Source organism: Lacerta agilis, chromosome 3 (assembly GCF_009819535.1).
Source record: "Lacerta agilis isolate rLacAgi1 chromosome 3, rLacAgi1.pri, whole genome shotgun sequence".
In the NCBI taxonomy this organism is placed as follows: domain Eukaryota; kingdom Metazoa; phylum Chordata; class Lepidosauria; order Squamata; family Lacertidae; genus Lacerta; species Lacerta agilis.
The window spans coordinates 4,038,587-4,182,765 of NC_046314.1; the positions used below are offsets into that span (position 1 = coordinate 4,038,587).

Below are 144,179 nucleotides of genomic sequence, written 5' to 3' on the forward strand. Positions count from 1 at the left end.
TACCAACATGAGTCTGACCAAACTGCGGGAGGCAGTGGAAGACAGGAGTGCCTGGCGTGCTCTGGTCCATGGGGTCACGTAGAGTCGGACGCAACTAAACAACAAATAACAACAACAACAACAACAACAACATATAAAAATAGACTTTAAAATAAGAGGGAAAATATGTTGAGAGATGAATTGAAAGACCTATGGGCGCAAATGGTTAGGAATCCAACTGCTATGTTGTATAATGAAATACAAAAAAGAAATATGAATTAAACAATAGATTATCTCAGCAAATAGAATTTATGCTCATCTGTGTAAGTAAGACAGAGATATTGGGAGAATGGTGAACAGCCAGGTATAATTTTGGCTAATTGGTTAAAACAAAAGAAAGATAAGGCAATGATCCCGGGGTGGGGGGGGGGTGAGATGAAGTCTACAAAAGCTTAAAAGATATTAATGATCTTTTTTATATAAAAATGGAATTATATAGCATACCCAAAAATAGTGAATTATGATATAGAAGCTTTTTTTAATTAAATTAATCTACCACATCCGGATGATACACAAATACAAATGTTAGTTGCACCAATATCAGAAGCAGAGATTAAGCAAATAGTTTTTAAAATGGCAAGTTGTTTTGAAATAAATAAAAGAATGTCATCAGCAAATAAAATCAATTTATATTCAACTGAATTGTGAATTACTCTGTAGATCTTGCTATGTTGTCTAATAGAACAAGCCAGGGGTTCTAAGCAAATCTTAAAATAAATAAAAAACCAAGGGTGACAAAGGAAGTTTTCTAAAGCAAGCGAAATTGCCAGAGCATTACACATTTCACACTGTTTCCAGAAAAAGTTTGCTTAAAATACCAGGACCAAGCGCGTAAGTTCCAAGGTCCCTGAAAATGCGGAAGCCTATCCATTTGCAATCAAATCTACAGAGGGCTAAGCATATAGATCCGTATAGTTAAAGCTATGGTTTTCCCAGTAGTAATGTATGGAAGTGAGAGCTGGACCATAAAGAAGACTGATCACCGAAGAATTGATGCTTTTGAATTATGGTGCTGGAGGAGACTCTTGAGAGTCCCATGAACTGCAAAAAGATCAAACTTATCCATCCTTAAAGAAATCAGTCCTGAGTGCTCACTGGAAGGGCAGATCCTGAAATAGGCTCCAGTACTTTGGCCACCTCATGAGAAGGGAAGACTCCCTGGAAAAGACCCTGATGTTGGGAAAGATGGAGGGCACAAGGAGAAGGGGACGACAGAGGATGAGATGGTTGGACAGTGTTCTCGAAGAGACTGGCATGAGTTTGGCCAAACTGTGGGAGGCAGTGGAGGATAGACGTGCCTGGCGTGCTCTGGTCCATGGGGTCACGAAGAGTCGGACACGACTGAACGACTGAACAACAACAAAAGCATATGTACCAGTGGAAAGAAGAAACATGAAGACTTTGATGAACCTCCCCACAGCAACCTCCCTCCTCTTCGCTGTTTCATTTTGTTCCTGTTTTTCTGTTAGCTTGCCTCTGCCACTAAAGCACACTAGCTATCTGGGCATTTTGGGAAGGATGCCAGAAAAACATTCCTTTGCTCCCTTCTTGAAGACTCAATCTGATAAGCTTCTTGATTTACTGCCAGCTAGAGAACTTTTTGCTGTTAAACGCTCAGAAGAAGTGCCCTGAAAACTTTTAGTGTAGAGAGGACCTTTCTTTGTGTGACGCTGACACATTCAGGAAGTCATATTTTCACTTTTATTTCCTATTCTTATTTTTCCTTTTTTGTGGTATTTTGCTTACTATTTTTATTAATTGTTGCACTTTCCTATTTTTTCTAATTTTAGGGTTTTTCTATTTTTCTTTATTTTTCTGTTTGTTTGCTTTTTATTCTTTTAAGGTTCTTTTTATATTTCTACTTTCCTTTAGTATTTTTTATATCATATAATCATGCCCCCCCCTTTTGTTGTTGTGGAAATAAATTATATATGTAATAGTATTGAATTTACACAATAGGCTAAACGTCAATAGAAGACTTACCGGTATAACTATGAATAGTGTTTTTTTCTGGGGGGGACGCAGGAGCACGCACACCCCTAAACATTTTGTGAATCTAAGTTTGGCCTCATTGAGGGGCAGTATTTCAATACGAGTAGGAAAATGAGAGTAACCCTAAACAACTTCTTTTTTTATAGAAAAAACACTGTCTATAAGTGATATCATTAAATCTCTCCTTTTTTGCCAAATCATTTTTATTAGTTTTACAAAATTAGCCACGAATTAGAACAAATTTAATACAATTTCTCCAAAAAATGGTTTCCTGCACTCCATTCTTGATGTGTCCAAACTTTCCTTTTGATGATGCTTAATTTTCTTAATTGTTTCTAATTGACATTGCATTCCTTACAGTTAACCTTATATTACAATAGTTTTTTGTTGCTTTAGATTTTATTTATCCTTAACCATCAGTCGTCTTTATGCTCAACTCCTGCCACCAAAGTAGCAGGTTGCATAAAGATGCTGGGTCTTGAACTCTCCATCACAGAGACAACAGCCAGCAATAATCCACTCTGTCCCACTGGTATGTCACAGATCTTCCCCAGCTGAAAAGAAAATGGCAAAGAGTGGGCTGTTTTCAAGTGAAGCACACAGATGATTAAATACTCCTTTTCAGCTCGCAAAAGCTCTGTGTTGCCTTTTTTCCACACCCCAGAATTTCCTTTGATCTTTACATCTAAGATTTATTCCATTTAAATCACATTCCAAGTCCTCTCAGTCTTCTTCCTTTTCCCTCTTGTTTTATATAAAATGGAGAGTAGGGCATTGGCTCCATATTTCCAACGTAGTCCATTCAAAAATCAGAGTTTTCCCCCTACCCCTACCCATCCCTACTTCATTTCAAATCACACACAGTCTCCATTGTTCCAGTTACAGGTAGGTAGCCGTGTTGGTCTGCCGTAGTCAAAACAAAATAAAAAAATAAAAAAATTCCTTCCAGTAGCACCTTAGAGACCAACTAAGTTTGTTATTGGTATGAACTTTAGTGTGCATGCCCACTTGGTATCTGAAGAAGTGTGCATGCACACGAAAGCTCACACCAAGAACAAACTTAGTTGGCCTCTAAGGTGCTACTGGAAGGAATTTTTAATTTTTTAATTTTTTAATTTTGTTTAGTCTCCATTGTTGTTATTTGTAATCTCATGTTACTCCCACTTCTTCCATCCTCACTCATCTCTCTCTCTCTCTCTCTCCCTCTCTCTCTCTCTCTAACTTGCAGTCTGGAGAGAGTTGCCAAATCATAAATGTAGAGAAGAAACTTAGAATAAACAAACCATGAGCTTTCCTTTCCCCAACCGACTTTCCCACAGAATGAAATCTTATCTCAGTTCAAACCTTACATGCAGCTGAATGTCCCGCAGTTTGTAATCGCATCTCCTCCAGCACGTGCCTTTACTTTAATTGCCAAATAAAATCCAATTAGTAGGATAACCTCTGCTTCCAGAAACAGAATCGGGGGGGGGGGGCAGTGCCCATGCCTGCTCTCACATTCCACAGGGAAGCAAGTGCCAGAGCACATGCAGGTGAAACCCCATTCCTACCATGCCCTGAGAAGAATGCAGAGAATGGTTTAGCCCTCTTTATCTGTGTCTCCCTGCAATGTCGAGGAAGTCGTCCATTCCTGGCACAGACCAGAAATGGAAGCCCAAAGATAGTTAGTCATAATGTGAAATGGCTGTATATTTAAAGTCATATTTAATTGAAATGGCTGTATATTTAAAGTCATTCAGAGCAAATATTGATTTTCTCCAGGAGATTCAGCTAATGGATTTAGATAAAACAAGTATCAGAATGAGATAAGTATATGTGACAAATAACTCAATAAATACTTAAAAAATAACACCTGTTTTTCAGGGGGGGTGCTAGTGGAGTGACTTTCTTGGTGCATAAAGGATTTTCAATGGATGTACAACAGACCTAGTTACAGGTAGGTAGTCATGTTGGTCTGCTGTACTTGAAACAAAATAAAAAAAATAAAAAAAATTCCTTCCAGTAGCACCTTAGAGACCATTTGTTTGTTTGTTTGTTTGTTTGTTTGTTTGTTTTGATTTAATTTTTATTAATTCATTTTGTTTAACAAACGAAGAAAAAAAGGTAACAAAGTATTACAACTGCTATTATATAATATTACTAAATAAAATTTAACATCCCACATAGTCATATCTGTGTCTTATTGTTTATATCTTAAGAGAAAACTAAAAGGGGGAAAAATTAGAAAAAGGAAAAAAAATTCAGCCAGGCATATAATTAGATAGTCCATACATCCACTTACTTATTCATACCTATATATACCTAGACTCTCTTACCTACGTATACATAACAAACTTAACTTGACAAAACTTTAATTTCACAAATCAGACTTCCTGTCAAATCCCCATGCGTCTACCTCTCTTATATTTTCCAGTACATTCCGCCATATTATATATCCATCTTTCCCCAACTCTTTGCCCTTCCTTTAGCACTCAAAAGCTGGCATGGAAGTAAAGTTGTTATTATACTTTTGGGCATATTTCTTGTATATATCCCATTTTTCAGCACCTTAGAGACCAATTAAGTTTGTTATTGGTATGAGCTTTTGTGTGCATGCACACTTCTTCAGACAATCACTGATGATAACGGGTGCTATTCAATTTTATGTGCTAAAATAGCAGGAAATGTAAAGGCTATGGTCAATATTTATGGACCTAATATGGGTTCTCCTGATATGTTCGATGAATGTTTTAGAAATTTGAATGAGTGCCTCCTTCCCTTCAAATAAAAAAAAAATGTTACAGCAACCCTGAAAATCACACTTTTGAGTCTCATATCAGCTGTTGCTGGACCTGTATTAGTTTTGAGTTTTCCACACACACCACAAACTTTAGGGGCAAGGCAGAGAAATTGTTAGTCCTCATTTTAAAGTAGGAAAGTGTAAGTAATTTTCTGTTTTCTTTTGTTTTTTTATCTTGGGCATATTATACTGTCTACAATTACAAATATCTAATTCCTCCTTTTTATACTCTGTCCTTTACCACAGTGCTAATGAGGACATAATGGGATGTGGGTTGTGCTGTGGTCTAAACCACTGAGCCTAGGGCTTGCCGATCGGAAGGTTGGCGGTTCGAATCCCCACGACGGGGTGAGCTCCCGTTGCTCAGTCCCAGCTCCTGCCAACCTAGCAGTTCCAAAGCACGTCAAAGTGCAAGCAGATAAATAGGCACCACACTGGCAGGAAGGTAAAAGACATTTCCATGCTCTGCTCTGGTTTCACCAGAAGCGGCTTAGTCATGCTGGCCACATGACCCGGAAAATCTGTCTGTGGACAAATGTCGGCTCCTTTGGCCAGTAAAGCGAGATGAGCGCTGCAACCCCAGAGTCGTTTGTGATTGGACTTAACTGTCAGGGGGTCCCTTTACCTTTACATTTTTAATGAGGACATATTACTTTCTGACCTCCTTTTTGGGAGTTCTCCAGTGCTCCCTACTGTGGGATGTAAACAGAGAGCAGTCAAACCCAACACTGCTAGAGTGGACATGAAGGTAACTCAGTCCTCCAGGCTTAACTTCCTGTTTACCTGGACTGAGTTACAGGAACCAGAAGTAGGTGTGGTCTTGCCTGGGAACAAGATCCCAGGTTCATTCACCATTTTGTCTCCATCTGTTCAAGAAGCAACAAGGATGTTCTCCTTGGCTCCCAGCCAGGAGAACAAAGGAAGCTACTTTTCCCGATGGAAGTAGCAACCACATGTAAATACTTTTTACTAAGCAAGCCTGCCATTCTGAGAAACGCTGTGTAACTCAGGAAGTAATATGAGTAAACTCTTTTTATTCATCTAAGATATATTGTGTCGTGTGCAGTCTTTTAAGAGGGATAAAGGGGAAATATATACCAGGAACATAGTGTATCTGAAGAAGTGTGCATGCACACGAAAGCTCATACCAGGAACAAACTCAGTTGGTCTCTAAGGTGCTACTAGAAAGAATTTTCGATTGTAGGAACATATATATTATAGAGGCTTTAGCAAGCCTGTGCAAGCGCGTCTGCTGTGTGTGTTTTAAAAGGGAATGAAACTCTGCTAAGTTTGGAGCTTGTTAATTCAAGCTGGGATGAGATATATAAAGTAATATATCATTATCCACACTCCTAAGCATTCCCACACCTACTGGTAACTTTGTACCACTTTACAGTATTGACTACTTAATAATAATAATAATAATTTATTATTTATACCCCGCCCATCTGGCCGGGTCTCCCCAGCCACTCTGGGCGGCCTCCAACAAATATCAAAATACAATACAGAGTCACAAATTAAAAACTTCCCTAAACAGGGCTGCCTTTAGGTGTTTTCTGAATGTCAGGTAGTTGTTTATTCCCTTGACTTCTGACGGGAGGGCGTTCCACAGGGCGGGCGCCACTACCGAGAAGGCCCTCTGCCTGGTTCCCTGTAGCTTTGCTTCTCGCAGTGAGGGAACCGCCAGAAGGCCCTCGGCGCTGGATCTCAGTGTCCGGGCTGAATGATGGGGGTGGAGACGCTCCTTCAGGTATACAGGACCGAGGCCGTTTAGGGCTTTAAAGGTCAACACCAACACTTTGAATTGTGCTCGGAAACGTACTGGGAGCCAATGCAGATCTCTCAGGACCGGTGTTATGTGGTCCCGGCGGCCACTCCCAGTCACCAGTCTAGCTGCCGCATTCTGGATTAATTGCAGTTTCCGGGTCACCTTCAAAGGTAGCCCCACGTAGAGCGCATTGCAGTAGTCCAAGCGGGAGATAACCAGAGCATGCACCACTCTGACAAGACAGTCTGCGGGCACGTAGGGTCTCAGCCTGCGTACCAGATGGAGCTGGTAGACAGCCGCCCTGGACACAGAATTAACCTGCGCTTCCATGGACAGCTGTGAGTCCAAAATGACTCCCAGGCTGCGCACCTGGTCCTTCAGGGGCACAGTTACCCCATTCAGGACCAGGGAGTCCCCCACACCCGCCCGCCTCCTGTCCCCCAAAAACAGTACTTCTGTCTTGTCAGGATTCAACCTCAATCTGTTAGCCGCCATCCATCCTCCAACAGCCTCCAGGCACTCACACAGGACCTTCACCGCCTTCACTGGTTCTGATTTAAAAGAGAGGTAGAGCTGGGTGTCATCTGCTTTATTTTATCATTTACTTTTTAATTAAATTCACAAACTACTACTACTACTTCTTTGGTGACCACTCATAGCTGAGTAAGTTTGTCTTCCATGAACATGGTCTTAACAGTGAGTCCGTAAGTGACTGTGGAGGCCTATTCTGGATCCACACATCCTTTGACAGTGGGGACATAGGTTTCCAGGTGGGAGTTGATCACAGTGAGGGTTTGCCAAACATACCTTCCTCTTAAGCTCAACTATACCGTGGTCCACAAACTAGAGGTGTGTGGGTGCTATATCTGAGGCTGCTTTCTATTAATATCATCCATGCTCAATTTTTATTCATCACAGAAACCTGGCAGCGGCTATCTGTTCATATCTGAGAAGCAACTGCTGTAGTGAACTCCCTGGAAATAGCACTTGGATTCTGTAGACTATGAAAGAGAACCTGCTCCATTCTTTCAGTGCATCTTCAACTGCTGGCTTCCAAATTCCATTCAAGGGACTTCTTAGCATCTCTAAAGCCAAGTGCCTCTTGAGCTAGCAATTCTGACATGGGTTGACCCTACTGGTAGAAGTTCCAAGTTTTGAAAGCAACCTGGTGTGCAGTGGAAGTTTATGCATGTCTACTCAAAGGTAAGCTATACTAAGTTCAATAGGACTTGCATAGAATTTTAGCCAAACAGCACTATCCAAAACAAGTTTGAGCCCTGCTAGCCATCTCTCCCTCGGCTGCAAAGAGAAGCCATGTATCTGCCTTGTAACAGTTAAGGGAGGGAAGAGCCCAGTGGAGCTGGTTTTTACAAAATCAATTTTTTTAAATTTAAAAATTCTTTTTAAAACATTCAGCTAAAAGCACTATCCTATGAATGTCTACCTGGAATGGGGCTTATCGTAGCCCCTGGTAAGCGTGTATAGGATTTCAGCCTAAGTTCTACACATTAATTTCTAAGCACATCATTTGAACTTATCAGACAGGTTCTTTTTCAGAAAGTAGAAGTCTGAAAAAAACAGAAAGGACAGCTTGTAAAAAAAAATTATCATCGGTCATAATCATTTTTCTGCATAGGTTACTTCAAGATTATATGGACTGATTGATTTATTCCACTTTCTCATCAGTGAGGCCACTTGCTGCTATTGGTAGGTACAGATCTGTTGAATTCTGAGTAAATGAGCTCCTAAGAGAGAGGGACGTATGTATAATAGAATTATTTCATTTCACCTCTTGGAGTTTCTGCTGGCGTTGTGTAAAATGTTTTGCTGTTAAGAATGGGTTTCTGTTGATTTCAGATGAGGTTAGTTAACTGAAATGACATAAGTAATGGTCAAAGGCCTGGAAACAATGCCTTATGAGGAATGGCTTAGGGAGCTGGGTATGTTTAGGCTGGAGAAGCGAAGGTTAAGGGGTGATATGATAGCCATGTTCAAATATATAAAAGGATGTCATATAGAGGAGGGTGAAAGGTTGTTTTCTGCTGCTCCAGAGAAGCGGACACGGAGCAATGGATTCAAACTACAAGAAAGAAGATTCCACCTAAACATTAGGAAGAACTTCCTGACAGTGAGAGCTGTTCGGCACTGGAATTTGCTACCAAGGAGTGTGGTGGAGTCTCCTTCTTTGGAGGTCTTTAAGCGGAGGCTTGACAGCCATCTGTCAGGAATGCTTTGATGGTGTTTCCTGCTTGGCAGGGGGTTGGACTGGATGGCCCTTGGGGTCTCTTCCAACTCTATGATTCTATGATTCTAAGTCATAAGAAAATTTGACAGCTTGAACCTGAAAATCAGAACTGCAGCTAAACTTGGTTTTTCATGTGGAAAATGTTAAATATTATTCAAGAATGGAAGTTATAAAGTACACCTTGGACAAAATGCAACAAGGTTGTATTTTAAACTATCAAACAAATAGATCACAAAACTATGTGAGTGAGGCCAATTGCCTGATCCTATGCATACTTAAACTAAGTCCTACTGAATTCAATATTCTGAATGAAAAGTCCCAGGACTAGATTGTAAACATACTTGCTTGAACACAAGGCTCAATGGAAGCCCGGCCCAGAATACTTTTCCTTAGCACCAGAATATAGCAAATGGCACCTATGTGTGAATAATTAAATGAGTGCTTTTGAACACGCATTCATTTATTTTTAATTAGCAGGATTTACATACCAGTTAATAACCAAAGATCTGTAAGTAGTTAACATAAAAAGATACAGGATAGTCAATAAAAATGCCAGGTAAAATCAAGTGTTAACAGCAAGTTAGTTGACCTAAAATTCATCAAAATATAAATAAAATCACTTTGAAACAAATTTTCATAACACATAATAAAATAAAATTATATGTTGATATCCCATGTCTGGGTGGGCTTGCCTAAAGAAACAAGGTTGTCAGTTCGAATCCATGTGAGGGGGTGAGCTCCCCTTGCTCTGTCCCAGCTCCTGCCAACCTAGCAGTTCAAAAGCATACCAGTGCAAGTAGATAAACAGGTACCGCTGCAGCGGGAAGGTAAATGGTGTTTCCATGCGCTCTGACACTTGTCACAGTCCTCTGCGTGCCAGAAGCGGTTTATTCATGCTGGTTACATGACCCCGAAAGCTGTCTGCAGACAAACTCTGCCTCCCTCAGCCTGAAGGCAGTGCTGAGCCCCACACCCCATAATTGAATTTGACTGGATTTAACCATCTGGGGTTCTTTACATTTACCTTGAACTATTAATGGGCCTGTTGTCTTTGTCCATTGAGATTTTACTTTCTTGGGCTCCATGATCACTGCAGATGGTGACAGCAGTCACGAAATTAAAAGACGCCTGCTTCTTGGGAGGAAAGCAATGACAAACCTAGACAGCATCTTAAAAAGCAGAGACATCACCTTGCCGACAAAGGTCCGTATAGTTAAAGCTATGGTTTTCCCAGTAATAATGTATGGAAGTGAGAGCTGGACCATAAAGAAGACATATCGCCAAAGAATTGATGCTTTTGAATTATGGTGCTGGAGGAGACTCTTGAGAGTCCCATGGACTTCAAAAAGATCAAACTTATCCATCCTTAAAGAAATCAGCCCTGAGTGCTCCCTGGAAGGACAGATCCTGAAGTTGAGGCTCCAGTACTTTGGCCACCTCATGAGAAGAGAAGACTCCCTGGAAAAGACCCTGATGTTGGGAAAGATGGAGGGCACAAGGAGAAGGGGACGACAGAGGATGAGATGGTTGGACAGTGTCCTCGAAGCGACTGGCATGTGTTTGGCCAAACTGCGGGAGGCAGTGGAGGATAGGGGTGCCTGGCGTGCTCAGGTCCATGGGGTCACGAAGAGTGGGACGCGACTGAACGACTGAACAACAACAACAACAACAACATTAATGGGCAGGGAGTTCCAGAGAGCTGGTGCTGCTGCCCCAATGAAGTATCGATTCCTTACAAGTGCAGAAGGAAGATTCTTAAATGTCCCAGTTTTGCAGACTGAAACAGTGACGTGGGCATCTATGGGGTTAGGCGATCCTTCAAGCATACTGGCCTCAAATAGTTGGGGCCTTATAATAACATCTTTAATAATAACATCTTTAACTGCACTCCACTAACAAATTAGCAGCCAGTGCAGACATGTAACATGCTGACAGGACATCTCTCCTGTCAGCAGTCATTCTGTAGCATTCTGCACTAACTGCAGTTTGTAGATCAAGCAAAAGGGAAGCCCCACATACTGCATTGCAGTAATCCAGTCTTAACATTACCAGTGCCTAGACTACTCTAGTCAAACTCTCCAAGAGCAGCTGCTGCTATTGTGCCCGCTGAAGCTAATGAAAGATGCTTCTAGTCACTGAGGCCACCTGGGCCTCCAAGGACAAATCTGGATTCAGAAGCACCCCCAGACTCCTTCCAGAGGAGGCAATTGTCCAGGGCAGGCAATTGTCTGATTTCTCAGACATGGAAATGACTCATCTGAAGTGTTTCTGACTTGCCACGATTCCCTCATCCAGCCCAGCACTGCATCTAGCCTCTTCTGATTCAGATGTTATGGAGAAATGGAGCTGAGTGACCTCAACATACTAATGACTCCTTGCCCCAGATCTCCGAATGGCCATTCCCAATGCCTTCCTATAGATATGAAATAGCATTGGGGATAGACAGTGCCCTGTGGCAGCACATATTCCACATTTCTGGGATTACATAGAAGTGAGGGCTTTCAGAGTAGAAGCTTATTTTTTTATTTTTTTAAAAAAAGATGGGTTTGATCCCCAACATCTCTCATTTTAGAAGATATGGCTTCCTTGGATGTAAGATGCATTGAAACCAGTGAGACACCGTTCTAAGGTAGGAGGTTTAACCATTTCAACCAGTATTGTCTATTTCTCTAAGGCAGAGGTTTTCAACCTTTTTGAGTCCATGGGTCCCTTATCCAACTACATTCTTCCTGCGGCACTCTTTTGGGGCTCAGGAGCCCAGTTATGGCACCCCTTCCCTGCAGAGCTGGCAACCTGCCCACCCTTTTTTTTAACACCCTCCCTGGTGGAGTATACCTTCAGCATCCTCTCCTCTCCCCTCTCCATGGGAGTCCTTTGGGCAGCTGCTGCTGCCATCCCTGGTCTCTGAGCTGCCCCCCACTCCCCAAAGAGAGGTGCCTCCCAGAGGCACCATTCACAATAAACAGCTGTGCAAGCCTTTGGGAGGCATCAGAGGAGGGAGGGAGGGAGGGAGGGAGGGAGGGAGGGAGGGAGGGAGGGAAAGACAGACAATGCCAGTTTTGCCCTGACCATCATTCAAGGCATCCCAGGGTATCAAGGAACACTGGCTGAAACCACTGCTCTAAGGTTTAGATTGTGTACCAGCGGGTGGTGCTGTTGGTTAAACCACAGAGCCTAGGGCTTGCTGATCAGAAGGTTGGCGGTTTGAGTCCCCGCAATGGGTTGAGCTCCCGTTGCTCAGTCCCAGCTCCTGCCCACCTAGCAGTTCAAAAGCACGTCAAAGTGCAAGTAGATAAATAGGTACTGCTCCAGCAGGAAGGTAAACGGCATTTCCGTGCGCTGCTCTGCTTCGCCAGAAGCAGCTTTGTCATGCTGGCCACATGACCCGGAAGCTGTATGCCAGCTCCCTCGGCCAGTAACGCGAGATGAGCGCCGCAACCCCAGAGTCGGACACGACTGGACCAAATGGTCAGGGGTCCCTTTACCTTTACCTTTAAGGGTTAGATTGTGGCTGCAAAATATATACAATCTGTGAGATTATAATAATGATGGTGATGGTGATGTATTTATAAGAATCACTGAAAACATCTGGGAAATGTTACTAAATAGGATTCAGTTGTAAAGGACTTGTCAAGTGTCGGTTCTGAATGTAATAAAATGAAAAGAAGAGAGAAATTCAAGGAGTACACAAAATTACAGCAGGGAGGCACCAAGTCAGGCATCCCCAACCTGCAGCCCTCCAGGTGTTTTGGCCTACAACTCCCATGATCCCTAGCAAACAGGACCAGTGGTCAGGGATGATGGGAATTGTAGTCCAAAACATCTGGAGGGCCGAAACATCTGGGGATGCCTGCACTAAGTTTTAAAATTATGGTGCTAACGTTTTGTGTGACTACCAGCAGAGGGCGCCGGAATAAATCGTTGAAAAAAGCCAAGAAGACAGCCTAATAATTCCAACACCTGCCATCCCTAGTTATATAGATACACTTTGGTTTTAGCAGCGCACGCATGCACACACAAAGTGTGTGTGAGAGAGACCGAGACTGAGTGATTCAACGCAACTGAATGGGTATGCAACATCTCAACGAGACCTTGCAAGAACAAAGTGTTCTACTGGAAACAATATATTATTTATTTTATTTTATTTTATTTGTTTATTTTTATTTTTATTTTTATTTTTATTTTTATTTTTATTTTTATTTTTATTTTTTTAAGCTGATGGAGCAGACGACAGTGAGGACGATGTCTGTAGTTCCACCGGCCCCATGAGTAGTACGGCTGTGTGTGGACCTGCCATCAGCTTTGAGTAAAGCCTTCTTTCGTAACATCAGGCTAGTAACACTTAATCAACATATAAATGAAAAACAAGCCTAAATCTCTGTATAATATTTGCAAAAGAAACATGTACGACTCCATAGTTGTTCACTTTATTTTCACTTTGGAATTTCTTTGAAGCGATACGTGGGACAACTCTTTATAGCTTACTGCTTATTCATCGCAAAGGTCCTCATTCTTTTTTTAATAAATTGAAAGACTAATTTTAATTATACTTGTATCATCACTAAAGGGAAGAGCAGTTTCGCCGCGGCGACCGCAAAATATCAGTGTCCTACAGAGGGCGCTGTTACTCTGCTGAACGATCGTTTTGAGCCTCTTGCAAGACTCCCATTAATAAGGGCTTTAGGTCTCTATAAGCCGTCGGAAGGCAGCTTCCCTCGACTGCAGTTCTTCCAAAATGCTGAGTGTTCCTGCTTGGGCAAGTCAGTTAAAAGTTACGTGCACGCGATCCTAAAGCAAAGCTCTCTTGTGCTCCAGCCCTAAACACCATTCCTTAGGCAGAAGTCTGCAATGCGGCTGGACTCGCTTGCCAAGGCACGGGCTTGACGCGGGAAACTAGTCTTAGGCCTCAAATTACTTGCTCAAATATTTTTTCCGTGATATCAGATCTGCGCAATTTGAGAATCCGTCTTGCATATAAAAGCGCGGCTCTTTCAAAAGGAAAGGAAGCCTGCTCGTTTGCAAAATGTTCAGATCCCTCCACTCGCCAATTAAAGCCTCAATTTCCAAAGTCTCTATAGCTGTAAAGAGAAAAAATGATGGTGATGTTTTACCAGCAATTGCTTTTCTTCTTGCTCTTCTTTACCAATAATAATAATAATAATAATAATAATAATAATAATAATAATAATAGTAAGACTTTACAGCTTTTAGCTTATTCAGTTCAGCGCTACAAGAACATCGCCAAGTTCGCTTGGTGAGTTGTGCATGAAGAGGAAGACTGTTCGTCGGGTTTGATGCGTAACGCTTGTGGTGAGGCTTTATTTTGACATAGCTAAGCGCGCCAGAAGCTGATAATGTTTAGGTTCTTTCCTGCCGCTCAAGAGAACGTGGAAAGCCCTTAAGCTGTAGGCAGAGAAGTGAGTGAGTTTGTGCCGTGGATAGGCTTCCTTATATATGGCGAAGCCAACTCCACCCCACATTTCCACCCCACATCAGAGCCTAAAGTGGCTGAGCGCAAGAGCGCAGCCGAGAGAGGGCGAGGAATGGGGCGTCCAGTGGAGTGGAAGCCAGCGGCCAAGCTCCTCCGAGTCCCATCCCAAGCCCGCGGAACTCGCTTCCAAGTCAGAAAGGCCGGCATGCAATCTTCGGCCCACTTGACTCGGGAGGAGGAGACTCCACTGGGCACACAGTGGAAGGGACCTCCGTCGGATTGAGTTGAGGCTCCGTTTGTGTGAAAAGTGTCTCCCTTGTCAGATTAAGGCGGAAAGGGTGGGTGGGTGGGTGGGTGGGTGGAGTGCGCGCGCACCCACACCAATGAATATGCACAGCACAGCTCCCAAGAATGCATCCCGTTCTGTTTTGATTTCCCTTCCCTCATGCTCATTCTGCATTCGCTGCTCTGCCTATGTAGGAAGGCTCCTTCCTAATGCTCCAAGATGCGGTTGCCCTTTCTTCCTCCTCCTTCTCCTCCTCCTCCTCCTCCTCCTCGTATGCCTCTCCCCCTTGTCCTCCTCCACACACACCCCGCCACCATCACCGCTCAGCAACGCATATAAGACAACCTTTGCTGCGAATTCCTCTTACCAGCCATTGTAACTTGCAAGCAAACGCCAACTTGCCAGACTCCTCTCCTAAGACCAGCCTGCTTTCTGCGCCTTCCCAGGAGGAAGACCCCCGTCTCTCCAGCTCCTGCTGGAAACGGGGGTTAGCGAGGAATGGGGAAGAGGAAAAGTTGGTTGTTCCCCTTTATTTGGTGGCCAAGGAAGCCCAGGGGCAGTTCTCACCTCCCGCCCTGCCTCAGGTCCAAACGATCGATTTATTTTTCGATATTGCAAAGAAACCCTAGGAATATATATACATACATATTCTCCTACAAGGTCACAAGGAGATGTAGGCAAACGTGCGTTGGAGGGACGGGGGTGCGCTTTTAAAGAGAGCCTGAGATTCTAAGGCAAAGGCCTCCACAGCAGAGGCTTTTTCTAATATCTTTCCAAAGGGGAGAAAAATCGGTCTTGCCTGTTTGATCAAACTTGCTTTGAAATCCTGATTGCAAAATAATATTGAGCAGGGGAGAGCGAAGTCGTAGCTCAAACGGACAGACCGGCGCAAAAAAAAAAGAGAACCAAAATTATTCACAGCCAGGGTATTTTAAAGTGTTTGTTGTCTGTTAAATACATCCAACTCGAGATGTTCCTAAATCTTTGGATTCCTTCGGTTTTAGATCCGTGGGGGGAGGGGGGCTCGTCTAAAATTGCCGAAATTAAAGTCGTATGTTCCAAATGTACATGATCAGGTTTAATATTCTCTAACGTCCTGGTCGCCCTACCTCTGCGTTTATCAATGAATCGGTAGAGGATCTGTAAATCTCTACACGTCCCTCTTCGGGGGTGGGGTCCCTTCATCTCTTATTACAAATAATTAATACTCCTAAAAGGGTAGGTTGGTTGGTGAATTTCCCCCACTTTGATTGAGCCTAGTCTTAAGGAACCTTTTAATGCACAAATCTGCGTATATCTGCATATAGCAGCATATATTTCTACTAGTGTGTCTATTTTAATAATAGTAGACATGTAAACAAATCAATACCTATAGCTATCTATCTATTTTGCCATGCATGCTCGTCATGATCAAAAAGTCCACATTAACATCGACTCACTTTCTTATATGCATATGCGGATGTGTGGCTGTATATTTATATATTTATACGTATCATGGGTGCGTGCGACTGTGTGTGCCAATATAGAGTTGTGTGTGTGTCGGGGGTGTGTAATTATATGCATAATATATGTGTGTTCAATATGTCTATGTGTTCTATATAAACTGTGTAGATGGGGATGGTTTTCCTATCCGGCTGAGGTTTACTTCTCCAGCCTATTGTTTCAGACAACAGATATAAGTTGCGATGGGAGAGGAACGTCGGGTTTGGTGTCTGTCCCCCATTTCCAATTATAGATGGATCATTACAGACAGAGAAGTACTGAGAATCCAGACATCTGCTCTTCACATGAATGCACTCACCTCCTAGAGAACAGCCCGCCATCATGCTCTGGAAACTGGTCGAAAATGTCAAGTATGAAGATATCTACGAGGTAAGTATAGGGATAAGAAGCATGTTTTTGGTGAAAAGAAGGAAGCTTAGATTTAGAGAAGTGGGGAAGTGCCCGCTTATTTATTTCTGAGAGAGATTCTGATGCAGGCGGGCACCCAGACACAGACACGCGAGCCGCGTTCAGAGGCGAAAGGACTTGGAGAGGCTTGTTTTACGCGGTGTTTGTTGTCAAAGGGGGGTGCCTTTTTTTCCAAAAGAAGAAGCCGAAAAAGAAGCCGAAGAAGAAACAGACGAGATTTAGACATCAAAGCACGGAATGATCTGGGGGATGACAGAAAGCAACTTAAACGCTGCCGTTTGTTTAGATCTGGAAGTCGGTGTAATTCGATTAGATGCAGCCTAATGCCGAATGTGGGGGTTCATTACATAATATAATAGGATAGGCTTTCATTTTTTTCCCCTTTAGTTTTCATCCCATCTTTTCAGTTCCTCAGTGGGGAGACCACCTAAACTGGCCCCTTCTGTAGGACTCTGCACAAGCCCAGATGCAGAAAGGCTCTGGAGAAGAGCAGCGGTGGTGCTGGCGGAAGGTTTTCGCTCTGCTTTGGTTTTGTTTTGTTTTTTCCTCGAGAGAATGGTACACGGAAAAAAAATCTTTCTTTCTTTCTTTCTCTCTCTCTCTCTCTCTCTCTCCCTCTCCCTCCCTCTTGCGTCTAGAAACATCGGGGGTCCCCTCAGCTTCTCTTAAAATTGATGCTTGGTTCTCTTTTCTAGTCATTGCTTTCCATGGGAGGTGGACTGCCCTCTTTCCGAAATATCCGCGGTCCCTCCTAGCTGACTTCCAGAGCAGGTTAAGGGAGAATTTAGTGGCGCGCTGGTCTCTCTCTCTTTTTTTCCCCTGCCAGTAGAAGGAGACGCGGGAGAGAACACCGTCTTTCCCTTTCCTCCTTGGAAGTTTTGGCTGCAAGCGGGGGTTGTGGTGCAGCTTGTCCCCCCTTTCCCGACCCGGGCAGGGTTACTGGAGTGTGGGCCAGGAGGGCAGGCGAGCAGAGCCGCCGGCCGGTCTGCGGAGTTTCCAACTCGATTAAGGAACCCAAGAGCCGCGTTTTGCCGGCGATGAGTTAATATTTAAAAGTGCAGCCGTCTGCGGAGGAGAAGGGTGGAGGGGAGACGCCAGGGCAGGCGAGGCAGGGGGCTCCTGCCGGATAGGGCGCCGGGGGGATCCCGGTGGGTAGCCTTCGTCCTACGACGAGCAAAATCTCTGGGGCTCTGTAAAGCTCCGGGTAATTATCAACTGAGCGCCGGCAAAATCCAGCCCGGTGTGGGGATTTGCAGCGCCCTCCTCCTCGGTTCCCATTTCTCCCTTCCAGCTCACAGAGCTCGGTCCTCTCCTGCGCGCCCTACTCTCCCCTTCTCCCCAAACGCATTTCCAGTGATTCCCTTCAGGGCGAGCTCAGGGCGCGCTGTGGGGACCGAGACCTGCCTCGGAATCTGGTCCCTCTCGAATGAGAAGGTGGCAGGGTCTCCTCTGTGAAATGGTAACGCAGAGCCTGAGCTGTGGCCCGCAAAGAGGGTCCTCAGCTTCTTACTGCGCTTTGACCGCTGGACTCCGGGCAGAAATTCACGCCTTGGGAAAATCATGGCTAGGAATCGAAATCCCAGAATTTCTCTCCGAATCCTGCGGGAAATATGCGATAGACCCGCTCCCAAGGCAGCTATATAGATCTGCGTGGATTTATACATACATTTGAAAATATATATAAAATTTTCTCTCTTAAAATAAAAATAAAAAGCCTAAAAGGTGAAGGAACACACGCTCACCCAGTAGATCGGATCGCTTTTGATATATATGTAAACATATATATTTAAAAAGCGACTTTTCCCCCTCAAAGAGACGCCGCTGCGGAGGAGACAGGGAGCTCGGCGCAGCGCGGCCAAGTGAGAGTGGATTTAGGCAGGAACGTTAAGTTGAACTTTAACTGAAATGGCAGTCAGGCCAGTCGAACGGGTTCTGGGAACATCAAAAAGGTTCTTAATCGCCTCTGGCTTCGCCTAAGAACTATAAATCTGGTATCCTTGCAAATTCATTGCGTAGATTTTACATCTAGGTGGAAATAGGGCGCTTTTTTGGCACAGCCAGAGGAAAGCTGTCTATACGTTTGAGGTGTGTGTGTGTGTGTGTGTGTGTGTGTCACACACACGAATAATCACAGGCTAAATAGAAGCCAAGTGCTCTGCACCCTCTCTGTATAGCTTTTCAAAACGAGGGCAGTCTGTAATAACTGGTAGTTTTTTAAGTGCTTTAATTACTTCTGTAAACAAACAAATCTCACTGGCTGACTTGGGGAAAAAAAACACGGCAGGATTAGAGAAGCCCTTTTATTATTTGCTTTAAAAATTACAACAAAAGCACCGAGGGCAATCGATTTTCTTTCGTATTTGGAATGTATAATTAAATGTAAAAGAAGGAAATATGATTTCCCCCCTCCCCTCTTTAGCCCCTGGCGTGGCTCCAGTTCACTTCCTAGCTCCAAATCAGCAGTGCCTCGTTTACACGTCTTCCTCTGCTCGAGTTAATTGAAGTTCTGCCTCTTCCTCGCTCAACTTTTTTTTTTTTTTTGTCCCTTCCCTCTCCCCCAACTCTGCCTCCGCCAGCCCCCTCGTCTGATTACATCTAGTAATTCTCCACTGAATGAACGTCATTTACAATACTAGGGGAGCTCTCGAGCTGCCTGCGAAGCCTTCACGCTCCATTTGGTCCTGCATTCTCCCTTTAAAGTAGTCGTGTAATATTAATAGTCATGAATATCAATTATTATGAGGCGTTGTAGGGAAGGAAAAGGAGAAAGGGGCGCCGGAGCAGTCTGAACCTCGCCTTGGGTTGAAGAGGATTGCATTTGGAAGCTCAAAGGGCCGGGAGGGGGGGGACAAGAGAGCGGAGCCTTTTAAATACACACGCACACGCACACACACACACACACACACACACACACACACACAGAGCTTTTGGGGCACTGACTTTTTTTTCCTTCTTCGAATTTTTGTTTTGATGGATAGACTCGGAAATACCTCCAGCGGCTCTCCTGGGTGCTCCGCGTTCCCTTGCAGATCTCCTTGATACTTCCCCTCCCGTTGATACTGTTATTCTATCGCTATTTTATTTTTAGCTGTTTCCAGACTTTTTTTCCCCCTCCAGATGTTAGTCCACACCTATTCCGCCATGGTGAGTTGGCTGCGTTGTGATTTAAAATTGCCCTGTTCTCTCTCTCCCTCTCCCTCTCTCTCTCTCTCAGTCCCTCTCTCCCTCTCTCTTTCTTTCTTCCTTTCTTCCTTTCTCTCTTTGAACGCCTTTGGCTTGGTAATTTAGCACAATAATTGGAGGAAGCTCGCAGCTGCTTCTTCAGTTTTGCATTGTGTTCTCGGTCTGAGCTAGGGGGTTGAGGAGGGGGGCAGAGTGTGGGGAAACTTTTTATTAAAAAAAGATTGCTGTCGGGGATTTGAACGACTTTTTCTGGAATAGATTTTGTGCGTGCGTGTGTGTGCAAAATCACAGCTTCACTTCGAATATAGAATCCACGGTTCAGAAGAATATTGATTTCCATTGTGACTCTTTTTTAAAAAAAACCACGTAAAGAGTGTTTTTATTTTTGTTTTATTACAAAAACTTTTATTCATTATAACGCCAAAAAACATTTTTGTTAATTTTCTTTTTACAGGCGTGAATCAAATAATAGAAAAATATTAATGAATTATATTCTGAAGGCCCCGCTTCACTGGCTTAATCCTAACTTTTTCCCCTCCGATTTTGAGATCGATTTTAATAGAAGAAATGTTGTTTCATATTATTTTCCATACAATCTTCCAGAACGAACCTAGAATCGCATCTTTCCAGTTCTGCCACTGGCAAACGAGCGGGTGGATTATTTATTTGTTTTAATCAAAAGCTCTTCCTAAAGCGATACAGTGTTGAATAAATGTATATTTGTTCGTGCTCTTGCGAGATTATTCGTGGGGAAGAACCATGGAATAGGTGGAGAAATTCACCCCAGTCCTTCGTGGTAGAGTTAAAGGGTTTTTAATTTCTCCACTCTCTTTTAAAACCAGGCTTTTTATTTCATTTATTTTTGCCATTGTCGCTTGCAGTCGAGAAGTTCATGGGAAGTTTTGGAACTTAAGGAAAGGAGACAGGAGTTATTCTTCCGTTTTCCTAATTTGTTGATTTTTCATTCTGCTTTTAATTATACACAAACCAAGCTTTAAGAAACGCCGGGCAGTCTCTTCGCCGCTGAAAACGAGCGGTGCCGAGGGGTGATTAATCTGAATAGGAGCCGTTTTGATAGGAACCTTTTAAACTGTATTTTTTTGAGAATAATAAATTGGGTGTTAAAATCCCTTTCCCAATCTCTCTCTCTCCTCTCTCTCTTTTCTCTTTCCTCTCCCCTCCCTCCGGCTGCCCACCTTCCAGGACCGCCATGATGGCGTGCCCAGTCACAGCTCTCGGCTGTCCCAGCTGGGCTCGGTCTCGCAGGGACCCTACTCAAGCGCCCCTCCGCTGTCTCACACCCCGTCCTCGGACTTCCAGCCGCCCTACTTCCCGCCGCCCTACCAGCCACTACCCTATCACCAGAGCCAGGACCCTTACTCCCATGTCAATGACCCCTACTCCCTGAACCCTCTGCACCAGCCCCAGCAGCACCCTTGGGGGCAGAGGCAGAGGCAAGAGGTGGGCTCGGAGACCGGCTCGCTGCTGCCCCAGCCGCGGGCTTCGCTGCCTCAGCTCTCGGGACTGGACCCCAGGCGGGACTACCACTCGGTCAGGCGGCCAGACGTCCTGCTCCACTCGGCTCACCACGGCCTGGACTCCGGCATGGGCGACGCGCTTTCTCTCCACGGCATCGGGCACTCGGGGATGGAGGACGTCCAGGTAATGCACTCGGGAAGGAGCACCCAGCTCCCACGCACACATGCGGGGGTCGCGGGAAGGCGGGGGGGGGGGAGAGAGGCGCGCGTGGATGCCTTCCAGCTCTGGAGGTTTTGCTGTGCTATATAGAACCTTTCCCAGGATCATTGCGAATGTGCTCGACCTCTACTCAAGGTCTGTTTTGGAATAGTGCGCCACCACCCCCAACCCCAGGTGGTTTGCATGTTTAACAATCTCTGGGGCTTTTGTTTTCTGGAAGACGGAACACACCCAGAGTTTATTCCACTCCTTTCTCTCTCTGGTAATGCGTTCCCTGCTCCTTCAAAGGACTTGAAACAAACTCTCTCTTGCAACTCCCCTCAGTGTTGCTTGGAAGTCAATGAGTTGTGACCAGGCAGACTTCTCTGGGATGGAAGTCCCACCGAAATCAATGGACTTTATTTCCCTATAGATAGCAAGTTGGGCAGCTGGGGGAGCCCCCAGAACTTCGATGGGAGTCATGTGAGTTCACAAGATCCGCACCCCGCCCTCCTCTTTGCTAGAGTTGAAGAAAATTTCAGAGACATGTGCTAGGCAGAAAGTTGGAAATAAATCCGCCCACACATTGCGCTGCTCTAGATTTTATTTTATTTTATTAAAGTAAACCCAGTGACTTCGCTTACTAAACGTGTATTTCAGAGAACTGGATGACGCGCTAAATTTCTTTTCTCCTACAGTTCGACAGTCAAACGACCACGGGCTATTTTTTTGTTAAGACAAAAGCCTCGCACAGTGTATTGAAAAGAGGTGACAGTGGCCTATAGGATTAGTTATGGGGGGGGGGCTACATTCTCTTCCGGCGGGTGGGCGTTCTTTTCTGCAGATGTCATCGTTTCTACTAGTGCATTTATTTTATTTTGCACTGGAGACAGACCCTCTGAACGCAGTTATCTCTGTCGTGAACCTACGTGATTTCTGAATTTATTCTAATCAACGATTTTCCATTATAGTAACTAACGACAGTACAGAAATTGCTCCAGAACGAAGTAATTGTTGGTATATAGATTGAACGAAATCCGTTGGGTGTTTCGTTAGGAACTCCCCAATTGCACGGAAGCATGATGGAGCAGAGAGGGTTAAAACGCATCTGATCATTTTGGGCGGTTTGCGTTTATTGCCAGCCTTTATGAACTAAGGCAGAGGGGGCGTCAGATTCCGCGCGTATCAAGCGTTTATGTGCGTGACGCAAACGATCCGGAGGAGGAGAGGGACTTGGCAGGCCCGATCCTGCGTTTTTCACTTAAGCGACTCTCCCTCCAAATACGGTCACTGAGGGGGCAGAATGTATGAGTTTGTGTCCGGTGACCAATGGAGAACGAATTATTAGAGGATCTGGGCTGAATGGAGAAATTTCATGGCGTGATCCGTATTCAGATTTGAAAATGGGGTGATGATGGGGGCCAAACATTTATTTGAAAATGGCTCCTCTGAATTCGAATGCAAAGGAATGGGAGCTCGGGGCAAATTGCTCAGCTATGTGAAAACAAAGGAAAAATGCAGAGCATCAGTCACAGGAAAGGTTATGGCCCAGGTTTTATCTGAAGAAAATGTGTTAGGTGTGAGGGTTGTTTTCCCCCAAAACAAATCTAGGCTAGGCTAGGAGCCAGCTCCCTTGAAACCGCCTAAGATGCAACAGCTATTCTGAGTTATGGATCTTGTGAGTAATGTGCAGTTTTTGGGAGACAGAAGAAGGCAAGTGGCGGCAGAAGCAAGCGACCCTGATGGGGAGGAACTTTGTGTTTTTTGAAATGCATTTGCTTCTAAGGGAGAGAGAAGGAGGAATTGTCCTGTCTCCTTCCATTATAACTTACTCTTACTTGGGATGGCGTATACACCATCGAATTCATTCTAAACTTTGTAAGAATGATCCAGTTTACCTTGTACACAAATCCAGAAGTTTACAAAACAAAAAATTACACGCATCGCTTTTATTCAGTTTCTCGAATAACAAGAAAAGGGTTATGCAGGGGGAAACGGTGTCTGCCTCCCCGCCTCCCAATTTCTTAAGCTGTCTGGACAGAAATGTGGTTGATTGTAACAGGGGGGGGGGGAATAAGGCAAGTAGAGACAGAAAGAAATCAGGGAGAATATATATAATTATAGAAATACAAACCGAAGCCACGTGTAAATCCATTGTTCATGGACAGAATGAAGCGTTTCTTGTAACTGGAGAGTTTTCTGTTGCAGTGCTGTAAACACGTTGCTGTCCTTGGGAGCGATAATTTCTGCACTTGGTCACGTGCGGCCCGATTCTGTGGGTGTTTGCTGTGAAGCAAGTAAATGGCCCTCAAGAGAGGAGCCACGCAAAGGGTAGAAGAGCATGTGGGCGGGCAATTGATGCAGTCCGCAACTTTTACATGAACACCTCTCTAGTAAAGGGAGGGAGCGTGCCACCTCCGTCATAACGAATGACTAACTATATGGGAAGATTTCCAGACTGTCCTTAAAAGTTCAGCCTGCTCATATATTCTGGGAAGTTCTGCTGAAATCAGTAGGGCTTGACTTCCAAGGGGAAGTGTTTAGGATCTAGGGACCAGTGAATGAAGGCAGGGTTGCCAGGTTAGCTGGTAACCTTTGTCCACTGCAAATATTTATTTAGGAAGATGGGGAATCTATCAAATTGCGTGGGCGTTCTTCCAAATCCTGGCACGGTTAGGCAGTTTTAAGTCCCTTTGACTTTCAGTGAGAAGGGTGAGCGTACATCTTTGCATCAATCCCACTGGGATCAGCAGAAGTTCTGCTTAATTGTAGCTGGATCGTAGGTGTATATATTGTTAAAGGGCGTGCAAGAGTGCTCAATAAATCCATTTCCTCTTAAGCAATCCTATTAGATGTGAATGTTATGGAATAAGTGAAGAATGTTCTGCAACCGTATATTCTTAATGGCATGTTTGGAAAGGTTGCACATCTTAGCATGCGAGTCTACATGAAATTGATATCCGGTTTACTTGAATTAATGGAATCTACTAGAGCTAGATAGATATGTCTACGAAATTTTGATTCTTCGTTTCCTTGGTGATGCATTTCCTTGATAAATAGCACCACTGAGAAACTATTTCCTCAGGAACACTTTATGAATAATTAGCAGTCATTATCTATTATTAGAGGCAGGATACTTTCATTTGGTACGTTCTTTGTACATGTGCAATTAATGTGTACCGCAATGTAAGTAAGGTATCAGGTGGATGATAAGAAATTTGTTTCTTCTTAATGTCCTTAATAAATTAAGATTAGACAGAGAGATCGATGAAGAGATAGTTATGATATATTCACGGCCGTATGCCATTAATATGTCTGCAGTTGCTCCCTATCTTTAATTGAAACTCGAGTATTCGTGATACCAAGTATGATATATTGCAACGCTTTATTTTTCATCCCCAGTAATATATTACGGGTTAATATTTGATGCAATGTTTTCTTGAAATACCTTATTTGTTCTCTCATTAAGCACATCAGTTCAGGTGTTCGCAGGCGAGCAAACTCACAGTCCAGGGAATCCAAAGTATTCGGATTTATGCAGTTTAAACGCTGCTATCGTAAATCAAGCTGAAATCAACCAGAATTGCTTACAAAGTCGCGTTAATCAGAACTGGGGGGTCTTCGCTTGATGGCTCTCTGAAGCCTTTTCAATAAGTTTGCTTCGGCTTAACTGGTTTCTATATCAGATTTGCTTCAGGGCTTAAGATTCAAAAATACTCTTCCTCGCAGCAATCCTGAAGGCAATCCTGTATCCCTCTAGCGCATCTGTGCGCAGAAACCAGCCCCTTGAGTTTTAGTAGGACTATTCCAGTTAAGTAAGTGCAGGCACGTAGAGTTACATGGAAACCGGTCCCATTGTTAATGGACGGGACTGACTTCCGAGGCACGTATTTAAAGGCAGATCACGGTCTCGCTGAAATCAATGGGCATTCGTTCCCAACAAATCCCTTTCGAACTGAAGTGAGACCTGCTAGGCTTTTCTTCCTTCCCACCCCCTCCATTTATTGCTCTCTCGGTATGTCAGGGGGCGATTGGAAAGTGTTAGCTTTTTTATTAAAAAATAAATTTAGAAATGTGTGCAGTTTATAGCGGAGAATGTCCAACTGAATTCCACCCCCCACCGTCTCTTCTGAGAGGCGCTGGGGATCCAAAGTTAACTTTGCACCCATGCAAAGTAACCCCTGGTATCACTTTTAACTAAAGAAGTCTAGTAATTAAAAGTCTGAGTTGTGTGTGAGTGTGCGTGTGCGTGTTTCCGCATGCAGTCCTAATTAAATCTTTACGATCCTCTCTGTGACTATTAACTGCCAGCATGCTGCGCGAATATCCTGTACAAAAACCCAGCAGGCGGCCGTAATTAGATCGAAAATCAGACAAGACTCTTCTCATTAACTACAACAGCTCAGGCGCGCTGCTGATGAGGAGGCGAGCAGCGGAGGGTGCGAGGAACAGGTTTCCAGGAGGAGCCCCGCCACCACCACCGCCACCACCCACCGCGCCTCCCAGGAACTGCGCCCCTAGAGCACAGGCACGCCCTTCGGGGGCACTCAATCCGGATCAACGCCAAGCCCGCCCCTTTACCTGAGCGGAAGAGGATTAGAATCCCCATCCCTTGCAAGAGCTGCAGATGAGCACCAGGGGGTGGGCGCGGCCTCCAATGTTCTGCTCTCCAGCTTCCCAGCGAGGCTCAAGCATGGCCACTTTTTTGGGGGGGGGGGGGTTATTCTTAGACGTCCAACCGGGGTTGTTCAGGTGGGGAAGAACCGTTCCGAGCTAATTAGTTTTTGTTTAGGGATCAGGGGCTTGTGACACCCTTTCCCTTGCCCCCAATAAGGACGGAGAACATGCCCCGGCAGGTATTTTATTCACTCTGGTTGCGTCTGTAAAGTGAGAGACGCGGTCCAGCCGCTCGCTCTTTTACAGACGTGTTTTACTTTGAAGTAAAGGCATTGAACACAAAGCGAGATTTATGCCCGGGTAAGCGTGCGTAGGCTTGCCGTTTGGAAAGGGGGCGAAAGGAAGAAGCTGGAGGAAGACCCTCCTCCCTTCTCCTTTTGTTTGGTGCTTTGCCCTGCGGCTACTTTTGAAGCTGAGGGCTAGCGGACGCTTCTCTTGCAAGCTCTCAGTGCCATGACCATCCGCGAGGACCCTAATAATTCCAAGTAAACGCGCTCGGCACTAGAGTCACAGAGTGGCTGGCAAGAGACCGCTTGACCCAGTTACGCAGAAGCCCTTGAATGAAATCCTTCGCTGAGGCCATCCTCAGCAGAAGAAGAGTCGGAAATGGTTGTTTATGTTAGGTCGGTCACTGTTGCTTAGGGATAGAGTGCCCTGGGTTCCGTTCGCTCTAGACACCCTAGCCTAGACTCAACAAAGTCCTCATTGGGAGAGAAAGTGAAATCATCGAGTTAGGCAGCATCAGCCCCGTTGAATTCAATAGGTCATACATCCGAGTAGATTGGTAAAACGTAGGGGAAAACACCGGGCATTTAAACCCAGGCTCTGTGAAGTGAGAGCGAGAGAATGCAGGGAGGCAACCTCAGCCCAGTTTTGCTACACATTTTATACGAAATGATGGGAATTTATTTTCTTTCGTCTTGGAAACCTAATGGTTTTTGTTCTTCTGCGTAACGGTGAAGGAAGGGAGGAATCTCACATAAGGAGTTTGAAACGCAGCATAGGACTCCATTTACTCCATGGACTGAATTGTGGGTGCGCGTTGTGGTAGCTGTGATGAGGAGAAACTCTGCTTCTTTGAATATTATGACAATGTTTCCACTTACTAAGGCTTACTAGGGTTGGGCAACAGGTGAAATTATCTTCAATGGGGTGGAGAAATAAAGGCTGCACCCGCCATGCATGCTAACTGGGAAGGAAATCCCATTAAACGGAGGCCCATCTTTCATAATTCAGACGACAAAGTCGGAGGCCTGGTCTTGTCTTGGACCGTACCACTTCAGGCTGCGGGTGTGTGTGTCTGTGTGTTCCTATCCTGAAGAGCAATTCCCGCAGATAAATCTGTGCAGTGGAGAAGGATTCCAAGGTAGTCGTTTCCCTGTTGTGCTAGTTTTCTACGTCCAGGGACTTTTTCTAATGAAGGGACTTTAACCATACGGCACACCGCTACCACCTGTTGCTCTCCTACTTGGACTACTGTAATGCGCTCTATGTGGGGCTAACTTTGAAGGTGACCCGGAAACTGCAATTAATCCAGAACGCGGCAGCTAGACTGGTGACTGGGAGTGGCCGCCGGTAACACCGGTCCTGAGAGATCTACATTGGCTCCCAGTACGTTTCCGAGCACAATTCAAAGTGTTGGTGCTGACCTTTAAAGCCCTAAACGGCCTCAGTCCTGTATACCTGAAGGAGCGTCTCCACCCCCATCGTTCAGCCCGGACACTGAGATCCAGCACCGAGGGCCTTCTGTCGGTTCCCTCACTGCGAGAAGCAAAACTACAGGGAACCAGGCAGAGGGCCTTCTCGGTAGTGGCGCCTGCCCTGTGGAAAGCCCTCCCATCAGAGGTCAAGGGAATAATTCAGAAAATACCTGAAGGCAGCCCTGTTTAGGGAAGTTTTTAATCTGTGATATTTTAAATGTATTTTAATATTTGATGGAAGCCGGCCAGAGTGGCTGGGGAGACCCAGCCAAATAGGCGGGGTACAAATAAATTATTATTATTATTATTATTATTATTATTATTATTATTATTATTATTATTGCCTTAAAGATGTGTGGCCCAAACACGGATTTGCCACTCCGATTCCAGAGAACCAGGCCAGGGTAGGATTTGCTTCCGAGCAATTTCAGGGTGTACAGGGACCCAAAAGCAGTAAGCAAAACCCAGCCTTTTCTCCTCTTTGAGGCCTAATCGGATCATCCAGCCACACAATACAAGAGCCTTCTGCAGTACCTCCTCCGTGTCCAGCCAGGCTCGCTCCTGGGCCAGAATATTGTTTTAGTTGAAGAAAGACGTGCCATGATTACAGGTGCGGTGGCTCCTAGATCATAGCGGGAAGGAGAAGGCTAGAGGGCCATAAAAAGAACTGGCTTCGGTAGACAATCTATTTTTATTGCCTATCAGAGTATCGCTAAGTTGCTGTTCCCCGCCCCACCTTCGTTTCCTTCTCTCTCTCTCCCCCCCTCCCCAATATATGGAAATAAATGCGAGTTGCCCTTCTCCCCCTGCACAGGTAAGGAAGTTGTCCCAACAGAAGAACGACTGAAAGCGAAGATCTTGACAGCGTGGGCTTTAAATTAAACTTACTATGTGCTTCACTGCTGGCGGCCCAGCCTTTACTTAAACTGGCAACTTAAGGCACGCTTACTCAGAAGTAAGCCCGATTGGGTTCAATAAGACATCTAAGATCGGGTTGTTTTTTAGAGACCGTCGACTTGTCTAAGATAGACCCACTGAGAGTGTGTATTCCTAAATTCCAAGCAAACTTGCCCAGAATAATTATATTGTGAATGTGCCCTATTTCATATGTTCTTATTGTCTAGCTAGGGCGAAATAAAGGAATTTTTAAAAGCTTGAAGGAATAAAGTCGGTGTATTATTTAGCTCTTTTTCTTCAAGCAATAAAGAAGAAAAAGAAGCCCAGGTGTGTTCTGCACCTCTTTCTATTAGATCCTCTAATCTGGGAGCGCTTCATTGCCCTGTCGATTTAATAAGGAACGCCTCTCATTCCCCAGTGAATTAATATAAATGGTAATAACAGGAATTCCAGATCCTGGGCTGACGTGCTGTCGTGCGCGCGCGCGAGTGTGTATGTTTATACCTACGTGTACGTTGTACTCTGCCGGCCAGTCAATTTGAATAGTGATACCCCCTCCCCTTCTTTTTTTTGTATTCATAGTCAGTAGAAGATGCCAATAACAGCGGCATGAACTTGTTGGACCAGTCTGTCATCAAAAAAGGTATGGAAAACATTTCAATACTGTGTGTAGTACGCGCGCGCGGGTTTGTGTGTGGCATTTGTTTTACAGTTTGGGGACAATCTATAGTCCTTCCAGGTAATGAATATCCCTTTTCTGCCTCCTTGGAAGTACTTATTCCACTGGGGCTTACTCCCGAGTAAACGTGGATAGGATTGAATTGCACGTTTCACGTGGAAGAGACAAGAATACGTCAGGAGAAACAAAGAGAGAGATTAATAAAGGCAGAGTTTTATAAGGAGGGAGGGTAAGGGAAGCAAAAATTCCCTACTGATCATGTGGACCACACTTGTAATCAATGAAATTTGCTTCCTGGGAACCACAGCTGTGATCCCAAGAACACGTCATGAGCCTAGGAATGTGCCTGGGAAGCAACCAGTTTAATTGTGCAATGGGGCTTATTCTCCAGTATGTCCACGAAGAATCCTAGCCTGGAGCTCTGTGCACATTAAGCTGGGAGTGAGCCCCATTGTAGCCATCGAGACTTCCGTCCCGGTAAGCATTCATAAGACCTGGCTGTTGATTGGCTGTATCTCTTGAAATTTCATGGAACCATTTTGTAGGCAAACGTTTTGAGGATTGTGATGTAAAAGCGGAATGAACGGATCTTGCATCTAAGTGAGGTTACTTCCCTTGGTGTGGGAACGAAAGGTTTCCTAATTCTGGAATGTATCTTCCCTCCCCCCCTCAGAAAGGGGGAAAGTCCAGTTGTGAACCGGCCACAAATCATTTCATAGCTTCCACCTCCCCACGTCAATTCTCGTTTTGCGTAGAACAATGGCTCTGGCTAAATAACAAAATTCCCATGATCCTTGGCGGTTGCGATTCGGGACCCTTGTTTATATTGCCTCCATGCTGCTTGCCCAATAGCAGCCTTGATTTTAAGGCTGAGCCTTATGCACAATTCACTTGAGAGTAAGCCTCATTGAACCCAGCGGACAACTCCTGAGTAAACGTGCATGAGATCGGGTGTGGCAATAGCTTGGTTGTCAGGGGTTTTCCCAGCCTGTGGACACACACACACACAAACACACACGCACGCCTGTCCTTCGGGAAAACATGCGATGGGGAGGGTTACGAATCGCACATGCTCCATTAAAAAACAAATCTACACATGCATACATGATTTAGTGTAAGTGTAGCTTCGCCCCATACTGTTAGAGGGAATGTGATATTAACAAATGTTTGCAATCTCTTGTACAGCTGTAAGCAAAATAATTAACTAATTAAACTAATTAAATGTAATTACAATAACTCATTTTGGGCGTATTGCAGCTGCTTCACCCTTTCCCCAGCTTCCCCCGCCCCCCCTTTTGAATTTCCCTGACAGACTCTTGAAAACGTGGGACGATTACCGCGATAAGGCAATAGACATTGAGCAGACCCTACTCGACGAAGAGAGGGGTGCTGCTAGATTTAATGATCTCCGGGATTACTATTGCTAGATCCAGTTCTGAACTGCGCGGGATGGGCGTGGTAGCACCGGCTCTTCGACGTCCTAAACCGCAGCCACAATTACCGGGGCTCGCCTTATTAAGAACCACTCTGGCGAGCGAGCTAACAAAGCTCCCCCAGCCCTGAACAGAAAGGGAAACAGAAAGCTGTCTTAGACCCCGATTTTTGAGAGTTCCTCTGAAACTCAAGGCTTCTGTCCCAAAATCCGCTTCTATAATCAAAGGGAAAGGCGGCTTAAGGAACTAAGTTTAGGAGGAAGTATTTACATGTGCTGAACGTGGTATCCCACTGAAGAAGGCTGAATGGAAAAGATGTGATTTGTTTCCTTAAAATCAAATCTATGTGGCTCCAAGGTAGAGATGGATTAGCGGCGGAGAGAAGAGCTTCGGGCCCTGTAATTTCTGCTGCTTTCATCACGATGCAAGGCTGCGTGTGGGCGCAGTCTCCCCAGCATAGGAGCCAACTCTTAGGGGCTTCGGCCTCCGCAATAAAATATTTGAGGGGGCCGGGCCCCCACAAAGTTGATGGGCATTCCTGTTCCAATGGGGGGTGCACTACATTATATGGTCGATTATGTGGGGCGGGGCTTACCTGGGCCCCCACAATATTTTATTCAAGTTGGCACCCCTGCTCCCCAGTAAGTCAAAATCCCGATGGGACTGGATCCTACTGGTTCTCTAGTAGTGCAGGTGACTTCCACACAGTTACGTAGAACTCAGCCCCACAGATGCGGGCGGGACTTGCTCCCGAGTAAACGGCCATAGAATTACTGCTGCCTTTATGGGGAATCCTAAACTGGAATGAAACGAAAAGGAAGGGCACGGTTCTGATGATGATTTCAGGTGGCACTTGTGAGCCCTCTTCAGCTGACTGGCTTGGTCAGGAAAGGTAGATTGCAGGTAGATTGGTCTGCCACCATAGAGCTCATAAGCGCGCTGCTTTTTCTCGGGTCCTCTTCGTTAACAGATAGCCCAGCTTCGAAAACGCGGCCTCAGCCTTGGCGCACTTTGCTTGCGGGAGCAGGGTACTTGCTTCCTTTAGCCCGTGCGCTCTTCCATTGCTTTGAATGGAGCCACTCCTCTGGCAGTAGCATCTCTCCTGGGTTGCACCGTTACAGCCCAATCTTATAGCATAAGTCTCTTCCGAAGTCAGAGTACTTATGAATAACTTGCTTGGGAGGGAAGTAACTGCATGTTTTATAGAACGGCGTCGTATAAATTTCGATAATGAGCAAGCCAATCAATTTAAGGCCGCGGCGCTAAACAAACCGAAGCCAATGAAACAACTAAGTAGATGTGACTGAGGATGAGACTATATATCTTCCAAATGTTGTTGGACTCCCTCTCGCATTGGCCTCAGCCAGCATGGCCAATGTCTAGAGATGACGTTGATCATCATTTATGACTTGTACCGCAGCGAATTGGAGTCCGACGGCACCCGCGGACACCACGTTGACAACCCCGGCTACTGTCGCCTTTTGCTAGCGAAGTCAGTCCAGTCGAACTTAGTCCTAAGGAGTCCTCCCCTCCTCCCCTGTGTGTGTGTGTGTGTGTGTGTGTGTTGCATAATATTGTCTAACAATTCAATCTACATAGGAGCCAACTCCTAGAGGTCAAGGAGTATTCGCCCCCTGTCCCCCAAGTTGATTGGCATTGCTTTTCAAATGGTGTGCGTGCACCGCGTCATGCGATCGATTATGCAGGGCGGGGCTTACCTGTCCCCCTCTCCCCATATATTTCATTCAAGTTGATTACTCATAGCACGATCTTAAGCATTTTCGTTTATATTGCCTTCCTTGTCACACCTCTATTGAGAAGGGAGCTTCTTGAGTTCAATGGGGCTTACTCTCAGGTAAGTTATATAGGATTGCAAGCATAGATGCCAATTTATAGTATGCAGACCCTGGGAACATTAATAGAACCAAATCCCATTAAACTGAGTGGGCTTACTTTTCAAATCAATATAAAGGAGTGGGCTATCTGTTCCATTGGAAGCCATAGTAACTGCGTTAGAATCACTGCCCAGAATTCCATTCACTACTCTTAGAAGAGCGTCCTGTTTTTTAAATCAAATGTGTGGACGACTCCCCACACTTTCTGCACACACAATACAAAATTCTGGGGAATTCAATGTTTTCCTTCCAGTGAGCCTAGTCTGAAATCCCTTCCGAGGGACAAGTTTCTAGTAGCAAAACAACGAAAGGCCTAGTGGCATTTGTGGCTGGCTGTCCTTGAGCAGATCATGCGAAGAGGGAAGCTGCAGGGGCGCGAGGTGTTTGCGCAGATAGTTGTGGTATCTGTGGCAGAGAGAAGGCCGCTCTCTTTCTTCTGGCTGGAAGCAGCTGCAACCCTCTCTGCTACGTGTGAACGGATAGAAAAATGGAGTGACGCTTCCTATTTCACACAGAGCGGTGCCCATTTTTCTAGGCAAAAATATCCCAGTGACAAAGGAGATGCGATATGGAGATAAATTATTAACACATTCAGCTCATCCCTTAGCGCCCATGTCTTGCGATCTTTGAGGCCTATGAAAGTAATGGCGATATCTGTCATCTTTTATTGCCACGCTGGTCCCAGTGTGTGACACTCCCCCCCTTTTTTTCCTTAGCGTGAGAGGGAAGGGAGGAAAGACGACACGATAACCCTCTTCATTCCTTCTAGTCGTCTGTTTAAAACCTTGGTACCAACCAGAATAAAATTCAGTTCACATCTCCACCTTGCACACATCCGGCTGGTGGTAACCTCCGTTGGAATTGGGTGGCTGAGAGAGGAGGTTCGCATGTGCGTGCTGGATTCTGAACTGCTGGGAGGCCTGGCTGAAGAAGGCCTGCAGACAAATGGCGCCTCTCCCCCGCAAACACGCAGTTCCGTTTCAATACAGACAGTTCACACGTGCAGCTGCAATAATAATAACAATAATAACAATAACAACAATAATTTATTATTTCTATGCCGCCCATCTGACTGTGTTGCCTCAGTCACTCTGGGCAGCTCCCAACAACAAATAGTAAAAGCTCAATACAACACACACTAAAAACTTCCCTGAATAGGGCTGCAAGGCAGAAAGCGAGGCGTGAATAATCAAGCAATGTTTTTGAACGAATGAATCAGTCCTCAGTACCCAATAAACCTGCTTTCGGATCTGGGTGCGAAACTCTCTGCCTGCCTGCCTAGTTTCTTTGAAGCAGTAGCAGAGGGAGCAACAAAAACCAAACCTGACCCGCGTGTGCTGTCGAGCCTCTGCTGTGCCACGTACTAAGTTCAGAGTCCGATGGCCTGGTTCTGCTGAAGGTCCCGTGAATTTAATTTAATTTGCAATCCTAACCCCGTTTGCCCGGCTGAATTCAGTAGGAAGTAGTAGACATCCTCGCTTCCATAGGGACTTCAGCCTTAAGCAAACTTACTAGAGCGCGAATCCCACTGAGTTTAGCAGGAGCTTACTTTGTAGTAAAAGTGCATTGGGTCGAATTGTTAATTTAATCTAAGACTACTTTTCATAGTCAGGTTCTGTCTTCCTCGCGTGCAGTCTTTTAATTGTTTGTTTTTCTTTCGTCCTTCCTTCCTTCTCCATCTACTAATTTCGAACTCAAGTAAACAGATGGGTTGTCTATATTCCTCTCTCTCTCTCTCTCTCTCTCTCTCTCTCTCTCTCTCTCTCTCTCTCCCCGACCTCGCTGTTTCCCGGCTGAGGCGCTTGACTCCGTCGCAGAAACACAATATGTTGTGAGCTGCACACTGTCTCCCTCCCTCTCTCCCTCCCTCTTCTCTCGTTATGTTTGCGATCTGGGCTTCCTTGACATTTCTGAGGTAATTTAGTTAAGAGGAAATGAGTTGTTCCCAGTAGAGAGAGCAAACGAGTGGAGTGGAGGTAGCCAGCGTGATAAATGGCTCTTTCATTTGGAGATCTCCAGAGCTCGTTTAAGGCTAATTTTCTGTATTAGCCCCCTTTGAGCTATTAATGCAATAGGCAGGGACCGTGGCCCCTCGCCTCTGAGCTGCCCCATTAGAGCCAACATTAAGCTGCCAGCCAAGCCGGATCTCAGTTGCTGGGGTGCTGGTGAGGATATAATGAAAGGTGCTTTTTGGAGAGGGGGCGGGGGAGGAAAAGAAAAGAAAAGAAAAGAAAGACAAAAATGAAGAAAGCGGGGGGGGGAGGGAGAAGCAGTTCCTAATCTAAAGTGGCAGAGGGTGGTTAATACGATTTGAAGGGGGCTGGTCAATGAGCAATCAATAAAGTAATAATGAGAGGGATGCGCTACATTAACAGGCTAAAAATCCAACGAGACATTAAAAAATCATTCGTAACTCTTATTTCCATTAAGGCAGGCGGAGGGAGGTGGCGGCGGCAGCAGCAGCAGCCAGTCCCAGCTTTAGAGCGCAAAGGGTGACAACGCAGAATCCCCTCCACGGAAGTGGAGTCTGGGATTCCGTCGCGCCCTGCGATGTTCTGCAGCCAAATCCCTCAGCAGAAAACCCTGTTGCTAACGAAGGGAGGCCTTCCCAAGTCACACACTTCGGGACTGCAGCTTTTGCGACCGGAGGAGCGTTTGCACATTGAGCGAATTCACGGCAGCCCCTCCCGCCCCCACCCTCAGAGGTGAAATGCGGATCAGAGGCCATTCAAGTCCAACTCTAGAACAAGCAACCCTGGAACACCCCTGAGCAAACTTCACCACGTCTTTTAACTTGTTTTACTTTATAGCGAACCTACCGTGTTTCTCCTAAAATAAGACACCGTCTTATATATTTTTTCCCTCAACAAAACACAGTATGGCTTATTTTCAGGGGATGTCTTATTTTAACCGGGTCGCATCGGTACGCTGCATAGCCACGCCTCTCCAGGCTGTTTTAATGGGAGGTACCACGTCACTATGGCTTATTTTCGGGGTATGGCTTATTTTTGGGGAACGGCTTATATTTTGCAAATGCATAGAAATCCTGCTATGGCTTATTTTATGGCTATGTCTTATTTTAGGAGAAACAGGGTAATTGTTTCTCAGTAGAGCTTACTTCTGATTTGGAGACTACTCCCATAAGGTCAAGAGTAACTAAGCATTGTAGGGGGTTGGACTACATGACCCTTGGGAGTCCCTTCCAAACTCTTATGATTCGATAATCCGGGTTACCCGAGTTGCCAGATCGCACGCTTTCATTTGCTGGATGCGGGGGGGGGGGAGGCGAGATGTATGAACCCTTCGCATTGGCAGATATTAAATATTAGCAACGGCCAACTCGGAGCAGGATCTCCCAGCGGCTCGAATGGCTTTTCAAACACCGGCATTGAGGGTGGGGCACGTTGGCTAAAAGGCTGGATGAAACGATGTTTTGATTATGCACGGAGCGGTAAAGCGGGGGCGAGGAGACTCACTGTCCCCGCCGCCTCTGGGTGGAGTCTGTCGGAAGTGCGGAGCCGCGTTGAGGGATACTGGCTGCAAGGCTTTCCTAAAGGAACGCGTCGCGTGATACGGATTCTCTCCCATCTCTGCAGAATTCATGGCTGGTGGCTGGTCCACCCTCATGACTCTTCTACTGAACCCGAGGGCTTGGTAGTTTATTAGGCTGTTTTGGATGTGGCTAGTAGGAAGCCCTCTCCTACTTGAAATTGTCACTGGCAGTTACTTCGGGATCAATATGTAGATAATTGGACCTCAAAGCGGCAAACGCATCCCAGCTGCAAATGCCTGGGATCTTATCCTGACTCTCCACGATGGGCAAACCCCTGGGAATCCAACCGGGAACTGTCCGCCACCGCTCTCGCATTTTCTTCCTCTGCGTGGCGAGCGCAATTGTAGTTTTAAAACACACAGACACATATAATCAACCTACATTCAATGCACACACAAGAATCCTGGCAACCTTAGACTTGCAATTCCCGGTACCGATAGCAAACTACAGTTCCCAGGATTCTTTGAGGAAAGTCGTGCCCTTTAAATGTGCGTTGGCTGTGCTTGATTTATGGTTCCAGTTACAGGTGGATAGCCGTGTTGGTCTGCCATAGTCGAAACAAAATAGAAAATTCTTTCCAGTAGCACCTTAGAGACCAACTGAGTTTGTTCTTGGTATGAGCTTTCGTGTGCATGCACATTTCTTCTTGATTTATGGTGTAAGCGCAGGAAGTGGCCAAGAAGAGGGACAGTTGCTGGATTCGGTTGTTGTTGTTTTTTGTTACCCTTGGAAGCCATTCTAAGAAGTAGTGTGCAGGGATGGATCCTGTGGATGGTTCAGCAGCGGTCAAGACTATCAGGAAAGAAGTCCACACATATATGTATAGATAAGATTAGATACCATTTTGCATGGAACGGTTGAAGGGAAAAGACCGCTCTGGGCCACCGGCTAGTATTAATTCTCCTTCGAGAAAAATCGCTTTTGAATGCAGCGGGGCAGGTACGGCGGGTCAAAGCTTAACTCTTTTTGCCCGGGAGACATTCTAAGGCTGCCTTTTGGGATCCAGTTGAATGCAGCACTTTATGTTGACGCCCTTGTCCAACCCGTGTGAAAAGGGCAAGGGGCGTCTTGAACTTGCCCATTGTAGCGATTTATGACTTGATAGCCCCCCCACACACGAGCGGGGAGGCGGGTTTGTAGGCCTGCCTGAAACCTGTTTGCAGGAGTAGTACCACGCCTGCCCAAAGCGAAGGGAACTTGCAGCCAGCTAAAGAGAACAGGAACAGACAAATCTGGAGTACAGGAGAGAGAGAGAGAGAGAGCGAGAGCGAGAGCTGACCGCATCGGGCAAATATTTGCTAAAATCGCTTGAGCTGTTGCCAGTCATTTCAACGAAACTCAGAAAATGCAAAAACTGAGCTGAGTGGAGGAGGAACTTCCTCCTTTTTCTTCCAGCTGTTGAGTTTAAGGCTGTGTGAGACCCTCGGCACAGGGTTCTAAATCCCATAGCGATATTCTAGGCAAGTCTTTTAGGATGGCACTATACACTGCTTAAATCGAAATAACTGGACAGATTAATTCGAGAGCGTGTAGGATTCCATTCAGTGAAAATGGGTTTAACATTAAAGTTTTCCGGAGCTGAAGCTTTGTAGCCAACCACGACTGGACACATCCTTTTTTTGGTCCTAGAAGAGACAGAATAATATAAAATAGGGAAATAAACCTCTCTGTGTCGTTTGCCGCTGATGTGAGGAAACCTACCAGCAGATTTACAAAGCTATGCAGGGTCGTCGGGTATGGTATCAAATAGGATGGGGAACCGTGTGTGGATATTCCTGCACTGCAGGGGTTGGGCCAGATGACCTCTGGAGTCCCTTCCAACGCTGTGATTCTATATTTATGTGTTTTTGCAGCTTGGCTTGGAAGTAAATGTTTATTTACACCGATGAAATGCTTTCAATCAGGGCTGTTTAGCACGTGCCTTCCAGAGGCTGATGGACTTCAACTCCCAGCACCCTCAGCAGTGGTGGCCCGTGGTTGGGTGTGCTGGGAGTTGTAGGCCCACAGCCTTTGGAGGGCACAGCCTTGGTTTCCTTGGGCCTTGCTGCTATGTTTTCTTCCGAGAAATGTGTGCGCCACGTGGGATTGAAGGCCAAGCCGTTGCCGCACCTTTGAACACTTAACTGGCCGTTGAAACCCGCGGGACTCACTTCTCATCAAGTATCCAAAGGACCGATCTCCAAGCACACTTGTCTATTCAAAAGAGGGAAACTTTCGAATTATTGTGCGCTCATTACTCGACACAAGCAGAATTTAAAGAGACTTCCAGATAAATTAGCACAATCCGATTTATTTTAATAGGATTCCTCGGGAGCAAATGGGTCGTGGCTTGAGGTGTTGCTCCAGAAAACACCCACATTACATAAGAACAATTCCACGATTCCAAACCCTAATTAAGTGCGATTTATTTTTTTTACGTATGATTAATATATAAAACGAAAATAAACAGAAACTCAGAAGCGCCATAAATCTAGGCTTGTGATCCTATCACAAGCTATTTGGGAGCCCCATTGCTTTGGAATCGCTCCCTGTTTGTTTGCTGTCTTGTGTGGGAGCAACCGAATGCAGATCCGATTTTCTTTTCTCCCTGCCCGCCCAGCCTTAATATATGCGCGGAAAATGGAAACGTGTAAAGAAGCGAAAGTTTCACGCTGGGTTGCTGCACGCTCCATTTCCTTGCCGTTTCCTGCTGTCGTTTCAAAGCGATCTCGCTCGACTAAGAGCTCCCGTTTTCGGGAACAGGATTGTCGTTCATAATTACTAGCAAACCAAGCGGCTACTGCGGCTCCCTCGCTCCTATTGATAAGCTCAAGAGAAAGAGAGGAGGGGAGGGAGGAAGGAAGAGGGGGAGCGAAGCAGGGAGGGCGGTCCCTTCCTTCTGTTAGAAATTAAAACAAAAGCGCCCACCTCGGTTATAATATTACACCGGAGTGGCAGCGGGTGCGGGAGGAAGCGCTCTCAAGGAGACGAGAGGCTCTTGGGTTTGAAAGAAGAGCTGAGGAGGGTGTCCCTTGCCCGGTACAGCAGCCGAAGCAAAGGATGTAGTGGCGGAGGGGGGGGGGGCTCGCTGTAAATCGCCTTGAGACCTTATCAGGGAAAAAGGCGGGGTATAAATAAATACGTTATACGTAATGATAATACGTGGAAGAAAAGCTGCAATTACTTAACTCCCCTCCCTCACCCGCTCCCCAATCCTAGTGACTTTTACTTGGGAGTAAATTCCATAAAGAAAGTGGATGACTAGCCAGGAACATGGATTTGCTCCAACGGAAAGACCCCCGCTGAGTTCTGCGGGGGCTGTTGCAAAGTGTGTCTGAGTTGATGGCCTTACGGATTGGGGTGGCGGATGCAAATGGGGAATTGCAGGTTAGGGTCACTTTTCTGGTGGCCGGCACAGTTCCCTGCCGCTAATAACGTTGGTGCTGAACAAAGAGGCTGTGCTAGTTTACCCAATGCAGAGCGATGGGGTTACTTTGGGGAGCATTAAGAAACGGCACACACCCAGCCACACTTCGGAAATTGAAATGATACCAGCCCGGAATTCCAGTACTTCCCTCCGGATAAAGTGAAGAACGATCCTTAAAATTTTCTAAGAAGTAAATTCTATGCAGGCATGTCCAACTCCCAAGAGACTGTGATCTACTCCCAGTATATATATATATATAAACTGGCAGTTTTTTACCCATTGTCATTGGAGGGAGGAGGAGCATCCGTGGGGTAGGTGGATTGCCCAGAGTTGTTGAGCTTTTTCAGGGGAGGATTGCACAGTTTTTTTTAGCTCCCCCCGCGTAACTTTTTGTACACGATAAGGATCCCGCGATCTACCAGGATCAGCCGGGGATCTACCGGTAGATCGCGATCTACTGGTTGGACAGCCCTGTTTGCATTCAATGGCTACAGAGAAGTAAAACAGATGTTAACAGTAGGCTACTGCAGACCCAGCGAGGAGCCAACTGAGCTCTGTCCATGCTCAGAGTCAGTCTGCCTCTGAAAAGTTTCGGGGCTGAGCGCTAGCATCAGAAACAGTCAGAAGTTTGAGCTAAAAGAAGACCCCTGCTGGATCGGGCCCAAGGCCCGTCTAGTCGGTTATCCTGTTCTCATACTAGCCAACCAGATGCCCATGGGAAGCCGGCAAGGAGGACCAGGGCACAACAGGTCCCTCCCCATTTGTGGTTCCTTGCAGCTGGTGTTCAGGGACAGTGGAGGTTAAATATAGGTACCATGTGGCTGGGAGGGTAAAATCGTTGCTACGCTGAACTCAATAACAAAATAAAGCTCCTCTGGATCATCGTAATCATCACCAACAACAATAAGTGGAGGAGGAATTTAGGTTAAAATTCATCATGAGCTACAGGGTGTGCTTTCGCTGTGCGTTGTGCCTCGTACGTACGCCCCCGCTCTTGTACACCTAATGGGTATATCTTGAGTAACTGAAATCTACAAATTGCATTACATTTGGCAATAGCTTTAATGTAAAAGTAATTATGTGCATGCACAGGAAAGCTCATACCAAGAACAAACTGAGTTGGTCTCTAAAGGTGCTACTAGAAGGAATTTCTTATTTTATTTTGTTTTATACAGATCTAGATAACTCGATCCCTATAGTTTCTTCCATGGGAGGCTCACTTTTCCTTTCTCCCATCAAAAAGAGAGAGAAGAATTAGGCAATTTTCAAAAGATGGACTGGAGATTAGAGCGCACATCTCCGGAGCTATGATATTCCAATGGATACGGTTATGTAGAGGTTTGCAGGAGCAATCCGTGTATTTGGAAACGTCTGCCCAAGTCATCTCGCCCTTTACTATAAAGGGCTGCTTCTTTCAAAGGGACTGTAGCAACAACAACAAGAAGCAGCAGCAGGCAGGCGCGATAATACCTGTTAGACGGTACCTGCATGGGAAAATGCTATGAAATGCATTCGCTTCAGTTATACTGTATAAGCGGGCAAAGCGACAAGTGCAGTATCTGTTTAAACTCCCCTTGCACTCCAGTCCCTATCAGATCTACTTAGAGGCAAGTTCCGTTCATTTTAATGAGGGTCCCTCATGTTGACTTAGGATCGCAGCCTCTGACTCAGATGAATATTTTCTTTTACATCAAGTAGAGTGTGTGTGTTCTTGTTTTGTTTTTTCCCCCCTCATGTCCAGCCCGATCCTATGTATGTTTACTCGGAAGTAAGTCCCAGTGTGTTCAACGGCGCTTACTCCCAGGTAAGTATGCACAGGGTTGCAGCCTGAAGGGTCTACTTACTTGGAGGATGGGTTTGATGAGACACTGGCATCCAGATCCACCGCCCAGTTGGCTGCAGGACTCGCGCTCCGACCTCAACACATTTAATTGGAAGCACATCCCCACGTAAGGAAAGGGTGAAAAGGATCCTGGACGTGAGAATGGTCCCAACCAAATTAAGCAACTGGGGAGAAAGTGCGGGTGGGGTTAGGGCGCCTTTTGGAGCCCTTGCTCCTCGGAGACAACTTCAGGATACAGGTTGCTGGACCCTTGGATCTGGTCTTCTGGTCACTTATTTTAATTTAACCCCCCCACCCCCACCCCGCAAAGTAAGTTCCATTGTCTTGGACTGACTTCCAGGTAAGGCTGCAATCCTGTGCATGCTTCTCTGGTAGCAAGTCCTATCGATCGTGGTGGGACTTGCTCCCGAGTAAATATGTATAGGGATCAGGCTTCGTAAGAGTACTCAGTTCCAACGCAAGTCCTCTAAAGCTGAAAAAAAACTGTTTCCTGAATGTATTCCTTCCGCCACAACCCAAGAAATGTAGCATACCTGCTGCTAACAATTATGGCAAGATACTTTCAGATTCCACAATGCAGGAAAGACGAGCAGCGTTAGGGATAGGGCATCTTTCTAGTTTTGCTATGGTCTTATTGTAAACCGCCCTGCGATGCTCGGATGAAGGGCGGTATAGAAATTTAACAAACCAACGAACCCAGTCAGCAGCGTCCTCCTAGTAGTGGCAATCCTGGAGACAGGCAACCTCTTTCTGCTGAAGACAAGGGGGCAGAACCGCATCTCAGGCTCTTTCATTTACACCCCTTGATTTAACCTGTCCTTCTAAAACTCTTCGGGGCAGACGAATGGTTTCTTGGATAAGCGCGCCTGAGAACTTTGCGGCCCGAAATGACTCAGACCTATAGGGTTGGCCGAGATTCCAGCTGTAAATATTTTTCAGCGCCTATTAAAAATGCTTCTCGATCGACAAAAGGGAGGGGGCGCTGCCACTTGTAGAATAAAGTTGAGACCCTTCCCCCCCCCCCCCGCGCGCCGCCGCAGTAAACTACTGAGGCTTGCTTCGGAGTAAATCTGTGTAGACCTGCCCTGTAAGGGTGCAGTTTCCTCGTGTGAGGGTGGAACTAAAAATCAAGTGGTGTGTAAGGGGGTCGTCTTCGTTTTAAAAATGGGACCCCTTTCTCTTGGCGTGACCATGTTGTTGCGTTGCCCGTGAGAGCTGCTGTGATTTCCTCGCTACGCCAGTTAAGCGGCAAGGGGCGACAGAGGCTGAAGGCTGTTAGGATTGGGGGTCTTTGCAGAGGAAGGCCAGCAAAACTCACCCCCAGACTTATTTTAGGCCTGGTCAGCCGAGACCCCAAGGTTGCCGCCCCCACTCTGTTTGATCAGATTGGATTTTTTTCGTTTCTTTCTAATTAAATGCCTTCTGTGATCTGATATTTTATTTTTCTGGTCATGGAAGGCGTTCAGGAGCCCTGATAGACGGAGGAGCTAATATAAAATTTTCTAAAATGCAGAGTAGGGGGGTAAAAGGGAGGGGAGGGGATTTTAATATTTGATGGAAGCCGCCCAGAGTGGCTGGGGAGACCCAGCCAGATGGGCGGGGTACAAATAAATAATAATAATAATAATAATAATAATAATAATAATAATAATAATAATAATATATTCATTCTAAATACATCTTTTGGAAGGAAGTTCTGGTGAGAACCTAAAGAATGCTAGCAATAATCAAGTTTTGGATCCAGCTGAAAGATATGAGACCCCTAGAACTTGTTTTACCATGCAGATAATAAGGTCTAGGAGATACATATTAATTATGAAGATAGTCCGTTTGAGCATGTGCAGAGTGCATTCCCCTTATCCACAGGGCGCAGTTAAGCTACAACTAACTCACTCAATTGGGATTGATTTCACAGATAAGCCCCTGCAACACCTCGCCCTAGACTAGTCATAGATCGATTAGATATATAGATAAATATCTATGGACTTTTAAATGTGGGCGGGGGCGGTTTACTGTTTTAGTTTGTTACTATGTTACGTATTTTTGGGTTTTTATATTGTAAACCGCCCTATGAATCTCGGAAGAAGGGCGATGTAGATATATATTTTTAAAAATATATATATTTTTATAAATCGAACTGCGTGAATATAAGGAAGATAAAATATATGAGCGAGAAGAGCAAACGGAAGCCGAGCCGGCTTTCGCTTCCCATGAGGCAAAACCACTCAGTCGTTTACTTTGAAACCTCCGTCCAATCCGCACCAAGCAGCACGGATCTATGAAATCTAACACGGGCTTGGGACTTCTGTAGTTGTTACAGCGCTTTAGTGTGGGATTCTGGTGTGGTGGAAGGAAATACTTTGTAATAAAGCTTGTTCTGTCTACTCCTTCCCTTGAGGTTATTGACTTGCCAATTTCCTTGGTAAGACTAGCCTGTTAAGACACTCGATCTTACACGTTTGGGAAGCTCGGGAGATGTGTATATAATCAATGTATATGCAGCGCGCGCGCACCAAACTCCCGCCCCTTTTGCCACTAAGAGTACTTTCATGAATGGGGCAACAATCCTTTTCCTAGGGGTACATAGCTGGAAATAAAGAGTCCCGTTGAAATAGCTTAGATAGTACTTCACACCTGACAAACTCTAGCGCCTGTATATGATGATATTAAGAATCCTTAAGGAGTTCTTAAAAGTTGGCTTTCCTCTCTCCTAACCAATTATAGATGCGATTCATTTTGAGGCATGAAAGTGTCATAGAAAGCTGCGACCTGGTTCTCACAAATAGTAGTTGCGGTAGCCTTCTTACCGGAGTGTACCACTGGAGAGCCAGTGTGGTGTAGTGGTTAAGAGTGGTAGACTCGTAATCTGGGGAACCGGGTTCGCGTCTCCACTCCTCCACATGCAGCTGCTGGGTGACCTTGGGCTAGTCACACTTCTCTGAAGTCTCTCAGCCCCGCTCACCTCACAGAGTGTTTGTTGTGGGGGAGGAAGGGAAAGGAGATTGTGAGCCGCTTTGAGACTCCTTCGGGTAGTGAAAAGCGGGATATCAAATCCAAACTACTACTACTACTACTTCAGATTGCAGGCGAGCGGCTCAAGCGGTGCAGTGTTTTGCCTTTGGATAACATTTCTAAGTGTAAGAAATCTAGCACATCAGGAAAACGGCTAGGTTATAACCCTTTCCTCTGATATTTAGTTTTCTATATCCAGAAATCCCCCCCTCAAAAAAAAAAAAAGTATTCACCTTCAATCTGAAGTGGGACAGTCCGGTTTACCATTTCATCTGCTCTATATAAGAACGAGTGTAAAGTACAGAATCTGGACTTGCCATATATTTGGCTTCCTGCAGGGCATGTTTGTAGAATCCAAATGTCTCTTTCTCTCCCTTTTGGAACTTGAGAACTCGCTTTGTCCATTAAGGTAACACCAGTCTGCAGTGATCTCAAGGAAGCAGCAATAGTAGCAGCTGTCAGCCCTTGTTAACTCTTGCATGAAGAGCACCTTAAATATGGTTTGTTCTCAATTACAGGCAGCAAATGAAACAACTGGGGGAGGGATGCAGTCAGTCTCTGTATAAATTACAGTGATTGGTTGATTGATCAGAGCACCTGCTGCAAATCATAGGTTTTTTTTTTTAAAAAAAATTCAGTAGCAAGCAAAATATATCATTAATAAATTCCTTTTATTTGTTTTTTTTGGGGGGTGCCCTGTTCAATAACTTTATACCCAAGTCTACTTACAGTTGGTGAATTTGCTCTAATTCTCTTAAAACAGAACTCATTCTTGAAATAAATAGTTTGAGCAACTTCGAATCTTAGGAAAAAACAGCTTTTCAGTAGTGAGCTCAATTTTCATTTGGAATTAGAATGATTTGCTTTTTTACACACCCAGCCCTCCCAGTCTGCCTACTGTTAAATAAAAATATTGCTTTCATCAATTCCAAGCCAGGATAAAGGGTTAAAAAACCCCAAATATACAAGCTTTTATCAAACCAGTGCAAAAATGATCCAGCTGCTAAGCTTACCAGTTTAGCAATTCATTGCGTTCCTTTCCTTTTTCTGTTTGTGAAAAAGTACTAAAAAATAATGAAACAAATATTTACAAGTAATAAGTATTTGTTTATACAGTGCACAAAGTGTCTTACAGTTTATACGTAGGGAGAGAAGCTACTGACCAATCTAAACTCTGAGTGCCCATTTTAGCAAGCAGGAAATGCTGGACTTGACTGCTCTATCCCACAAATACTATTAAGAACACTGATATTTTTTCCTTTGCATTGGCTTGTCCATTATAATTTACAGAGCTACACTGAACAGCTCAAAAGCTTACTTTCCTCTTTTTAAAAACCTATATTTATAGATGTGATCCAGGAACAAGTTAAACCAAAATCCTTTTTTTTAATGTGGTGTCCCAGTCACTTCATGGTGCCTAAATGAGCTTCCCATACAAGTTTCTCTGGCTCAATGGGTTAGTGGGTCAGGCTGTGGATCTCTAATTGTCCTTGTTACATATTCTGTTTTACCATGTGGTTGTAGTAAAGGCCGCCTGCTGTCTCCAACTTCTACATAATTACAAATATACTTAGAAACACCAGGGCAACTTCCCTAGAGATAAGGAAGAACCTATGAAGGGTTAATTGGAGTATTGTTGCAACTACCCTGGGGTTAAACTAATAGATTCATGGGTTGGTGTTCTAAATATCTAATCTGTGAAAAAGCTTGAAACAGTCACTGGCGCAGAGAAAGATATACAATTGTTGGTTTGAGAGACAACTGGGTTACCAAATACAACAGGGATTGGCTTCCCCACCCTAAAAACCGTGCAAAAAATTAGCTTCAGCAGGTGTGGCCTAACATGCTATTTAGCCCGGAAAAGTCAATTAAGAGGTGGAGATATGACAAGCATCTTAAAACATGGTGGTAATTTATTTTCTGACGCTTTCGGAAAGGACCTGAAGCAGTGGGTTGAAATTACAATATTGGTGATTTTGACAAAGTGTTAGGAAAACTCCCTTGGAAGATGGAGGCCTCTCCTTCATTGGATGTTTTCAAAGCTTAATTGCCACCTATCCAAGATGCCGTAGCAACAGCAGCAGATTAGATGACCTTTGAGGTCCCTTCAACTCTATAATTCTAGTAAAATGCCCTTTCCCACTCCATGTAAGGGTTTAGGGCACAGGCTCCATGTCACTCTGAAAGAGAGAGCGGAAACTCAAGAGTTTGTGCACTAGTTAAGATCATAGAATCATAGAATCCTAGAGTTGGAAGAGACCACAAGGGCCATCAAGTCCAACCCCCTGCCAAGCAGGAAACACCATCAAAGCATTCCTGACAGATGGCTGTCAAGCCTCTGCTTAAAGACCTCCAACGAAGGAGACTCCACCACAGATTTAAAAATTAAAGAAACTGGGACACAACAGCTGTACTCTGCTGAACTCAAGTTGACCAATAGAAACTGGCTCTCCTCATAGACACCCTCCTGTTAAACCTTGCTTCTCAATGGCGAGAGGGGTTCCTCATCCCCCTCCACCAATGCCATTCCTGTGCCTATTGTGTTTTGATGTTGTACCCTGCCATGTTTATGTTGTACCCTGCCACACACACACAGGGTGGATTATGAATAATTAAGCAAATAAGTAAAACTAGCACCCAATAGGTAGATATAAAATGATTGAAATCTTGTCCTGGCATGGGGCAGCGTGTGTGTGTGTGGGGACCCTTAATATATTGCATTTCTATTATGTAGGTATTTACTAGGAGTTGTGCAAGGAAACTAGTTGGCAACTTCTGCTGGTGGAGAAGGCTTTCCAGCCCAACCCCATGGCAGCTGAATGTTTTCTGATAGACATGTAAAGGCAGTATGCCAACTTTCAGTGCACCCCTTTCTTCTTCTGAGTTTTTAGATCCCATTTGGAGAGCTTAGAACGACCCATCTTTGCATTATACTGGAGACTTAGTACCCAGGAGCACAAAATATGCGAGCTATTGATTGCATAGGAAACAGTGATGTTAAGTCTGGTAGTATTGTAGGTATTGACTTATTCCATATGGGTTGTGTTCCCTTCCCTTCCAAGTTCACCTTGCTGTCCTGGGACCCATTGCAGCATGTCTCCTTTCACTACTTCCATGGGAAGAATTTGCCATGTGGTCCTTTTCCATGGAACCTGAGGCAATATGGGACTCTTGCCAACACCACCTTCAGCAATGTGGCTTCTTTCTGTGTTGTTCAGAAATGCCTAATGTCCGAGATTGACTCCTCATTATTATGCCACAGTTGCTCCTTCCTGAAAGAAGAATCTCACTGTCCTGGAAAAGAGCTCCTCTGCCCACAGCTTAGTCTTAGACTGACTTCCAAGCATTACCGTGAGCCGTAAAGTATGGATTCAGGCTGCATGGCAGCTGTCCCACTCTGCTCACTGTCATTCTGGATGGGGTCCTTTGGCCCCTCTCAGTTTAGCAGCTCTCATCTTCTGAGGATAACGCCCAAAGGGTCTTTCTATGTGAAACACTGCTAATGTGACATTGGGGCCTGTCATGGCAGCTCCATAAGAACCAGCCCTGTGATAGGATTCCCCCATATGACTCTGAGCCATGGCATTAAGCCATCCAAACAAAAGGTGCTGAATCAATGGGACTGACTTCTGGCTGAGCAAATGTGGTCTTATGACTGAGCTGCACCCTGAAGTGTGCTGTTTCCCACACCTACTTTTCTGTCTCCCCAGTTCCAGTTCCTCCAAAATCTGTAACTTCCCTGATGATGAACAAAGACGGCTTCCTTGGTGGCATGTCTGTGAACACAGGCGAAGTATTTTGTTCAGTACCTGGGCGGCTCTCCTTGCTCAGCTCAACTTCCAAGTACAAAGTCACTGTTGGAGAAGTTCAGAGGCGCCTCTCGCCCCCAGAATGTTTGAATGCCTCACTTCTTGGAGGAGTACTTAGAAGGTAAGGCCTTGGGATAGGTATATGTGTGCTTATGTGTGAGATTTATTACGTGTTGTTACAGGGATCAGCTATGTGAGTATCTGTTGATGTTGATGCACATAGAAGACCTCATAGAACATATATTTAACAGTCTGGCTACCACTATGCATGCATGGGCCTCTGAGGACTTCTTGGGGAAAAAAACAGTTGGCTGCAAGGCTTTTGACTGGGACTGGTCATGTGCAACACATCTCACCAGTTCTTAAAGGACTACATTGGCACTGCTTTTCAGAGCACAGTTCAAAGTTCAGGAGCATATCCTTTAAAGCAATATACAGCTTGGGACTCAGGTACTTAAAATGCTCCCAAATGAATCTACCCAAATGTTAAGATCATCTTCTGGGCCCAGGTGGCTGTGCCTTTGGAGATGAGGTACGTAGCAAGTGAGAAAAAACTCTCTTCAGCTGTGGCACCCCATCTTTGGAGTGTTCCCCCAGTGAGGCTTGCCTACGACTGAGTCTTTCATGTCCTTTTGGGACCTTGTCCTGCTTGGGTGCCATTTGTTTTTTGTTTCCTGTGATATGTTAATTAGTTGTTGTTTTGTTGTCGTTGTTGTCAATAACCACGAATCACAGAATCATTGGGTTGGAAGGCTCATCTAGTCAAATCCCCTGCAATGCTGAAATCACAAATGTCTTATTTTTGCTTTCATCTATTTTTAAAACATTATTTTAAGTAAGTGTTACTTGAAGGGTAGGGTTGATATAATAGATAAATGATAATTTATGCATATTCAGCACTTTTGCTGTTGTACGGTAATAGCCTGGAGATAAGTTGTGATCCAGGCATTCTAGGGGTCAAAATACATTAGGTGGCCTTAGGCCGGGAGTGGCTAGCCTGGGCTCTTCCAGATGTTGCTGAGCTATGAGTTCTATCATCCTTGAACATTGGCTATGTTGGCAAGGGCTGATGGGAGTTGGAGTACAACAACATGTTGAGTGCTGTAGGCTAGCCATCTCTTTTAGGCAAAGCGCTCACTTTCAACCTTAACTCCCCACTCCATGAATTCATAATGCTGGCTTATTTTAAAGGGTTGGTGTAAGAATTGCTAAGGCACATGGCTGGCCCAAGACATTTTGGCACAAGAGGCAACCACAAAATGCTGCTTCCTCCCTCCTGCCAGGGAAGAAGGGATGAGTGGTGGACAGTGCTCCCACTGCTCCTGGGGCGGACACATGTGCCCTTGGGGGGATGAAGGGGGGCACGGAGGGCGAAGGAGCCCACTGCGCCTGGCCATCCCTCACCACCAAAGCAACACCAGCCATTGGAATGACACCACCCGGGGCTGGTATCACTTCAGTGGTGAGGGCTGCCCTCCCACAGCTGGCTCCGTTCGCCATCTACGCCCCTCCATGGAAATACACCAAAGCCGCTTAAGGAGTGTTTCCGTGGTGGGGTGTGTTGCTCCAGTGGCAAGAGCTGGCCTGGTGCAGGGGCTCCGTTTGCTCTTCACACCCCACCATGGAAACAATCCTTACTTTCAGTTAATGTGATACATCTCATCTGAGCCTGAACTCTGGTTCTTTGAGAATGCCATTGAATAAGTGTACAGTGGTGACCTGGTAGATATTGTGTAACTCTAGCAGTCATGGAATTGGAGGATGGGTCCTCTGATGGTACCTGGTTAGAGAACAGGAAGCAGAGAGTAAGAATAAATAGACAATCCTCATAGTGGATGTGTCAGGATGTGTGTCACAGGTATCTGCGTAGGGACTGGATTTTTTTTTAAATGGTTCATAAATGATTTGGAGTTAGAAGTGAGCAGTAAGGTGACCATGTTTGCTGATGGCAATGAGATTGCAAGGAAAGAGCAACCCAAATGATCACTGGGTCACAGCGACCCACCTGGGAGGAAATGATAGCCTACCGTGTTTGGGGCTTTTTAGTTTAGAAAAGGGTGAGTAACGAGGAATATGAGAGAGGTGTTCACAAATATTTATGATTTGGAGAAAGTGGATAGAGAGATGTGTTTCCCCCTCTCCCACGGTACTCAAACAAAATGAAGCAAGTTTCAGGCAGACGAAAGGAAGTCATTCTTCACACAGGGCATAGTGAAGCTATGGCATTCACTGCCACAATATGTGGTGATGATTTTAAAAGGGGTTGAGACCAATTCATGGAGGGCAGGCCTATCAGTGGCTACAACACATGATGCCTCTAAAGGACAGTTAAGGGGGAACAACCAGAGGGAGAGGGCTATGGGCCTTGTCTGCTGATTATGTACTTTCCATTGGCACATGGTTCACCACTTTGTGAAACGGGGTGCCTAAGTATATAGGCCTTTGGCCAGACTCCACAGTGCTGCTTTTGCAACTGAAGCCTAACATAGTGGCATCCAGATGTTGCTAGACTACAACACCCATCCTCCCTGACCATTGGCCATGCTGGCTGGGACTGATGGAAGTTGTAGTCCAACAACTGGAGGGCACCACACCAGCTAATATTAAAACCTAATTGACTTCAGGAAAAGGAATAAGGAATAAAGGAGTTTAGCATGCAGACAACCTTCTAGCCTTTCTGATAGGTCTTCTCAAGCTGGCCTAGGATCCTAACTCCCTTTCTTTACCTGAAAAGAAAGGGTGTAAAGCTCAGTGACGGAGCAAGCTGATCAGGCGCCTGGGGCAGGGCGCGCACTCTGCACCCAGGGGCGGAGCCAGCCACTTGCGGGGGCAGGGCCAGCTGCCCACGGGATGGGGCAAGCTGTCTGTGGGGCGGGGTGAGCCGGAGCAGGACGCTCTGTGTGGCCTCTGAGGAGTCTGCCCATAGCTGTCAACTTTCGGATTTGAAAATAAGGGATCAGCAGCCTCACCCAAAGCACCCCATCCACTTTCTCACACAACCCGGGAATATACGGGATTTTGATTCATCCGGGACAAGAGCGGGAAACGCATTTAAAAACGGGGGAATCCCGGCCAATACGGGATACTTGACACCACTGAGTCTGCCTGCCTCCTCCCACTCAGCCACCTACAGCTGAGGGGAAGGGGTAGGTGGACCGTTTGGGCAGCGCAGAGCGTGTGGGTGCCCAAGCCACTGCGTCACTCCCAGGAGAGATGTGTGGCTCAGGCGTGCTGCAGGCCCCGCAGTGATTGCCACCCAGCATTTTGTCACCCCCCTCAGTGGTGACACCTGGGGTGGATCGCCCCCACTGCACCCCCCTTCCTCTGCTCCTGGTGAAGGTCTTTTCTACAGGGTGGCCAGTGTGTCTTTCAGAAGAGAGGATGGGAAACAGTGCAGAAATCTCATCTCTAATGTAAGATCCTCACAGTTGTAGAGTAAGTCCTTTCCCTCTTATCCCCCCCCCCCGTTTCCTGTAGTATGAGACAATGTGTCATTTCTAGGTGGGTTAATAGCCATGGATATTAAAGGTAAAACTGGGGCCTCCTCAGCCTGTGTGAAGCTTGGGCACGTGGTCTTTAGCATGCATCCATCTATGTTCATATGCACACTTGCATCCTTGCCAATGGTTGCCATTTGCTTGATGAAGAAGTGAAGTCCAGAAGTAGAGGTGGGGTCTTCCTCTGTCATTGCAAGGCGAGTCTGTTGCTATTGTCAAATGAATTGAAAGCTGCAATCTTTTAATTGCTAGATCAACTAGTGAAAGCTTCCATTCCTTCAGTGGGTCCCACTTTTAATTGGAGAGGGCTCATTTTTTAAAAAAGCAGGGCTGCCAGTTCTGTGGGCTTTTTTTGATTTATGGTATGATGCTGAAGTGGATCATAAGAGGTCTTTTTCTAGAAGGAATGGTAGATATTGTTAAAATGTGCCTGCAATACCAAGATTTCAATAATAGGCAAATATATTTAAATTGGTCAAAAGATTGCCAGCTGCAATTAAAAGGCACACACTCCGAATCAATACTAAACTCTTCACGTTGCTGAGGGCAGTTGTACAAGCAGTCACTCCCCTCTCCACACCCACCTGTATCCCGGAAGTCTTGATCTCCTACTTCTCTGACCTTTCCAGTTTTATGGCCACGGACGGAGGTGTTTCTCAAGGCTAGACATTTGCTTTTCCTCAAAGCTAATAATCTATCTCATGGGCGTAGCCAGGATTTTTGTTAAGGGGGGAGGAAGAGAACCGCAGTTAGCTATGCATTTTATAAATTGATTTTTATTGATAGGAGGGGGGCAGCTGCCTCCCAGCCCCCTGCCCCCCTCGGCTATGCCCATGATCTACCCATTTACTAGGAGCAAGCTACAATGAAACCAGTGTTCAAATAAAAACTCATCGAATCGGTCTGCTGCTGCCTTGGTTGGGCGCTTGGTTTTGCTTTCCTGGTGCAGGGTCCAACCAGTACCAGAGTTGCAGGGGGTTGGACTAGATGACCCTTTGGGACACCTTCCTACTCTACAATTCTGTGATCCCTCAGCTTAACTCTTCCTCGAGAATCATTGTTTCTCCGTCCCCTCTGCTTTCCTTTCTCCCCCTCCCCATTGCCCATCTTTCGATCTGTCTCATTGCTTCTCTCCCTCCCCCACTCTCCCCTCCTTCCTCATTACCTGTCTGTCTCTCATTACTTCTCTCTCTCTACCCCCCCCTCTCCATTTCTCAATTTTGTCTGCTAGAACTTCCTCAGTCAGCTGCAATTCAGACACAGTCACGCGCGCTAAAGCCCCTTCCAGCTCCGGGGATCTGCCTCATAGTCGCTTCCCCCCCCAAAAAAAAACCACGTTTCTTTCCTGAGAACATTCCTTCAGCTTCGAATCAGCACCTTCTCTCCTCCCCATTTTGCCATTGCAGAGCCAAATCGAAAAACGGGGGCAGATCGTTGCGAGAGAGGCTAGAAAAAATCGGCTTGAATTTGCCAGCCGGCCGGCGCAAAGCGGCAAATGTCACCTTACTCACCTCCCTGGTGGAAGGTAAGCAGACGCGGCCCGCGCGGATTCCCCCCGCGGCGCCCCCGGGCGGCTCTCGAGGGCGGGGGAGCGGGGACATTTCGCCCAAGGCTGGTGCGTTGAGTGGAAATCGTTGCCGGCGGGGTAGCACCGAAGCTCCGTTATGCGGGAAGCAGGAGTGTTTAATAAAGAACAAAGACCTCAAGCATCACGAAGCTCGGCCCACATATATCCACTCTGGGGCCCGTGTAGATCTCGCCATCCGAAATGGCCTGACTTCGGCCTGTGCTTCGGAGTGAGTCCCATTGAGGGGAGCGAGATGTGCTTTGGAGTCAGCACGCCTCTGATCCGACCAGCCTAGGGGTCACAACCGAATTCATCCAAAGAGGTCTTCTTGGGAACTGTCATTGAGATGCTTCTGCACAGACCCAAGAAGAACAGCAAATGAATATACACCAAGAGGCGCTGTGTGAACATTTGAGTTAAGCAGCAACTCTTCCTTGGGATGGAGGAGAATATAAAAACAGAAATTTTAAACATGGGTGGATTTTTTTTTTTGGAGGGGAGGGTTGGGGAAGGTTGGCTGCTTGCATTGTCTTATGAAGGTAATACCAATGGAACTACATTGATGCCAATGGGAGCTTTCTTTCTATTGCAATTGTGCGCTCTCTCTCTCTCTCTCTCTCTCTCTCTGTGTGTGTGTGTCGAAACAAAATAAAAAATTCTTTCCAGTAGCACCTTAGAGACCAAATGAGTTTGTTCTTGGTATGAGCTTTCGTGTGCATGCACACTTCTTCAGATACCTGCACACGAAAGCTCATACCAAGAACAAACTCTCTAAGGTGCTACTGGAAAGAATTTTTTATTTTGTTTCGACTATGGCAGACCAACACGGCTACTCACCTGTAACTGGATCTCTCTCTCTCTCTCTCTCTCTCTCTCTCTCTGTGTGTGTGTGTGTGTGTGTGGTGTGTGTTTGTAGGGGTATTTTTTCAGGGTTGCAGAGGAGAAAGGGTAGTTGCTGCTAGATTCCAGACTAAGCTCCCAATCCTATGCATATTTACTTGCAAGTAGTCCCTTCAGTGTTCAGTGGCTGGCCCCAGTCAATGTGGATAGAACTGTGCTTTGTTCTGGGTTATAGAGAGGCATGCTGGCTTCAGAGAAGAATTGGTGGCTTCCCCTTGACAAATACTTGTATCTGACAACTAATAAGGATTCACGGGATTCTTTCAAAAGCAGAATTTTAAAAAAAAAACACCACTGGGTACCATTAGTGTACTATATGTAATTATTGACTTCAAGGTTCCAAAATCTGGTTATTTGAATGTGATTAAGCTGTAAACCTGAATGAAGCCATTAGAAAAGTCAGCATACCTACTTCAGGAATAAAGGTATTGGTACCAGAGACCTTTGCTAGCTACTTGACAAAATTCTGCTTCTGTTTGGATCTGCAGGATATCACTCAATTTCCTGGTTCCTAAGTTGTTGTTAAATTAATGATGATGATGAAGGTCCATTTCAGAGAGACATTTAATGAGAAGTGAAGACATTCCAAAGTTTATAAAGTAAATAGGAAATGATCACAGAAAATGGAGAGGAGAGGGATGAGAGGAAAGCAGCCCAAAGGTCCCTTAGGATACAGATGGACAGCAAACTTGCACATAATAAATTGCTGATACAGTACTGTATGATTACAGTCCATCATGCACAACTCAGGTGGCATTTCTGTGTTGGATCACACATAACTCCACCCAAACCCTATTCAAGTGCTTCTATTGTGGACTGTAATCACTCTAGGAATTCTCAAAGTTAACAGGGAACTAGAATTGTGTATGCAACTATTGGACTGAGATGCATTTGTGTTTGTGACTGAATATTGGAGTGAGATGCATTACAAAATATACAAAATTGTTGCTGAGCAAGCCAAACAGTTTTCCCTTAAAGAAACTATATCTTGGCCTATCCTACTGAATTAGCAGCTGCTTCAGCACTATCTCCCTCTCTTCCACTGCTCTTCCATTTTATTGCCTGTGGCAAAAATGTTTTCATTCATCACTGTTCAGGATTCACAAGGGCAGGGAGTCTGGTCTTTATCTTGTAAGTTTCATAAGGAGAATTAAACATCCATGGTGAACGGAGATTTGATGAAGGTCATCTTTCTCTCCCACTTCCTTTCCTTTTGAAAATAACGTGTCATTAGGATTATTAGACATATTTGTTTTTGTAGGTAACAGTCTCTGGGGTTTGCCCTTGATCCTCCTCCTCCTCCCTCCTCCACTAGGTTTAAACTACAGTGTGGTATCAGTAATCAGAAAAGGGGCAGGTATTTAAATTTTACACAACTTACTTTATAATATTTTAATTCCCCCTAGTACCAAAGCTATATCCACACTCACTGTGGTTGGATTTAAGGATTGTTTGTAAAACAGAACATTCCGATACGATATGATACAATACAATACGATAACCTTTATTGTCATTGTCCCATGAAGAACACAAAATTGAAATCTACACCAGACATGCCAAAACCAACAAGCCTACTATCCTAAAACCCTATTGACTCATTCCCCATCCCATCTATGCATAATAATTAACCTCTTAAACTTTAATACCCTGCCTGGTTAGCCCCCCAAAACTCTGATGCCCCACAACTAACTACAGATACTCCTTAGAGACTGCCTACACTGTGTTTTGAAACCAAAAGCGCTTTTGGGATAGAAACTGTTTCTCAGGCGGCCTAGTCTGGTCTTTATAACCCTGTACCTTCTTCCAGAAAGCAGAAGCTGAAACAGATAATTTCCGGGGTATGCACTATCTCTGCAGCTTTTCTTCTGCATGATCTGGAGGCTAGATTTGATCCAAGGTGGGAAGAGTGCACCCAGTTTATTCTCTCGGCAGTCTTTACAACCTGGACAGCATTGGTTTTTCCCCTGACCGTGCAAACTCCCAAACCCACACACAGACCATAAGTTAATACGCTCTCAACAGTACAATGGTAAAATGCCATCAACAGGTCCTTTGCGAGATTATTTTTTCCGTAGGATTCTCAGAAAATATAACTTCTTCTGTGCTCTCTTCACCAGGTCTTGCTGTTTTCTCCCAGGTTAGTCAAAACAAAATAAAAAATAAGAAAATTCCTTCCAGTAGCACCTTAGAGACCAACTAAGTTTGTTCTTGTATGAGCTTTCGTGTGCATACACACTTCTTCAGATACATGCATGCACACGAAAGCTCATACCAAGAACAAACTTAAGTTGGTCTCTAAGGTGCTACTGGAAGGAATTTTTTTATTTTTTTTATTTTGTTTTGACTATGGCAGACCAACACGGGCTACCTACCTGTAACTCCCCAGGTTAGGTCATCTCTCAACTCCATTCCCAAAAATCGAAACACCAAGACCTCAATAATTAAGTGGCTGAATATTCAATTTACATTTCCTAAAATCCACAATAATCTCTTTTGTTTCTTTAAGTTGAGGAGTAAATGTTTTCCCTGCACCAGTCCGCCAACTGCTCAACTTCCTTCCTATAGGCCTCCTCCCCCTCTCCAGCCGTAATTAAACCAACCACCTTTGTATCATCTGCAACTTAATGATCTTATTACTGGGGTATTTCGGGGGACAGCCAGCTGTGTAGACTGTATATAGAAGCGGGCTCAACACGCACCCCTGCGGCGTCCCCGTATTCATGAGGAGATCTGCAGAGATGTGGGAACCCATCCTGACCCATTGGGTTTGATAGAAAATCTAATATCCACCTGCATAAGCACGGTGGAAGTCCCAGTTCTAATAGTTTGGGAACCAATCTGTGCGGAAGAATAGTGTTAAATGCCGAACTAGCGTCTACAAATAACAATCTTGCATAGTCCGTGTTTCTCCAAATGAGTCAGGACAGCATGTAGAGCCATTGCCACAGCATCCTCCGTGGATCTCTTTGCCTTGAACGCAAACTTGGTAAGGGTTGAGTCCCACCGGCAAACAAGATATGATGCAGTTCCTCACCAGTTTTTCAAAACATTTCATTATAATGGGTGTCAACGCCACAGGGCGAAAATCATTCAGACTGTCTATCTTTGGTTTTTTGGGCAGGGGTATAATGGTAGCGGATTTCAGACAGGGTGGAACAGTGGCTTGGGCCAGAGGACTGATGGTATTTTGATTAGGACAGCATTGTGCAGATGTTGTAAAGCTTGCGTCCACGAGTAGCAACAAATCCACTATAAATTCCCATGTCAACAAGCCTTAACTTTTCCTGAATACATGTACACAGAATTTTTATCCTACATGCTACATTTTGAGGGAGATGTAGTGAGGTGAAGGTATCTATTTTTTATTTTTCAATGGCAAAGGGATAAATTTCAGCAGGATGCAAGCCCCAATTGATGAAGTACATGATGTTTTACACTGGAACACAGTCAAAAATATCAAAATACAAAATGAGAACACAAAATACATAACAAGCAACAACAACAACAGAATGTATACATGTGTTGACTGCCTGCTGTTGTATTTTTTGGTAGCCTGTTTAGGGGTTCAGTTCTGTTTAATAGGAACCCAGCCTGAGACTTGCACTTTACTTCCTTAGGGTAGTGCTGACTCATGTTAACTTAGGGTGCTTTTCGACTTCTGATGTGCATAATTTTTTTTGATGGTCCTTCACGTTGGAATGGAAATAAAGCCTTCACATCTCCCTCACCTAGGAGATATGGAGACTTTTGATGGACAGTTTTGACATCTGCTGAGCAAGGGAGTTGTGCAGGGAATATTTCTAATATAACCACAGAGGAACAGGAAGTTTGGAGAACTTTGCACTATCCATTCCTGCATAGCAACAGAATGCCCAAATTCACTTGCGACAAGGGAGGGAAAATGCATGCTACAAATGCCAGAGGCACAGTCTTGTCCATTTATTATTATTATTAAAGGTTTTCTTGATTTACAAAAGTGTGTGCAATGTCTCTCTCGTATTTTTTCCAGGTAACATTTTCACAAATCAGTTTTGGTTGTTGAGATGTTAGAGAGAAAGGGGGAAAGAGGTGGGTGGGATGGGAGGGTGGGTGAGGTGGGGGTGACGATGTTTCTATTTTACCTTAGTATATGTAGGGTTTGGTGTCAGCGTTGTTTGTGTGGGTTCTCTGTTGTTACACTTGTGCTTCTTTAGTCTTGTCCGTTTTCATGTATGTTCAGGATTCGGCATTTGTGCTTGGAGGCTAGACAAGACTTAGCTCAACTTGGAGCCCTAATATTAATGCTAGCATCCAGATTATCTAAAGCTCCTGAGTCCTATCTTCCTAACTGCAACTCAATCTGTAACTTCTTACAATAGCATTACATCGCTTTGTATTTATGACAGGCTCGATGTCTTGAATGTTCTCCAAGTTGTGAATGTTCAGTGAGGCTTTGCTCAATCAGTATCCAGGTCTTCTACCACAGGGGAAGAAGGAACTCCTTTCTTTGCATGAATTTCTCTTCCAGCTCTACTTATTAGAGAACCTACAATGCTATGAGAGTCTAGAACACTGTTTTTTGGCTTCCTGGACTCTGGCCTATTGAAAGAAGGTGTTGCAACATAGTGTGCAAGTCTGCTTGTTTTTAATTGTTTGCCAATTACTATATGGGAAGGAGGGCAATGGAGGTAGAGAAAGCAGTCTGAAGAAAGTGTACAAGAAGAGCGAAAAAATAACTCTTGGGAAAGAGAATAATAAAACCCAACGGTATTTTTTTCCGGCGTTGCACTCCAAAAGGTACAATTCAGTCAAAAGTAAGCGCTATAAAATCGGACTGAACTCAACAGGAGAAATAAGTGTGCATGTCAGTCTCTCCCATTGAAATAAATGGGGCTTCAAAGTGCTTAGCCGAATAGCTCTTTCCACAATATTGCCAGTGCAACCTTGAGGAGTAAAACTACTTCCTATCCCAGTCTTAGTGTAAGGCTGACCCCACTACTAAGTGATATCATTATTATGCCACTTAACAGTCACGGCTTCCTTCAAAGAATTCTGGGAACTGTAGATTTATTAGGAATCTTTAGATTCCCATCACAGAACACCTTTCAGGGGATGGAATAACTAATTCAGGTTTGCTTTGTAGATATACACAATGTGCATTTCCCCGTTTGTGTGATTCAGTCTGCTTGCTAACAGCTTTAGCCAGCATCTAGCTGAGCTGATGTGGTTATATTGGTTACCCTCTCGTGGCCCAGGTCACAGACATTTCATGCTGTAGAACTCTACTACATTCAGTATGACCAACGGCTTAATGCAATGCTTAGGATGAAGGTGCAGGACATCTTCAAATGACTGAAGAAGGTCATGATAACTGAAAAGTTAGTTGTTGGTATGACAGATCTAAGGATCTGCCTATATGCCAGTCTCACTCAGTTGGGACTCACTGGCTAAGGAGGATTGTGACAATGTGGTCAACCTATGATGATCAAAGCTGCCCATCTTTCCCCAGGAGAAGCTGTACATTTAGCTCGGGATTTTGGATACATCTGTGAAACTGAGTTCCCAGCCAAAGCTGTTTTCTGAGTACCTGAACAGACAGCACACAGACCCTACGGATCTCCACTCCAGGAAGAATATGCTGCTTGCCACAAAGTGAGTAGGAATAACCCTATAATATACTTTGCTTTCAACATTCTGGCCCTGAAACTGGTAGTTTCATGTTGATACTTTAGCAGGTTGTTTTCGTGGGATCAGTAGATCTTAAATTACAAAACAGACCACACTGTCGCAACTTTTGCTCCCTGTGGATTTTATCCCCTAGGTTAATTTTCAGATTAACAGGTACGTTGTGGTAGTGTTCACATATTCAAGCTCAGTTCAGATTTGACTACTGCTGGATTATTTATTACATTTGATATATTGCTTTCCCTCCAAAGAGAGCTCCAAGTGGCTTATATATGGTATCCAAGAGGTCTCTCATTCAGGAAGCACCCGAGGTGGAACAATTATTTTATGTTACAGCAAACTAGTAGCAAAGTATCAGCATGAAGGCATGCCCTCTGAAAATGAAGGTGGTGTGGCCAGGCCACTGGGAACATGGTCTCCCTTCCATTATTAGAATCCTACTGGGGTTGAAGGCCTGAATAGGACGGCTCTTGTGACTTAATGAGCATGTGTTTGTGTACAGTACCATGTGGGCTCATGAAGACAATCTGAAGGCAGCCCAGAATTGGGAAGCTTTTCAAGTCTGCTGTTTTGTTGCATTCGTTTATATTCTGTTGGAAGTCACTCAGAGTGGCTGGGGCAACCCGGTCAGATGAGCAGGATACAATCAACAAACAAACAAACAATTTTCTGTAATACAATCCAAACGTATTTTAGGGTTTTGTTTGCTTAGACATTCTTTTCCATTCTAAAGTGGTTGGCTGAGGTGCTCTAATGTTGGCCTGGGGTGGAGGTGGAAGGAAGGCACAAAGCCAGTCAGAAGGGTCTCCATAGTAGCAATTGGACTGACTTTCTCCAGTTCTAGATGGAAGCAGGGTTTTCAGGGAGGGAATTAAGGGAGAGTCAGAATGGACAAAAGGTAAAATGGGAGAAGCAAGAAGCTGCAGAAGAGAGGTTCCTAAGACCAGGCGCACCCTATTAATGTGAAATAACCAGCAACATCTGTGCCTTCAGGTTTATAGGTTTATGGTATATTTGCATTATGGATGCTATCAGCATTCAAAACAGTTGGCCACAGGCTCATTGCAGTGCACCAGACAACTTTTTTCTGTGTGTGTTTGTTTAAGAGGTTGTGTGGATTGATTAAGGTAGCGTGGATAAATTGTACATAGTGAATTGCTGCATGCAGATGTGTCTCTCTTGAAGGCAGCTTCTGTGATTTGAAAAGATGCTTTCCTGTGGAAGCCATATTTTGGTTTTGGGTAGTGTTGTCTGGGGCTGTTGGAACTGACATAAATCCAGGGTGCTTTTCCTTGACCCCCCCTCCCCAATTCTGATCTTTAGTGTATTTACTTAGAAACAAGCCCCTTTGACTTCAGGGGAGATAATATATGATATACCCAAAACTTGAAAGGTCCAGATGTGAAGTCCTGTCAACTGAATAGCTCAGTTGGTTAGACTGTGGTGCTGATAACACCAAGGTTGCAGGTTTGATCCCCATATGGGACAGCTGCATTGCAGGGGGTTGGACTAGATGATCCTCAGGGTCCCTCCCAACTCAACAATTATATGATTCTGTTCCAAAGTGCTGTATAAATGTTTACCTTCTGAGGACTTGACACAGTTGGTCTTCCATATTCAACAATCAGTTTCAGGCAACACAACATTTTGACAGATGGGATCATTTCCCATTCATTCCACCCCCAGAAATACATGGAAAACCAGTTCCAGTGGGCCTTCCCCACACATGTTTATGAAATCACTTCAAAAGTCATACTATTTACCCCGAATTCTCAATGGGTGTTAAATACAGTATTCTCTGTGCTAATTTGCAATTTCGTTAACAACCCACCTGTATTCTGTATTCCTTGGGCTCTAATAATTTGAATATTCAATTCTGTGAGTGGATGTATCTCTACAGTGATTGTGTAGCTGTTGCTTTGCTTAATTTCCCCTTTCTGATGTGGTCCAAAATAACAAAAAAATCAATTATAATTTTTGCAATAGCTTCAATGAGATTTGATTCCTGTGCTTCAAAATTTCTTCCGGTGACTCTGGTGTTATCTGCATGTGTACATTTCCCCATTTCATCTGTGTTCAGATATAGTTAATTCAGGATGGTGTTGCACATCCTTGCTGTTTTGTCCTGTTCTGTTTGGTTGTGCAGATCTGTCCACCTGGAGATGTGTGTCACTTGCTTCTTGTATCAGACAATTTACAAAACTGCAATGGAATTGTGATGCTGTTAACTGGGTGGGCCTAGTAGTTGTGTAGCCATGGTGAAAGCGATTATGTGAGGGCTAGGACACAGTCCTTTTCCTGGGTGAAAAAACTAAGGACTGACTGTTTCTGTATCAGTGCATTAGTCACTTCCTAGTGGCCTCTTCTCTTGCTGTTCTAGAATATGTGGGCAAGACCAAAGATGCCAAAATGTTGCTTTCTTGTCTGATTGATATTTGGGTTAGAAGGAAACAAATAATTGTCCAGCCCACAGTTCCTGCCTCCAAGCATTGCGTGTCGAGGTCCCCAATCCACCCCTCAAGTAAAACACACTTCACACCAGATATAAGTTTTAGGTTTTTGGCATTAATTTGGCCACAACTGTATTGAATACAAAATAAGTGAGTGGTTGCTTAGGCATTGGTTCAGACTATCTGTACCTCTGGGGACAGAACTGACACCCACCCCGCCTGTGGAGTCAGTATAGGGGAGAAACGCTTTGGGGAGAGAATGTGCGCCGTTCTCCCCAAATGCTCCCAGGGGCTCTTGCGTGGGCCCTGGCCCCCGACCGGGGGGAAACGGACAAGCATGGTGAGCCCCTGGATCCTGTAACGGAATTCCCCTTGCAGCAGCAGCCTTGAAGGGGCAAACACAGCCAACCTGCCCCTTCGCAGCATAGGAGGGGCAACCACAGCAACTCTGCCCCTCCACCAACCAATTTATAACCAATGCCTAACCGCCAACCTACAAGTTGTGACTAATTGCTACGCAGTAGGCGAAAAAACCAAATGGCAAATCCAATCAGCCAAGTGGCAAAAATTCCTACCAGGCCCCCTGCTCAACACAGAAGACCCCATGACATGCATAGCAAGGTCAATGCAGAGGCCTAATAAACAGGGCGGGAGGGCGGGCGATCCGATGCACGAAGCCAGGAGGGCTCCGACGCTGAGTGCAGGGTCATTTATAGGCTCTGGGCTGTCCATCAACAAATTGCAACATATGAATCTCCCCAACGACAGCCAGAGCCCAATCACAGTAGTGGCCATCCAAATAACCCGCCCAGCAGCAGAGGGGTGGACTTGCTAGCCCCCACCGCAACACGTGCTCTCCATGAAGGAGAACACACTTTGTCAGATCCATGTGGATGGGGGATAAAAGTTGAAGATGGTTCCAGCCATGTGTTTTGTGTGTAGGGTTCCTACAGTGGTTACTTCCTACAATGGTGGGGAAGCTGTGGCCCCTTCAAATGTTGGACTCACGTTTCCAATGAGTCCCTGCTAGCATGGCCAATGGTTGGGGATCCTGGGGAGACAATAGTCCAGCAACATCTAGACACTATGCTGCACCCCAAGCAACTGCTCTAGAAAACCCACTCCAATGTGTATACCAGGGACATCCCTTCTTGTCTCTGTAAGAGGCTGAGCCGATGACATTAAGGTCCAGGTGCAGTATAGTGTGGACAAGGATGTGTCCTAAGCTTGCCTTCTGGGGTTTTTGGCCTTGATGAACGAGCTGGCATTGGATAGTGCCGTCACTTCAACCTGAGCAAAATACACAATTCAGCTCACACTTATTGCATGGCGGCAAGGTTGCTTAATGGTGTGGGAGGAAACGTCAGTTTAGAAATGTCAGTTGTGATGAATCAAATGGTAAACTGCACTGCCATTCTCACGCCAACAGATGAAATGCACTCTTTGCCATTATTTTTTTGCAAAATGGGTTTGCCAAAATTGGCATAACATGACTCCCTTCTTTGTCAGCCCATCTTTCCTTATGAAGGGTGACCTTGGGCCTAACCCCCCTGTCAGCAGAAAATTCTTAAGTTGATTTCCATAGGATTCTTGGCTATCCATCCAAGATGACAAAAATAAATTTCACCCCCGCCTCCCAATGTTTTACTGTTAATCATCCATATATCTGACGCTTTTACAGCAGCAGCTTGGGGGGCAGCAGGGGGGTGGAATATTAAATCTGCTGCTATATTTAGATGTCTCTCTCTAGCTCATTGAAACTTTTACAATAGCTTTTCTATTTGTTTGATTTATGCCTCCCTTTGGCTTCCTGTTGCCATATTGTTTGGTGTTTTATGGCAGGCTTAGGCCTTTGGTAGTGTAGGGCTGCCTGTTTCCCCCCACACGTCCTTTCTTGCAGGCAGGCCCTCAAAACAGATCTCATTTATTTCGTGCCCTAGGATGTGGCTTTCTCCGTTGACAGCGTAATTTAAGAAATATATGGATGGCTGAAAAATCATTGCTCAAATTTGTCCAGATGTTTTCTAGACGTGATTGGAATTTGATTGCCATTTTCCGCAGGGTCAAAAGATATTAATGTCCCCAGAACTTTAATTGCTCACAGAGCCATGCTCTTTGAAGATGAAAAATATTTGGCCTGCAAATTTGACATTTCTACTTTTTTCTCCTTTTGTTTCCTAATGGATAAGACACTCATACGAGAACTTTCACCATCATCTTGTAACATTTGATCTGCTTTCAGTTTCAGGACAGCACAGAGGGACCATCCTATTATAATATGGCTTTGTACCTAACAAAGACGTGGGTGGTGCTGTGGGTTAAACCACAGAGCCTAGGGCTTGCCGATCAGAAGGTCGGCGGTTCAAATCCCCGCGACGGGGTGAGCTCCCGTTGTTCGGTCCCAGTTCCTGCCCACCTAGCAGTTTGAAAGTAAGTCAAAGTGCAAGTAGATAAATAGGTACCGCTCCGGTGGGAAGGTAAACAGCGTTTCCGTGCACTGCTCTGGTTCACCAGAAGCGGCTTAGTCATGCTGCCCACATGACCCGGAAAGTGGTACACCGGCTCCCTCTGCCATTAACGTTGAGATGAGTGCCGTAACCGCAGAGTCGGAACACAACTGGACCTAATGGTCAGGGCCAGAGGCGTAGGAAGGTCATGTGGTACCCAGTGCGGAAAATTTCTTGTCACCCCCCCCCATTGATTTCCCCCCCCCCCTGCAAAATGGTTTTTACGTTATTTCATATTTTCTTACGAAGGAATAATAACAAGTAATAATATAAAAACTTTTATTTATATCCCGCCTCCCCGGCTGAAGTCGGGCTCAGGGTGGCTAACACCAGATACATAACATTAGTATAAAATCAAACAATAATTAAATTACCTCCTCAAAACATCTCGAAATCAAATTAAAGTCTAATTAGATGGCTTTCCACAGGGTTAGGGTTGGGAACAGTAAGTGCTCCACTGAACTGAAATTTCAGCCTTGACGGACATAGGAAAACAGCCAAGGTAACAGCTATTTTGGTGGAGGAGGGTCAAAGATATTAAACCGTTATGCGTGAAATTTCATATATAGCCATATAATCCCTAGTATAGTAAGATAAGACCTTTGAAACACACATTTTTAAAAATAAAGTTTTTTATGAACCACCCTAGTAGGGCAGTAATTGTCCTTGATAATTTGTCACCCCCTCCATTATGGAACATGGGGCGGACCGCCCCCCTTGCTACACCCCTGGTCAGGGGTCCCTTTACCTTTACCTTTACCTAACATAACTACCTGGCTACTTCACACCATTTATGTCTCCTTGTGAACTCTTATCTTATTTGTCAAGAATGGGGCAAAGGTTTTTTGTTTACTCATACAACATTTCTTGGCTTAGCAATGCTAGGAAGTTGTGTTATCAAAAGCCTCTTTTTTTGTGAATTGCTGCTGTCAATTATCACAATCTGCATTCCCCCCCCACCCTTCTGATATGAATGTTTACAATTCTACCCCACTACTCCACTTGTGTATGTATAATTCAGGATAACCCTTCATGCATCTGGTGAAGTGGACTAGTGCCCACAAAACCTTTTCCCATGATGAAGTTTTGTTAGTTTTAAAGTGCCACAAGACTTGCTGTTCATTTTGTTCTGTTTAGAAGGTTACAGGTGGGTAGCCGTGTTGGTCTGCCATAGTCAAAACAAAATAAAAAATTCTTTCCAGTAGCACCTTAGAGACCAACTAAGTTTCAGTGTATCCTGAAGACTTCCGTTTTCAGTGTATCTGAAGACGTGTGCATGCACACGAAAGCTCATACCAAGAACAAACTTTGTTGGTCTCTAAGGTGCTACTGGAAAGAATTTTTTATTTTGTTTTGTTTAGAAGGTGCAATTTGTATTCAGCACTCCTGCACCTTATTTCTAACCATTTGTATGATAAATAGATTTAGGTGAAAATCCATGGGCTTTTAAAAGATCATGGTGTGGGAATGTTAAGGAAGGTAGGAGAAGATATATTGTTTTGATATTATCCCTCTTTCACTCACACTAGTGAGTAAACAGCGGAACACATTCCCCTTGCAACTTATTGGAAGCAAGTTGGTGATTCGTTAGAATCCTTTAATTAAGCAATCCAGTCTGGCTTGTCCAGTCTGGGTTGTTCCTGGTAAGTTTCCCATTTATTTCCCTCTTAAAATAGTAATAACACATCACACTCTTATTTAAAAGTAAGAATAAAGTTTTTACTCACATTCAGTTCACAGCAAAACAAAATAAAAAAATAAAAAAATTCCTTCCAGTAGCACCTTAGAGACCAACTAAGTTTGTTCTTGGTATGAGCTTTTCATGTTAGTTGGTCTCTAAGGTGCTACTGGAAGGAATTTTATTATTATTATTTTGTTTTGACTATGGCAGACCAACACGGCTACCTACCTGTAACTCAGTTCACAGCAGTTAATCCGAAGGAAGGCTTTATCATGTGGTTACAGGGAAAAGAAGTCGAGCTACATCTCAGACTTTCTGCTTGTGGGCTCCATCCTGTGTGAAGGTTGAGCCATGCACTGGCTAAGAAGAGCGAAAGTCCGAGAGTAAGAGAGTCCAAGTCCAAGAGAGAGATGGTTGCGTAGCCAGCCCTTTTACCTGGTCAGCTAGGGTCCTGCCCATCTTACTGGTCACACACAGGGGGAGGAGGATCCACAGCAGGTATGAGAGGAAGTCCTCCTTGTCTGGAGCCACATCCCCCTGTGTGTCCATTCTTGGCAACAGGAAATGTTGTCCTTGGTGCTCTAGCCAGGGCCGTCCTCAAAGGGATCGTGCGCCCTGGCGCGACGATCCCTCGGCGCCCCCGGTGGGCCGCCTCTCGCCCACCTCCCTCCCGCGCTGGCCGCCCCTCGGGAGGGGGGGTGGGCGAGCGGGGGATGGGGGCGTGGCGCTGCAAGCCGGCCACCCTCCGGCGCCCCAGCTGGAGCGTGGGAAGGGCGCGCCAAAGCCCCACGCTGCTCCAGCGCCACGTCCATCATCCCCCGAGGGGCGGCCAGCGCGGGAGGTGAGGTGGGCGAGCGGGGGATGAGGGGCGTGGCGCTGCAAGCCGGCCACCCTCCGGAGCCCCAGCTGGAGCGCTGGGAAGGGCGCGCAAAGCCCCGCGATGCTCCAACGCCACGTCCATCATCCCCCGAGGGGCGGCCAGCGCGGGAGGGAGGCGGGGCGACGCGGGGGATGAGGGGCGTGGCGCTGGAGCGGCGCGGAGCTTTGTGCGCCCTTCCCAGCACTCCAGCTGGGGCTCCGGAGGGTGGCCCGGATTGCAGCGCCACGCCCCTCATCCCCCACTCGCCCACCTCCCTCCCGCGCTGGCCGCCCCTCGGGGGATGATGGATGTGGCGCTGGAGCAGCGCGGGGCTTTGCGCGACCTTCCCAGCGATACAGCTGGGGCTCAGGAGGGTGGCTGGCTTGCAGTGCCAGGCACCTCATCCCCCGCCACATAGGGGCGGGGGCAGGTTGGTGAGGGGGCGCCCGGTATGCCGGCGGGCTCGCGGGGGCACCCCTGGGGGGCCTGGCGCCCTGGTGCACCGCGCCACCTGCCCCTATGAATGAGACGGCTCTGGCTCTAGCAATAATACACCCCACACATGGTACCCTGGCTCCAGTACTTTGGCCACCTCATGAGAAGAGAAGACTCCCTGAAAAGACCCTGATGTTGGGAAAGATGGAGGGCACAAGGAGAAGGGGACGACAGGGATGAGATGGTTGGACAGTGTCTTGAAGCGACTGGCATGAGTTTGGCCAAACTGTGAGAGAGCAGTGAAGGATAGGCGTGCCTGGCGTGCTCTGGTCCATGGGGTCACGAAGAGTCGGACACGGACTGAATGACTGAACAACAACATGTCCCTACCTCAGTAAATAAGTTAGATGGGCTTTCGCTCCCGATTGTAGATTGCATCCATTTGTCTGCTTTAATCAAACATGTCATATAATCGCGGAGCAATAGAAAAAGCGTTTTAACTTTGCTTGTCACACACTTTGCTACTGTACCTGAAGTGGAGCTTTGTCAGTGGAATGTTAATGAGCAAAAGGGCTGGCATTCATCCTTGACGCCCCAATGTGGCCAAAAGTGGTGTATAGAAAGGCAAGGTTGTAAACATCTGTGTACCTACCTATCTGCTAGTGGAGCCTTAGAAACAGGGGATGGAAACTAGCATTGTAGTTTCCGCAGAGGTGAGGATTTTTTTTCTCCTCCTATATGACAAATACAGGTGAAACTCAAAAAATTAGAATATCGTGGAAAAGTCATTTATGTAAGCAATTGTTTTCATTAGCTACTGGAGTTTAATATATGAGAGAGACTCATGACATGCAAAGCGAGATATGCCAACCTTTGCTTGTTATAATTGTGATGATTAGGCGTACAGCTGATAGTTGAAATTGTTAAGTTGGGGTTCTCATCAGCTGTACGCCATAATCATCACAATTATAACAAATAAAGGCTTGACATATCTCGCTTTGCATGTCATGAGTCTATCTCATATATTAGTTTCACCTTTTAAGTTGAATTACTGAAAGAAATGAACCTTTCCACGATATTCTAATTTTTTCGAGTTTTCACCTGTAAATGAATAAATAAAATGTGCCCACCTTTCCATTAAAGGTATGGAAATGTAGCACTATAAATGATGTGTTTTTTTCCTGGATGTTTTTTGGTGTTCTTGGCTTTGCAACAGCAAAATGATGATGGTATTCAGAACATGTATTACTATGCAAATGCAGCAGACAGTCCAATTTGATGAGAGATTTATACTCCCCCCTCCCATCACCCCACTTTTGCCACGTCTATATGGCACTGCTCCCTATTATACCATAGAAGTCTTAGACCAGGCATGTCAACAGGTAGATTGTGATCTACTGGTAGATCACGGGACGTCTGTGGTAGATCGCTGGTAGATCAGTGGCTCCCCCCAAAGAAGCTAAAAACTTTTGGCTCCCCTAAAAAAAACTCAACATCTTTGCCCTCCACCCCCGAAAATGACCCGACCCACCAAAAACAGGGCTTTCCTTCCTAACACAAGCTCAGTGTCGCTTTCCTCCTTCCTAAAGAAGTTCAACAACTTTGACCTGAACCCCCCAAAAGGGGGTAGATTTTAACTCTGTTTTTAACTCTGTGAGTAGATCGCAGTCTCTTGGAGGTTGGCCACCCCTGTCTTAGACCATAGAAGAGCTACCATTCTGAACATGTTTAATTATCTTCCTATCATCTTGCCCATAAACTGAACAATGAATAAAATATCCCCATGGTTTTAAAACCATTTTTCATCATGTGCTAAAGCATTCTTCCTGGTTTATCCTGGCATGGTTTTTTGCTTTCATGCTCTATAGCGGTCTACAGCACATGATGTTCACCACATTGGACTTCAACTGTGTCCTGAGCTGTGTTGGGCATTGAGCCACATCAGAGTTAGCACTGCTGTTTTACTTATTTGTGTGTGTTTAGTTTCTCAGAGACAGAAGAAAATAGAAAAAGAGAAACATAGAAAAAAGAGAAGTGGCTGAATTGCAAACTAATCACCAAACTTAAAACCATGGAGAAACCTGGTCTGAACAATGACATTGGATTCTTATCTCATTATACAAGACAAAGCTATCTTCAGCCATCTCACCCCTTGCCTTTCCTTATAAGACCAATTGCAGTCGTTAACAGTCGTCAACAGGTTTTCCACACCTATCTGCTGATCACCCATTCCCACCACCCTCTGAGTAATACCCCTCCCCACTCTCTCGCTATATATAAGGGTCTGGTGACTTCCGTTTCAGTGTATCTGAAGAAGTGTGCATGCACACGAAAGCTCATACCAAGAACAAACTTAGTTGGTCTCTAAGGTGCTACCGGAAGGAATTTTTTATTTTGCTTTGTTTTGACTATGGCAGACCAACACGGCTACTACCTGTAATTAGAAGAAAAATAGTTGGAGTAGGGAAGAGAGGAAAAGTAAGGAAAGACAGGTGTGTAGTGTTACAAATGTAAAAGCAAAATGTATATGTAAAAAGTAAATGTGAAAGTGTTTCCTATCAACAGACTAGTTACAGGTAGGTCTGCAGTAGTGTTGGTCTGCTGTAGTAAAAATAAAATAACATAAATTCCTTCCAGTAGCACCTTAGAAACCAACTAAGTTTGTTATTGGTATGAGCTTTTGTGTGCATGCACACGCACATGCTAAAGGTCACATTCCTGGAAGATGACTACCATCTGAACAGGACCCCATTCATTCAGATGAATATTCAGATGGGCATATTCCCAAGAACTGCATGCACACAAAGCTACATACCAATAACAAACTTAGTTGGTCTCTAAGGTGCTACTGGAAGGATTTTTTAATTATTTTCTGTCAACAGACTGTAACTGAAGCTCACCAAGGATCTCAGGTTGATGTACAATGATGTTGGATATAAAACACCTGTCCCAAGACTCGGAGTCCTGGGATGGATCCTTAAAATAAAGTCTGAGCAAAGTTGGTGAAGCAGGAAAGGTTCATTAATTACTTGCAAGGATGGGTGTCCAAAGCAGGCACACCAAATTCAGCAACACACAAGTTTATATCACCTTCCTCTGAGCGAAAAGTTCCCTCCCCTTGCCCTCCATTGGGTTACAGCCTATCACGACCTCCTAATTAAAATACTAAAATCTCCTCCCCTGTTGACATCTCCCATCCCCTGAATTCAGGGACCATTACCCTTAATTACTGTGAGCTGGGTGCCACGCCCCCACAGATGGCCCGCCCCGCCCCCGGGATGCGTGCCACGCCCCCGCCTGCTCTCCGCCCCCGGTAGTGGATCATGCAGCTTCACCACTGCATACACTCCAAGGTATATCTGTTTTGCTACTTGGCTCCTCTTTTTTCTCCTGGCATCACAGCAGGTAATCATAAAGGGCCAACCCAATAAACAGAAGGTCTGGTGAGACAGACTGGATCCCTGTGGGTTAGACTGCTAGTGTTCGGCTTCTGTCACCTGTCACCCTCATGTGCTTCCTTGACTGTATGCCCAGAATGCCACACCTGGAGGCATGTCTGTCACAATTCTCCCCTCACCTTTGAACTCTGTCTACCCCTAGAAGATATTTCATGTTAGGTCTTGCAAGTACTGGGTTACTATGGATGTAATTATAAATTACTGCCTCCCATTATATTAGATCAGGCATGTGCAAAGTCCGTTTGGGGGCCTAATCCGGCCCGCCGGTCAGTTTAATCTGGCTTCCCTTCCCCGGAAGCCAACAACTTTGGGGTAACATCCTAAAAAAGGTCAACAACTTCAATCCTAAGAAAAGGTCAACAACTTATTTGGTCAGCCCTCATGCATGTTCACTTAGTCAAATCTGGCCCTCTTTGAAAAAAGTTTGGGCACCCCTGTATTAGATTAACACTAGTGAGAGAGCAACCAATCCCAATCTCAATGTGTGGATAAGCCCTGTTGTCACACACAACAAACGTGGTGATGAGCCCATGTTTGGGTTTTTACCACTTCTGACTGCAGGCCTAGGCTTCCTTCACCTTCCTTGGGCATTTCTGCTCACAGAGGGTTAGCTTGTCAGAAAGAAGGCTGGGTAGAATGGTTTACTCCCTAGTTTCTGCGCCACCAACAAATGCACAGAAGACAGTGGGATTCTGCAACTTGTTGCACTTAATGTGTAGTCCATGTCCCTTGTGCTAATTTGATAATGCATTTTTAAAAAGAATGGGTTGGGAACAGCAATTTAAAACAATTTGACTTGCTAAGACTCCTCTGTTGGCATGGTAACTCCAGGTGAGCAGAATGGATCAGGTACGTGATGTCATGCGAAGGAAGCATTGTGAGCTACTGCTCTGCTTCCCTAAGGATGGTGTTTATTTCAGAGATATGCGGCTAGCTGCTTGGGTTCATTCCCTGGTCCTTCCCAGTTCAGCTGTGTGTGTGATATTTTGACTGGGGCAGATTGGACCAGGAGACAGACTCCTGCTTACTCCATTCTATGAATCAGTTGATCTATAATGCCTATGTGGCAACCATTATACCTTTTGTGTTGTTGTTGTTTTGCAGACGTTGAATTTCTTTGGGGCACCTACCCTCCAGTGGCGGAGCTTCATGCTCCGGCACTGGGGGGCGGGGAGCAGGAGGGGGCAGGACTGGTGGTGTCCTGGGGGCGGGGCAGTCTGCCTGAAGGGGCGTGGCACCCAGCGTGGGGGGGGGGAGAGCCACAATGGCACCCTACCAGGATCGTGCTGCTGGCGGTGGTGTGCTCCCCCTGCACTCCTCTTCCTCCACCAGTGCTCACCTCCTACCATGTGGTAGGTTAGCCTTCTTTTGCTCTGACTGCCCTGAAATTTGAATGAGAGATACCGCTCATGCAATTTAAGAATGCTTGTATTGAATTAGGGAGGTTCACTGTTGCAGATTTTGAGAATCCCTTGCATTTTATGTGTGAACCGCCCTGAGATCTATTGGTATGGAGGAAGGGTGGTATACAAGTTAATAATAATCATTGTATAGATAAAGTAGCTGCTGTATTCAAACTACTGCTCAGCCTGGGCATCTTGGGTAAGCTGCACAAATCTGTGTTCCTGATCTGTAAAATAAAAACTATAGTGATTCCCTCCCTCACAGTTTGTCATTATTTTGATGGTCAATCACCCTGAAAAAATTCTGCGTCATTGTCTTCTTTCATTCTTTCTTTTCTCTTATTCTTTATTCTTCTTCTTCTTCTTCGTTATTCTTTCTTATTTGTCTTTCTTCTTCTCTTCTTCGTCTTCTTAGTCGTCTTCGTCTCCGTCTTCTTAGTCTTCGTATTAGTCATTTCGTCTTCTTCCTTCTTCTTTTTCCTTTGTTTACTTTTTTAGGATGCGGCTTCTGCTTATGTATTCTGAGGCTTCTTTCTCGTTTTCTTAGTTTTCCTTTTTATTCTTTCTTTTTTCTTCTTCTTTATTCTTTTATTCGTTCTTCTTCTTCTTTTCGTCTTCTTCTTCTTTCTTCTTCTTCTTCTTCTTTTCCTTTCTTCCTTTCTCTCTTCTTCGTCCTTCTTTCTTCTTCTTCTTCTTCTTCCTTCTTCTTCTTCTTCTTCTTCTTCTCTTCTTCTTCTTTCTTCTTCTTCCTTCTTCTTCCTTTCTCTTCTATTCCTTCTTCTTCTTCTTCTCTTCCTTCTTCCTTCTTCTTCTCTTTTCTTCCTTCTTCTTCTTCTTCCTCTTCCTTTTCCTTCGTTCTTCTTCTTCTTCCTTTCTTCTTTCTTCTTCTTCCTCCTCCTCCTTCTTCTTCTTCTTCTTCATCTTCTTCTTCTTCTTCTTCTTCTTCTTCTTCTTCTTCTTCTTCTTCTTCTTCTTCTTCTTGTGTTAAACCCATTGTAGCTTAGTGTGGGAATGTTTTGGGATGCAGGAGAGGATATATTGTTTAAGATATCCTATTCCAACTTGTGTTTACAAGTCCCAGAAATTAGCAGAGTTCTCATTCCCCTTTAAACACACACACACACACACACACACAGCTGATAGCTTGCTCAGGTTCGTTAAAACCTCTATAATAAATGTCCTTGTATTTTCCCCATTAATCCCTCTCAAAATACACACTACACACAGGGGTGTAGCAAGGGGGTTGTAGGGGGCGGTCCTCCCCATGTTCTATAATGGAGGGGGTTACAAATTATCAAGGAACAATTACAAAAACAAAGGTCTTATCTTACTATACTAGGGATTATATAGCTACAGGTATATATGAAATTTCATGCATATCGGTTAATATCTTGACCCTCCTCCACCAAAAAAGCTGTTTACTTGGCTGTTTTCCTATGTCGTGACGGCTGAAATTTCAGTTCAGTGGAGCACTTACTGTTCCCAACCCTAACCCTGTGGAAAGCCATCTAATTAGGCTTTAATTTGATTTTGAGATGTTTTTAGGAGGTAATTTAATTATTGTTTGATTTTTTACCAATGTTATGTATTATCTGATGTTAGCCACCCTGAGCCCGACTTCGGCCGGGGAGGGCGGGATATAAATAAAAGTTTTTTTAAAAAAATTATTATTCCTTTGTAAGAAAATATGAAATAACGTAAAACCATTTTTGCAGGGGGGGGATCAATGTGTGTGTGTGTGTGTGTGACAAGAAATTTTCTGCACCGGGTACCACCTGACCTTCCTACGCCTCTGACTACACAGTCTTCTATAAAAGCATAAAAAGAGTTTGCTTACATAGATCATTCTGTTCACAAAAGGATCCCAGAAGGAAGACTTAAACTTAGTAAAAGTTACATTTACTCAGGACACTGTTCCATAAGGGAAAACAGCTCCTTTGTCTTCTCTTGGAAGCCAAGAGAGCATCTTAGCAATGCAGCTTCTTTGAGAGCGTGGTCCAAAAGAGGAAGATGGAGTCTGGTCCCTGTGGTTTTGTGTCAACCTGCCCAGGTGAGACCACACCCATCTCCAGTTACGCAGAGGAAGTCCATCCCAGCCCAGAATAAACAGGAAGTTCCGGCTGGTGGACTAAGATGCCTTTTGTGTCCACTCTAGCAATGTTGTGTTTGACTGCTCCTGTATTCTACATCCCACACTTAGTACCATAACTAACCACTGCTCAGCAGACAACCCCATCCTGCACCCCATTGCTCCTCTTTTTTCATGTGTGTGCATGGCTTGCTTTCTCAGTAAGTTTAAGAATCTTGAGGAGGGGAGGGATTATGTGTAAGGAGCATATCAGTTCCAGTGCGTGGCTTGATTTTTCTCGCTAATGTTATCTTCAGATACCTTTCCCTGAAGTGCACTGCTGTTCTGCTGGTGGCACGCTGGAGATCAGATTGAACAGGCTGTTTGAGGAGGGGAGGACTGGTGTGCAAGTGGTGTTGCCTTGAGGAAACTATTTGACTAAATTTATTTCATTTAATCCATTTCACCACACCCACACCCACCCACACCCAGTCTTTTTTTTTTTTAGAACTTCAATTTAATAACTAACAAGAGCATTATGTGAAAATAAGTCTTATTCAAACCAGTTGCAATAAAGCTGAAGAAGTGCAGCATGTTTCAGGTTTTAGCACCTTGAGAAAAGAGTCCTTAAAGTGTTAAGACAGGGAGTGATTTGATATGGATAAGAGGTGATGTGTTTATGGAACAGCACAGAAATTGCTTGCCCATTTTCTCACTGGAAGAAGACAGAAGTTCTTTAAAAACAAAGTTGTTCATTGAATTCACAGTTTTAGTGGATATATGAAATGGAAGGGATGACACAAAGGCTGAAGAATTCCAAGGCAATCATATTGCGAGTCCAAAGGCACTTACGATACAGTACATAGTCTTGTTCTCCCATCTCACAGTGCAGGTTCCATCAGCAGATTTGTCCCAGAAGCAAGAGCTTGCAGTATGAAGTCCAGCACCATTCTTTTGCATAATCACACATGTCACAACAGATTTGAAAGGTTTCCCCAGCTTTGTGAGATGACTCAGAATTTGCTCTACAACACTTGTAGTCCATTGATTCACTTTGCTGTGCAGATACGCATTGCCACCTATTGTTCCTTCTATGGCCTCTTTTATAATGTTGCTTACTTCATCCACAATAAACACAGTCTCCTCTGCAGACTGAAGCTCGTCCATCTTCTTCTTCTTCAGCAGCAATCCAGCCTATCTTCCCCACACCCAGTCTTTTGCTCTGGGGGCTTTTGGCCCCTTCTAGCAATGGATTCCCCTTCTAGCAGAAGCTCTGTGAAATGTACTGGAGTTGACACAGAGCTCTGGATTAAACGGTATAACTCCAGCACCCGCTAGAAAATGCTGCACATTTGCAAGTTCAGGTGAAATATTGGCAATGACACATGCAACGATCACATGCAATGCAAAAAGGGGGAAAAGAACAAGTCAATATTTTGAAATGGCTATAAAATGCAGGTGTGTAAATCCTTCAGGATATGTCAGACAGAGGATAACTGCTGCAAGCAGAAAGCCAGCAGGCAATACCTTAGAACAAACAAGCCCCCCGAGGACTGATGTAGCAGATTGGACTGTGTGTGGGCATGGAGAGGGCCTGGTTCAGATCCCACAAGGAATCCTGGGCTTAGCAGTTTTACTTGTTTATTTGTTGATATTGTTGTATGGTTGGATATTTAAGATGTAAGGCACCTTGGCAGAGTATCACTTGGAAAGGCAGCTTATACATGTTTCTTTAAACCCAATCAATTCCCTCGTATGCATGAGGCTCACTGTGGGTGGTGGACAGGATCTCCTGCCTTTCAATCTGCCTATGGAGTCATTGAGTCTCCCACAATCTTAATTTGGTTTAATATAAGCAGCAGTTTTTGCTAACAAACTGCAGGTGGGGTGTACCAGGTCCAGGACATCCTGTCTTCGCCCCACAGTAAGCGCTGACAGCAAGTTTCTATTGTACTTTTATTTAATCTTCATTTGTATTAATAAGCTGTTTGCTTCTTTGGTGGACTTTGGACCAAAATGTGGCCCTCTGCATGTCTGCCTATATGTACCTCTATGTTGTTGTTCAGTCGTGTCCGACTCTTCGTGACCCCATGGACCAGAGCACGCCAGGCACTCCTGTCTTTCACTGCCTCCCGCAGTTTGGCCAAACTCATGCCAGTCGCTTCGAGGACACTGTCCAACCATCTCGTCCTCTGTCGTCCCCTTCTCCTTGCGCCCTCCATCTTTCCCAACACCAGGGTCTTTTCCAGGGAGTCTTCTCTTCTCAATGTACCTCTATAGTACACATATAAATACATATGTAGGTGTTATGTAGATGCCACTGAATGCCAGTAGCCGGGAAACACAGGTGGAGAGAGTGCTGTTGTGTTGAGGTCCTACTTTTAGTTTTCCCAGGGGCATCTGGCCGACCATGGTAAGAACAGGAAGCTGGGCTAGATGGGCTTTTGGCCTGGTCCAGGAGGGCTTTTTTTGGTATATTCTATGGCAGGGGTGTCCAACAGGTTGATTGAGATCTACCTGTTGATGGCGTGATGTACCTGGTTGCTACTGGTCAATCATGAGACCCTGATTGTCCCTCCAAAAAAGCTCAACAACTCCGGTCAATCCAATGGGTAGATCAATGCCAGTTTATTTATAGTGGGAGTAAATTGCAGTCTCTTGGAAGTTGGACACTCCTGTTGTATGGAGTCTAAATATATAAATTATAAATACAGTCGTACCTCGGGTTACGTACTTAATTGGTTCCGGGTCACTGTACGTAACCCGAAACGTACATAACCTGAAAAATGCACTTTGCGCATGCGCGGATTGCGCGTGCGGCAGGTTACACTTCTGGGTTACGGGAGTTTGTAACCCGAAAAGTACGCAACCCGAAGCGTATGTAACCTGAGGTATGACTGTATATAAATTAACATGTGCTACTTGAATCATGGGCCTCTACCCAGAGCCGTATTTTAAGCACCTAATAAGGCCCCTGCCAGTCTCTCAACCTGGATTGTTTGAGGTCCTGAGCTGCTTGGTGGAAGAACATTTCCCTTACTTGTTGAGAATTATTTTTATAATTGTAAGGTTGCGCTAAACATGTCTTACAAAGTGTTGAAAATGAAATGGTTTGATCCCGACCAACCCTGGCTCTTGCCATCTGCTCTTTGTCTTCCTCCTCTGCAGGCAACTTTGTAAAGAATTTACGGATCTCTTGGCCCAGGACAGGACACCCATTGGCAATAGCAGGCCCAGCCCCATTTTGGAACCCGGGATTCAGAGCTGCTTGACTCACTTCAGCCTCATCACTCATGGCTTTGGGTCCCCAGCCATATGCGCTGCCCTGACTGCTCTCCAGAACTACCTGACTGAAGCTCTCAAAGGCATGGACAAGATGTTCTTGAACAACAACTCTGCTAACAGGCACACTTCTGGGGAAGGACCAGGTAGTAAAACTGGAGACAAGGAAGAGAAGCACAGAAAATGAAACAAAACAAAACAAAACAAAAACAAAAAACAAGGAAGCTAATGAAATTAGGGGGAAAATAAATAAAAGGAAAAGCAGAGAGAGAAATCTTTTTAAACAAACATTTTAATTTTAGCTTTAAAATATTGGATTGGGCTTTGGAAGAATTATACTAGGTAGGTCACACCCACATTTTTTTTTTTAAAAGGAAGTAAGGTCAGAGACGCACAATGGAAACAGGAACACAGTGGCTCAGTGGCTTTTGCAAAGGAACTTTTGAAGACAACTTCAAGGAATTTCCACTTCTGTTCTCCTGCAATCTTTTTGTGATAATGGGGGAGGGTGTGTGTGAAAAAATGTCAATAATAGGTAAAAACAATCAATAACTTATTGGAAGAATCTTTTTGATAATGTTGATATGTTGGCCGAGATACATAGTCTGTTTCTGTATAATTGTTATTTTTCAAAGGAAAAAAAAAAGTCTATCTAAAGTAGAAAAATCAAAAATACTAAGGGATAGATTTATTTTATATGGGATTGTCCCATTCAGAGCAAAGTGTCCTGTTTTCAGCTCAGACCAACTGTAGCCCCCTGACTTGGGTGATGTCTTGCCATTGCCACTCTGTGTCATCAGAATACCCAGGCCTAAGCTGTACCAATAGTCTCTGGCTTGCAGACTTCTTCACAGTGGGTTGAGGTAGCAGGAAACGAGAGATCTGGGTCTGTTTAGACTAGTAACCATTATGGGGAAATCTAAACCAGTGCATTTGCATCTAACAAGTTCACATTCTGATGAAGTTAAAACTATACCTACTTGGAAGAGTATTAATAATGTTAGCTAAAAAGACAGTTATCGAGTGTCCCTATTTCAATACAGGCTGCCTAAATTTCTGGGTTTACTGAAAACTAGATACTTTACATATTTATTCCTAAAATTCTGAAGCTGCAACTTTGCAAGTTTCACTGGCTGTTAAGGATGTGTAAAGTTTGCATGCAGGATCCAATGAGATATTGATAACAAGGCTGCGAACTAACTTGGAATTAGGTCTTGAGCTTTCATGTGCATGCACACGAAAGCTCATACCAAGAACAAACTCAGTTGGTCTCTAAGGTGCTACTGGAAGGATTTTTTTTTCATTTTTCATTTTTTTTTGACTATGGCAGACCAACACGGCTACCTACCTGTAATTGGAATTAGGTGTTAACCTCCAGCATAACATTTTTAAAAATGGAGATGTACATGTGAAAAAACGTTATACAGGAATGCAAAAGCTCTGAACAGAAGAGGGGACACATACTACATTCTCCTGCTTCTGGGTGATTCTTTTTTTAAAACCAATATGTACATTTTGCATTCAGATATAACTCTTTTTTATGTATTTCTTCTCCATGAAGGTCAAATGCTACATCAGAACTGATCCTATATTTGAAATCAATATGACCTATTTCCAAGTCCAGTTGCTGCAGTCTGACAGTCCCTTGTAGATGCAGGACTTCGGATGTACACACGAATCTCTCCTGCTTGCAAGAGTTTCCTTTGCATTGCAATGAAAACCACGTATCTCATTTGAGCAGATAGCTCAGTGGGCCCCACGAGAGTTGTTCATGGAGGTGTGCCACTGAAGTGAACAGGAGCTTTTTGTGTGCATTCAAGTGCAGAGAACTGGCTGTTCTAATACTGGGAACAATATGGTTAAGACAGAGGTGCCAGTCTGCTAATTGCTACTCTGAATGGATATTGGCTAATTCTCAACAATTCAGTTTGCTCTTTTTAATATGTCTCAGATTGCGCTCTCTCTCTCTCTCTCTCTCTCTCTCTCTCTCTCTCTTTAAAGAAGTATTAGTAACAGGAATGTCTTGATGAGTATGTGATTTCCTTCTCAGGAGTATGTACCCTTTTTATTTTCTTCTGTTTCCCAAAGCTTTGCCCGCTTGGCTTATGAGCTTCTTCAAAGAGGACTAGAACTCCCTACACATTTCATCAGGTACAGAGATGAAAATCCACAATTCTGACACTTTTCTTTTCAAATCAAAGCCAGTTGTTTTGGAATTCTGCAGGTGTACTTCTTTAAAGAAGCTCAAAGGGAATAGATTAAGCAAGGCAAAGGCAACTGAATGGGCAATGTCATATTGATAGGCAAATGCTAATTTATCCAATATATAGAAAATTTTTGGGGAGGGCCAATAATATTTGATGCACAGAATAACACAGGTTTGCTAAGTGTCTTTAGAGGAGAAGGATGGGACTGAAGGTAAAGAGGATTCTTGAGCATTTCCAGCAGCTTTGTTTAAGGAAATCTCTTCCCCCCAGGTTATTAAATGAGTTTTGCAGTTCTTGGTTTAGAAAACAAACAACATGTCTTGGGATGAGGGAAATCAACCAAATTCCAAGCATTTGCAGAAATTTAAGTGCATTACAGTATATTTTATAAATGAGATTTTAAAAAAGCTTTTATTTCCTTGTTTGGAATACCTACTAAAGTTATACGTCAGTGAAAGAAGATGAATTTCACCTTGCATGTTATCAGCTTGGAAATACCTTGTTGACTTGATAATGGCTATGGTGTTCCATGCATTTTGAAAAATCACTTCCCTTTTGTCACAACAGCTTATGTCTATACATCATTTTGACTTAACGTACTGAATTCATGCTAGGAGATGAGAATAGGGTTAACACATTACCATGGCTGTAAGTTCCATTATTTTTGGTAGAACTTCGTTCTCCTTAAGCGAACACTTATGGATGCGGTCCATCTGTTTCACAGGGTAGTGTTTTACATTTGGAATTCAGTTTTCAAAAGCAATTTGGGTCCTTGCAGTTTTTAATTTAAAAAATATGAAGGGTTATTTCTCACAATGTAAACTTTAAGAGGACTAGAAGTGACCAGTGCCCCAATTGAAATGGCTGCACATGTCTGTTTCACCATGTGTATAAATATTCAACACATATTCAGCATATAGCAGAATGATGCAGCCAACTGGAGTTCTGTAAGGCATATACACACAGTGAAATATGAATGTGTAGTTGCTTGAAACATGAAGACGTACATTCTGAATTCATTACCTACTGTGTTCCAAACAGTATCATGCACAATGCAACTGCTGAATTACAGTACGCACACTGTGTTTTAGAACTGGTCCCTAAGATCTCTTATTTCCAACCTTTATAAACCATAATGTACTTGAAATTAAGCCAATACTTTACCATTGGATATTTCTGCCTGCACCGTGAAGTAAACTGTGTGTTGATATTTGTAATCAGACATATTCAGAAGGTGATTAACTTGGAGTACCTGTATATTGGATGTGATCAATTATCTAGGAAGCGAGTTTAATCAAAATCAGTAGAACTTCCAATGGGCCTTGGTCTAAATCTATTTCAGTTCAGCCGTGGGTGGAGCTTTCTTTACAAACTGATCCTAAATGCACACCTGTATGCATGTGAATTTGCAACATTGCCAAGTTACGGTGCTGGTCCTCAAGTTGCTAATTTTAGAATGTCACTAGAACAAATTATGCAGGAGAGACTGGGCATAGTACTCTACAGCAGTATTGGAACCCAGACTGTCATACAATTCATGAAATGAGTTGATTAATCATATGAGTTTTAGCTGATTCATTGATTAAACGTTGGCCAAAACAATTGCTATGAAGCAAGAAGCATAGTTTTGCTTTTAGATAGTGAACACCATCTTATCTGATGCATTTTCTCCTATTTGAGAGAAAAGCAGGAATTAAGATGGTGTTTAATATGGTGTATTGTTTTAATATTTTCCAAAGAATCAGGACACTTAAATGTTTAAAATATTAATTGCTTAAATTCAGGCCCCCTAGTTGGAACTACTATCGGTGGGGCTGCTTTCGTTCCGTAACTTCAGGCACATCCAACCAAAGTTGGTCCCATTTAGTTTCTGGGAGAATCAAGCATATGTTTAACTTGTTCCTATTGAAATCAGTGGGACTGTAATGTGCTTAATGTTGACTAAACCTCACCCCACAATTTTTGCATCCTATATTTCTGAAATCTACATTCTGTCTGTGTCTTTTGTACACTGTACCATCTCAAAAGAGGGAGGAAGAACGTAAATGCACCTTTATTTGCAGTTGTTACCCTAAAGGGCACTTTTGAGGAGCTGAAGACAGCTGTGATAGTAATTAATGCTTTCCTGTTCCCATATTTGTTAGCTCTGACTCAGTACACCATCCTGGACAATTTATAAATGTAACACAATCACCTTTATGCATCACAAGTATAATTTACTATGTTTCAGTCCATTGATCTGAACATGCCTTGCACAAGAAAGAACCCCAACTTAATATCTATAAAAAGGCCACCTGAAGAAATATTTCAGTGACTAAAAAAAATTCAAGTCAAATCTAGGATAACTTAACACTGAACTGAGGAAAACATTGTGGCACAAAAAGCTGAAAATCTACAAAGTTAAATCAGGAGATTTTTTTGTCCTAATTGTAAACAGGGAGCAAAATCTTTCTAGTTTATACCGCAGACATGTTCACCCTCCAAACTTAAACTTAAACTTGCAAACTTTGTGGATAACAATGCAAGGAACCCTGAGAGAGATATCATACAGAAGTCTTAGCTCTCTTCAAAATCATATCTACCAAATATATTTCTTTCTTTTTGTTAATCAGCAGCCAATTGCAGTCAAACTGTCCTTAGGATGTACAGGTGAAACTCGAAAAATTAGAATATCGTGGAAAGGTTCATTTCTTTCAGTAATTCAGCTTAAAAGGTGAAACTAACATATGAGATAGACTCATGACATGCAAAGCGAAATATGTCAAGCCTTTGTTTGTTATAATTGTGATAATTATGGCGTACAGCTGATGAGAACCCCAAATTAACAATTTCAGCTTTGGGGTTTTCATCAGCTGTATGCCATAATCATCACAATTATAACAAACAAAGACTTAACATGTCATGAGTCTATCTCATATATTAAACTCCAGTAGCTAATGAAAACAATTGCTTACATAAATGGACTTTTCCACAATATTCTAATTTTTCGAGTTTCACTTGTAGGTGCTGAGGTGGCCACTGTGGTGTCCCCACCAGATGCTGTTGGACTACAACTCCCATCAGTCCTGATCATTGACCAGTGGAGTAGGGCTGGTTGGTTTAGTAGTGGTTTAGGGAGACACCATGTTGTTTGCTCATTGGTTACAACACATCACAAGACGGAAGCAAATCTCAGGGTTCTCCTGCCTCCTTTCATTTGTCTCCCCCCCCCCAGTTAAAGCACCTGTGTCTACAAATTCTTCTTTGGCATTGGCACTAGAATGGAGCTTAGAATCCTAAAATCATGGAGCAGTGTGCACATGCTGACTGAAAACCATAGGGCTGGGGTTGCCAGCATGGCACAGAAGTGCCCTTAGGAATAGTCAATGGCACTCGCAAAATCTCTGAGACCCCTCCCCCACTGACTGTCCTCTTTGTCATGAGGTAGCATAGCTTATTACCTCCCCCCTCCCCAACACTTGAAAAGCATATACCAGGCATGTCCAACAGGTAGATTGTGATCTACTGGTAGATCACTGGACGTCTGTGGTAGATCGCTGGTAGATCAGTGGCTCCCCCCAAAGAAGCTAAAAAACTTTGGCTCCCCTAAAAAAAACTCAACATCTTTGCCCTCCACCCCGAAAATGACCCGACCCACCAAAAACAGGACTTTCCTTCCTAACACAAGCTCAATGTCGCTTTCCTCCTCCCTAAAGAAGCTCAACAACTTTGACCTGAACCCCCAAAAAGGGGGTAGATCACTGCCAGTTTTTAACTCTGTGAGTAGATCACAGTCTCTTGGAAGTTGGCCACCCCTGGCATATACTGTAGAGGAAGGAGGATGTTGGAAGAGCCTTAGCTCTTTCCTATCTCTGTTTCAGCTCCATGTGCTTCTTAAGGCTCAGGTCAACATGTGAACAAAAAGTCAAGTGACCAAGAAGGCTGGAGGAAAAGGAGAGCCATCTAGGAGAAGGGGGGCAGGGGCAGGAAAGCAGAATAGGCAGAGGGGATAAAGTGGTGCACCACAGGAGCTGGGAGAGAAAATGTCACACCATAAAAGCATGGACCCTAGGCATGGATACTCATATTTTTACACCTTTCAGAATGTGTCCGCAGCTGTGTTCTTCTGTGATTTGGGTGTGTTCGTTGGCATCCTGTGTAAAAACCGTGAAGATCTGTGCCTTCGATGTTTTTGTAGTGCTGGAAAGTACCGGATTTGTAGTTGTTGTTTTTTACTGTGTAGTCTACCACTGTAAGGGACCCAGGTGGCGCTGTGGGTTAAACCACAGAGTCTAGGGCTTGCTGATCAGAAGGTCGGCAGTTCGAATCCCTGCCACGGGGTGAGCTCCCGTTGCTTGGTCCCAGCTCCTGCCCACCTAGCAGTTCGAAAGCACATTAAAGTGCAAGTAGATAAATAGGGACCGCTCCAGCGGGAAGGTAAACGGCGTTTCCGTGTGCTGCTCTGGTTCGCCAGAAGCGGCTTTGTCATGCTGGCCACATGACCCGGAAGCTGTCTGTGGACAAACGCTGGCTCCCTTGGCCTATAGAGCGAGATGAGCGCCGCAACCCCAGAGTCGGACACGACTGGACCGCATGGTCAGGGGTCCCTTTACCTTTACCTACCACTGTAAGCTTTCACTTCTCGACTGCGATTTTATGTTGGGAGGGGGTACACAGGGTAAATTCATGGAAATTCAAGAGGCTCTTTAAAACCAACTTTAACTCCGGCCTGGAGAGACTGAGCCAGGGAGGGAAGGAGAGAAGCAGCCGCAGAGGATGTTGCCCACAGAACTCTCTCAAAATCCCCAATTTGCCCGTGGACCCAAAAAGCTTGGTGATGCCTGCCCATAGGGACATAGACCAATTTTAAGCATTGCTCCATTTCACTCACTACTGTCTACAGCAGCTTTCCCAAAACTGGTGCCCTCCAGCTGTTTTTGAACTATAATTCGCATCAGTCCTCATCATCAGCCATACTGGCTGGGGCTGATGGAGAGTGGAGTCCCACAACATTTGAAGGACACTAGGTGAGGCAATACTAAGCTGTACGGACTGGCAATCTCCAGGGTTTCAGACAGGATTCTTTCCCAGCCTTCCTGAAGATGACTGGGATGGAACCTGGGACTTTTTTGTGTGCACCCAGCATGCACTAAGAGTCAGCTACATCTCTTCCCTACACTTTATGACCTGGTAGTTTTATTCCTTGTTTCCCAAGTGTGCACTCAGTTGTCTCTGCTGCTAAAAGCTGATAATCTGACTCCTCTTTCTCTAAAAGTTATGCATGTTGTTTTTCCTCAAAGAAACCATATTTCTCCAGTTTCATAGATACCTTGAGTCTATGTGGAGAGTCTATATAGCACCAGGAATTTAAAGGGTCACATTATATATACCCTGGCTATAAGGCCTTGCTTGCTGCAGCAGCATTTTAAAATAATGATCATCTACATACCTGGGGGTAAATGGCTGCCATCTTAAAGTCATTCATGAATAAATTCCATTGGTCTAAATGTGATTTATTCATGGACAAATGATAACTCTTGGTACTTAAAAAAACAAACAAACACCCATGAAGTGAATTAAGCATCTCCAGTCTCTGCAAGCAAGATGGCACCTAAGCACAGCCTTTGCAGTTTTGCCTAAAAGGATTTAGAAAGCATCACCAATTCTTGGGTCTTGCTTCCTACCTTTCAAGGGATGTTGCTAAACCATTCATTTGGGTGCCTCCATAAATTGCATTTATGGCATCTAGTGGTGGTGGAGGAGGAACATAAGAAGTTGCCTCTCCCACTATCATCCAGGCAGCTGGAAAAACCCTGAACGTTTTCATTTTAGAGTGGAGAACCTAACTTTGATTGCCACCAACGTCCACCAAAACATGAAGTTCTAGACAGGGATGCCAACTGAGCAGAAACTTCCCCAAAACTACTCTGGCCTGCTTCTTGTGAACCCTTAAAAGCCACCTGATATGCAGGAATGAGTAGAAGTGTGAGAAGATGAAACATATCGCTTATTAATTCTCACATATTAAGTTGCTGCTAAAGGCACAAGTACAAGGGCTGGTACAAAATCTGGCAACCCTAGACCCAGATAATGATTTCTACTTAAAAGTAATGGAATTAAAAGCTAGGATTTACACACACACACACACACACACACACACACACACACTGGGGGTGGCTGGTAGTAGCAGATAGCCACTGATAACCTTGCTGAATTTGTATACAACCTTTTTAATGGCAGAGATCCTGTGCCTGTTGCATAATGGAAATCCAGAACGGGGAAGTTTCCCCTTTGCTGCAGCTGCCTGCTGGGGATACTACACCTGCTCAATTTCTACCTGCCTCTATCATTAATGGGGCTATTAAAGGGAGGGGTGGGGAGAGCTGACCAGGTAATCCTCTTCTAAATTTTCATGTTTATTCAGGGCCTGTAGACACCTATGTTTCCCATGAAGTGTACACCTAAGAAACAGGTTTTGCCCCTCACTGCAGAGCCAGAGTTAATCTCATTGGCAAAATTGGTTTTATGGTTGAGTAACAGGTAAAATGGCTCTTAGTTTCCAAAACCTGAAAGTGCTGCATAACTATTAGTAGTGCAATCTTATACATGTCTACTAAGAAGTAAGTTGCACTGAGCTCAATGGGACTTGATCCCAGTTATGCATGTATAGGATTGCAACCGAAATTACCATGCATTTCCAACGTCCTTTTTACACTCCCCCCCCCGACAACTTCTTGTACACAATTTCCACTGTCCCTCCTTCATTTCATTTCCCTCTGACTTCCCTATTCATTCCATCTCCTCCGAAACATTTGCATGTACCGGTATATATATCTGCCATTTTAGGCTTATGCTCCATGCATTTGACAAAGTGAAATTTAGCCCATGAAAGCTCATGCCATTAAAAGAAAGTTGGCCTTTAGGATGCCACAAGATCCATCATTGTTTTTTTGCAACTCAGCAGAGGACACTTTTGCTATCGCTGCTGGGGAAAGCTGTGTTGGTTAGGTTTTTGGCAGTTAAAGGTACAAAGACTCCATTCTATGGGAAAACCCTAGCGATCAAGATTGCCCTGCTATCATAATGGAAGCAAATGGATAAACTGTGCCTTTTTAAACAATGAGAAGTAAGGTTGTACTGTTACTTTTGCATCCAGTCCTAAACACCTTTCACTTGGGAGGGATTTGGTTTAAATAAAAAATCATTTCAAGGCTATGCATTTAGGATCGTGATGTGCTCATGGACAATAGTGCAATGATCCTGATCTTACTAATCGAACTACCTATTGGGCAGCGTGATTTCTTACCCCCCAAACTTTAAAAGGGGAGAAAGAAAAGGGAAATCAGTAATCTTATGGGGAGGGGGTGAATAGAAAGGGACTATTTAACCCTTTGCTCTTGTGACAATTTTCCATTCAAAATTGCCCCACTCAAGTGTCTCTCCAACGTTAATTAGCTAGTCTCCGTTCTTCACTAGGGAAAGAAGTCAGAGAGGTAATTGCTTGCCCCCAGCTCAGGCACTGAATCCAGACTGAGAAGGAAGTTGAGCTGGCACCTCTCACCTTTCCTGCTTACCTGCGCAGCCCTTTTCTCCTGCTCTTCTTGGCACCTTCCATTAATACATCTCTCTAGTGCCATCTTTGCCAATCTGGTGTTCTCCAGATGTTTTGAACTACAGATCTGGGCCACCACAGCCTGGGGCAGATGGAAGCCGTAGCCTGAATTATCTGGAGGGCACCAGGTTGGGGAAGGGCGCTCTAGGAGGAGAGGCCTTGAAAATAGTTATTGGAGAAGCAATATGCCTTTGACAATGCCATTTGCCCCTTTATGAACAGAAACAAGAACAGCCAAGTGCCAGGGTCCATTCAACTTTCCGTCTTGCTAGATTATCAGTTAGGCTGCAGCCTTACGCCTGCTTTCCCTGGGAGTGGTCTTCTTGAATTGAACTGAGTAGGATTTACTTCTGGCTAGGCATGTATACAGTTAGATTATTAGTTCACAGAGCACCAGTTCAGGACTGAGCATTACCCATCCTGCGTATGGTTGCTAAGTAACTTGCTCTCTTAGGAGTGTGCAGGATTGGAGCTAAACATCTGAATAAACACACTTTTAGTTGATGGCCTAAGGTCCTTTCTTGGCTGTTTGGCCAACCTCCACCACCAGCCTCCCTCTGAGAACAATGTAGGCCTCCCTATGTCTCTAATCAAATGCAATTTTTCTCTTCTGAGTCATGATGAAAATGATTTCTATTCCTCTTTTTTTTGGGGGGGGGTGTTCTTAAAACCCATCTTGTTGAATCAATGCATGTACATAGTTTGTTTTGGGGTTTATTATTTTTCTTTTTCTGTTGAGGCCATCCGCACTGAATACCCTTTTCTGAAGGACAGCTCTGATTAAAATCAATCTTCTACTCTTAACATTTCAATATATGCAATTAATGAATTAATGTTTTAATTGCACTGATGAATGTTCTCGGCCATGTTTATAAAATATTCTTTCTTCTGGTTGACGTTCATTCCAATATTATATCATGCTCATGTGGTGTTGTTGTTTTTTTAAAAAAAGTTTAAAACCATCATGTGACTTAGAGAACTGCAAGTGGCTAAAGTCAACCTCCATAGTGTAACCCTTTGTGTGCCAGCGTGTCTATCGCCACTCTATTAAGCTCATTTATGGGACAGTAAATCATGTTGCGTTCAATGGGGTTTCACGTTCCAGCAATGAGTTTTAGGAAGCAAGGTTTGAAGCTGAAATTATAAGACAAATAGATATACCGAATATAGGAGTGTGAAGTCTACAGTCTCTCCTTTCTATGCCAAAATCGAGTCCTTTATTTAAATCAAAGCAAAACCAACATCTACTCTTCTTGAATAGTCTTTCCATAAAAATGAAAAAAAATGTCATCGGTTTTAGCGACTCTCAGAAAAGAAGGCGGGGGGCAAACGCGGAGAGGCATTCAATGATGAGTTTGTATATATTTATTTATGCTTAATTTAACGGGATTGTGTAAATATGGCGAGCAAGTAGTTTTGGGGTTATTTATCTGTGACTATACCTCTGTGAATGGGTGGGGAATTTAAACCAAGAAGAAGAAAAACGATCAAAAAGACAAAAAAAAATTACAAACGCTTGACTCTAGATAGTACCCAATCTGATATTTTTTCTGTTCTTTATAGACAAGCTGTTATGGTAATGGGTAGAAATTGGTTTCTTGTCCAGTGATGACCTGATTTACATAAATAATAATAATACGAATTTAAAAAAAAAAGATTGTTGTGTTTTGTTGTATTTTCCTCTTCAGATATTTTCTCCCCCCTTTTTAAAAAAAAACTATGTTGGTGCTGCTTCAATTCTGAAGATGGATTTACTTCTGCAGCCAAGACAAAATCTTTTCTTTCCCAATCTGGACTTTGGGAAATTCAGGACCTGGTTCTACAGTGGAAAGAAATAAACGTTGCTTCTCAGAAGTGCTGCCCCGTTGACTGTGTCTGATTCCTCCTCTCCCAAGTCGCCTGCGACCCTCGGCCGCTGCCCCCCGGCTGCCCTCCTCCCGCCTCCCCCCACACCTCGGCTTTCCTGTCGCCTCCGCAGCGCAGACTTGCCTGGAAGGCGGCTCTTCGCGAGCGCGTTGCCTTCCAGGGATCCCGGGGAAGTCCGGTCCTCGCTCGCTCCAGGCTCGGGTCGCGGCGGACGCCAGCTGCGCTTTGGACGCGAGCTGGGCAGAAGCCGGCGGCGCCCGCGAACTCCTTTTGGCAAAGAGCTGCTTTCAGTCTAATGGAGACATGGTCGGCCTCTTCATCCTCACCAGCCAAGGAAAGCACCGCAGATTAGGAAGGCAACTGCAAGCCTTCAAACACACACAGCCGGCCCACCCCTGAGGCAAGGTGAGGCAACCGCCTTAGGCGGCAGCAGATTGAGCCTCCAATGAATGCATGGCCTGCTACCACTGCCCTTATGGCAGCAACAGCTGAGGGGGGCTTCTTGGAGGCCGGATTCCTTCGCAGCCCCTCATCCCCCTGCTGCCTCTGCAGCGCCTCTTGGCGAAGAGGAGCCACTGCCGGTCTCCTCCCACCCTGGTTCCAGATGTGGATCTTCACTCCTCCTTCCCTGGTAGGGGAGAAGTGCACCATTTTGCGGTTTGCCACAAGCCCCCTCTCCTCTCTTTCTCTCTCTCTCCCCCTCCCCACACAGAAGCAAGCCTACTCCGAAGCAAGTCCCATTGAGTTCCATGGAATTTACCCCCAAGTCAGAGTTTCTGCATTGCCGCATTAGTTTCCTAACCGCTCCATTCTATCTTCATCATGCCTAAAAGAACAAACTGTAAACGCAAACACACAGAGATACCTATAAACCATACAAACAGCACCCCCACTCCCATTCCAGTGTAAAAGGATTTGTCAATCCAAACAAAAATATCCTCGGAACTCTACCCCAGGCCCTAAAAAATTCTGAAATAGAGGTCCAATAGTCTTATATTATTTTAAAGCACGCTACTCAGTTCAGTTTGTTGGCCTGATGGCCATAGCTGTCACAATTTCCCCTTTTCTTACGAGGAATCCTATTCGGAATAAGGGAATTTCCCTTAAAAGGGGGGGGGGGAGTTGACAGCTATGCTGATGGCACAATCGACTGAGCAGTTGATCCCTCTTTTTCCCATTAAAGTACAGTAGCTTGAAGATAACGCAGCCTCATCCGCGTTCTGGAAAAGGTTCACACGGTCGGTCCGGATTCAGCGTAGCCTGCTCACCCCTCATTCGGTCCCGTTCAGTTTTAGAGCCAGTCAAGTTAAGGCAAGGGCAGAGAATTGATTGAAAGCGTTACCATTTTCCAGCCCACGAATAAACTCTCCCGCTCCCCCCCTTAATATTCTCCATTATTCTGTAGGATGACTTTATTGCTCAATATTCAAAATATCACGCAGAGAGAGGGGGGTCGGGGGGATTCTCTCCAGTTTTATGAGCCTGAATCCGAGCAACGGTTTGTTGTTGTTGTTGTTTTGCCCCTGCCAAACACCCCCGCGGCTGGTTTCACGATGTGACCTACTTTGAAGCCTCTGGAAAGGGCCACGTTTGCATTTTACAGCGGCAATAAAAAAAAAAGACATATATTGGGAAGAATCCTGTATAGTAGACAGTGGAAGGGAGCGATTGCTAGGCGAAGGTAACCAGGTGAAGCCCAAATATTTGGACTTAAATCCACGTGTATCCGGTTTCTAAACACATTTGCCAGGAAATGCGATCGATTTCCATGTCAATGCTTAGAATCAGAGAGAGGTAAAGGGTCTACTAGTCTAACCCGATGCAGGAAATCCTCTCTGAAAGATGTTGAGCACCCAACCCCCGAAGCAAAGTTCTCCACCGTCCGGGGCAGTTTGGCCCACAAACACAAATACCCGCCTAGGAAAGGCTAACGCAGGTTCCTGAGTCTTTCTGATTTCTGTTACATTTGTTAAATGCGGTTCCTCGTTGCTAGTCTCCGCAGAGCGTCCTTCCAGATACGGTTGGTTTCCTAGGCAGGGGCCTGGAAAGGCTGAGATGGATCCTGACCCTGCCGTGCCGGCTTCTACTATCCGCGCGAGACTTGCTACCAAGGGGTTCAGGCGCCCCAGTTTAGGGGCAAGGGATGCGCTCGCCGTTTTAGGCTGAGGTGTAAGGGCTGGGTACACACGACCTTCAGAACACATTCCAAGCACACTGGAAGAGTTCTGGGCACTGTAGTTTAGCCTGCACAGAGTTCCAATTCGCAGCAACCCTTAACAGGCTACAGTGCGCAGAATTCTCTGATGGTCGCCGAATGCGCTATAAAGGCGCCGCGAGAGACCCAGGCGTCCTTTCTCGTTCCCGTTTCCCGCCTTGCAGCAGGAATGGTTCTGAAGGGAACTTTCTGAATGGAACGCCCCCAAAGCCCCCAAAGGACGCCGCGCTCCGATTGGCTGGCAAGCACGAAGGGAAGTTTGGTTTGTAAGCAAGGGAAGCGGTAAAAAGCGAAAGCAATGGATGAGCTGCCCAGTCCCCTGTCGTCTCTCCACCTCTGAAAGAAAAAAGGGCGCAGCCGATTCAGAGAGGAGATCCATAGAAACCCATAGGCTTAAGCTGGTTGCGATAAAGCGACTCTCCTTAGATTGCATCGCAATAACAATTTAATAGCGCCGGCACGGAAAGGGGAATATTCTTCTTCCTCGGGGTTTTCTCCCACACACTGCCCCACGGTTACACTAAAGTTGGTGGAAACCTGAGCCTCGGCCCCACCATCAGAAGCACTTCATAAATCCGCATATGTGCGCATCAGTAAACGCCTCTCATTTTAGAGTGACTAGCCTAGCCGCCTAGACTGGTGGGCTGGTAACAAGTCTGAAAAAGTAAATGAATCAATAAAAAAATAGTGTCATGACTAATTTTGAGGGATCTGGGCCACCAGTGTTTGAGAGTTAGGAGAACTGGGTTTTCTGCTGTTTCTTTCTTTTCTTTTCTTTTTAAAAAAAAGTTCTTGAAAAAGTATGAAGGTATTTTCTTATTTTAACCTGGCAGTACGTTCCACTGAAATAAAACAAAAGGCCCCGATCTAGCCATTATTTGTGACCCGAGTCCTATCGGAAGCAATGGAGAGCAGCAAGCTCCTGGCAACCGACTTTGTCGCATTGTTTTCTATGGGACGGTCGCGACTAACTTAAGTGGATTGGAGCTAAGTGTTTAGGATCCGGTCCGGGTGTAGGATCAACATTGGAATGAAACGCAGAGGTGAGCCGGCCTTCTCTTAATAGGAAATTCGGTCTTCCTTTTCATCCTTACGGCTCTGTCCCGTTCATTTTATGTTATGTTGATAGAACCCCACCAATAACTTACCTTTGTCCGAAATTGTTTTCGGGACTGTACAGTACTAAATTTCTAATCTATTTTCCACACTGTCCCCAACATAGCTGTCAACTTTTCCCTTTTCTTGCGAGGAATCCTGTTCGGAATAAGGGAATTTCTCTTTTAAAAAAATGAAAAAGTTGACAGCTATGCTACTTGCATACTCTTTGACTGAGTGGCCAATCCTCGAGAACTGGGAAGCCAGCCCAGCAGCAGCAGTGAAATCGACGGCAATGTTGATGCGTTTGGGACGCGGGTGAGAGATCCCAAGCCTGACTTCGTTGTCATTTTATTAAAGAATTATCCGAAGAGCCATCGCCTCATTATTGATTAAGCTGGCTTTTAAAACCGATTAATAGGTTCAATTGAAATGCACCTGCTTATGAGGAAAACCTAAATTTATATTTTCTTCATTCTCCCCCCAAAGGTATGAAAGTAACACCTTTTTTTGAGAGAATGAAGAAAATGTACTCCTAGGAGTAAAAGGGGTCGGGATAGTGTTTTAGCCTCACTCATTAAAATTGCCCTCCACTGATTAATCAACCAAAATTTATCCATAATTTCGAACATATAAACTCTCCCTTCTTCCCTAAGGGGAGCCCATGGCGGTTCACAATAGAAACATTCCAAAAATATAAAACGACACTGTGACCTAATGAGTACAGACAGCAGTGAAAACCAGCAGTGTAAAAACAACACTAGTTGCCTATTACCCCTCCCAAATGAAAAGACTCAAGCTTGCACCTGTAAAACAACAACAACAACAACAACAACCCTTCAGGTGATTATTTCTAGTTTTACATATCAACCGTCAGCCACACACTCAAATGTCCTCGTGGCCACTAACACACTTCTAAAAGGTAGATTGACCCTTTATGCTTTTCAAATGCAACTACCCACAGCCCTGGAAATCAATGGCTTCATTCAGGCAGCGATAAGTGTAAGAAGGGGCTGGTGGATCTCGGGGCGCCATGCCAGCCGACGATAGACCGTGGGCGGCCACCGCTGATCTGTCTCCGGGCTCTGTGGTAGACGCAGTATGTTTCAAAGCACACTTCGTAGCACATTCTTTCCCTAGAATTCTGGTCGCTGTCGTAACGCCACAGAGTTACACCCCAGAAGCCCTTTACAAACTGCAGTGCCCAGAATTCTTTGGGGGAGAGAAAGCGCGTCGAATGTGCCTTATAAAGGCATAGTGTGTGCACGCAGCCTTCATTACTGGATCTGGGGTGACTACCGGTATTTAAAGCTAGCTGAAGAAGTGTGCATGCACACGAAAGCTCATACCAAGAACTAACTTAGTTGGTCTCTAAGGTGCTACTGGAAGGATTTTATTATTTTATTATTATTTTGTTTTGACTATGGCAGACCAACACGGCTACCTACCTGTAACTGAAAACACAGAGACTCTTGAGACCTTCAGGATCCCATGCGAGGTGCCTGGGAAGCCAGAACCATTACTTCCGCTTCCGTGTGGAACAAAGCCAAACAAAGAGAGCAGAAATCAGCTGTAAACAAGCTTGCTAGTAGCTGGCCCCTTTGAAGCAGGGCTGGGGATGCTGCAGCTCCCCAAATGGGGTCCCACTGGCCGTGTTGGTTGGGGCGGTAGTTCTGTCCTTCTGCAACGACCGATGCATGTTTCCAGCATTGCAGGGGCTTGGACTACATGACCCTCAGGGTATCTTCTAACTTTATGGTTCTATGATCGAGCTGCCCGCTCCAGGTTTAGCTCCAGGTATGCAGGGACAGCCTGGGAAGTGTTGCACTTCTGGGTAATGCTTCCTGCATGCCAGTTCATCAACTCTCATAATTGCGAGCGAGAGATACTAATTTGTCTGGAAATTCTATTTGATTTCCACGGGGAGAGAGACGCGTAACACCCTTTAGAGATCTATCATCCCAGGTAAAATCTGTTTTTTTTGGGGGGGGGGACGACGACGACTCGCAGACGATTCTTTTTAACGAATGCAAGCGAACGTCGAGAACTGCGGAGTAATTACTGTTGAGGTTTCTAATTGCAGCGGATAATACACTCTTTAAATGCTTCGGGCACTAATAAAACGGCCTGCAAGACAATTAAGCCGGTCCTTGGATTTTTTTAAACCTAAATCCCATTTGATTTCCCGAAAAGCCTGCTTCACGCTAAGCAGCTGGGTATACTTCACGTCAGCGCGTTTAGGGTCTAGGTGCAAATCCAGTTAAAATAATCTCCACATCCGAAAACTCACAAGGTAGTGGGATTTGCTTCTAACTAATGCGATAAGGAGGAGGCGGCGCGTATTAGCTGAAATCGAGATGAAGAAGCTTAAGTGGCTGGAGGATCCAGGCAGATTTCAACTCTCCCCCCCTCCCACTTCAGCTAAGATCTGTTTTGGATGAAACCGAATTTAGGATCCAAACTTTTAAGTGGCGGCAGCAGCGTCCTTGGATATGATGGTTATTACATTCCCTCATTCTATCCAGGTCAGCAACAAAGTGGCCTGGATAAGAGGGAGTCCCGCTTACGCCTTGATCCTGAATATGCCACACCGATCCTAAACTCACAGAGTTCGTCACTTTGCGCTGGCAATAGATCTGCCATTTCCACTGAACGGAAAACTATATTACGAATGTAGCTGATAATGGTAAACAGCAATAATGACGCAACCAATAAATCTCTATAAATTACTAACGTTACCAGTGGAAAGACATTTAGGAATTCGGGTAAGAGATCTCCACCTGAGCAAAAGATGGAAGAATACTGCTCCTGCTCCAATGACACAACAGCAACATTCAACTAAGTCAGACTCCGAGGAAGCCCACTGAAATGAATGAGTGTACTTAAGCCTACTGGTTTCAATGGGTCTGCTCCGAGTATGACTTGGTTGGGCTTTGCCCAATAGTCTAGGGCTAGGCGAGAGTGATTGGCTTTGTAGAGCTTACCTCTGGCGAATGAGACACTGTCTTAAGAATACTATACGCTTGGTCATTGTGTTGACTAACGGTATGAGGCGAGAGGTCCCTGGTTCGAATCTCACTGAGCGGCCGCCTCTAAATTGCAGACCACCCTGCTCCCCTCCTCCATTTCCAGTTTGGGGAGGATGCTAAATCAACCACACCACACAAACCCTCCTAAAGTCCTAAAGTTCCCTAGATACTATACAAACACTCTTGTATTTGTAACCCTGGTGAATGTAGAGGAAATGTCGGCCTCTTGCCTCCCGCATGACCAGACTTGCAGGAGTGTGAAACTGAGGCGCTGTTGCTGTTATTTCGGGTCACGAAGAGTTGCCTGTATGTACTCAGCTTATCAGCTTCTAAATCCAACCGCCTCCCCCCCCCCAAGAAAAACACATCACCGAGTAGACGTGAACACTAGATCGCTGCCGCCTTTTCGCGTAGGGGTTTGTGTTTACAACAAATTCGTTTTTCTGTAGCTTCCGGAACTTCGTCTTTTTCTTACGTTTTGCTCCCAATGAAATGCTTCCCCCCCCCCCATTTGCGGCTAAGCGGTTCCAACCTTTTTCTTCTTGAAGGAATCCCCTTGAAAGAATGATCGGACGTATTAGCTGGAACAAGGTGGATTTCCCTGGAAACCCACACAGGGCACAATTATTACTCCACGGCGGGTGGGAGGAGATGATGCAGGAAGACTGCAGTCTAAGCCTTCAGGCTAAATGTATCCCGAGCCGGGACGGCTATTGCTTTGCCGGCGCCAGTTAGGTGTGAGTCCTACCTGCCTGCCTGCAGACATTCTTCTGACTTTTGGGCAGCTCATGCATTCCAACCTGCGCGCGCCTGCTTGGAAGTCAGTTGTGATCAGTGGACGTGGTTGGTTGCTTTAAGTAAAATCTCTCAGGGGGTGACGAGGGGCGCACACACTCTGTGTATATCTTCCCCAATCGATACCCCTCTGCTGACTTTCCACGGGCAGGGTTTGTGGGTGAAGGAATGTGCGCAAGCGCCACATAACTTCGCCATACCAAAGCGCACCCAAGCCAAATAATTCTGTGCGTAATAGATGCAGTTCCCAGCTTTTTATTAAATGGAGTCAGGATCAAGCTCCAACGAGAAGCGTTGCTTTGTATCTAGGCACTCATTCGTGGATTCAGCAGCCCATAGCATTTTCGCATATATAACCCAAGCCGGATTTACTGGAAGTGAGCGTCAAAAGTCGTTTGGAGTCCCAGATAGAGCGAAAGTCCGGGACGGATTCCCTCCCCTCGCGCCCCCCGCTTCCCTGCACCAAGGCTCGTGGTTTAGGCACGGTCTGGCCAAAAGTGAAGCCCCGCGGAGTCTCCTTGATCTGAGAGCGAGGGGCGAAGCACGCGTCCTCCCAACCCAGCGAAGAACGCTGAAAGGCTGTCTCTTTTGCGCAGGCTCTCGGGTCACGGGTGGAGGGTCCAGCCAGAACGGATTTGAGGGGAGGGAAATGCAGGGCGTAAAGCACGGAAATCTGCCGTTGGTTGGCTTTTAAAAAAATTGCTCCTCGCCTCTCTGTATCTTTTTAACGCTAACTTGCAAAAAAAGAGAAGAAATGGGGTGTGAGAATAAAGCTAAACATTAAAAAAGAAAGAAAAAGTGGGGAAGGGAGGAGAAAAGAAACTCTGCGCATATGCATTTTGGGCTCTCTGGTTCTTTTTCCTTTCCTGCCTTCCAACTCTTTGGACTTTCCATCCTTAATGTTTGCATTTCGTCCCCCTGTCTATTATTCAGCAGCCCACAAGGTGATAACTAGATTGTCCTGCCGGCTCCCCCTCCCCCTCCCTCCCTTGCCAGCTTTCTTGGGCTCCCCCCGTCCCTCCCCCCCCCAGTCCATTCTGTCAGGCAATAGGCTGTATAATAGTTATCCAGCCCAGCAGACAGGCAAGCGCCGTTTGAGAGTAATATTTGCCCCCAGCGTTCCGCCCGGGGCAAAGCAAGCGTGCTCTCTAACTGATCAACCTGGATATTTCATTATTCATTAATTTACTGTTTAACCAAATCCCACTCATTATCAGAGGCAACGCTTGGCAGAGCCCAGTGAACAGTAGCAGTTGGTGTCAGGCGTGGAGAATTGGCCCATTTGATCCTGGGCTGTTTTATTATTCAACACCACCGACTGAGAAAAAGGCCCATGAATAATAAAGAGCCCGAGCGTGTTTGAACTGAGAAGCATGACACAGCCTTACAAAACAGCACTTAGGAAACGAAAGGCGAGGTGGCCCAGGCTTCTGCATATTGTGATCTGGCTGTGGGCACATTAAGGGCTCGGGCAGGGTGAGGGTGGTGGACTTTTGAGAAGAACCGAGAGAGCCAAAGGACCACCACTGATCCTAAAATTGATAAGTCCTACTGCATTTCCCTCTCTCTAACATTTTTTATTTTGGCTCATCGATATCCTTTATGTGGCTCAGGGCCCTCCCCAACAAACAACTTCTGCTGAGGGATGACTCCCCTGAACTCACTAGAGTTATGGCTCATTATTTGAACAGGATCTATGAAATTTAAGCCAGTACATCTGGCCTATCTAACAATGACTGCTGAGGATTCCTTATTTTCTTCTCCTTTCCTTTTTGTCTTGTATGTTGTAGAGTTGTTATATATACAGGTGGTTTGTATGTTTTTGTTTTTATTTTATATATGCCAATAAAGGTGTTGATTGATTGATTGATAAGTCTAAAGCTAATATCAGTCTAATGGAATGACTGCATCATCCTAGCTACAGCCTTTTCCTTCTCCAGTTATACTGAATCCAAATTTACAGCACAAACTACTGTCACATTCTCATCTCACTCCTCCCCTGACTACTTCTGTAAGGACCATATATTACTACTCTATCAGCCAACGTTTTGATTCTGCTTGTTTTAGCTCCGTCTCTTTGACTACTGCTATAATGACTCCTGGGACTGCAACTACAATAAATCCGGCTATTGCTTTTACTATGATCATATCCTCCCCCTATGACAGCTACTGCTCCATATCCAATTACCGCACAACCTACTACTGCAACAAACTATCATCCTGTTCTTAATGCCACACTGCTCTTTGGGCTCCTACTACAGGTGAAACTCGAAAAATTAGAATATTGTGGAAAAGTCCGTTTATGTAAGCAATTGTTTTCATTAGCTACTGGAGTTAAATGTATGAGATAGACTCATGACATGCAAAGCGAGATATGTCAATCCTTTATTTGTTATAATTGTGATGATTATGACGTACAGCTGATGAAAAACCCAAAGTTGAGATTGTGAATTTGGGGTTCTCAACTGTATGCCATAATCATCACAATTATAACAAATAAAGGCTTGACATATCTCACTTTGCATGTCATGAGTCTATCTCATATATTAGTTTCATACTGCAGCAATGGTTACTATAATGAATCACCGCCATCACTCTGCTGCTAGTATTTGTCACAACCAGTGTGCTTGGCGCTTTATATACTGTAACATGGAACAGTCTCTCTCTACCCAGAGGACCTACAGCCTAAGTGAGTCAGGGGGAAATGTCAATATTGCTTATTCTCAGTGCTAGTTTTCTAGAGGTGTCGGAACTCACCATGAATGCCTCCCTCGTTCTCTTATAATGGCAATGGCGCCCACCTGAGAGGTACCGGTGAGTTACTGCTGAAAAAAAGGCTCACCTGTCCTTAAAAAACAAACAAACAAACAAACAAACCCACTACTTCTCTCTAATTGATAATCTCAGTAATCCTTACAATAATTTTGTAAAACAAGTCTTCGGTTTTTCATAAATATCACCCATAACCTAGTAATGTATGTGTGTGTACATATAAATCTAATATAACAAATAAAATATAACAGAAAGGGCATTGATGCTAAGTGTACTGCAGCAGTCACAAAGTCTCAGGAAAGGACTGAGGTGTTTAAATCACCACTCAGCATATGAAGCTCACTGGATAACCTTGGTCCAGCCTCCATCTATCAGCCTAACCTACCTTTACAGAGTTGGTGTGGGGACAAAATGAGGGTGTGTGTGTAAGTGCTACGTTATACCAGAACTTGAGAGGGTTTGGAGGTGAGGGATTGATCCAAAGCCAATGGGGAATGGATTAGGAGGGAAATCAGGTGGCAGTGAAAAAGGCGGTTCAGGAAATGATTTACTTAAAATAAAATAAAAAAAGCAAGGGGAAGAACTCGATGGGCAGGAAGAAAGCAATCTGACAAATATGTGGGCGAGTGAGTGTTTGTCTGGAGGACAGCATACGGGAATAGGAAGGGAAAGTGGAGGTAAAGAAAATCAACTAATTCTATATATGATGCTGTAATATTGACCTGACCTGGGCCTTTTGCAGAAGGTAAGGAAACAATGGTGGATTGCCTTGCACCCTCACTTTCCTTCTGTCAACGAAACAGAATTCCATGTTCCTGAAGGGGTCCCCTCCCCCTGCAGCACCAGCACCCCCTGAAAATCTATTCCTGGGGTTGGGGGGCATTGGAATGGTTGGGGCAGGGTGCAAGGGAACTTGCTTTGTGCTCGAGAAGCAGAGCACTGGTGAGCTGGCTTTATGCTGTGAGTGGAGAACTGCAAGTGGTGCTGGTGGGGCAAGGTGTGGTGATCCAGAATATCTAACTGGGTGGCGCTGTGGGTTAAACCACAGAGCCTGGGGCTTGTCGATCAGAAGGTCGGTGGTTCAAATCCACGCGACGGGGTGAGCTCCCGTTGCTCGGTCCCAGCTCCTGCTAACTTAGCAGTTCGAAAGCACATCAAAGTACAAGTAGATAAATAGGTACTGCTCCGGCGGGAAGGTAAACGGCGTTTCTGTGCGCTGCTCTGGTTCGCCAGAAGTGGCTTAGTTACGCTGGCAACATGACCCAGAAGCTGTCTGTGGACAAACACCGGCTCCCTTGGCCAATAAAGTGAGATGAGCACCCAAACCCCAGAGTCGTCCACGACTGGACCTAATGGTCAGGGGTCCCTTTACCTTTACTATTCCACAGTATTCCTCTTTCCTGGGTCTGTAAGTGACCTAAAAAAGAGAGGCAGTGGCAGAAACTGTTGGATAGGAATGCCGTGCAGGACTGTTGTGCAGCAGTGGGGCCAGGAAGACGGTAGCAACAGCTCTCCTGAGCACCCTCACTCTGCTAGTAATTTGAGATTTATGGTAACTTGCAAAAGAATGCTCAGAGCCAGCATGGTGTAGTGGTTAAGAGCAGTGGACTCGTAATCTGGGGAACCGGGTTCACTTCCCCGCTCCTCCACATGCAGCTGCTGGGTGACCTTGGACTAGTCACACTTCTTTGAAGTCTCTCAGCCCCACTTACCTCACAGAGCATTTGTTGCGGGGGAGGAAGGAAAAAGAGATTGTTAACCGCTTTGAGACTCCTTAAGGGGAGTGAAAGGTGGGGTATCAAGTCCAAACTCCTCCTCCTCCTCCTCCTCCTCCTCTTCTTCTTCTTCTTCTTCTTTCTTCTTTCTTAAATATTTTCTTGGTTTACAAAAGTATGAGCAATCTCTCTCTTTTTTCCCAAGTTACATTTTTACAGATCAGTTTCATTTGTTGAGACATTAGTGTTACATTAGGAAGAAAAAGGGGGAAAAGAGGTGGAGGGAAGGAAAGGTGAGTGGGGTGGGGTCAGGTGGTGATGTTTCTATTTTACTTAATATATCTGTGGGGTTTTGTGTCAGCATCGCTTGTGCAGGTTCTCTGCTATTTGCTTGTGTTCCTTTGGTGGTGGGAGAGGTTGGGGTTGGCCTAGGCCAGGGTGTGGTTGTTTGTTTGTGATTGACTGTGGTGAGCTTTGTGTGAGTGGGGTGGGTGGGTGTTTGGATCAGGTTAGCCATATTGAAAAGACCCTGATGTTGGGAAAGATGGAGGGCACAAGGAGAAGGGGACGACAGAGGATGAGATGGTTGGACAGTGTTCTTGAAGCTACTAACATGAGTTTGGCCAAACTGCGAGAGGCAGTGAAGGATAGGTGTGCCTGGCGTGCTCTGGTCCATGGGGTCACGAAGAGTCGGACACGACTGAACGACTGATCAACAACAACAAAGCCATACTGATTCGTATGCTGTTGGTGGATTTTTGTCATTGTCTTGTTGGGCTGTGTATGTGATAAAGGGGAGCCATAAGGGGTGAAGGCATCTTCTTCCATTTGTCTCTGTGTCAGTTTCAGTTTATTGGTTAGTTTATCTAGTAGGGCTGTTTCCCATACTATTTGGTACCATGCTTACTCCTGACCTCTCCAGTGTCTGGTTATGATGTTTCTGGCTGCTGAAAGTAGGTGGGTTATGAGTTGTTTGTGATGTAAATGGGTGTTACTGTCTCGGAAGATATTTAGTAGGGCCAATTCTGGGGTGATTTCTAATATTTGCTTAGTTATTTGACATATTTCTTGTATGGCTGTTGTCCAGAATAGTGTTCAGGGACTGATCTGAAGACTTTGAGCTCCAACAGTAGTTAACAGACTGCCACAGATTACAACACTGAGATCAGCTTACCAATATCCAGTATACCACTAAATCTCAAAATAACACAATACCCTGGTGAGAGGTGCACACCCATAATGCGCCATAACAGCAGAACAAGAACATAAAATATCCAAGATGTCCATCACTATAGAATGGTAACAATAGCCAGAAAACAAAGGAAAAACAGACTCTGGAGAAATAGACTGGACAACCAGCATGCATCAAAATCAGAACTACTACCATCCAATAAGTTAAGCTAAATGGGAACCAACCTGACCAGTGAGAAAAAGAAGGAATAAACATATGCAGTACAGTGGTACCTCTGGTTACATACACTTTGGGTTACATACTCCGCTAATCCAGAAATAATGCTTCAGGTTAAGAACTTTGCTGCAGGATAAGAACAGAAATCGTGCTCTGGCGGCGCAGGGGCAGCGGGAGGTCCCATTAGCTAAAGTGGTGCTTCAGGTTAAGAACAGTTTCAGGTTAAGAACGGACCTCCGGAACGAATTAAATACGTAACCAGAGGTACCACTGTACGTACTTGTCATTTTTTATTTCCCCCATCATTTATGAAGAAAGCATGGAATGCAGCCATAGAAACAAAGCCGCCGCCGTCAAAACCTCACCATTCTCATGTCTAGGAATGTGACAAGCAACCCAATATGTGCTGACTGTGTGTGTATGTGAGCACGAGAGATGGACAGTTCTGGAGGTGTAGTGTTACTGTTTTCTGAATTGAATGTGAATAGGAGAGAGTGATTGTAATTGTGTGTGGGTTGCTAATGCGGTATTAACAGGAGTGTGACAGTGCAGTTGTTGTTAAAAGTGGGTGTTGCATTGTGAGCATAACAAGATGTGAGTGCTGCAGAGAGTATATCTAACTGAATGTGAAATTGTCCGAGAGAGTATATGTTAGTGATGGCAAGAGGGGGTGACGGTAACTGAATGGGAATGTAATATTTATTGGGAGTGTGCTTGACTTGTATGTGACTCCCAATGGACTTGTGATAGAATACCAGCAATGAATGGAGGTATGGAACAGTAGTTGTGAGAGAGCATCTGGAGCTGATTATGTGTACTTATGTAACATAATCTAAACATTAGTGTGATTACTGAGACGGAGGATTTGTCAGTGTATACTACCACTAAGTTAGTTAGTTAGTGAAATTTATCCAGCAAAAGCTTCTATTGCAGACAGGGGAGTACCCAGGATCAAAACTGGGGGGGGGGGAGCCATGGTCGTTCAGGTTCAAAAACAAAAACAGCTTCAAAAAACAGAAAAACTTCCCCCCCAAACAGAAAGCCCCAAATGGCTGAAAAACTCAGTTTCCCAGGATCCTCAGTCCTCGCAAAGGAACTACTCACCATGCAAGGGAACTCAGTTTGCCAAGCTCCCTTGCAACGATGAATCCCGGCAACGATGAATTCGCCCCCTGACACTGCCCAAGTCTCACCCTGCATCCCCATTTGACCAAGCAGGGTGCAGGCTAGGATCCGGTCTCTGATAGGCACGCCAGCTCTTTGTCGGCATGAGGGAGGGGGAAACAGCCGGCGCAACACACACACACACACACACACACACACACACAGTGGCCAACTGTTCCTCGGCAAGAGCGGAAGAGCTCAATTGTTATTGAGATTTTGGGAGGGGGAGAAAGACCAGTCTTGAGCTTTTTTTTCCTTTTAGGCTGCCAATAACCATTTTATTTTTTATTTTTTTGCTTCTGGGGGGGGCAGCTGCCCCCTGCCCCCCTGGGTACGCCCATGATTGCAGAGTAAAAACCCCTCACTCTTCTTTTATGTAAACAACTCTGAGATCTTTTGTCATGAAGAGAGTAGCACATAAGTTTTGGAGAGAAAGTCTAAAAGTAAGTAAGTGATGGGGCTAATGAGCAAACTAAAATGTTTTTGAAGGGCTCAAAGTAGGCCGTATGGAAATTTATGGACCTAACTTATGTCCATTAGTTTCAATGAGTCTCCTTTGAGCAAAACTTAACTGGATACCACTCATACAATCAAAGATGACAGCGGTCACTTGGAATTACTGTCTCTTATATCTTGTGTACTGAAGTAATTTTGACTCCTAAGTATCCTCAACAGTTAATTGCTGTAAGATTGTATTGGAAAAGAAAGGAAATGCTCAAATTGCTTTTTCCTGCTGACTTGGACTGGTAATTTGAAATTTAAATTATTTTTACACTTACACTGTCTTCTGGAACCTCAAAAGGCTAGCTTCACTGAGGTTTTGCAATGTGTGCATTCATCTGCGCATACAGTGGTACCTCTGGTTATGTACTTACCGTATTTTTCGCTCCATAAGGCGCACCAGACCATAGGGCGCACCTCGTTTTTAGAGGAGGAAACAAGAAAAAAAATATTTTTCTGGTTTTCCTCCTCTAAAAGCCCTGGTTTTTTGAGGATCAGCTAAAAGTTTTGCAGCTTTTTTTGCAAAGTGAAAAGCCCTGGTTTTTTGAGGATCAGCTAAAAGTTTTGCAGCTTTTTTGCAAAGGGAAAAACCCTGGTTTTTTTTAGGATCAGCTAAAGGTTTTGCAGGGTTTTTTTTTTTGCAAAGAAGAAAAAGCAAGCTCCTTTTGCAAAGGGGGAAAAGCAAAGAGGAAAAGCCCCATTTTTACACTACAGTGGTACCTCGGGTTAATAACTTAATTAGTCCTGGAGGTCCGTTCTTAACCTGAAACTGTTCTTAACCTGAAGCACCACTTTAGCTAATGGGGCCTCCTGCTGCCGCCGCGCCGCTGCTGCCCGATTTCTATTCTCATCCTGAAGCAAAGTTCTTAACCCGAGGTACTATTTCTGGGTTAGCAGAGTCTGTAACCTGAAGCATCTGTATCCCGAGGTACCACTGTTTTAGTTTAAAAAGCACTTCACAAATCTTCCTGTGATTCATACTCTATCACTTTCAATTAGGGTCTTAACATGCTGGATTTATGTTTGGTTCAGAATTTAGCTCCAAATAAGGGGTGATATCCCGTGTTAGTTATACTCAGAGTAAAGCCATTAAATAACTGACATGGTAACTTAAACTCATCAGAAGTGAGTCCCATTGCTATTCATAAGGCTTACTTCCAATGCTCAGGATTTCAGGCTTATGTCAGGATCCGAAGAGTTCAATGTACATATTCAAAGTACATCTAGTCTGCATTCTGAACTAGCCCATTCGTGCATTTGGCATCCATAGGTACTGAATTATCGAACAGAGCTAATGTTCGTATCCATCATGCTTTGCTTCTTGATGTCTTTATGTCAAGATATGTCAAAAAGGCACAAGAGCAGGTCAGACACCTTCTCTCTCTCTCTCCCCCCCCCCCAGTTGGCAATCAAACAGCAGCCCTTTGTTGGTTAATCCAAACAGCAGCCCTTTGTATCTCCACAGTACCTGAGGGGAGAAGCTTTCTGGGGAGGGCAGACAAACAGCTTTATTCTCCAACAGTAGTAAAATGGGCCTGGATTCTGGAGGAATAGCAACAGGGGCGCCAACTTGAATAAAATGGGGGGGGGGACAGACGGTCAGGCAAGCCCCACCCTGCATAACTGATCACACAACACAGTGTATGCACACTGTTTGGATGGTAATGTAAGGTTAGCAGACGTCCCCGTTTCCCGGGGACAGTCCCCGGATTTACAAATCAGTCCCCATACAAAATCCATTGAAGCTGAAAAGTGTCCCCGGATTCATTGAAAAAAAATCTGGTAACCTTATCAGGTAATGCCCATCAACTTTGGGGGCCCCAGACCCACTCAAATATTTATTGGGGGCCTGAAGCCCCCTTGGCCCCTAGAAGTTGGCTCCTATGAAAAATGTTGAAATATAATTTTGTTAAGAAGCCTGAAGCTTTCTTATTAGGTATTGTAGGTACAGACATTGAAAAGAAGGACATTAGACTTTTCCAATACGCAGTGACTGCAGCTAGGATTCTTCTAGCACAAAAATGGAAACAAGAAGAATTACCGACGAAAGAAGAATGGACAGTGAAATTGACGGAATATGCAGAACTGGACAAAATGACGGGAAGAATCCGGGAACAGCGGGACCAGAAATTCATCAAAGACTGGTTAAAGTTTACGAACTATTCAAAAGACAATTTACAATTGAATACGCTAATAGGATTTCAAGAAGTTTTGTAGTTAATGTGTAGAAATATTATTGTAAGTATGGTAGTTAAAGTAAGAAGGAATTTTATGATAATGTAAGCAATGGTTGATTAAAGAAGTATAATATCAAGATATAATTCCGAAAGCCATGTGGAGGGATTGAGGGAAGTCATGGCTTTGCAAGCCAAAGTGGAAAATGTATGAAAATGTTTGATTAAATTTTATATTGTAGTAGCATAGTGTAAAAAAATAATAAAAATTATATTAAAAAAAAGAAGTTGGCTCCTATGGGGAAGGAAGGTGGGTGGCAGTTGCTGCTGTTGCCCCACACACCTGTGGCAGCTACCTCACTCTACCTAATGCTGGGGGACTTTGGAGCTGAGGCTTAGAGCACATATATAAAAGTGCTTTCCTGGGAGTAAATCCCATCCAGCTCATTGGGACTATCTTACTTCCGAGTAAGTATGCACTTGATCTGACTGTCAACCTAATAAGCCATGGTTTGAGTGTGGGTTCACTTGTGGTCTGCAATAAAATAGATTTGGGAAAATACATTACTGCATGAAGCAGTAATCCTGGTTGTGGCCTATGTGTTGAGAGAGGTTTATATTTCCTGACCATGAAGGCCTTTCCACAAAGTGAAAAGGATATCCCAAGGTTTTGCCAGCTGGTGGTTCCAAGTGTTTATTTAAAGGTTTTTTTAAAAAAATCCCCGGGGAGCCTTTTCCTTCCTTCCTAGTGGTAAGGTTAATAAATAAATAAATACAACTCTTCTCTGATTTTAGTTTTCTGCTATAGTGTGAGAAAGGACATACGTCTTCTTTGTAAAACAATGCATTTTGAGACCAAATTATTTATTCAAAACATTTATACCCCCTTCCTAGTGCTTGCGGCAGATTACAAAACTACTTTAAAATATCAACAGCAGAAAATGAGAAAAACCACATAAAAACAAACACAAATAATAAACTTGATAATCAGCAGCAGCAGCAAAACCCAGCAAATTCCACTTCCAAGAACCTGGGAGGGCTGATAGGATCTGGCAGTGAAGAACAGGGCTGGACCACTAAACTTGAGGGCGTTGATTGCAAAGTTGCAGAGCTACTGTGGAACTTTCCCTGCTACACAATCCAGCTGTACTCAGTTGTGTCGCAGCCAGCATTGTAGCTGGGGTTGTCTCACCTATTCTCAAAGAAATAACTTCGGGTACAGTGTTGCCTCTGACCCAGCTTAGCTGGCAGAAGGCCACTTGCATTCATTTCTATGGCGAGGAGACATCTCCAGGACACCCTGCTGTGGCACAAAACCACATTATGTGAAGCCTGACACGCACCACACCCCAATTTGATCCGAGGACACCTAAGGGCACAATTGTGATGTCCCTTTAAACAAACCAGATTATTTGTCAGTGTGTGCCGTTTCAGGGTGTAATCAGGCTCCAAGATGCAACATATTTGTGCTGACATCTGCTCGCAGTGCTAAATCAGACTATCTCTGCAATGATGGGCTAACTTAAGTTTGTGACATTCTGCTGGTGCAGCAGGCCTAGCGCCCCTTGTGAACAGTTGTTTGACGGATGCCTAACGCCTCAGTTCTAAAATGCATTTATGCAAAAGTAAGTCCCTGTGCCAACCTAAAGCTCACGCCACACAAATCACGCTGCACATGGCAAAGCTTCCTGAGTCATACCACGTTTGATTGCGGTTGAGAAGAATGGACATCTCCCATCCCCATGGGGGGGGGGGGGAACCCCTGCATGTAGAAAATTAGCATGTCAAATTTTATGCCATTCTAATATTATGTGCGTAGAGGAGTTGGCAGGCATTTCAATGCTTCTCTCACAATCTGAGGTGCTGCTGCAGGTATCATTTCATCATGCAAAGAACCATTGTGCAGTCCAAGCACCAGCGAAGCAAGTCAATCTCCATACCACAAGAGAAAGTCCAGAGGAGATTACAGTAGGGTACTTCAGGGCCAGGGGCTGAATGCAGCCCCCCACCCCCAGCCTCTGCAGCTGGTCCTTGGGACTCTCTCCAAGGCACACCCCTCATTCTGCTCCTCAGCTCCTTCCAGCAGGGGCGTAGCAAGGTAATTTTTTTGTCAACCCCCCCCCCCAATAGGCATGGGAAGGTCAGGTGGTACCCAGTGCGGAAAATTTCTTGTCAACTCCCCCATTGATTCCCCCCCGCAAAAATGGTTTTACGTTATTTCATATATATTTTTTACAAAGGAATAATAACAAATAATAATAAAAAACTTTATTTATATTCCACCCTCCCCGGCCGAAGTCGGGCTCAGGGTGGCTAACATCAGATACATAACATTGGTATAAAATCAAACAATAATTAAATTACCTCCTAAAAACATCTCAAAAAAATCAAATTAAAGTCTAATTAGATGGCTTTCCACAGGGCTAGGGTTGGGAACAGTAAGTGCTCCACTGAACTGAAATTTCAGCCTTCACGACATAGCAAAACAGCCAAGTAAAGAGCTGTTTTGGTGGAGGAGGGTCAAGATATTAACCGATATGCATGAAATTTCATATATAGCTATATAATTCCTAGTATAGTAAGACCTTCAGAGCAGTCATTTTAAATAAATAAATAAATAAATAAATAAATAAATCCAAAAAATTGTTCCTTGATAATTTGTCACCCCCTCCATTATGGAACATGGGGCGCCCGCCCCTGCTACGCCTCTGCCTTCCAGCACTTTTGCCTGGTTGGAAAATGTCATAGAACTGTGACAATGCTTCCTCTTGCTTGCCTGCTTGGAGGTTTGTGTGTGTGTGTGTGTTTGTGTGTGTGTGTGGTTGGAATGCAGCTTACTGTACAAAGGGAAGAGTCACACCTGTTCCTCCACCCATTTTTTGCGTCTGACCCTGCCCCCTACTGGCACATGGCCTCTGGAAAGCTTTCCATGAGGGTCTCTGGCCCTCAGGTTGAAATAAGTCCCCCCCCCCACGTTAAAGTGTGCCCATGACTATTTTCCATGTCTTGCCACCCGTACAGTTTTCTGCGGCCGAGTGGCATTAGGTTCTGCGATTCCTCCTTCTTCCTAAGCCTGATACAATTCATGGACTATCAGTTGTTCACCCCAAAGCATTCTTTGTAGTTGAAGCCATATAAGCCTTTTCAAAAATCCTGATTAAGAACTTCAGAAAAGCAAAGCTTGTGTGGTCCATTTTATGGTGAAAGTAATTTAGAAAAGCCGGGTGGGGTGGGCTGGGGGATGGCTGAGGCAAACTTTACCCTTAGCAAACATTACGCCAGAGGTGAATCCTAAATTTAGTGGCACACTAATAACTGCCGCACTGACATCAGTTTCCTTTTTCTTTAGGTGTCAACCTGACTGCATCTGTTTATTTGAAGCATAAATGAAAGAGAAAGGATGTTGTTAAAATAGCAAACCTTTAAATGCCCCTGTTACCAGAAGCACACTGTTAGCTGTTAACAATAATCCAAGCTGTTACAGCATCTGATCCTGCTGTTGTTATTATCTGCAGGAAAACTTAAATTATTTCAGTGGGAGTCAGATCAGTCCATAAATTTATTTAGTGCCATGCCCCATCAAAGAGTGATTTGTTTCCTGTTATCCTGCAGCACTGTAATGCTTCAAATTCCTGTGACTTCACTGGTAGGACTTTGTTTCGCCAAGAAACTCTTCCCTTCCCTCGCTGAATTAAAATGGAAAAATAAACCTATGCTGCCAATACTCGTGGTTAAATCAGTATACAATAAGCAGCACAAAAACAGCGCACACAAATCTACCAAACCATTCCACGTATTGAATTCTATATTGGTAGTCCAATCAAAAAGAGAGCAATGCAAAAAATCAAACAAAGAAGCCACAAACAGAAAACTCATTCAAATTAGTACAACAGGACAATTTCAGTCTTTAAATGTCTTTAGCCAGGCTCCTGTAGATTTTGATGAAGATAGGTCCAGTCAGATGATACGCACAGATGTTAATAGATGAAAGCAAGTCCAATCAGATGGAATATAGAAGATGTGATATTCATACATACAAATTTACATGTTACATCTCATCTAAACTGGCTAAATGAATAAATGCTTAAGCCAAGAAAGAACTTAGCAAATGAAGTTGAAAGTGTGCAAATGTACCAAATCTTTGAGAAAGAATATTTTGAAGAAGAAGACTAGATGTTCTAGTTTAGATGAGATGTAACATGTAAATTTGCATGAATGAATATACAGTAAATCCTGGGAAAGAATTTACTGAAGAAGCCCAAAATTGTCCATGGGCGAAACACGGGACAAACGCCGGCACCCTGTCTAATTTTTGTGCGTCACATCTTCTATATTCCATCTGATTGGACTTGCTTTCATCTGTTAACATCTGTGCGTATCATCTGACTGGACCTATTTTCATCAATATCTACAGGAGCCTGGCTAAAGACATTTAAAGACTGAAATTGTCCTGTTGTACTAATTTGAATGAGTTTTCTGTTTGTGGCTTCTTTGTTTGACTTTTTGCATTGCACTCTTTTTGATTGGACTACCAATATAGAATTCAATATGTGGAATGGTTTGGTAGATTTGTGTGCGCCGTTTTTGTGCTGCTTATTGTATACTGAATTAAAATGGAAGGCATACTTCACTGTTACACCCCAAAAGCAGGGCTTCATATCCTGTTTCTGGACTTTGCGCAGGCATCTGTTTTCTCACTGTTGAGTGCTGGATTGGATGTGCCTTTGGTCTGATTCAACAGGGCTTTTCTTGTATTTTCATGGTTGTTGTTCAGTCGTTCAGTCGTGTCTGACTCTTCGTGACCCCATGGACCAGAGCACGCCAGGCACGCCTATCCTTCACTACCTCTCGCAGTTTGGCCAAACTCATGTTAGTAGCTTCGAGAACACTGTCCAACCATCTCATCCTCTGTTGTCCCCTTCTCCTTGTGCCCTCCATCTTTCCCAACATCAGGGTCCGTATAGTTAAAGCTATGGTTTTCCCAGTAGTAATATACGGAAGTGAGAGCTGGACCATCAAGAAGGCTGATCGCCGAAGAATTGATGCTTTTGAATTATGGTGCTGGAGGAGACTCTTGAGAGTCCCATGGACTGCAAGAAGATCAAACCTATCCATTCTCAAAGAAATCAGCCCTGAATGCTCACTAGAAGGACAGATCCTGAAGTTGAGGCTCCAGTACTCTGGCCACCTCATAAGAAGAGAAGACTCCCTAGATAAGACCCCTGCAGTACCCACTCCTGTGTTTCTGAGTCCTGAAAGGAGGCAAATGATTCAATCATTCCCAGCAAAGAGACACATAGGAGCTGAGGTCCCTTCAACCCTCCCCTCCCTAAAATATTTGAGGGGGCTTCCCCCAAAGTTGATGGGCATGCTCCATGTCATGTGACGTGATCAATTATGAGGGTCAATTATTTCGGCACCTCTGGCCTAGACTGAAGGGAAGGAGGCACTGCCAGAACAGTGAGGCCAGGGCACACACATTCGGAGACAAAACATGTAGCCTCTAATGTGGGTAGTGAGCTGGGAGCTTTTAATTACATACTGAATTTATTTCTGTAGCAATTATGCTATGGGGGTCTCAAAGAGTTCTGTTCTTTCCCCCATGTTGCTTAAGATTTAACATTGCTGGGAGAGGTCATCCAGGGATATGAACTGAGGACACCAAGTTTAATTTCTGTTTTCCATCAGATTAGGAGGGGCAGTGGCCATGGTAATGAACTGGATGAGGGCAAATGAATGACTAAAGCTCACCCCAGACATGACACAGGTACATGTATTGGGTGGTTTGTCTGCTCAGGTGTTCTACTGGTACTGGGGGGGGGGGGAAAGGGTTGCACTCCCCTTAAATAATCAGGTTTTGCTGTTTGGGGGTGTTGATTGATCCACAAGTGACCTCAGGGGGTTTGGGGTACATTTTATAGCTTTGGCTACAGCAGAGAGTTCTGATGGTGGTTCTGGGAGGTTAGGGAATGCCCTCTGCTTAATTTTAGATCTGCTCTTAGTCATGCTGTACTGTATTTCATTCTGCTGCTCCTATTTTTCCCCTTTCCTTTTTTTTGGCTTTATTGGTAGTTACTGTACTTTAATGTTTTGCTGTTGCAAGATGCCAGAGATGCGGTTGCTGGGTGGCATATTACGCATACTGTAAATAAAATAAAGAAATGGAAATGGATCCTTGTGGATCTCTGATCTTGTGGTGTGCTCTGGGTTCACTTTTTAAATATGTGTATGAACCCACTGGGAGAGTTCACTCAGGGATTTGAGTGGGGTGTCATCAGCATTCTCTTTCCCAATCTCATTCTTCTTGCCATCTAAATCAGGTGGCATGGTAGAAGTGCTAAATCAGTGCCTGGACTTGGTAATGGGCTAGATTCTAGAAGATGACTAATAATTATGAACTGAAGCTCAGTCCTGACAAGTCAGATGTTCAGTGGGCAGGTGCTTCCTGTGATTAAAGAGATGGTGCTCAACCTGCTGTAGATGGAAGGATCAGGCTCACTGTGGGGGTTGTTCCTCCTTGATCCCGCTTTGTAACTGGAGGATCAGTTGTTTTCAGTGACACGATGAGCCTTATCAGCTGAGACTGGTACACCAACTATGGCATTGCTCCGGCAACTTCTCAGTTAAAAGGTTAAGGTAAAGGGACGCCTGACCATTAGGTCCAGTTGCGGACGACTCTGGGGTTGTGTGCTCATCTCGCTTTATAGGCCAAGGGAGCCGGCGTACAGCTTCCGGGTCATGTGGCCAGCATGACAAAGCCGCTTCTGGCGAACCAGAGCAGCGCACGGAAACGCCATTTACCTTCCCGCTTGGAGCGGTACCTATTTATCTACTTGCACTTTTGACGTGCTTTCAAACTTCTAGGTGGGCAGGAGCTGGGACCGAGCAACGGGAGCTCACCCCTTCTGATCAGCAAGCCCTAAGCTCTGTAGTTTAACCCAGAGTGCCACCCGCGTCCCAACTTCTCAGTTAGGCTACTGCAATTTGTTGTATGGAAAGATGGTTTGGAACCTGCAGCCAGTACAGAATATGGACACAAAACTTTTAACTTTTATTAAAGGTTCCACACCATTTATATGAAAGGTTATATTAGTTACTGTTTGTAATTGCAAAGGATCTAATATACTATTAATATTTTATTGCATGACAAGCTATCCTGCTGACAGTCTCATTTCTGCACAACTATCAGTGGTACAGGAGCTGCTTTCCTCTTCCACATCTGGCTACCTTATGGACAAGTATTAGAACGGCAGTTGTGTTTCTGTCACATTCACACTTCATAGTTTCAGGCACACACCTGCAACCATGTTATGTGCAAAGAGACCCACAGGTTCAAACTTTATCCCAGGGGCAGTAGTCAAAATTGCTCTCTTAGAAAAAGACGTATTAAATGGATGGAGTTCTTTCACATGTTGTGACTTTTCTGGTCCAGTAGTATGAAACTAAGTACTGAGTCTTAGGCTGCTTCATACCAGTCCGGGTATTAAAAAACAAACAAACAAACAAAAAACAATAGTAATTGATCAGTTATCACTAATCTTTTTGAGGTATTGTTTACTCCAGGGCAGTTGACATACACAGCCTGGTTTTGTGTCTACTCAGAAGTAAAATTCGCTGTGTTCAGTATGACTTATTTTCCAATAATTCTGTTTAGACAGAATTGCAATCTCAATCACAACATGAACTTCCCACTTTCTTGAATTCTCTGGAGAATGCTGTCATAGACGAGAAGTTAGAAGGAATGTTTGTTGGTTTTGCAGTTAGCACAGAAAATCAGCCCATGGGGGACATGCTCTTTTTCAGGAAAGCTTGTTGTTGTTGTTCAGTCGTTCAGTCGTGTCCGACTCTTCGTGACCCCATGGACCAGAGCACGCCTGGCGCTCCTGTCTGCCACTGCCTCTCGCAGTTTGGCCAAACTCATGTTAGTAGCTTCGAGAACACTGTCCAACCATCTCATCCTCTGTCGTCCCCTTCTCCTTGTGCCCTCCATCTTTCCCAACATCAGGGTCTCAACATCAGGAAAGCTTGCCCACTATCAATGATGTACCCAGGAACTTTGGATTTCACCAGCACCACTGCTTGGAAACCACCAACTTAAGGAAAAAATGGATGTTTCCGAGGAGGCTGCCCCAAATGGGACATTCCAGTATTTGGGCAATACAGATTTAAATGTTTGAGACTGGGATATTAAAAATATCCTTTGTTTTCCCAGGGAAAAATTCACTAATTTTCGTTTGCTTGGCAAGAGGCAGGCACAACAATTCCTCTATATCCTCTATATCCTCTGATTCTCTAGTACGTTTCCCAGTTCCTCTCCTCTTATCAGCAGGGCTGCGCGGTTGCTGAGTCATCTCTCTCTTCACACAATCGCCTCAAAGCTTCAAGGTCAGTAGATATCTCCCACAATAACGAACGGAATCCCCCTAATTAGTAAACTAAAAATGCTAAAAAGTGCTATGGAGTGCCTAAATTTTATCCAGCTTCTATGCTCATTAAAACAGTCTTTAAAAGATAAAAACAGAGAGCTCACGCTGACTAGGTGCTGTTCGCCATCTTGCTGCCCCCAAATGTTTATACCTCTTGCCATTCTCGCTACTAACCAAGTTTGATAATACCACATTATTCAGCATATCTCTTACTATGCTCATGGGGTCAGCTCTGTAATTGCCAGGAGAAATGCTCCATGAAAAATATCTGAATCTGGATTTGAAATATAGTTTTGCCTCCTTTTGCCCAAGGGGCTTATGCTAAATGGTTTAAAAGGTACCATAAGTTAGAAGACTCTCTGGTCTTATCCACCTTGCATAGGACTTTATGCGCAGGAAGGAAGGTTAGGGCAGCTTTTCATTTCCTACGAGAATGTCTGAGCATGGAACATAATAGAGTCTGGAATTGCTCTTCATAAAAAAAAATGTTGAAATTATCAGCAGAATAGAAGGGGAGAAAACAGCAAGTGAGATCAGAGATATAAAAATAATTTTCCTATTACAAAATAGTTTTCTTTCTTTAAATGGCTGGAGAGAGCTAATCCAGTGAATAGCTGAGCAATGTATTTTTCTAGTAATGTATTTCTTGCAAATAATTGCATCCTATATTATTCTGGTGATGCATTTAGGGAAGTTACCCAGGCCCAGTGTGGTTTACAATGCTAAGGAAAATGGTTTGTTTCATGCATGGGTCAGACAGTGCATTGAAGTTAGAGGGCAGAGGTCACTGACTAAAGGAGGGCATTTTGAATTTGAGGATATTCCCAGGGCTAATTGGAGCTGGAAACTTTTTGCACCTTTTTTTGAAAGGGAAAAGGGACAGGTTAAAGGAAAAAATGCAATTCTAGCATTCCTGGATGACTCAGCCCCACTGCCCACAAGGACTTGGCTCTAAAATAAGAATCATCTGGTAGATTTTAAAGTCTCAGCAGATGCCTAAGGTCAATGGTTAATTCACACTATACCCAAAAAGCAGTCTATTTTGCTTAAAACACTGTCAGAGGAACACACAGATTTCTCAAGTCTGACAAAATCTTTCTTTGAGGGGAAATTTATTCTATTAGAAACATGTCTGATCATCATATACACACACACGGGGGGAAGGGCAGTTATTTTTAAAAAATGCAAGCTACTACGAATAATATGAATCTGCCTTCTACTGAGTCAGATTATGATCCTTCCTACTCAATATTATCAGTTTAGATAGGCAGTGGCACAGTGGCAAATCTCTTCCTGAGCTTTTTACTACCTGGGACTCTGAGCATACAAGGCATGTGCTATGCCTTGAGCTATGGTTCTTCCCAAATAAAACGGCAGCTCCAACCCAAGCCAGTCAAAACAGAGTAGCCTACTTGGAATGAAGTCAGTGCATTTTTTTTTTACAAATGAATTCAAATGCAGGCATGGTTTGCCATCAAGTTTTTTTTAGGGAGCTTGAGGAATTTGTGGAATTTTGCAAGGAAGTGGTGGATAAGGGTATCAGAGATGTTTTGTTCGGCACTGAAATTAGAAATACGTCTTCCGCAATACTGAAGGTTTTTACTATCAGGAATATTCAGAATTCCAGCTCACTAGACCATATGTCTTCATTAATGGCTTGTTCATGTTTAAAACACACAGATGTGCCACAAAACCACACTCAGAGCATCATACACATTTTGCTGGATATATATTTTCTCTGCTGGATATAGCATGATCATTGTGACTCTCCAATACAACCTACAGTTTGTAGATAGTGCGTAATTAAACTCAGTCGGTAGAGCAAGAGACTCTTAATTTCAGGGTTGTGGGTTTGAACTCCATGCTGGGCAAAAAGATTTCTGCATTGCATGGGGTTGGACTACATGGCCCTTGTGGTTCCTTCTAGCTCTACAATTCTATGATTCTAATATGTTATGACAGGGCTGGTTCAATACATTTTGGTGCCTGAGGCACAGCTGAGGTGAACCACAAAATGGTGCCCCCCTCCATGGCAGAGAAGAAGAGGTGAGTGAAGATCTACATCAGGAACAGGCGGTAAGGTAAGGAGCCATGCTGGAACTCAGCCTGTCCCCAGCATTTGGAAATCTTATTTATCAACTCCTCTGGCTGCTGGCCATGGCCACACTCCTCTGCAAGCATACCTTTGCAGTCACAAAGATGGACTAGAAGTGGGATCTTCTTAAAATGAAAGCTGAGATTCTCAGGGAACTGAATTATATGCCCAATATTATCTTTTGTCCAGGCAACAGAAACCCACATCCCTCTGCTCACAGGATCCCTTCTGGCTCTGAGTCACTGCACATTTTTGGTGATCCTAGGATCCGGGCCTGAAAGTAATTTGGCAGTGGAAGCTACAATAGTATCGATAAAGTGCTCATTGAAATCAGTGCACTTGAGTATCTCTAGCCTTTCTCTCAAGTTTATACCCATGCAAATTCCTTCCCAGCCTCATCAAGTACTTCTGGAACAAAGTAAATATGGCAAAGATTTCAGACACTGTCCTCAATGCATTGAAAACAGCCTTGAAAACACTGGTAATAAAGAGCACAAAAAGCTATTTATTTAATAGAAAAGGTTATATAGAAGGAAGTGGCAATAAAATATAACAATAAAATAAAATAAAATATAACAACAACTTCACTGATAAGTCTAATCAACATGCCCTTTCTGCACGGCAAAACACAAATGCAGAATAAACTTGGTTAAAATGCATGGCCTGGGATGCTGGAACATCTGGAACATCTTATATATTCATGAAGATTGTGCTTTAGATTTGAAATGCTGTTCAAACAAGTGTGTTGAGACATAGAAGATCTACTGTATAGATATATCTATTTAAAAAAGCATCATTGTTAACAAGGGTTTCTGAATGGCTGCCAACATTTTGCCAGCTGGGGACACAGTGCACATTGTTGGCACATCTTACGAAAGCTCTCTTTGAAATGGGAACTTCCCCTATGCTGGTTCAAAGGTTAGATTTGGGTCTGGTTCCTGTAATAATATGTAATTTGACATAGCATTGAAAACATGGGCTTTCTTTGATTCCTAAAAAGGTGCTTTACATGGGAAATTCTCACATGAGATGTTATGCTGATCTTAACAGAAGTGATTAGGTGTTGATCCACAACATTTCAGAAAGTTCTTCACCCCCCCCCCCCAATTTGCCAACTGTGACAGACAGCTGAGCTAAGACCAGAGTCTGGTGGTGCAGTGCCTTGAGATTCCACCAGAGGGCCAGAGCCTTTCCCTGATTGGCTACCAAGACAGTCACCCAGAAGGGGCGGTGCCATAAAAAAAATTTTTGGTGGGGGGGGGGAGACTAAAAATAGTTGTTTCTTAGGGAGGGCTCAGATGGGGAGATGGTTGAAGAGAGCGCAGGAGGGAGAGAAGGAGAGCTAAAGAATTAGAGAGTTGGTTCTGGTCTGTGTCGAACGTCCATGCTGAGGAAACATGTACAGCTAGAGAAAGGAAGATTTGAGCTTAATGTGAAGAACAGTGTTTAGTGTCTTGTGAGTGTATTCAGACAGCAGATAACTAGAAGGCTGAGTTTGAGCAAGCAGAGGTAGAAACTGAGAGGACACTGTCTCCTTGGGTCTCATATCAGTCTGGAGGAGGGGAGAGATCTTCTAGAAAAAGAAGACAACCATGCCAGTTCAGAACGGTGTGGGGATCCTTTAGGTCTGTTGTACTATTTGGAGTACCTCAGGAATATGATTGTCAAAAGGTTGGGTAACTGACAAAACGTATCACATTGTTTAAGAACCAAAGTATTAAGCTGTAACATTGTTGTAAATAAGTTTAAGAAACGGAAGTGAAATAACTGGAAATAAGCTAAGCATTTACTATCTAGGGTAGAAACCTGTAACGTATACTGTAACCGATGAGTAATAACTGAAGTAAGCAACTGAAATTTAAAAGAAGCTGTGTGTTTGCTACCTTGTTTAGAAGTCTGAAATATCCGCTAGACTTAGTATAATTATTAATAAGTTAACTTTCCTGAAAGAACGTGATCTCACAGCTCTTACGGTCAGAAAGTTCGTCCTGACGTTTAGTCAGAATCTCCTTTCTTGTCCTTGAAGCCATTGGTTCAAGTCCTACCCTTCAGAGAAGGAGAAAACAAGTTTGCTCCATGTGACAGCCCCTGAGATAATTGAAGATGGCTCTCATATCTCCTCTCAGTCTCCTCTTTTCTGGGCTAAACATATTCAACTCCCTCAACCATTCCTTGAAAAGCTTGGTTCCCAGACCCTTGATCATCTTGGTTGCCTTCCTCTGCGCACATTCCAGCTTGTCAAAATCCTTCTTCTAGCAATTTAGCTCTTACCTAGTGGTGGATATATTATAGGGGGCAAGGGACGGGGTGCACAAGCAGAGGGGTACACTTCGTTGTGGCCAAATCTCCCTTCTGCAAGTGGCATGGGACCCAGGATGTTGGGATGTGGCTGTGACACCAACCTTGCTAAAAAAGAGAGAGAGAAAGAAATATACCGAGCATGTGCAGTTTCAACACTTTAAACTCACTTACGACTACAATAATAAAATAGGGGATGATACTGCTGCCCTGATGCTGAACACGTTTACTTAGGAACAAGCACTGTATTATTGTGGGAAAGGGTAATATATGTGTTAAAGTAAAAATAATAAAATGGGCATCTGTAACCATATATGCCTGCTTCTTGGGAGGAAAGCATTGACAAACCTAGGCAGCATCTTAAAAAGCAGAGACATCACCTTGCCGACAAAGGTCCGTATAGTTAAAGCTATGGTGTTCCCAGTAGTAATGTACGGAAGTGAGAGCTGGGCCATAAAGAAGGCTGACTGCCGAAGAATTGATGCTTTTGAATTATGGTGCTGGAGGAGACTCTTGAGAGTCCCATGGACTGCAAAAAGATCAAACTTATCCATCCTTAAAGAAATCAGGCCTGAGTGCTCACTGGAAGGACAGATCCTGAAGTTGAGGGTCCAGTATTTTGGCCACCTCATGAGAAGAGAAGACTCCCTAGAAAAGACCCTGATGTTGGGAAAGATGGAGGGCACAAGGAGAAGGGGACGACAGAGGTTGAGATGGTTGGACAGTGTTCTCGAAGCGACTGGCATGAGTTTGGCCAAATTGCGGGAGGTAGTGAAAGATAGGTGTGCCTGGCATGCTCTGGTCCATGGGGTCACGAAGAGTCGGACACGATTGAACGACTGAACAACAACAACCACATACTGTATATGCATGGTCAACCCTGGACTATAATTTTTAAAAAAGAAAAAGGATGTTGTGGCGAGCAGGGCCCATCCATGCCCATGCACAAGTGGTTTAAGGAAAGAAAAAGGTATTGAGATACCCAGCCCCCCATCCTCCCCCATCTAATCTAGTTTGGCCCTAAATTGGCCTGTGTACATGATTTCAGTGTGTTAAAATACTTTGAAAACTTCAGACAGCTTTGTAGAATTTCAGACTTTCCTGAGTAATACCTGTTTGTTTGAATGGGCCTTAACACAAGCAGAATAAAAGATTGCATTGGTAAGTCCGTAAATTTATGCTGGAAGGATGTCTTGTGAGAAAAGCCTCTCCTTTTTTTTTTTTTTTTTTAACCACATCTGCTTCTTATCCAACCATGAGAACTGTAGGCTTTCTGCTAACTTTGGCATTTCCGTTTCCTCTCCTGGTTTTCCATAAGAAGGAAACGAACATTTCGGAATCACAACACAAATCTGGTTTGAGTTTGCATGTGCAAAATGGGCAAATGTTCATCTGTTTTGTATCTTATCTGAACTGGTTGCCTTCGCTAACATTTCCAAGAGTATATGGGTAAGAACATTTGCAAACATACTGAAAAGGTAGGTGTTTAATGGAACAATGAGATAAACAGTACTATCCGGGAATCCACCATCTCTGAAAGTTCATGTCAGATGGGCAAATCTGAAGGAACTTCAAGTAAAAGATTTGCGTCAGTGTGTGATAATTTGTACAACCACATATTGTTTTGCATGCAGAAATCGCCAAATTAATTTGGGGATTGGTTATTTATTTATTTATTTATTGCATTTATACACGTTTCTATTAAAATGCCATTTAAAAGTCAGCAAACAGTATAAACAGCTGTAGGTCAGACTAACACAGAAAATTATTATTATTATTATTATTATTATTATTATTATTATTATTATTTAATTAAAACAAACCTTTATTAAATATGTGCTTTTTAAAACTTTCCGAACACAAAACAAAACATTACATCTTGCATCACATAAATAATAACAGACATAAATTTACAATAGTCTCTTTCAAATTATAAATCAAATTTAAAATGTGACTTCATAACACAGAAAATTAAAACCGATGATCAGTCAGCCATTTTCAGTGAGAGGAGCCTTGTGCCGTATTATAAGAAACAGCTCATTCTGAAGCAGCCTGCTGAAAAAGGTATGTCTCAGCTGCCTGCCGAAAGGTGAACAGAGAAGGAGTCAAGCAGGCCTCCCATGGAATGGGGTCCCATAGTGACACACCACAAAAAAAGACGTTGTGTCTCGTGCTCACAAACCAGCCTTCTGTTTGGACAGCAGAGAGACATGAAGCGCAGCTTCAGAGTTCTGCTGCAGTGCTCAGGCAGTAAAGCCAGTTATGGATTCTCACTCACTGCAACTTTAATTTATTTCAGGAACTCTAAGGCAACTGACTTTCGAGTTGGTGGCTTCTTGTAATATGGACTGGTACAAGAATATACCGTACCACAGAAAACAAATGACTCTGCACCTACCTGTAAATGGGGGATGGCATTCAATTTCGTTGTACTATGTACAATGACAATAAAGTATCTCTATCTATCTATCTATCATCTATCTATCTATCTATCTATCTATCTATCTATCTATCTATCATCTATCTATCTATCCATCTATCTTATCTATCTATATCTATCTATCATCTATCTATCTATCTATCTATCTATCTATCTATCTATCTATCTATCTCTATCATCTATCTATCTATCTATATCTATCTATCTATATCTATCATCTATCTATCTATCTATCTATCTATCTATCTATCTATCTATCTATCTATCTATCTCTATTTATCTATCTATCTATCTATCTATCTATCTATCTATCTATCTATCTATCTATCTATCTCTATTATCTATCTATCTATCTATCTATCTATCTATCTATCTATCTATCTATCTATTTCATAGAATCATAGAGTTGGAAGAGACCACAAGGGCCATCCAGTCCAACCGCCTGCCAAGCATTTCCACTAACTCCAGTAGCCCACATCACACTTCCAGCCCTAGGAATTCTAGAATGTCACTTAAAACTTGGAAATGGGAGGAGGGACGGATGCTAGCATTTGATTAAAACTTAATCATGTCTGAAAAGTTTCCTGTGTACTGTAATAGCAAAACCAGTCCAGGTTCAGTGTTTTAAAAGGAAATAACTCCTTTGTGCTTTTAATTTTTTTTATGGACACACAAAGACTTGTTATTGTTAGTATTATCATACGCAAAGACAAAGCTCTTGTACGTTTAAAAGATGTGTAGAAGATGGAATCATAGCATGCACATGAGAAAGAGAGAAAGAGAGAAAGAGAGAGAGGAGGCTTGTTCTTCTTTACATGTGCAAAAATCCTTGACTTTAAGACTCAATTGCACAACTAGGTCTCTAACCTCAGAAGAAGCAATTTCCCATTGTAAATAATAACTATTATGAAATCCAACTGGAAATAAGGAAAGACATTCCAATAACCAGAGCAAAAAAGCTACAGAAATACCGGGTAATGACCTGCTCCCCCCCCTCCTATTTCATTGGCACTGGACCTCATAACTTACTAACAAGAAAATTCCATTCTAAGGGAAATGACTAAAGCGGGGGGGGGGGGGAGAGAGAAAGAATCAAAAGTGAGTGATTTTACAAGAGGGAACATTATAAAAGAATAATGAGATAATTCGCAATAATCTTTGGAATCACAGAAGATAATCTGTTAAGATAATGTCTAACAAAGTCTCAGACAGTCACAGGAAATTTTTGGCATGATTTTTGATGTATGTTTGGAGAGTTCAGCTGCGAGGCACTTTTGACTGCAGCTAAACTAGCTCATACTCTTTAGGTCCCAAGGGATACTCTAAAGGAACCGGAGACAAAGGTCGCTTGAGGAAAGCCACGATGTTGTCCCCCACCCCCCCACCCCATTCAAACTAACAGAAACATCTTATTCTCAAGCTAACCCTCGTGGGTAGGATAGGATCACTTTTAGGTCATCCTGCAGAGACATCTTTGCACCAGCAGGAAGCTACTATGGCATAGCAAAAGGAGCATGAGTTGGACAGAGCAGTGGCACGAGGAGAGAGAAGCACAGCCACCATGGGAATCCTTGCTCCTCCCCTTGACAAGGGCTCCTTTCTGCAAAGACTTGGCAGAAGTTAAGTCGCTATATTTAAAAGTCAACTGACAGGCTCTGATGATTGCACCTCTTCTCACTACACAGTCACAGCACAGCTGAGGATGGGATTCTGACTGTACTATTCTTCACACATTGAATGTGTGGAGATGAGAGGTCCACGTTGAGAACAAATAGCTGGACTTGCTGGTCCTTCCTCAAAGTTGCACTTCTGGGCTAGTGTGACCCTCACCTGCACATTGACCATGGACCTCTGAAGAGGAACCCCACCGTGTGAGCAAGTCACAGATCTTCTGTCCTAATGTCCAGTTTGACCACAGCTCCTGTGCAGAACGGGACGTGGGTGGCGCTGTGGGTTAAACCACAGAGCCTAGGGCTTGCTGATCAGAAGGTCGGCGGTTCGAATCCCCGCGACGGGGTGAGCTCCCGTTGCTCGGTCCCAGCTCCTGCCCACCTAGCAGTTCGAAAGCACGTCAAAGTGCAAGTAGATAAATAGGCACCACTCTGGCGGGTGCTGCTCTGCTTCACTAGAAACGGCTTAGTCATGCTGGCCACATGACCCGGAAGCTGTCTGTGGACAAACCCCGGCTCCCTCAGCCTATAGAGCGAGATGAGCGCGCAACCCCAGAGTCGGACACAAATGGACCTGATGGTCAGGGGTCCCTTTACCTTTACCTTTACCTGTGCAGAACAGTGTTGTATCTGGCCCATTTTGCCACTAGAGGCCTTTGTGCAGGTAATCACCCTTGTAAACAGATTTTCTGCAGAAATCTGCTAGTTGAGGCTGACAGTACAAATCTGCCCACAGAATTATACTTGTGGGTTTTGCATATCCCAGTGCCCAATGGGAACTTCAGACTATTGGCATTCTCCCTTTGGAACTCTTCAGCTTTGCTTCTCCTGTGCATGCCCATCATGTGTGCATGCTCATTTAAATAAACCGAAGGCAGAACTGGGGTTCTTATTAGCCCTTTGGCCTTCTCCAGATTTTGAGGGGAATTTCATGCTCCAAACCTTTCCTATTCCTCTGTGTGCAGTTCCCTGCAAGCCTAAATCCAAATGCGTGCAACTCTGGCAATTGCGTTGTTGTTGCTGTTGCTGGAAATACAATATAGACAAAGCTTATGGACTTTGTAGTCCAGAGTCTAATACTTTAGCAACACAATTCAACACAGCCACTGAGAACCCGAGACTTTGCTGTCTGATGATATCACAAAAGAGATCAGGATGTGTCCTATCAGCTTCAGTGACAAGGAATGCTGATAAAATACTTTAACTTTTAGGGTTTCCTCCGTTAAAAAGTAAAGAGATGCCTATCTATTCAGTGGGGTTGGGGAGACTGTAGAAAGGCTGTTGCGTGTCGAGGTCCCCAATCCACCCCTCAAGTAAAACACACTTCACACCATATATAAGTTTAAGGTTTTTGGCATTAATTTGGCCACAACTTTATTGAATACAAAATAAGTGAGTGGTTGCTTAGGCATTGGTTAAGACTATCTGTCCCACTGGGGACAGAACTGACATCCACCCGCCTGTGGAGTCAGTATAGGGGAAAACACTTTGGGGAGAGAAAGTGGCCCTGGCCCCCGACCGGGGGAAACGGACAAGCATGGTGAGCCCCTGGATTCCTTTAACGGAATTCCCTTTGCAGCAGCAGCCTTGAAGGGGCAACCACAGCCAACCTGCCCCTTCGCAGCATAGGAGGGGCAACCACAGCCAACTCTGCCCCTCCTCAACCAATTTATAACCAATGCCTAACCGCCAACCTTACAAGTTGTGACTAATTGCTACGCAGTAGGCGAAAACCAAATGGCACCAGCCAATCAGCCAAATGGAAAAATTCCTACCAGGCCCCTGCTACAACGCAGACGACCCCATGACAGGCATAGCAAGGTCAATGCAGAGGCCTTAAAACAGGGCAGGAGGGCGGGCGATCCGATGCACGAAGCCAGGAGGGCTCCGACGCTGAGTGCAGGGTCATTTATAGGCTCTGGACTGTCCATCAACAAATTGCAACATATGAATCTCCCCAACGACAGCCAGAGCCCAGTCACAGTAGTGGCCATCCATACAAACCCGCTCAGCAGCAGAGGGGTGACTTGCTAGCCCCCACCGCAACACGTGCTCTCCATGAAGGAGAACACGCTTTATCCGAGAGCTTCCTTCCTTCCAAAGCTTTGTCTAAATGAGGCAAAAGGCGTCATGGCATGATGGTATCCATGACAAGTTGGCAACTTTTATTCTCCTGACTTCAGCTGAATTTCTCATTCACGCACATTTTTATAATTGGCTCATGTTTTGGGTTTGTTTGGTTTCGGTGGTGGTTTTATTTTTTCTCTGTCCCAGCTACTGAGCTCACAGAAGTAGAAGAAAGGCTGTTCTGGATCTGAACTTAACGCTGGAGGTCATTTGAAGGCTTATGTAAGATAACTCACCAAAAGACAGAGGGAGAGGAGGCGGGGGGAGTCTTTACATAGGACTGAAATAGTGGAGCATTTCTAGTACAGTGCAGGAATATAAAAGTGAAACCGCAGACCCAAGTCATTTGACAATTACTGACAGAATTGTTCACTGGCAGAAAATATGAGAGAATAATTGGAGCAGAGGGCTCTCCTTTCTCCCTTTCTTTCTCAATTTGCTTTGGTTGCAAATAAAGTGAATACATCTTGAGACAACTGAATACACGCGCCGTTCTCTCCTTTGAATGCCTTCCCTTGCAATTTATGTAGTTGGTCTAAAGAGAAAGAGGGTGCCGTTGCGCCAGTGTGAATTAACTGATGGCTGTTACAGTTGCCGTTTCACAATCAAACTCTTTAGAATTTGGTATAGAGGCTTAAATGCAGAATGAGGGGCTGGGCCCTGCTTTTCCCTGCTGGGTTCATTTAGGATAAAGCCCAGGCTGTCCTGCATTTTGAGCTGGAGACTCACACAGTGGGGGTGATTGGACTTTCTCTGCCCTAGGCACAACATATGCTACTTCCCATCCCTTTAATAGGCATTAGTTCCACAGACAGCACTGGTCAAATGTACATTATTCACAATCACTTTAATGCAAATATGCAAGGCTGAGAGAAAAAATATGTCACAAAGAGACAACCAACCATTTCGTTTCTTCTTCTTTTTTGGAATGGTGGGGTGGAGAAAGATTTCTTGCGTGATTTCTGACTCTCAGATATTTATTTTTAGATATTTATTTTCTGCAGAGATGTCCGAATAACCGCATATCTTTGTAATTGTCACTACAGCCCCGTGCACAATTAGACTCCTTAAATCCCACACCACCTGATCCTATCTGTGTTTACTCAGAAGTAAATCTCATTCATTCTTAACCACATGTGCATATACCTGTGCAGTCTGCTCCTGTGTTGAGTTAGGTGCACCTCAGGCTCCACGGCATCCTTACAGGCAACAATCCTATGGGGAGAGTTTTTTTCCCAGCCAGAACTCAATGGGCGCCATTGCCATTATGAGAGTACAAGAGAGATGTTCATGGTGAGTTCCGGCACCTCTTTGTCTAGAAAAATAGCACTTCATATGGGATACTTTTTACTTGGAGGAATCAAACTGAAATGTATGGGGCTTAAAGGTAAAGGTAAAGGGACCCCTGACCATCAGGTCCAGTCGTGTCCGACTCTGGGGTTGCGGCGCTCATCTCGCTCTATAGGCCGAGGGAGCCGGCGTTTGTCCGCAGACAGCTTCCGGGTCATGTGGCCAGCATGACAAAGCCGCTTCTGGTGAACCAGAGCAGTGCATGGAAACACCGTTTACCTTCCCGCCGGAGTGGTACCTATTTATCTACTTGCACTTGACGTGCTTTCGAACTGCTAGGTGGGCAGGAGCAGGGACCGAGCAATGGGAGCTCACTCCATTGCGGGGATTCAAACTGCCAACCTTCTGATCAGCAAGCCCTAGACTCTGTGGTTTAACTTCTGACTAAATACACTTAAGAGTCTTAGTCTTACTAAGTGCAGTCCAAACTAACTTTTGGAAACACTGGCCTCATTTAAGACTTTTTGTTACTTTACTCAATGTTTTGTGAGGTTTCAAAATAACCGCTGTGACCTAGCATGCTTTGTTGTTGTTCAGTCGTTCAGTCATGTCCGACTCTTCGTGACCCCATGGACCAGAGCACGCCAGGCACCCCTATCCTCCACTGCCTCCCGCAGTTTGGCCAAACTCATGCCAGCCGCTTCAAGAACACTGTCCAACCATCTCATCCTCTGTTGTCCCCTTCTCCTTGTGCCCTTAGTCATCCTTATTTTCTGTATGTGCATTACAAAAAGGGCAACATTACAGTTCAAAAGCAGGGGTCTGCAATAGTGCACCCCCAGCCATGCCCTTTGCCCTCCGTACTCTATCATGCTCACCTCTGGGATAGTACCAACAGGGCTTTCTGGTTTCCATTGGCCTTTTTAATTGACTCCTTCAGCATTGTTTGTTTCAGTTGCCGTCAACCAGACCTAAGTACTAGACTTGGATCCATGACTTGGATCCATTCCAGTCTGGCTTCAGGCTTGGTCATGAACTGAAACTGCCTTGGTCACCCTTGTTATTGGGAGACAGACGAGGGGAGTGTGACCCTGTTCTCCTTCATCTTGGTGGCTTTCGATACTGTTGACCACCGCATCCGTCTGAGGTGGGGTTTGGGGGAAGCTTTGCTCCCTACCCCAATGCTATCCCCCCTTTTGGAGCACTGAAAATCACACCATCTAGCCAACCCTCTAGCCCTGTGCTGGTTGGGGCTGATGGGAGTTGTAGTCCAAAACACCTGGAGGGCACAAAGTAGAGGAAGGTAACAAAAAGCTCTGACCAGTGTAGGACTTAAGGTAGACCTTCTCCTCTGTTAATCTGCAAATTTACAACAATGTATCTTCAAATGTGGACCCAGGTGGTGCTGTGGGTTAAATCACAGAGTCTAGGACTTGCCGATCAGAAGGTCAGCGGTTCGAATCCCTGCGACGGGGTGAGCTCCTGTTGCTCGGTCCCAGCTCCTGCCCACCTAGCAGTTTGAAAGCACGTCAAAGTGCAAGTAGATAAATAGGTACCACTCCAGCAGGAAGGTCAATGGTGTTTCCGTGCGCTGCTCTGGTTCACCAGAAGCGGCTTAGTCATGCTGGCCACATGATCTGGAAGCTGTCTGCGGACAAACGCCAGCTCCCTTGGCCTATAGAGCGAGATGAGTGCCGCAACCCCAGAGTCGGACACGACTGGACCTAATGGTCAGGGGTCCCTTTACCTTTATCTTCAAATGTTGTTGCTATTTTTAAATCATGCTATGATGATAAGTTATTGTTTTTTGCATGCTTCATCAAGTTTTAAGGGTAATACTGCTTGTTGTTGTTGATGTTGTTGAAGAGCCAACCTGTTGCAGAGCAAGGAAGTATATGCTGCGTACACTTTACAGTTACAGACCATGGAGTTTCAAGGCAGCTTCATCTTGGATAATTGCATTTCTTTCTTTTCTTTTTCCAAAAAAAAAAAAAATGATCTTCCAATTGAGAAAGCCATTTATCTTCTGGACTCAGAGAGGGCTTGATCTTCCCATTCTGGTGCTGAGTGATTTATATAGGCAACTCCTATTAATGCTAATGGAAGGTAAGTGCGTAAATCTCTCCTCCCTGGATGGATAACAGCCTCTTAAAAGTGGCTGTTTTGGTAACAAATCTAAGTAATGATTAAGTTAAAAGATGGGGCATCAAACATAATTGAATACTTGCAGGGATCTGTACAATGTGATGCACATAAATTAATGAATCAAACTAGTCCCTGGTGTAAGGTTCCCCTGGAGCCAATTTACCAACTCATTCTACAAGTGTGCATTGCATCATAAAAATAACCAGTGGACATAAAAAGCATGGGTGGGTCCACAATGAAAATACAGTGCAATCCAGGAGCATTCCAATCTGAAACCTTTCCCCATTAAAGCCAGCCGTGGACAGAGTGCAGGAGTGAGACTAAAGCCTTGCCCATGTCAGGGTTTACTATGTACTATTCAAAGCTGTTTGCCTCACTTTTCTGGGCATCATTCACATGATGTTGTCCTCAAACAGCACCCAGTTAGTTTACTTTTTTAAAACAACAACAACAACAACAAGGAATTTGGATTTCCTAGACTGGGTAAAACTGAGCATGGAACACACACAGTCTGGTGGTAAGCAACAATTTGTAAGTGAGTAAAGGGGGGAACAAGCCTGTCCTATGTACATACGGTATTTTTTTCTTTGTTCTGCAGTCAGCTCTGATCAAAAAGGGTTTATAGAGTGTTTATACACACTATTAAAACCTGCAAAATCTGGCATCCAGGGGCGTCACAATGGGCATCAGTCCCCTCAATATTTTGAAGCAGCGGGCCTCCACACGCTCCAGCCCCCGCCCAGCAGCCCAGGAGCCAGGAAGGGGCTGGGATGAGTGAGGGCAAAGATGACTCTCCACACATCCTGACGCCACCCAGTGCATTCCACGGGGAGAAGGAGGCCGAGTGTGAGCACCGGCATCGTAGCAGTGGGGGCAGGACACCCGTGCGGCCTGGCATGGCACATGAATGCTTGTGTGCTGGGCAGGACACATCATGTGATGTGGCCCCCCCATGTGGGGGGCAGGTTGGCGCCCCTGCTGGCACCTCTGTGTCAGGTTCCATCCTTTCACTTTGCCGTGTGATGGAAAGTGCATTTCCCAGCTCCCCCAAGAGGCCTGCCAATGATGTGAGGCTGAGACACACACAAGCACTATGCCATGGCAGACGTGCCATGGGGCAACAAAAAGGGAGAGAAGAAATGCAGACAGGGATAGCATTTTGGACAGCAATGCTGTGCCAACCAAGGATATCTGGATGGTATGTCACCCAAGAGGATAGTGGAAGAGCCTCAGCTGCATGAAAAGAAAACAGCAGCAGCAGCAGCAACAACAACAACAAACAAACAACAACAACAACAACAACGTAATTTGTGTTATAATCTCTTAAAATTCTTTACTATATCTGTCACCACTCATCAATCAAGCTTAAGCAGTATATTTCCATCTTTAAAACGGGCAGGTGTTCTCTGCAAATTCTTCTACATGCATAATTCCTGCATCATGTGCAGCTTGACTTATTTCCTTGAGTTATCTGTTCTGCACAAAGGGGATTTTCCTGCTTTCCTGTTGTGGCATATTTTGTAGTGTTGTATTGGGCCTAGAAAAATCCTGTTGGCACCCCATAATTCTCGTGGCTGACAATGAGCATTAGGTGCGTTGTGTTTTCTCTCCTCTGAAAGTTGGCCCATCTCTACATATAAATGAGCATATGCAAACATTGTGCAAATTTGTGCCACGAACCTGTGCCCCAAGTCCTGAAAACAAGGCAGACTTTCCCCCTCCTACTCACAAGGTGCTCCAAGAGAATGGCCATGGCAGTCCCTCAGGATCACAGCCTCATCCTTCCTCTGTGTAAAGGTAAAGGTAAAGGGACGCCTGACAGTTAAGTCCAGTTGCGAACGACTCTGGGGTTGCGGCGCTCATATCGCTTTACAGGCCAAGGGAGCCGGCGTTTGTCTGCTCCGCAGACAGTTTTTCCAGGTCATGTGGCCAGCATGATTAAGCAGCTTCTGGCGCAATTGAACACTGACACCAGAGCAGTGCATGGAAATGCCGTTTATCTTCCCGCTGGAGCGGTACCTATTTATCTACTTGCACTTTTTGGGGTGCTTTCAAACTTCTAGGTTGGCAGGAGCAGGGACCGAACAATGGGAGCTCACCCCATCGCGGGGATTCAAACTGCTGACCTTTTGATCAGCAAGCCCAAGGCTCAGTGGTTTAGACCACAGTGCCACCCGCATCCCTCCTCTGTGTAGCCTAATATATTCCTTCCACAGATCTTTGCACATTTCCTTATCTGTAAAGCAAATTATTGTACAGTGGTACCTCGGTTTACGAACTTGATCCGTTTCTGAAGTCCGTTCTTAAACCAAACCCGTTCTTAAACTGAGCACGCTTTCCCTAATGAGGCCTCCCACCGCTGGTGCCCTTCCACCGTTTGGCTTCCGCTCATAGACCAGGGTAAAGTTCGCAAACTACTTCCGGTTTTGCAGAGCTCGTAAACCGAATCGTTCGCAAACAGGACTGTTCGCAAACCGAGGTACCACTGTAGTTAAGGCGAGCAGTTTAAAAAGATTTGGCGCAGAGTTCAAAAAATTGAGAGTTACCTTCTCCCACATTAAGTGGATAACTGGCTTTCAAATTCTGTCCTTCCTGTTTAGTCAAACCTGATGCTTGAGATCTCACATTCTTTCTGCAATGGGGACCTCTTTCTTTCTTTCTTTCTTTCTTTCTTTCTTTCTTTCTTTCTTTCTTTCTTTCTTTCTTTCCTTCCTTTCTTTCCTTCCTTTCCTTCCTTTCTTTCCTTTCTTTCCTTCCTTCCTTCCTTCCTTCTTTCTTTCTTTCTTTCTTTCTTTCTTTCTTTCTTTTTCTTTTTCAGTGCTGTTTGCATCTTTCTTTTCCTCACACACAAGAGTCCTTTGAGTAACAATGTCACTACAGATAGAGGTAGACAGAGCTTGTTCTCGTGCACATTACAATCTATGCTTAATAATGTTGCCCAGAGGGGATGGCACATGCTTCATGGGATTGTGAACTGCCTGCAGCGTTTGGACTGAGGCAATATGCACCATCAAAATTAATAATAATCAAGGGCTTTCCCCACCCCCTTGAGGGTGACTTCTTGAACAGCTCTAGGGAAAGCCACTATTTGCTTTATTGGATACCCATGAAGTATTCTAATAGGCTTAGGTCCTTAAGGACTTGAGTACGGGGAAACTTCTGAAAAGAAAATCTTTACCCATGGAAGCCTTTGTCCCTGCACAGGCTTGGAGTGTAGTGATTATGCACTAAAATTTCTATGGGAATAAATACACCGGTTCATATTTATTTATGCAGATGAGTAGCAACACACGGGACAATTTAAAAAAACAACAACCCTACTAAGAGGTACTTGGAAGCCTACTGAAATCATGACGAATGCATTTAACAGCATATCCATGGGATATTTGAGATGAAAGATGTAAAACTTACAATTTATGTAGGACTTTTTAAATGTTTCAAAGTGTTGCACACACATTACGTGAATACAATGCGGCAGCAAGATGGGAAAGCAGAAAGTATTATTAACCCCGTATTGAAGGCGGGGAAGAATTACACAGAATTACAAGCACATACTGCACATTATTTAAACTACCGTACACACCATTTCAGGGCCAAGTACACATGATTTTGGATCACGTGTCTCATATGGGTTCTCTCCAGGGCAATGCTTTCTTCACAAAATAAAAACAAAACAAAAAAAAAATTCTTTCCAGTAGCACCTTAGAGACCAACTAAGTTTGTTCATGGTATGAGCTTTCGTGTGCATGCACACTTCTTCAGATACAAAATAAATCTGCCTCAGACAGATCTGCATGCTTGCCTCTCCTGCATTTTTTTTCAGCAGTTCAACCCCCTCCCCAAACCACATCTCCTTTTCCAGATTGGCAAAAAGTATGGGTGCCCAGGAGGGAAACTGCCCTTTTGGAGTTGGCTATTTGCCATCAGAAGGGCTAAAAAGCCTCTTTCCTTCTCCATAATGTAATGTTTACAAGACCACCTTATGATTTTTTGCTGTTTCAAGTATGCCAAAATCGGGGGCAGTCGCAACCCAGGTTTTATCTAGGACTTAAGCATGTCCTACACAAGCGTTACCTGATCAGGCGTACAGGAAAGATTTCTGGTAGGCTCCATTTAATCACATGTTTGATACTAACTTTGTAATAAAACCATAGGACCACTTCCCTGAATTTCCCTGGTCCCTGGAGAGTCTTAGTTGTATCTTGTGTCTTAAGAGAACTCTTCAGGGGCATGAAACCACAGAGTCTTAGAACATTAAATTTTTTGATAGCCAACGTGGTGCCAACATGGCCTGTGGGTTGAAGGGAGTCTTAGTCCAAGAACAGCTGGAGGGCACCATGTCTGCAGCCCCTTCATTACAACCACCTTGCAACAAACTCGTATTCAACCCTTTGGAACTTCTGTCTATCCTCCCCAAATCTTAGGAATCTTAGGAGCGCAAGAAGCTGCCTTTCTGTCCATTTAGGCGAACTAGGCAATTGCCTAGGGCGCCAAAATGGAGGGGGTGCTGGCCAGACTTGGGGGGGGGATGGGCTAGCCAGCCCCGTCTTGTCTATTGGGGCTGGTGGCGCGGCACACCAGGGTGCCGGCCCCCCCCAGGGGCGCCCCCACGAACCCGCCGGCATACCGCATGCCCCCTCCTCAACCCGCCCTGATGGGTGGGTGGGCGGATGGGCACTCACGCGCCGGCGGCACAGCCGCTGCTGCCCATGTTGCTCCCAGGCAGGCTGTGAGCCGGCCGCCCAGCCCCGTCTTCGAGCACAGCGAGCGGGGGGAGCCGTGTGGCCCCGCCGGCTGCCTCCCCCCACGCCCACGGGCGGCCGGGTGTTTGCGGGGCGAGCGGTGGGGCGGGCGAGCAGCAGCTTCTCCGCTACAGAGGAGAAACTGCTGCTTGCCTCTCCACCACCCCTACCTCCTGCTAAAGCAAGCTTTGGTGGGGGGTCGGGGCACCAGAAGGTGGTTCGTCTAGGGCGCAAGAAGCCCTAGTGCCGGTCCTATTTCTGTCCCTCTGGACCTGTGTTACCTACCATTCCTGCAGCATCTGTATGGCATCTTTCACATCACTTGCCACACTCTTTTGGCTGGAGTTACCAGCGGTTAGACCTGGGATCTTCTGTATGAAAAAGAAATGATCTAACACTAAGCTGTTGGCTGGAGAACATGGGTATTGACCCCATCGCCTCCCTGATGCAAAGGGAGCATTCTGTTGCTTGAGATAATTTTGTCACTGCTTTTGCAGCAGATGGGTCTCTATCCAATACCACTGTGATTTGAAGGGAAATTAAAACAATGCACCCTAAAAATACCAAAGAAAAAAATATTGTAGCTAGCTACTATCATTTTGCTGTATCTTGTAAACAGCTTTTGCATCTACATGGTTGGAATGCATTTATGTGCTCTTTCTGATTATTTTCACTACTTCTACTGCTGGCACTATTAAAAATGTCTAAATTAATTTACTTAAAACACTAAAAAGTCATTGGTCTTAAATTTTTAACAGGAGTCTGGGCTTACTCCATTAAAAATAATAATAATAATGTACTAGGATGTCTTTCATCAGTGGAACTGTGAGGCTGGCCGCACAAATCTCTGCTGTAACTTCAGGATTCCTTTCACTTGCAGCGCTTTTATGAGCCTGAAAGGGAGGAAGGGAGAATCAAAAGCAGTAAAAGAACTTATATGATTTCTATCAGTAGCCCCCTTTTTCATAAAACGTTGCAGAAACAATCTCAGCACAGAGGAGCAACATACTGAGCAATAAGCTCCCATTGCAGGAAGTTCATTCCCCCCGCCTTCTTGGCACGTAGCCCAGGACCATCAGAACTAATTAAAAACAGAACCATGCTGGTAGGATCTCGGCATTTGGGTTTTTACAATAACAGAGTAGCTAACCAGGGGGATGCCTAATGAGAATAGTTCCAGAGTTTGTTTTCTAGCATTGGGCAACTATGTCAATTACTCAACACTGCAGCTAAGGGCCAGCGCTCCCCGCCCCCGCCCCCCCACTGAGCTGGGAAAGTATGTTATTTCAGTACAGATTGAGCCACTGCATTGAAGCACGTGCCACTTCTTGAACAGGGGTGCAGCTCCTTGGCTCCTGACCGGAGCAGAAAGGGGCTGGGGCCGCCCCACTCTTCATGCAGGGGAACATGGGCCGGCGGGGCAGGGGGGGCAGCTGCCCCCCCCAGAAGCAAATAAATAAATAAATAAATAAATTAAATGGTTATCGACAGTCTAAAAGGGAAAAAAAGCTCAAGACTGGTCTTTCTCCCCCTCCCAAAATCTCAATAACAATTGAGCTCTTCCGCTCTTGCCGAGGAACAGTTGGCCACTTTTTTAAAAAAAAAAAAATTAATTGCAAAAACTTTATTGATTAAAACACAATACATCCAATACATTCTCACATTAGCATACAATATCATTTTTACCATACATTTCCATATTTTTCCATCCGAACACCCACCACCGAACACCCCTCTGACTTCCCTCCGTCACTCTTTCGACTTCCATTATAAGCTATTTGTTCACTATTTGTACAATCTTAATTTCTATATATTTCTATAATCATCTTTAATTCTTTATATTAATTTATTATTTAACAATTCCTTCATACCTCTTACTCCAAGCATATTAGCACTTCTTTCTTTGAGCAATGTTTCTCCATATACTCTTCATAACATTTCCATTGTTCCTTCAAATTTGGATTTGTTTGGTTTCTTATTGCTGCTGTCAGTTGGCCTCTCTCTCTCTCTCTCTCTCTCTCTCTCTCTCTCTCTGTGTGTGTGTGTGTGTGTGTTTTGCGCTGGCTGTTTCCCCCTCCCTCATGCTGACAAAGAGCTGGCGTGCACCCTGCTTGGTCAAATGGGGATGCAGGCTGAGACTTGGGCAGTGTCAGGGGGCGAATTCATCGTTGCCGGGATTCATCGTTGCAAGGGAGCTTGGCAAACTGAGTTCCCTTGCATGGTGAGTAGTTCCTTTGCGAGGATTGAGGATCCTGGGAAACTGAGTTTTTCAGCCATTTGGGGCTTTCTGTTTTGGGGAGGGGGAAGTTTTTCTGTTTTTTGAAGCTGTTTTTGTTTTTGAACCTGAACGAACATGGCTTGCCCCCCACCCCCACCCCCATTTTGATCCTGGGTATGCCCCTGCAGGGGAACAACATTAGATTAGACTGTCTTCTACCTGCGTTATTACGATAAATGACAGCAACAAAAGCAAGCAACCCACAAAAGCAAATGTAATGTGCTTATGACAGGAAAAGGATAATGCAAGGGAATTATCTCCTTTGTCGTTGGAGAAGGGCTCCACCACCATCACATGGGTGCCACTGAAGTTCCAGTCAGGGTTCAATCAGCCGTAAGTACTCTTATCGCCTGAGGTGCTTCCTGTTTTACATGCAGCACCACCTAAGGCTACCGAATCAGAGCCCACGAGGAAAACCATAGGGAGGAAAGCACAATCTCTCCCAATCAGTTTTACAGATTTTCACACTATGCGGCTATGCCATAATAAACATTGTTTGGCTAGCAAAGTGCACAGAAAAATGAGGATAAGAGCAAATTTTGAAGCATAGCTGTGTATATTGTTTCAGAAACTGCAAATTTATTAGATTCTGTTTCAGATGAGACCTGAATCTAATTTGTTGCCTTCCTTAAGGGGGGGGGGAGGAGGAGAGAGAGAGGGAGAGAGAGAGAGAGAGAGAGAGAGAGAGAGAGAGAGAGACAGTCAGACAGACCAAGACCCTGCACTATGTATCTCCATCACACAGAGTAAATTTATTTAGGATATTTATCCATCTAGGGATGGATGAATATGTCAATTTTGGTTTCTTTCACTTTCCTGTTTTCACGTTCCTGTTTTCTCACAATTTTCCAGTTGTTTTTTTTAAAAAAGAATTTGCATGAATTCACGCGCATTTATCCTAATATACATTTTTATACAAAATTTTGCCAAATATATGCATTTTTGCAAGGAATCTCCTCAATTCTTCTTCCAGATCTATATTAAGAACCTTTGCTGAGGACCAAGTCTCACAGTGTTCAGTGGAACTTAACTCCTAGTCAATGTCCTCAGCACTGCAGCCTCTATCTTCCCTTCTCCTCCCCTCCCTCCCCTCCCTCCCCTCCCCTCCCCTCATAAAACAGCTTTTAGTCTTGCTTTGTGTAATAATAATAATAATAAAATCTCAGGCCAAACTATTTTTCCAGACCGTTCAAAATTGGTCCCCTGTCTATTCTGCTAAATGACATTTTATGTCAACAACGTATTAGGGAAAATGCTCTATTAAAAGCAATAGGATGCTGCTTTGCTAAGGTCAGGAACAAATGGCAGATGAGTGTTTAGGGGACCATAATGTTGTCAAATAAAGGCAATGGCCATATCTTTCTCAGCGATATTAAAAGTACAGTGTCACAGGGCACCCATTTGGAGAAATGGCTGGGTTCATTCCAGTGGGTTATGAAAAAAGGAGGAAGGAATAACGTTTTCACCGCAGAACAGTCACACTGGCTGCTAATGCAGTGGGAGGAGGGAGCTCAGCTCACTTGCCACCTACTTTCCTTTTGCGAGCAAAATGTTCTGCTACCATTGAAGCCACATTATGAGGATTCTCAGATTGCTTTCCTAAATGAGCATGGGGAGGTGGGTTTTATTTGTTGTTTTTTATCCCCAAATAAATTGGGTCTGTGGTGTTTCTTCGGTTCACCAACCTGGGCCCAAGTCACTACTAGTGGTCTTAGCCACAAGGGATGGGTCACAGTCCCTCACCATCTCTGACTTGTGCCCAGAACTTCACTGAAGTGCTGCCGAGTGACCATAAACTGCCTCACATCATTTGGGCTCCTGCAGGCATGACTTAACCAACGCCTCCTTCCCTATCTGACAGCAATAGCTCAAGCAACTCCATACACAGCCATAGTCCCTGAGCATTGGGGGCTGCTTGAACAAGGCATGAGGCATAGCCTGGTGGGCGGCGAGTGCGCTGCCCGAGGTTCAGAGCCTTCTTCAGTGCAGAAAGCAGCAGTGCTGTGCCGGAGGCGACGCAGGCTGCAATACTGTGCCCGCTGGTCCAGGACTGAGCCCCTGTTGAAGGACTCCTGCGTAAACATGCATAAGATTGCGATGGAGAGCTACAACCCTACACCCGTTTGCCAGGGAATAAACCCCACAGAGCTCAACGGGATGATAAGCAGCATTTTGAGATTGAAAGAGAATTGGCCCTTCAGAACAGTCAAGGTAGGGTCCAACATCCTATAATGAGCTCCTCAGCCATTTGAACCCGGCTAGAGGTGAGGAGCCAAGAGCCAAAAGAGAGAACCAATTCGCAGCCCGGATTCTGGATGGGTCTCTCTGGATGCCGCCACTCCTGCCTGTCACAGAGGGCCCTGCACTTGGCCGGTGGTGTGAAGCCTCCACTCTGGCATTCTGCTTTTGCACTTTCTGTTTGCTGCACCGAGTTCAGGAAGCTAGCCTAGGGTTCCCATGTAAGCATTGCCACAAGAGAAGAAAGAAAGGGAATCTATCAGACTCCCCACAAAATGAGGCACAGATTTGCATACAATGCACACACGCTGATTCATATGTACAGGTGCAGATTTACAAATGATTGCTATAATTTAAATTGGGCTGGGTGTCCTTTTCAGATCGAGGGTCACATTCTCCTTGTGGAGAGTATCAGAGCCTAAAGAGTTAAGTGCTCTGCTGTGACGCACTGGTCACTGTGTGGGCAGTTCACATACGGGCTTTTTGTCTTTGTCTGTGTGTGCTGTTCTTCTTGGTTTCGTTTTCACCGACCGGAGCAGTCATGGAACTGAGCACTCCGGGAGAAGATTTATTGTTTTTGTAAATAAATTCAGCTAGTTAAGGAGACAACGCTTCTGTGAATTATTGCTGTGCTGCCTTGGCAGTTACACACAAGCTTTCGCTGTGGCTTTGAACTCTGCTAGTAGCCAGGAGTTGCCAGGCACAGAAAGCAATGCAACGCAAGTGTGCCGGACCCTGGTAAATGCTACAGATTGTGGAACACCCAATTTCACAATCTAGCACTCCTCTGGCCAACTTTTCAGGGGCCACATGCCAGTGGAGCGTGGCGCCAGAGGCAAATGTGGGTGGAGTATTGGATGTAAATATTGCATCTGTACAGTAAGCTAGTTTCTATATCCACTCACATGCCATCCAGGCAAGCAAAAGGCAATTCTGAAGTTCAAGGACACATTCCAGCCCAGGGGTGTGTGAAGCAGAGCCAGAGGAAGTGTGGCTGGAGAGGGTGTGTGGCTTCGAAAGAGTCCTGAGGGCCAGATGTACCAGCCTGGAGGTCCACATTCAGCCCCCAGGCCTGAGATTCCCCACTCCTGATTTAAATAGAAATACAGTTCATTCTCGCCATACCATAGTGAGGAAAGTCTGTGACTGGGTGACTTGAGGGCCAGATCAGTCTGCTGTCTAGGTGCTAACTATTGATGGGCAGCTTCAAGGCCCTGACATGCTCTACTTATGGTTCTTTATCTTTAAAATGAATTGACCTCGAGTGGGCAATCCTTCCAGCACTCCTCTGACAGATCCTCAAATAGAGAACCCTAAAGTTGGATACGTGGCCACTCTTCACTGAGATTAAATCATGTTTTCTTTAGCCTATTGTTGATTTATATTATATTTTGAATGTTAATACCTGTTCTCAACAGCTCTGGACTGACAATTAGAATGCTGCTGCATCACACTGTTGACTCATGTCAAGTTTGTGGTCTACCAAGACTCCTAGATCCTTTTCACATGTACTGCTCTCAAGCCAGGTGTCACCCATCCTGTATTTGTGCCTTTCATTTTTTTTTTGCCCAAGTGTAGTACTTTACATTTCTCCCTGTTAAAATTCATCTTGTTTGCTCTGGCCCAGTTCTCTAATCTGTTAAGGTCATTTTGAAGTGTGATCCTGTCCTCTGGGGTATTAGCCACCCCTCCCAATTTGGTGTCATCTGCAAACTTGATCAGGATGCCCTCAAGCCCATCATCCAAGTCATTGATAAAGATGTTGAATAAGACTGGGCCCAAGACAGAACCCTGTGGCACCCCACTAGTCACTTCTCTCCAGGATGAAGAGGAGCCATTAATGAGTAGCCTTTGGGTTTGGTCAGTGTTCGAAGTGTCTGTGAGGATTCCCTATGGGTAAAGGTAAAGATAAAGATTAAGTCCAGTCAAATTCAACTATGGGATGCAGCGCTCATCTCGCTTCAGACCGAGGAGCCGTCTTTGTCTGCTGACAGCTTTCTGGGTCATGTGGCGAGCAGGACTAAACCGCTTCTAGTGCACGGGAAACCATTTAGAGTGCCAGAGCACATGGAAATGCTGTTTACCTTCCTCTTTTACAAAATACACAGAGCTGAACATGCTGAAAGAAACGGATGAAGCACATAAATTTGAAGAAACTAAGCTTACTTTTAGTTTAGATAATCACATTTCCTGAAGAGTTTAAATGGAATTTTTTTTAAAAAAGATTCTATTAAAAATGTGTTTTTTTTAAAGTAGAAATACATTTTTCAAATTGTACATAGATACATTGTTTTAAAAGAATGTTGCATTGTGCTTTGAAAATTCACTCGTTTCAAGTTTGGAGAGCTGTGTTCCCTGTTGTGAGTTTTAGGGATGCTTTGTAGCCAGAAGCATTCTTGGCCACTGTTCAGAAGTATCTATCTGATTTTTATTGAACCCATTCATCCTATCTCCTACAAAAAGCTGGCTTGCTTCTGCTTGTGATTTTATTCATTTGCCTCAGGTAGAAATCACTGTGCTATTGCTTGCACACTCCATACAACTTTTACAGAGGAAATCCATGTAATAATCCAAGGAGTCCTAGATTAGTGCGACAGGCAGCTTCTTACTTCTCAGCACTACTAATCCTGCCATTTAACTCTATACCATTATGATCTACAGCAAGATATTTGCTGGTAGGGAGAGAGGTGTACCTCAAGTGCTGATACTGAGTTAATCTTAGGGTGCTACCAGACAGAGGGCTTTTCAAGTGTTCGCCACACAGATTTCACATGCCCGGGACGCCCAGAACACTCAGGGACTGTGCCACTGTGTGCCTGTGCCCTTGCTGAGAAGCCAAATGGCAGGATGAGTATTGACAAAACCAGCCACAGTGGCCATAGTCCAAAAAAATAACTGTCGCATAAAACCCTGTTCTAGCTGGTAACCCTTTCTTGAACTGGAGATCCTATTTAATGAGTCAAAAGTTTAGTTCACCTACTCTGAGTGATGATGAATTTATAAGTTATTAGGTAAGAACTTCTCCCAGCCTATTCTGCCTGAAAACCCTTTAAATGAAATTACAAAGGACGGAATTTGGGATTTGTAAAATGCAGAGTACATGCTCTACCACTAAGCTATTGCCTCTTCCCTTGATGTGGTATTGCAGCAGAACACAGGTGGTGGCCACCATCTACCTTGGAGCAGAATGGAAGCAATTTTAAATCATTTCCAAAACAACAACAATAATATTATAATTTGTTGTTGTTCAGTCGTTCAGTCGTGTCCGACTCTTCGTGACCCCATGGACCAGAGCAGGCCAGGCACGCCTATCCTTCACTGCCTCCCGCAGTTTGGCCAGACTCATGTTAGTAGCTTCGAGAACACCGTCCAACCATCTCATCCTCTGTCGTCCCCTTCTTCTTGTGCCCTCCATCTTTCCCAACATCAGGGTCTTTTCCAGGGAGTCTTCTCTTCTCATGAGGTGGCCAAAGTACTGGAGCCTCAACTTCAGGATCTGTCCTTCTAGTGAGCACTCAGGGCCGATTTCCTTGAGAATGTACCAAGGTTCATGGTACATACCAAGGTTATAATACGTATTGTAATTTTTATATTGGTTCTTTTTGTTGCAATATGTACACAAAACAGATATTTCTGTTGAAATATGAAACTGTATATAAGTTAATTGAACAAATAGCATGTGTTGTTGTTCAGTCGTTCAGTCGTGTCCGACTCTTCGTGACCCCATGGACCAGAGCACGCCAGGCACGCCTGTCTTTCACTCCCTCTCGCAGTTTGGTCAGAATAAATAACATACGTGAATAGAATACAACGATGTACTGCTTTTCCTTTCCTTTTTTTGAAAGGACAGTTGTGGTGAATTAGAGATTGCTTGTTGTAGGAATCAGACCTCACAGGAATGGTATTCATAAACTGTGATCAAAACTGAGGCATCTTTAACAGGAGCTAAAGTAATGAGCTTGGGGTACAGCATGCCATGAGATCTGCTGACCATCGGGCTTGTGATAACTCTTGAAATTCCTGAGCATATATTGGCCCTTCACTTTTCACCAGCTGGCCGTGCAGCCTTCGCATGCAGGATTAAGCATTCTGAATGCCATTGCAAATCTACCATGAGACTGATAGGGTTAGGGTTAGTGAACTGGCTCTCAACCAAAGATACAATGAAATTTGAAAAGAAGATCCCAGATCTGCAAGACGAATGAAATTGCTACCAATTGCTAAGGGAACAGCAACATGTTTCACACTGCCAGTCTCTAATAAACGAACAATGTCTTTAGCTATGATATGAGAATGGGCACAGCCACATAAACATTGCAGACACAAACATGCAGTGTTCCTGATTCAGCCACAACAGGAAGAAAAGACCCTGACTATTGGATTCATGCTGGACATAGGCTCAGCACACTCTGCACAACCAAAATCAATGCACTCGCAATGCTTTGGAAATGTGCTGCTTACTGAACCTTGCTACTTGTAGAGCCAAATCCCTTTATGCAGCTGTCTGGGTGTAAATGTACTTTTTGGCACACATTGTGTGCTGGCAGAATTCCATATGTTACACTAAACCTGCTGACAGTTAATGGGTATGCTATTTCCCCAGCATCAAGCGCCGCTACCATTCTAATTTAGGATTGTTTCACGTGTTGCACAGCAACATGTGCCTCGAACGAATCCTTATTCAAGATCTCTTGTCAGCTTGCTGGTTGGACACATTGTGCTCGTTGAGAGGAACAGCAAAACAAAACATGGGGCAAAGTGATGGCACACATACGTAGGAGCCAACTCCTAGGGGCCAAGGGGTTTTTGCCCCCCCCCAATAAAACATTTGAGGAGGCCAGGACCCCTAAAGTGTGGGAATGTTTAGGAGTGTGCATGAGTATATATTATTTATATATTTCAATCCCAGCTTGTGTGAGCAAGCTCCAAACTTAGCAGAGTTACATTCCCTTCTAAAGCACAGCGGAAAATGGTTGCATAGGCTTCCTAGAGCCTCTAAAAGAAATATATATTCCTGGTATATTTCCCCTTGTTCCCTCTTAAAAGCAAAAGACACAATACAGCACTGATTATTAGATATAATAGAGTTTACTCACGGACATCCAAGAGTTACAGGCTCAAAGAGGCAGATAAACTTAGATAAACATATTTACATGTGGTGAAGCTGATTCCATAAGGAAAGAAGCTTCACTTGTGCTTCTCTCAGCTGCAGGCTGAGAGAGAGCATCCTGCTTGTTCAAAGGATGAGGTAAAATGGGCAATCTACTTTGGGATCTGGTTCCCAGGTAAGACCACACCTACTTCTGGTTCCTGTAGCTCAGTCCAGGTAAACAGGAAGTTAAGCCTGGAGGACTGAGTTACCTTCATGTCCTCTCTAGGAGTGTTGTGTTTGGCTGCTCTGTGTTTACATCCCACAAAAAGTTGATGGGCATTGCATTTCAAATGGTGTGCATACATTGCATCATGTGATCAATTATGCAGGGCAGAGCTTACCTCCCCCCCCCACTATTTCATTCAAGTTAGCACCTCTGGTTCTGGGGGTTCTCCTGACCCCCCAGATCCAGTTTCAGAGGGTGCTGGGAAAGGATGGAAGGGGAAGCTCCTTTGCACAAATGGAGGCTGTTGTGCAGAGCATCTGCTGATGGAACACATTAGTTGAATCCCACCCAGGAGTTTGTGGCCGCCATGAGCAGTTCAGGCCTGAGCAGTTGCATGTGGAGGTCCCCAACGCCACCCCCCAAAAATAATTCAGGCATGAGACATAAATTTTTGTTTGGGTTTTTGGCAGAATTTTGGCCACAACTTTATTAAATTACACGTCAATGTGAGTGGTTGCGTAGGCATTGGTCCAGACTAGCTGCCCAACGGGACAGAGCTGACCACGTGTCAGCAGTGGGAAATCCCATCTGGGG

General features: G+C 44.6%; 2 protein-coding genes and 1 long non-coding RNA gene across 4 annotated transcripts; 1 reads left to right on the top strand and 2 right to left on the bottom strand.

The window, feature by feature from the left end:
* Positions 1-2,476: 2,476 nt before the first annotated feature.
* Positions 2,477-19,630, bottom strand: LOC117043208. 2 transcript variants are annotated; one of them, XR_004426161.1, is made up of 3 exons: positions 19,442-19,630; positions 16,342-16,405; positions 2,477-2,585 (listed from the first exon to the last, which is right to left on the bottom strand). It is a non-coding gene; the product is annotated as an uncharacterized LOC117043208 (long non-coding RNA). The 2 variants fall into 2 exon arrangements; XR_004426160.1 differs by lacking the exon at positions 2,477-2,585 and adding an exon at positions 13,821-13,901.
* On the top strand, positions 15,985-82,514 carry TFAP2B (transcription factor AP-2 beta). Its single transcript, XM_033142671.1, is given in 10 exon segments — positions 15,985-16,412; positions 20,838-21,296; positions 29,168-29,228; positions 41,293-41,355; positions 48,117-48,336; positions 53,119-53,237; positions 59,668-59,735; positions 59,737-59,810; positions 77,873-78,132; positions 80,075-82,514. Coding segments are annotated over 10 exon segments (1,446 nt in total). The 5' UTR covers positions 15,985-16,331; the 3' UTR covers positions 80,116-82,514.
* On the bottom strand, positions 75,437-75,899 carry LOC117043206 (dynein light chain Tctex-type 1-like). The gene has a single exon (XM_033142672.1). The coding sequence runs from the start codon at positions 75,869-75,871 to the stop codon at positions 75,530-75,532; it is 342 nt and encodes a 113-aa protein (XP_032998563.1). The 5' UTR covers positions 75,872-75,899; the 3' UTR covers positions 75,437-75,529.
* Positions 82,515-144,179: the final 61,665 nt, after the last annotated feature.

Coding starts and splice junctions, on each gene's coding strand:
- LOC117043206 (XM_033142672.1), bottom strand. CDS start 75,871: ATGGACGAGCTTCAGTCTGCAGAGGAGACTGTGTTTATTGTGGATGAA.